At 41.4% G+C, this 116,991-nt stretch overlaps 1 protein-coding gene across 2 annotated transcripts; it reads left to right on the forward strand.

Moving 5' to 3' along the window:
• Positions 1-12,977: 12,977 nt before the first annotated feature.
• LOC132396872 (stabilizer of axonemal microtubules 2-like) lies at positions 12,978-94,976 on the forward strand. Of its 2 annotated transcripts, XM_059974889.1 has the most exons (4): positions 12,978-13,092; positions 75,190-75,369; positions 81,904-82,106; positions 88,468-94,976. In XM_059974889.1, the coding sequence occupies exons 1-4, from the start codon at positions 13,055-13,057 to the stop codon at positions 89,502-89,504; spliced, it is 1,458 nt and encodes a 485-aa protein (XP_059830872.1). In that variant the 5' UTR covers positions 12,978-13,054; the 3' UTR covers positions 89,505-94,976. The 2 variants fall into 2 exon arrangements, with proteins under 2 accessions (XP_059830872.1, XP_059830873.1); XM_059974890.1 differs by lacking the exon at positions 12,978-13,092 and having other exon boundaries at positions 75,342-75,369; positions 81,909-82,106.
• Positions 94,977-116,991: the final 22,015 nt, after the last annotated feature.

Raw genomic sequence — 116,991 nt, forward strand, 5'->3', positions numbered from 1 at the left:
CGGAAGAGGAGGAGGGGGCAGAACCACCGCTGGGCAGCAGCAGGTTGGCTGGACCTGCCCGACGGAGGCAAGGGGTAGGAATGGGCAGAACCATCGCCGGGCCGCAGCGGATCAGCCGGATCTGCCCGACGGAGGCAAGGGGTAGGAACGGGCATAGGTCTAGGGTGACCAACACAACAGTCATGATAACGGGAAAATCAGGAACGGCCGGCAGACAGCGCGACTGCACAAACAAAACAAAGCGGAGAAGCGGGACCAGCGCATGGGAAGAAAGGTGGGGGAGAGGACCAACCTGGCAGTACTGGTACGGGGCAGAGAAGCATGATGAAGAGTAGATCTGAGCCTGGGCAGGATAACAGAATGCAGAGAAGAGTTCGGAGCCGGCGGAGAAACGGGAAACAGAACAAAACAACCACCCGCCTGGTCCCAGTCCCAATGCCCCTTATAAACACCTGCAGCTCAATGATTTACAGGTGTGTCTTCTTGAGCCAGGAGGGTCCTAACTAGATCATGGGTGACAGGAGGGACAATTGCAGGACCCGGAGTCCGGAGCCCTCGGACCGGATCAAGACCCAGAACGCGGATTACGGACCGGACCCTGACAGTACCCTACCCCCCACCACCAAGGGAGCTTCCTGGCTACCAAAACAGGGCTGGAGGGCCAGGGACAGTATGGGAGGGTGGGGGGGGGGGAATATCCAGAGCAGAGAGGACCCCAGAGTAACAAGAGCTAGCCTCCAGTGCCTGTGCCGCTGGGTCCATGCGTGGGGTGGTTGTTCTGTCAGGAATGGGGCCGGATGGACCCAAACGCAGGATGCAGACACTGAAGTACTGGGGGAGGACAGGATGGGGATGCCATGGCATTTGAGGGTAGAGCTGGGGTTCAGGTCGATAGAGTGACAGGCAGGCAGAGCGGAGCGGGCTCCCGGAGTTCAGGCTGGCAGAGCAGAGCGGGCTCCTGGAGTTCGAGTTTAGGTAGACAGGCTCCCAGGGTTCAAGTAGGCAGGCAGGTCTAGGTGGCGATAGGCTGGCGGAGAGCCCTCCCTGGGCAAGCCACATATATCCAGGGTAGGGTCGCCTCCCAGGTGGAAACACCGGAGGCCTAGGCACGACACAAACCCCTAGGCAGGTGCGGGGCACAATCCCAGGGTTCAGGCAGAAGAGGAGGATGGGGCAGAACCCCCACCGGGCAGCAGCAAACCGGCCGGGCCTACCCGACAGAGGCAAGGGATCAGAACAGGCAGAACCACTGCAGGGCAGCAGTGACCAACACAACAGTCATGATAACGGGAAAATCGGGAACGGCCAGACGAACAAAACAAACGAGCAGAGAAGTGGGACCAGCACATGGGAAGAAAGGTGGGGGAGCGGACCAACCTGGCAGTACTGGTACAGGGCAGAGAAGCGTGATGAAGAGTAGATCTGACCCCGGGCAGGATAACAGAATGCAGAGACGAGTTCAGAGCCAGTGGAGAAACAGAAGAAAACGACCCCCCATCTGGTCCCAGTCCTAAGGCCCCTTATAAACACCTGCAGCTCAATGAGTTACAGGTGTGTCTCCTTGAGCCAGGAGGGTCCTAACTAGATCACAGGTGACAGGAGGGACAATTGCAGGACCCGGAGTCCAGAGTCCTCGGAATGGATCGAGACCCGGAACACGGATTCCGGACCGGACCGGACCGGACCCTGACAACTTGTATACCATCTGCCCCATCCTCAGCCCAATCACCCCGGTTACCATTCCCCTGCCAAAGTGGTTGAAACCCTTCCAACAGCTCTTGCAAACCTGCCTGCAAGGATTTTGACCCCCACCCCCACCCCCAGTTCGGTGGTAACCCAACCTTTTTGTACAGTTCATACCTTCCCCAGAAAAAGATTCCAATGATCTAGAAATCTGAAACCCTGCTTCCTGCACCAATTCCCCAGCCACATATTCATTTGCCAAAATATCCTATTCCTACCCTCATTGATGTGTGGCACAGGCAACAATCCAAAGATTGCTACCCTAGAGGCCCTGCGCTTAACCTTTCTACCTAACACCCTATACTATCTCTTCAGGATCTCCTCCCATTTCCTACCTGTCTTGTTGCTACCAATATGTACTGTGACTTCCAGCTGCGCACCCTTTCCCTTTGGAGTATTGTTGACCCAATCTGAGACATTCCTGACCCTGGCACCTGGGAGACAAATTACCATCCGGGTGTCTTTTTCACATCCACAGAATCTCCTTTCACTACTGTACTGTACAGAGCCAGATTCAGTGCTAGAGACCTGCTACTGTGGCTTCTCTCTGGTAGGTCGTTCACCCTCCCAACAGTATGCAAAGCGGTATACATATTATTAAGGAAAATGACAATAAGTGTACTCTGCACATGCTGCTTATTCCCTTTCCCTCTGCTGTCAGTCACCCAGATACCTGCCTCCTGCAACTTAGGGGTGATTACCTTCCTGTAGCTCCTATCTATCACCTCCTTGTTCTTCTGTATGAGTCAAAGGACATTCAGCAGCAGCTGCAGTTGCAGTTTCTTAACACAGTCTCTGTAAAGCTGCAGATGTCACTTTGTGCAGATGTAGTTATCAGGGAGACCAGAGGTCTCCTAACGATCCCAATTCTCACTTAAGGAACATACAACAAAATCTGGACCCATTCTCAGAGTACTGTCTATTTCCTAACAGGAAAAAAAACCTTACTAATGAATCTGTGCTTGACCAGGCCTGTTCTCGCAGAAACCTGTTCAGCCAAAGCTGGGCCAGTCTAAACAGTGCCCCACTCCAACAATGGCCGCTCTGCTTTCACCTACTTTCTTTTAATTGGCTCAAATAAGACTCTTTCCTAATGAGACTTGCATTTTTCAAACGGCTCCCATCCTGCAATATGTCACTCTCTCACACACTACTTCAAACAATGACTCACTCCTGACGAATCTTGCACTTTTTAAACAGCTCCTGCCCTGCATGATGTCAGTTTCTCACTTGCTGCTTCAAACAATGACTCACTCCTGATGAGACTTGCAGCTTTTAAATGGCTCCTGCCCTGCACGATGTCACTCTCTCACTTGCTACTTCAAGTAATGGCTCACTCCCGACAAGACATGAAGGTTTCAAACGGCTCCTTTGCCTTTCAATATTGTTCTATTTTGTGGTAAGAAAATTGGTGGATGTGACTAAACTTATCTGTGTACTTTTCAGTCTCTTCAACTGCTTATGAAAAATGTGCCCATGCCATCCATAAAATATTCCTACACTCTACTTCCACCCTACTTTGAGAAAGAAACTTCCAAAGCCACTCAGTCCTCTGAGAGAATATTTTCATTCCATCTATTTTGACCCACTTTTTTCCCACTGACTTGTATCTAAGTTCTCCCACATTAGGAAGCATTTTCTGCATATTCATGTAAATTTATTCCCTAAAACTCCTGCACAACTTGCACAGCTTTTTTCCTCATTAGACAACTTGTCATTATCAACATATAAGTTTGGTAAATGTTCTGCACTGCTTCCAACATTTTGACATCCTTAAATTAGTGAACCAACACGGCACATTTTTCCTAATACTGAGAACTTTATGTGTCAAAATGGGCTATTGCATATTTTCCAGATATTTAGGCAGTTACTTAACCTCACCTGCACAGCTTGCCATGCATGGACTGTATTCAGAGGAAGCAGAAATTACAGCATATGCCAGATGAGGAAGGCCAACTTAACAAGTGTTTAGAAAAATGAGATAGTAAAAGTGCTTTTTTCTCCGCTTGTGTCTCAGTAGTCAAACAGTACTTGTCAGAAGCAGTGGCATGGATTCTGATGAGAACCATTAAATGATGCTATTCATGACTGTTATGAAACCTTGCAAATATTTATTGATCTCCGTTGTGGGAAGAGTCTTTTCTAACAATATGTGCTGTCAAGCAACTCTACGGATGTCTGACATTCAGCAAAATAGATAGCATGAAACAGACTGAGCAGTTAGTCACGTTGAAGAATTTTCACACATGCTAAGCCAAGTAGCAAGAGACACACTATTTCGACATTTTAAAAGTATGAGAATAAAAACTGGAAAGTGTGTATGAGATTAAGGAAGTAGCAATATCTGTCTTTCAAAGTGTTTTTTTTGTTTTAAGCTGATATAAAACTTTGAAATATTTAAAGAATTATAATTCACATCTGAAATTAATTTCTTCAGCCTGAGGTTGATGCTTAGCAGTTAATATTGCTAGCATGCTATTCAAAATTTGTTTACATCACCTCCTAATACAAAATTTATGACTTTCACTGCAGGAAAAGTTCATAAATGGCACCACGGTAACATAGTGGTTAGTACAACACTATTACAGCTCAGACGGTCGGAGTTCAGAGTTCAATTCCACGTCTGCTGTAAGGAGTTTGTACGTCCTCCGTGTATTTCCTTCAGGTGCTCCGGATTCTTCCCACAGTCCAAAGATAGAAACATAGAAAATTTACAGCACATTGCAGGCCCTTCAGCCTTGTTGTGCTGACCATGTAACCTACTCCAGAAGCTGCCTAGAATTTACCTGCTGCATAGCCCTCTATTTTTCTAAGTCCATGTACCTATCTAAGAGTCTCTTATAAGACCCTATTGTATCTGCCTCTACCATCTTCGCTGGCAGTGCATTCCACACATCACCACTCTCTGTGTGAAAACTTACCTCTGACATCCCCCTTGTACTTACTGTAAGCACCATAAAATTATGCCCCTTTGTGTTAGCCATTTCAGCTGTGGGAAAAAAGCCTCTGGCTATCCACACAATCAATGCCTCTCATCATCTTATACACTTCTATCATCCTCCATCGCTCCAAGGAGAAAAGGCCGAGTTCACTCGACCTATTCTCATAAGACATGCTTTCCAATCCAGGCCACATCCTTGTAAATCTTCTCTGTACTCTCTCTATAGTATCCACATCCTTCCTGTAGTGACATGACCAGAACTGAACACAGTATTCCAAGTAGGGTCTAAATAAGTTCTTAAATAGCTGTAACATTACCTCTCGACTCTTGAACTCAGTCCCATGGTTGATGAAGGCCAACACACCCTACACATTCTTAACAACACTGTCAACCAGCGTAGCAGCTTTGAGTGTCCTATGGACACGTACACAAAGATCTCACTGATGCTGCACACTGCCAAGAGTCTTACCATTAATAATATATTATGTCTGCAAATTGGACCTGCTAAAATGAACCACTTCACACTTATCTGGGTTGAACACTATCTGCCACTTCTCAGCCCAGTTCTGCGTCCTATCAATGTCCCGCTGTAACCACTGATGACCCTCCAGACTATCTACAACACCCTCCGACTTTTGTATCATCAGCAAACTTACTAACCCTAACTTTCTATTTCCTCATCCAGGTCATTTATAAAATCACAAAGAGGATCACCACTGGTCGCCGTCTTCCATGCAGTACACAGACCATCTACAACCACCTTCTGTAGTCAAACCAATTCTGGATCCACAAAGCAAGTTCTCCTTGGATCCAATGCCTCATTACTTTCTGAATGAGCCTCACATGGGGAACCTTATCAAATGCCTTACTGAAATCCGTATACAGTACATCCACTGCTCTACCTTCATCCATATGTTTTGTTACATCCTCAAAAAAACTCAATCAGGCTCGTAAGGCACGAACTGTCCTTGACAAGGCCATGCTGACTATTCCTAATCAGATTATGTCTCTCCAAATGCTCATAAATCCTGCCTCTCAGGATTTTCTCCAACAACTTGCCCACCACTGAGGTAAGACTCAATGGTCTATAATTTCCTGAGTTATTTCTACTCCCTTTCTTGAAAAAAGGATCAACTTTTACAACCTTCCAATCCTCAGGTATTTCTCCCATACCTATTGATGATGCAAAGATCATCACCAGAATCTCAGCAATCTCCTACCTTGCTTCCCACAGTAGCCTGGGGCATATCTTGTCTGGTCCCAGCGACTTATCAAACTTAATACCTTTCAAAAGCTCCAGTACATCCTCTTTCTTAATGTCTATATATACACTCAAGCGTTTCAATCTGTTGTAAGTCATCCCCACAATTGCCAAGGTCTTTTTCCCTGGTGAATACTGAAGCAAAATATTCATTAAGTACCACCGCTATCTCCTCCAGCTCCAAGGACATGTTTCTACTCTCACTTCTGATTGGTCCTATTTTCACACAGCTCTTCCATTTGCTCTTCACATACTGGTAGAATGCGGTGACGTTTTCCTTAATCCTGCTCACCAAGGCCTTCTGATGGCCCCTTCTAGCTCTCTTAATTTCACTCTTGAGCTCCTTCCTGGTAACAGTCTAATTATCTAGAGCTCTAACAGTATTTAGTTTCTTGAACCTTTCTTAAGCTTTTCTGTTCTTCTTAACTAGATTTGCTACAAACTTTGTACGCAATGGTTATTTTACCCTACCATCCTTTCTTAGCCTCAGTGGAACATATCCATGCAGAACACCATATTCCCTGAACATTTGCCACATTTCTGCTGTGCATTTCCCTGAGAAAATCTGCTCCCATGTTCCTGCCCAATAGCATCATATTTCTCCCTACGCCAGTTATGTGTTTTCCCAAGTTGTCTGCTCCTCTCCCTCTCCAGTGCTATAGTTAAGGAGATACCAGATCAGAGTCTAATTGGTCATTGTAAACCTAGGGTTAAACTCTGCATATAATGGCTGCATCCATACTTCCGAGTTTGACTGCTTTTCTGTACTCAAGAAATTACTGCCAGATTCCTGGCGCACAAACAATGGAATCAAAAAATGAAATGAAATCATTAGAAGTAGGTGACATAGGATCAGAAGATGTAGAATCCTTGTGGGTAAAGTTAAGAAACTGCAGGAGTAAGAAAATCCTATTGGAAGTTATTTACTGACCTCCAAACAGTAGCCAGGGCATGGTTACAAATTACAGTGGGAGATAGAAAAAGCATGTCATAAAGGCAATGTTACATTAGTCATGGGGGATTTCGATATGCATCCAGATTAGGAAAATCAAGTTGCTGCTGGATCTCAAGAGACAGAATTTGTGGAATGCCTGCAAGATGGTCTTTTGGAGGAGCTTGTTATTGAGCCCACTAGGGGATCAGTCATTCTGGATTGGGTATTGTGTAATGAACCGGAGTTGATTAAGAAGCTTAAGGTAAAGGAACCCTAGGGAATATGATAGAATTCACCCTGCAAATTACGAGGGAGATGAAATGGAATGTTTTGTGGCCATGATTGTGGATGTTACGGAGATAGGCAGAAGGGCAGGTAGTGTTGAGGAAGCAGAGAGGCTGCCCAAGGACTTGGACAGATTAGGAGAATGGGCAAGGAAGTGGCAGATGGAACACAGTGTTAGAAAGTAAACGGTCATGCACTTTGGTAAAAGGAATAAAAGCTTAGACTATTTTCTAAACAGGGAGGACTTTCAAAAATCAAAGGGATTTGGGAGTCCTCGTGCAGGATTCCCTAAAGGTTAATTTCCAGGTTGAATCGGTGCTGAGGAAGGCAACTGCAATGTTAGCATTCACTTCAAAAGGACTAAAATATAAAAGTAAGATGTAATGCTGAAGTCATATAAGGACTGGTGAGGTATCAATTGGAGTATTGCGTGCAGTTTTGGGACCCTTATTCAAGAAAGGATGTGTTGACATTGGAGAGGGTTCAGAGGAGATTCACCAAAATGATTCTGGGAATGACAGGGTTATGATATGAGCAGCAATTGAAGGCTCTGGGCTTGTATTCACTAGAACGTAGAAGATTGTTGGGGCAGGGGGGTCTCATTAAAACCTATCAAATGTTGAAAGGTTGTGATAGAGTGGATATGATGAGGATGTTTCCTTTGGTGGGGGAGTATAAGACCAGAGGACACAGCCTCAAAATAGAGGGTCCATTTAGAACACAGATGAGGAGGAATTTCTTTAACCAGAGAATGGTGAATCTGTGGAATTCATTGCCACAGGCAGCTATGGAGGCCAAGTTACTGGTGCATTTAAGGTGGAGGTAATAGGTTCTTGATTAGTTAGAGTGTGAAAGGTTATGGGGAGAAGACAGGAGAATGTGGTTGAGAGGGAAATTGATCAGCCATGATGAAATGGTGGAGAAGACTTGATGGGCTGAATGGCCTAGTTCTGTTCCTACAGCCTATGGTCGTATGATCTAAAATTGTCAACTATCTTTTATAGAAAGATGTAAATAAGTAATGCTGGGCTAAAGTTTCTGTTTCTCTTGGTTAATTACTTTAAATTAGTTAAAGAACATAATAAGAAATGTACATCACAGATGCTGAGTGCCTCCTTAAATCTCTATTGGCAAACATGAAAATTTATTTCTAAGTCATCCTCACTCCCAAGGGACTTCCTAAGAAAAATGTTTTCTTTCTCCACTGTGAAGCCCAGAATATGCAGTGTAACGTCAACTGGCAGATGCTGGAAATCCAGAGCAACACACACAAAATGCTGGAGATCTAGGTGTTCTTGTACATCAGTCAATGAAAGCAAGCATGCAGGTACAGCAGGTGGTGAAGAAAGCTAATGGCATGCTGGCCTTTATAACAAGAGGAATTAAATATAGGAGTAAAGATGTCCTTCTGTAGCTGTACAGGTGAGACCCCACCTGGAGTATTGTGTGCAGTTTTGGCCTCCAAATTTGAGGAAGGACATTCTTGCTATTGAGGGAGTGCAATGTAGGTTCACAAGGTTAATTCCCGGAATGGCGGGACTGTCATAAGTTATATCCATAATTTTTTTTATTGAGTTTTCAAATAATTACAGAAATAAAGAAAATATATGAAAAAAATATATATACCCTTCCCCCCTCCCCTTAACCCCTCCCCCCCCCAACATCCCTATGTATAAAAAAAAAGAAAGAAAGGAAAAAAAAAGAAAGAGTGACTGGATATCGGAAGATCCCCACATGCTCCATGGAGTTCGTAATAACTTAAATATATATATTTATTTATTTCCCCAAATAACCAATTATTTCATCTTCGGAGCACCTATATATTTAATCCTGTCTTTTGTAAGTAAGGGCACCAAATTTTCAAAAATGTTTCATATTTATCTGTTAAATTGTAAGTAATTTTTTCAAATGGAATACAGCCATAAATTTCCAATGATCTATACTTAAGTATGTATCCGATTTCCAAGTAACTGCAATAGCTTTTTTGGCTACTGCCAGTGCAATTTTTATGAATTCTTTCTGATATTTATTTAGTTTGAGTTTCGGTTTTATCCCTTCAATATCACCTAGTAAGAGTAATATTGGATTATGAGGAAGTTGTGTTCCTGTAATTTGTTCCAGTAGAAGTTTTAAATTTGTCCAAAAAGGTTGAATTTTAGAACAAGACCATGTAGAATGTAAAAAAGTACCAGTTTCTTGGTTACATCGAAAACACTGATCAGATAAATTTGGATTTAATTTATTTATTTTTTGTGGTGTAATATATAATTGATGTAAAAAATTATATTGCACTAATCTTAATCGAACATTTATTGTATTTGTCATACTATCAAGACATAGTCTTGACCAATTTGTTTCTTCAATTTTAATATTCAAATCACTTTCCCATTTTTGTCTTGACTTATGGACTCCTTGTTTAATTGCCTGTTTTTGAATCAAATTATGCATACAAGATATAAATTTTTTAATCTTTCCTTTTTGAATTAAAATTTCTATTTCATTAGATTTCGGCAATAACATTGTTTGACCTAATTTTTCTCTTAAATAAGCCCTTAGTTGAAAGTAACAAAATAAAGTGTTATTTGATACTTTATATTTATTCTTTAATTGATCAAATGACATTAATATACCTCCTTCAAAACAATCTCCTATATATCTAATCCCTTTTTGAAACCAATTATATAAAAGTTGATTGTCCATTGTAAAAGGAATAAGTCTAATTTGAATTAAAGATCTCTTTGCTAGTAAAGATTTTTTTGCCTCCTCATGGGACTGTCATATGTTGAAAGATTGGAGCAACTGGGCTTGTATACACTGGAATTTAGGAGGATGAGAGGGGATCTGATCGAAACATATAAGATTATTAAGGGATTGGACATGTTGGAGGCAGGAAGCATGTTCCCGCTGATGGGTGAGTCCAGAACTAGAGGCCACAGTTTAAGAATAAGGGGTAGGCCATTTAAAACTGAGATGCGGAAAAACTTTTTCACCCAGAGAGTGGTGGATATGTGGAATGCTCTGCCCCAGAAGGCAGTAGAGGTCAAGTCTCTGGATGCATTCAAGAGAGAGTTAGATAGAGCTCTTATAGATAGCGGAGTCAAGGGATATGGGGAGAGGGCAGGAACGGGGTACTGATTGTGTATGATCAGCCATGATCACAGTGAATGGCGGTGCTGGCTAGAAGGGCCGAATGGCCCACTCCTGCACCTACTGTCTATTGTCTATTGGAACTCAGCAGGTCAGGCAGCATCTATGGAAATGAATAAACAGTTGGCATTTCGGGCTGAGGATCGGAAAGGAAGGGGGGAAGAAGCCAGAATAAAAGGGTGGGGCTGGGGAAGGAGTACAATGTAAAAGGTGATAAGTGAAGCCAGGTAGGAGGTAATAGGTGGAAAGTATAAAGAGCTGGAGAAGAAGGGATCTGATAGGAGAGGAGGGTGGGCAATGGAAGAAAATGAAATAGAAGGGGCACCTGAAGGGAGGTGATAGGCAGGTGAGGAGAAAAGATGTAAAGGGGAGCCAGAGTGGAAAATGTAAACAGAGGGAAGGAGGAGGTGAGAAATTACTGGAAATTATTGAAATCAATGTTCATGCCATCAGTTTGGAGGCTGCCTATATGGAGTGTGAGGTGCCGCGTCTTCAAACGGAGAGTGGTCTCATTGAGTCAGAAGAGTAGGCTCTAGATTGTCATGTCAGAATGGAGACTGGAATTAAAATGGTTGGCCACGGGGAAATTCTGCTTGCTGCATATGGAGTGAAGGTGCTCAACAAAGCAGTCCCCCAGTCTACATCAGGTTTTACAATGTAGAGGTGGCCACATCGGATACAATAAAAGATTTGCGGATGAAATGTTGTCTCACTTGGAACGACTGTTTGGAGCACTGAATGAGGATGATGGAGGAGGTGATGGACAGGTGTAACACTTCTTCCGCTTGCAAGGATAAGTGGGAAGGGACAAGTAGACAAGGGAATCACATAGAATGCAATCCTTCAGGAAAGCAGAGGGGAGGGGGAAACATAAAGATCTATTTCATGATAGGATCTTGTTGAAAATGGTGGAAATTGCAGAGAATGATGTGGTAATTGCACAATTTGTTGTCTTTTGCATGTTAGTTGTTTGTCCATCTTTGTTGTTTCATTGATTCAGAACCAGAATCAGATTTAATATCAAAGGCATATGTCATGAAATTTGTTGCCTTTGCGGCAGCAGTACAATAAAATACATAATTTATAGAAAAAATCAGTGAATTACAGTAAGTATAAATACATATCTTTAAAATAGTTTATCTAAATAAGTGGTGCTAAAACTGAAATAAAAAAGTAGTGAGGTAATGTTCATGGGTTCAATGTCCATTAACAATTCGTATGGCAAGGGGAAGAAGCTGTTCCTGAATCATTGAATATTTGCCTTCTGGCTTCTGTACCTTCTTCCTGATTGTAGCAATGAGAACAAGGCATGACCTGGGTGGCGGGGGTCCTTAATGATGACATCTTTCCTTGAAGATGTGCTGGATACTTGTGTTTCTTTGTATTTACTGTGAATGCCCACAAGAAAATGAATCTCAGGGCAGTATAAGGTGACATATGTAATTTAATTTAAAGAAAACTTACCTCGTACTTTGATTTATTTTCCCTCTCAAACCCATTCTCCTGCTTTCTCCCTTAGTAACCAAGAAGTTCTTAACATCCGTTGTAAATATACCCAATGACTTGGCTTCCACAACAGCTTGTAGCAATGAATTCCACTGATTCACCATATTCTGAATTACCCCTCATCTGTTTTCTAAAGGGACTTCAATAGGACCAACCAGTAAACCGTGGGACACTAAGGAATGTGGTAGAACAAAGGGATCTGGGAATACAGATACATAATTCATTGAAAGTGGAGTCAAGGGTAGATGGCGTCATAAAGAAAGCCTTTGGCACATTGGCATTCATAAATCAAAGTACTGAGTACAGTAGATGGGATGTTACGTTGAAGTTGTGTAAGATGGTGTTGAGGTTTAATTTGGAATATTGTGTGCATTTTGATCACCTGCCTACAGGAAAGACATGAATAAGTTTGAAAGAGTGCAGCAGGGAAAATTTACAAGGATGTTTGTGGGGCTGGAGAGCCTGAGTTAGAAGGAAAGATTGAATGGTTTAGGACTTTATCCTTGGATCTGAGGATTGAGAGGAGATTTGATAGAGGCATATAAAATTATGAGGAGTATAGATAAATAGGCTTTTCTTCCATTGAGGTTGTGTGGGACTACAACTAGAGGTCATGGGTTAAGGGTGAAAGGTGAGAAGTTTAAGGGGAAGATGAGGGGAAACCTGTTCACTCAGAGGGTCATGAGAATGTGGAATGAGTCTGTGATCTGGGTGCAGGTCGATGGCACTCGGCAGTTTAAGTGTTTCAGCATGGACTAGATGGGCCAAAGGGCCTGTTGTCGTGCTGTGCTTTTCTCTGATTCTACGACTCTAATCTTAATAACCTTGTGCCAATTTGCACCTGGCTCAGACAACAATCCAAAGATTATCACTCTTTTGGCTCTGTGTTTTACTTCGGCCCCTAGCTGCTCAAAATCCCTCAGCAGCACCTTGCAATACCTTCTGCGTCTAAAGTTTTATCTTAAACGTCCGAATTTAACATTCAGATTCTCTCTCAAAAGGTAATTTTTTTTTTACTGCACATTTTAGTGATTTTTCTTACGCCTGTTGGAACTGCTGAATTTAAATCTCGGATAAAGAATAGTGGTAGTCATGTGACACGCTGAAGTAATGCGCCGTCAGGGCGAGGTGTTCTTAATTTATCTGTTACTTGGGCGGGTTCCTTGGATACCCTCCGGAATTATAACCAACACAGAGCGCACGGAATGGGCATACGCCACCGACTGCAACCCACACCATGAAGAGAAAATGCATTTGTGAGATCTGCACCTGTGGGTACGTAAACAGTGCAAATGCCTAGGGGCAGAAATAATACAGCAGTTAATATTCAGACCCAGAATATTCTCGGGATATGCTGCGCTCTCCCGGTGGAAGTATTGCTAATATTAAGATTGCGATTCTGGAATTGCCTTAGTTTATTGAGTGTAGAGTAACAAATGGTTCAAAATGTGTATATAAACTGGAGCTCCTGCAGCCAAAAGAATTGGGTGTAGAGCGCGCGATGGAATTTAGCCATGTGAGTTACTTGCATACAATGTGGGACTCACTTTTGCTTTAACCTGTTTTAGTTGAAATCTATTATCCGAGAACTACAAATGTTGGATTAAATAGAAAATTTGGAAAGGGTCCTATCAATGCCTTTCAAATGTGACATAATCCTAAGGGTTATCGTTTAATCGATTTGGATAATATATACTGTTTGGCGAGCAGTAATACTGTGATGTAAGGAAGTGACATAAAACATAATACGTAACCATAGAAACGGTGCTGTTTTTATATAGTGTGGCACTTTCACAACTACAGCAGTCGGTGACTAGAGCAGAATACATTTTCAAACGTTATGTAACTGATCAGAATAAAGCTTCAGAATATCTTCTAGTTTATGCCAGTATGAAATCGCCAGTAGAATAAAGCAAGCTCTCGCTAAGCGGCAAACCCACCCTCCATCTGACCGATTTATCATTAGTGCTGTTGATTCCGGCGGCGATAATCACCCCACTGGGAAAAATAAGGTACTTTGATCAAATGTGCTGCATCAGTTTTTGAACTATCACGAGGCAATATTATACAGGAAGATCAGTATGACGAGAGAGAGAGTGGAATCTGATTACCGACAGATGCTTACTCAGTTACATGAAAGGTCGATTCAGACGTTAACTGAGATGCTGAAAATGTGACTTTAGAAAAGACCGCACAGTAAGTCCTCCCTCACTTCCCAAGATCTGTGGGTGGTAAATGGTGAATTGTATAACGGTGTGCTTTCTGTTAGCAAGCGATCATCACCATGTCTGTTACCCAGATTTATTTCGTTTTCCATGTGAAACATCTCCTGTCTCTGAAAACTTGGTGATTTTGACACGCAGGGAATTCCATTTTATTTTAAAGGGCATAAAATCCTCAGCTGGCATCTCAGATTAGAGTTTCTCACAAATTAAAATTTTAACATTAATTGAGATATTTTATATCCACCGTTCTCTATTTTTTTAAGCAGAAGACAACGTGGAGTTGCTGCAGAAATGTTCTGAACCATAGAATCATAAGAGGAGGAACAAAGTTAATCAGCTCATTGTCCTTGAGGTTTCTACTCGTCCCATCTTCTGATTCAATTGTCATGTCCCTTCAAAAATTGCATCCGAATTTCAACATTATGTGTTTTTCTTTCAAGTCATGTTTGCTGATCACCTTAAATTTGCATCCTTTGATTATGGATCAACTGAAAGCATTTTTCTTATATTTTTCATTTTTTAAAATCAAACCTCTATCTCCCCTTTCTCTGTTTCACTGAGAACAATGTCAGTTACTTAGTTTCCTGAGCCCTTCGTACATGTCAAGTAAATTTCCCCTGCACCATTTTAAACCTTGACATAGAAACATATAAAAAGAAAATTTACAGCATATTACAGGCCCTTCAGCCCAGAATGTTGTGCCAACCATGTAATCTTCTCTAGAAATAGCCTAGAATTACCCTACCACATTGTCCTCTATTTTGCTGAGCTCTATGTACCTGTCTAAGAGTCTCTTAAAAGATCCTATTGTTTCCGCCTCCACCACCTACGCTGGTAGTGCATTCCATGCACCCACCACCCTCTGTGTGAAATACATACTACAGACATCCCCCTTGTACCTACCTCCAAGCACCTTAAAACTATGCCTCCTCGTGTTAGCCATTTCAGCTGAAGGAAAAAGCCTCTGGCTATCCACACGATCAATGCCTCTCATCAACTTATTCACCTCTATCAGGCTATCTCTCATCCTCCGTCACTCTGAGGGAAAAAGGCTGAGTTCACTCAAGCTATTCTCGTAAAACATGCTCCCCAATCCAGGCAACATCCTTGTAAATCTCCTCTGCACTTTCTCTAGGTATTCACATCCTTCCTGAACTGAACACAGTACTCAAAGTGGGGTCTTATATAGCTGTAACATTACTTCATGGTTCTTGAACTCAATCTCAGAGTTGATGAAGGCCAACACACCCTGCATCTTCTTAACAACACCGTCAACCTGTGCAGCAGCTTTGAGTGTCCTATGGATATGGACCACAAGATCTCACTGATCCTCCACACTGTCAAGACTCTTACCATCAGTATTGCATTCTGTCTTCAAATTTGACCTACTGAAATGAACTACTTTACACTTATCTGGGTTGAACTCCATCTGCCACTTCTCAGTCCAGTTCTGCATCCTTTTAATGTCCTGCTGCAACCTTTGGCAACCCTCCAGACTATGCACAACACCCCTAACTTTTGTATCATCAGCAAACTTACTAACCCACCCTTCCATTTTTTTATCCAGGTCATTTATTAAAAATCACAAAGAGAAGCAGTCCTAGAACAGAATCCTGCAGATCACCGCTGGTCACCATCCTCCATGCAGAATATAAACCATCCACAACCACCAACTGTGGTTAAGCGAATTCTGGATCCACAAAGCAAGGTCTCCTTGGATCCAATGCCTCATTACTTTCTGAATGAGCCTCACATGGGGAACCTTATCAAATGCCTTACTGAAATCCATATACACTACATCCACTGCTCTTCCTTCATCAATATGTTTTGTTACTTCCTCAAAGAATTCAATCAGGTTCGTAAGGCATGACCAACCCTTGACAAAGCCATGCTGACTATCCCTAATCAGATTATGTCTCTCCAAATGCTCATAAATCCTGCCTCTCAGGATCTTCTCCAACAACTTGCCCACCACTGAGGTAAGACTCAATGGTCTATAATTTCCTGGATTTTCTCTACTCCCTTTTCTTGAATAAGGGAACAATGTTTGCAACCTTCCAATCATCTGGTACTTCTCACTTCCCTATTGATGATGCAAAGATCATTGCGAGAGGCTCAGTAATATCCTCCCTTGCTTCCCACAATAGCCTGGGGTATATCTTCTCTGGTCCTGGTGACTTATTAACTTAATACCTTTCAAAATCTCCAGCATGTCCTGTTTCTTAATGTCTATACACTCAAGCGTTTCAGTCTGCTTTAAGTCATTTCCACAATTGCCAAGGTCCTTTTCACTGGTGAGTACTGAAGCAAAGTATTCATTAAGTATCTCTGTTACCTCCTCCGGCTCCATGCACATGTTTCCACTCTCACTCCTGATCGAACCTATTCTCACATGGCTCATCCTCTTGTTCTTCACATTTTTGTAGAGTGCCTTGGAGTTATCCTTAATCCTCCTTACGAAGGCCTTCTCATGGCCCTTCTAGCTCTCCTAATTTCATTTTTTGATCTCCTTCCTGGCACTATTGTAATTTTCTAGAGCTCCAGCAGTACCTAGTTTCTTGAACCTTTCGTAAGCTTTTCTTCTTAACTAGATTTTCTACATCCTTTGCACACCATGGTTCTTTTACCCTACCACCCTTTCCTTGTCTCAATGGAGTATAACTATGCAGAACGGCATGCAAGTGTTCCCTGAATATTTGCCACATTTCTGTTGTGCATTTCCCTGAGAACATCTGCTCCCAATTTATTATCCCAAGTTCGTGCCTAATAGCTTTTTATTTCCCCCTACCCCAATTAAATGTTTTCCCAACTTTTCAGCTCCTATCTTTCTCTGGTGCTATGGTAAAGGACATGGAGTTCTGATCACTATCTCCAAAATGCTCTCCCACTGAGAGATTTAACACCTGACCAGGTTCATTTCCCAATACCAGATCGAGAACAGACTCTGCTCTGGTTGGCTTATATAAATATCGCATCAGGAAACTTTACTGAACACACTTAAAAAAACTCCACTCCATCTGAACCCCTTCTCTAAGGAGATGCCAGTTAATATTAGGAAAGTTAAAATCACCCATCACAACAACCCTATTATTATTGCACCGTTCCAGATTCTGCCTCCCTATCTGCTCCTCAATGTATCTGTTACTACTGATTTATTGCCTCATCCCTGTATCTGACTTCCACCCAGTATGACTCAGTAGACAATCCCTCCATCACTTCCTCCTTTTCTGCAGGCATGATACTAACCATGATAGCAGTGCCACGCCCCACCTCTTTTGCCTCCCTATCCTTTTTGAGACATCAAAAGCCTGGCACACCCAGCAGCCATTCCTGCCCATGAGTTATCCAAGTCTCTGTAATGGCCACAACATCATAGATCCTGTCCAAACGTCCACAAAGCTCTCTTTTTATGCTAGCTTAGCTAGCCTGTGAGTAAACTCTTTGAAATGCACTGCTCTCGATGCTGTTTGGACCTCTGGAATGTCTGAATGCCTGCAAAGCTCTCCTTTTATATCAGCTTCACTGACTTGCAAATAAATTCCTTGCAGTGCTCTGCTCCCAACGTTGATTGGACCTCTGGTATGACACTAGCCCTAAAGTACGATGCTGCAAGTTGGATGCAATATTCCACTGAGACCAACAAATGTTCAAGCAGGCAGCATAACTTTCATGATGTTGCACTCTATGCCACTGTTCATTAAAGTCAAAGGTCCTTTCCCCTTTTTAGCAGCTTCTCAATTTGGACTGGACACCAAACTGTTAGCCTAATCATGCCTGTACCATGATAACATTAACAGTAAGGTTGTCACTTCACAGGGTTCAATCCTGAACTCCAGTGCTATCGCTGTAACTGCATGGATTTTCCAGCTGTTCAGGCCCTCCCACATCACAGCAATCCTAAGACAGATGGGATAACTGGCCTCTACAAATTGCCCTAGTGTTACGTGAATTGAAGGAACTGTGGGGAGAATAAAGTGGGATTAGTGTAAATTGAAACTTGACTGTCAACATGAACTGTAGAGTGAATGGCCTGTTACCTTACCGTATGACTCATACAAGCATTCTTAATCCTATCAGAAGTAGGAGGGGGTGAATGCCACTATTAAATATGATCAAGTTTGGTGCATTTTTTTGTTCAATGCCCTTAGATTTTCCTGATATCCAAAGGGCTACCTACGTGAGTCTTGAATCCCTCACCTGTGGGAGAGAATTCCTTCCATTCACAGTCCTATTAGATGATGGATAATGCATTATCCTGATATTGTACTCCAGTTCTGGGCTTCCACCCTCAGGACATGTACTCTTTAAAACACCCTAAAATTCTAGTATCAGTTAGATCACCTCTCTCTAAGCTTCAGAGAACGTGGATCAATTTAGAATTCTTCCTCATAAGAATTATAAATATTTGCGGACTTATAGGAAGAATGATAGAGTTATAGAGTTGTATAGCATTAAAACCATCCCTTGGCCCACCATGCTTCCAAGACCATCATGCTATGTACACTAATCCCATTGGCCTGCAATAATTTTTACCCTTTTCTGCCTTACTCATTCAAGTACCTATCCAGATGCCTCTTAAATATTCTTACTCCCTGCCTCTACCACCTCCTCTGGCAATCATTTCAGCTATCAGCTATTTGTGTGAAAAACTTACCTCTTACCTTAAAACTATGTCCTCTAGATTTGGACATCCCTACCGTGGCAAGCAGACTCTGACCATTTCCTCTATATCTTCTATAATTTTATTTACCCTTATCATGTCATCTGTCAGCCTTCTTCCCCCTCAGGAAAAACAGACAGTCTCTCTTTATAACTCAAACCCTCCAAATGTGGCAACATCCTTGTGAATCTTTTCCACACCCTCTGTAATTACCTGTGTTTAATCTAATTCCTTATGGAACGGGAATCACAGTATGCATTATTGTTGGGCTGCACTGACTTTTTATGAGTTTTTTTTTCAAGAATGTGTTTGTCAGGATAGTTAAAATGAAATCAGTGGGTATAGTGTATTTATAGTTTTAAAACATTATATAAAGGCTTTAGCTTTTGGAAGTAATGGAACAATGCACATCTAGCATTGAGAACTAATTAGTTGACCAGGAAAATTGAGAATTATCAGTAAGCTCAAAGACCCACTGTAAAAAAACAAACATATCTCCTTTAAACACTTTAAACACTTTAAACTCATCTTAAAAATGAGCCCTCTTGTTTTTGATATATGTGCCTATCAAGCCTAAAGTATTCTGACTCTCTACTCTATCTATGCCTCTTATCTATCTCTATCAGGTAATTCCTTAGCCTCCTTCACTCCAGGGAATACAAACTCAACCCATAAGCTCAATCCTCCAATGCAAGAAACATCCTGGTAAATTTTCTCTGCATTCTCTGGGGAGCAATTAGATCCTTCCTGCAGTCTGGCAATGAGAACTGCATTCAATAACCACTAAATGTGGTCTAACTATTGCTTTGTTGAGTTGCAAAATAACATCCCAACTTTTATATTCCAAGACTGACCTATAAAGGCAATCATGCTATCTTCAACACCCTATCCACTGGCCCTGAACTCTTTCTAATTCTCTTTTAACAGACTTCAACTTGGAAGATTTCATCTTTCTGCAAGCATCCAATCTGCTTTTGACAGGCCATCTCTTATGCTATTGAAGTTAGCCTTCTCCCAATTTCAGATCACTATGAGTACAAACCTTATCCCTTTCCATAACTGCATTGAAACTTACACAATTATGATCACTGCTCCAAAAAGAAGTTCTCCAGTGATACTTTCACCCAGCTTCATGCCCTGAGATAAGGTCAAGTACTGCCCTTCCTTGAGTAGGACTCTACACGTGTTCACAAAAATCTCTCTGAGATGCACTTAACAAATTCAATTCCATCTAAACCTCTTGCACTAAAATAATCAGAGTTGATGTTTGGAAATTTAACACCCCCACCCCACTATAACCCTACTGCACTTACGCCTCCTGTGACTTGCAAACAAAATGTTTTCCTCTACTTTCTGCTGACCTTTCAGAGGTCTAGGAGATAACCAATGGCGATCTCTCTTAGAAGGATACTAAGCTCTTCAGTGCAATAACTCATTATTTTAGGAGGCTAACTGACTCCAATACAATTCCAGGTCATAAAGTAAACTACGAGGACGATGTAAGGAGGTTGCAAAGGGATACAAGCAAGATCAATGGGCAAGAAAGTTGAAAGAGAATATAATGTGAGGATGTGAGAGGTTAATCATATTAGTTAAAATAATAGAAAGCAGAATATTGACTCAGTGGCCTATTTATTAGGTATGTCCTGTATGTTCACTACCTCCTGTACCTAATGTGGCCACTGAGTGTGTGCTCATGGTGCTGTGCTGTTGTAGCCCATCCACTTCAAGGTTTGATGTGTTATGCATTCAGAGATGTTCTTCTGCACACCACTGTAATAAAATTTGTTCATTTGAGTTACTCTCACCTTGAACCAGCCTGGTCATTCTCCTCTGACCTCGCTCATTAACAAGGTTTTTTCCTGCCACAGAACTGCCACTAACTGGATTTTTATTTTGTTTTCCAAACTATAGCTATAGAGACTTTTGTGCATGAAAATCTCAGTTTCTGAGATACCCAAGCCATCTGGTTTGCACCAGCAATCATTCCATGGTTAAAGTCACTTAGATCACACTTTTTACTCATTCTGATGTTTGGTCTGAACGATGCTCTTGACCATGTACGCATGCTTTTATGCATTGAGTTGCTGCCATATGATCGTCTAATTAGATATTTGCATAAAATTGTACTTCATTACTATTTGATGATGGAGAGATTGTCTAAAATGTTTCCTAATGTTGATAGTTATTGTGGTAAATGTAAAACTGAGACAGCTATGCTGACACACATGTTTTGATCTTGTTCTATACTGAAACCGTTCTGGAAGTCAGTTTTTTCTACAATTTCTAAAGCACTTAAAATTCATTTACAACCTAACAAATTAACTGTGCTTTTTGGAATAATTCCTGAAAATATCCGCGGTATTTCTTTGTCTGACCAACATGTTATTGCATTTATTACATTGATAGCTAGGAGGGCCATTCTGTTTGAAGTGGAAAGATATTTGCATTAACAGGCAGGTGTACCTAATAAAGTGGCCAATGAGTGTATTTTAAGGTGAACATCGATTAAGTATTGGAATTCAGGAAGACTGGGTTAAATATTGGTGTTCACAAAGTCCTGACACACATAGTAGACCACAAAGTTAACGTACAAGTACAGAAAGCAGTTTAGAAAGACAAATTACTTGTTAGATTGTGTTCCAAAGAGAATGGAGTGCAAATTATACGTTGCTACAAACATCAGGATTTGCTGAGCCACTCCTAGAATGCTGTCCGGTTACGGCCTCCTTAGTTCAGCAAGTATTTACTTGCCTTGGAGACAGTGTAACAATAATTTCCTTCATTAATTGGTTTGGTTGAGTGGGTGAATCTATGAAAGATTGAAAAGAATGTTCACTACCATTATAGAATGAGAAATTATACCAATAAATATATAAAATTCTGAATTGTCATGGTAAATGCTGGATCATCGGTTCTCTTAGCTAGAGAGTCTAGAACTTGGGGAATAATATCAGGATAAACTCAGGATAATATCTTGACAATTAGGACTGAGGTTAAATGAATTTCTGCACTTAATAAGTCTACTATAGAGTGCTGTGGATGTTCAGATGTTTGAAAATACAAAACACACCACGTGCAATTTCCAAAAAAATCCCAGTTAGCTCGAGTGCCCTTCCTCATAAACTGAACTTACCAGCAACACTCATATCGTGTAAGCTAACATTAAACTTATGTTTAAGTCTGAAGTTGCTAAAACACTGGCATTCAGGGCAAATGAAGGGATGTGGCGATTGGGCAGGAAGTAGAGATGGAGCTGAAGATCAACCATGCTTTTGCTGAGTGATGATGCAGGCACTAGAAGTCTCATCACCAACTTCGATCTCTGATGGGAGTTTTAGGTTTCATATGTAGAGAAATATGCCTGACAGCCTCTACCACAATCAGCAAAATCATATGAATCCATTAATTCCTTTCTTCTTGGTAAGGCTTTTGAGAAGGATTATCAGCTGGATTTCTTAGGCCTTTCCCTATTCTTTAGATATATTGGGTGGGATCTTAACTATATGTTAAAACAGATTTAAAAACCAACTAAGGATAGTGACTAAATACAGGACATGACTTACAGACCTTTATGTAGTAATGGCTCTTTATGTAGTAATGGCACTTTATGTAGTAATGGCTCTATTCTCCAAGAAAAGCAATCAATTAAAAAATTGTTTGACAGTTGGAACAGAGAAAGATTAAGGACAGAATAGAGTCTACTGATAGTGTCCAAGCAACCATAAATGTGATCTCAAGATGCATGACCTGTAGTAGTTTAAACATTGACACTTATAAACAGTATTTAATGTGTTTGTATTTGAAGGGATTTTAAATGTCTGAAATGATGAAAAGTTTTAAAAATTTATGAGACTTTAAGTGAGTCTTAATTGAGTTAGCAGTACCATGGTAAAGCAACTGAAGTCTTCATCAAGAGCTACATTTTAGCTTTCAAAACATGGATTCTGCTTCCTGAGAAATGGGCGGAAATGTTAGACTACCTGTAGCAGGAAATTGCTTGAATTATTATGCCCTGAAATAGGCACATAATGCCACCAATAAACACAATAGCCCAACAGGCATTTTGGCAACTTGCACCTTTGAATCTACGTTAATTTTTTTAAAGGAATAGAGCTCAAGTTAAATATTCCATCTCTTACAGAAATGATATAACCCAGCTTCGAGGAAATAAATAGAAACCAATTGCCAAAAATGAGATATAGATGGGATGGAGAATATTTTCAGAGGTGAAGTGGATTTCTACTTGCTTCTTGCCTTTTTTATTTGCCAATTTATATTCCAGACAGGCCACAAGACACCCAGGTGCTTCACAAGCAGACTGTTGGATTGCAAATAGATAGTGCACCTTGGATAGATATGAAATGGGAATTCAGAATCAGAATCTGAATCAGGTTTAAAATCACTTGTGAAATTTGCCTTGCAGAAGCAGTACATTTCAATTCATAACAATATAAAAACTATAAAGTACAATAATATATATATGTATTTTAGATATTATATATGTCAGCCTATTGAGTAAGTAGTGCAAAACAAGAGCAAAAGTAGAATAGGTAGTGTTTATGGGTTCGTTGTCCATTCAGAAATCTGATGGCAGAGGGAAAGAAGCTGTCCCTGAAATGTTGATTGTGTATCTTCAGGCATCTCCCTCCTTGGTAGTAATGAGAAGAGTACATGTCCTGGGTGATGGTGGATGCCACCTTTTTGAGGCATTGCCTTTTGAGGGTGGCCTTCATGCTGGGGAGGCTAGTGCTGATGATGGAGATGGCTGACTTTACAACTTTCTGCAACTTTTCCCAATCCTGTGCAGTGCTCCCCCCCCCCCCCATACCAGACAGTGATGCAATCTCTTGCGTCAGTTAGTAAAAGGAGAAATGAATTGCTTGGTATTTAAATTACCCAAGTGCTGTATTGATCTCCTCTGAAAGTCTGTGTGAAGATTACGGGGTGATGATATGATCTAACTCAGCAGTTATTCAATTTGCTGTATCTTTGACAACACACTTCCGTGACTCACATGTGAATTGCAAAGTTGTAAGTCTACAAGGAGGAGGGTTGATGCACCATCAATAACTCACACTGAGACGTAGGCGAGATATCGGCTTTTATTGACTGGAAGAAGGAACCAGGAGTGAGTGTCTATCATACAAGGTCCTGGAGACTGAGGCCGATCTTCAGGCCGCAGGTCTCCTTTATACAGGGGCCTGTGGGAGGAGCCACAGGAGCAGTCAGCAGGGGCGTGTCCCGACAGGCACATAGTTCACCACAAGGGTGGGTTGTTTGGGAATATGCCGTATGATCAAAATCATATGTTAAAAGCACAAGATCCACAAGGAGTAAGAGTATAAGTAGGCCAGATGGCCAGTTAGGCCTGCTCTGCCATTACTTAAGATCAGAAGTGACTGGGCCTTGGTCTCAACATCATGTTCCTGCTGTCCCATCGACTTCCTTGTAGTTCAGCTGTTTCTCAGTCTTGCTCTAAACATTTCAACCATTCTGCCTTCACAGCTCTTTGGGGTGCAGAATTGCAAAGATGAAATTCTTTCTCATATCCATTGCAACTAGCAGACCTTTTATTTTTCAATTACCCAAGATTCTAATAATCCTATTGGGGTAGCCATCCTCTCCACATCCACCTTAGTTAAGCCACCCCTTAGGGTCTTGTGCTTCAATGGGATCAGTTCTTAATCTTTTAAGTTCAAGAACATTCTGCACAAACGTTTTCTTTTATATCCGTCAGCCCCTGGTAAAACATTCTTGTATCTGGCTTTTACAAGAAATCCAGCGAGATCAGGAATATCACTCCTTAAATATAAGGGTCAAAACCATGTCTCCCCAGCACCCTGGAAAGTTGCATTACAAATTTCCTTCCTTTGTTTGCCATTCTTCTTTAGCAGTCCTTAAGGATCAATGATCATTTCTAAAGGGTCTCAGACCGAAACGTCGACTCAACTTTTTTCCATGGATGCTGCCCGGCCTGCTGAGTTCCTCCAGCATCTTGTGTGTGTTGCTCGGATTTCCATCATCTGCAGATTGTATCTTGTTTACCATTGCTTCCACTACAGGTTTCTGAATGCCTAGTCAAGATTCTTACATAGGTGGAGCAGGAGGTGGCTGACCGGCACAAAAGGATAGCTTTGTGAGGGGGTAGGCTCCTTCCACTAGTACGTGGCACCTCTGTGTGCTCACGCCTGATGGAGGGTTTTGACCCAAAATGATGACTATCCCATTCTCTCCACAGAACCTGCCTGGCCTGCTGAATTTCTTCAGTTGCTACTTTTTTTGCTCTAGATCACAGCATCTGCCATCTCTTGTTTGTAGTGTCTATGTGTGCACAAGGTTTTCAGTGTCATCCTGAATTTTGCTTCTCCCTATTGAATAGAGATATTGCAATTCCTCAAGGAGTCTTTGAGCATTTCCTTCAATCTTTCCGTTTGTCCGCATGGCACATCGCAGGGACGGCACAGTAGTGTAGTGGTTAGCACAAGTGCTTTACAGTGCCAGTTATCACTGTTCAATTCCTGTCACTGTCTGTAAGGAGTTTCTACATCCTCCCCGTGATTGTGAAGGTCTCCCCTGGGTGCTCCAGTTTTCTTCCGGTTCCAAAGATGTATGGGTCGGGGTTAGGCTTAGTAAGTTGCAGGCAGACTCGCAGGTGTTGCTCTGCTAAATTATGGGCTGGAAGCGCAGTGGCAGTGGTGACACTTGCAGTCTGTCCCAGCACATCCTCTGACAGTATTGTTGTTGCTGCAACCAACGTATTCCACTGTATGTGACAAGGAAAATAATTTAGCCAAAAACGTACTGTATGAATGTGGGAGTCTAGTGTAGAGCAGTGTGCTTGGTACTGATCTGCCTGACATGGCTGACTATGTCTAACCAAAATATTGGTATGAGGCTGGTAGTGTGGGAGGGAACACTGAACTTACTTCACATGGCTCCATGAAATTATGCACTGTGAGAGTCAGTCATCCTGTAATCACACACTGTGGGAGTCAGTCATCCAGCTACTGCACACTGCGGGAGTCGGTCATCCAGTAATCGCACACTGTGAGAGCCAGTCATCCTGCAATCACACACTGCGAGAATCACTCATCCTGCAATCACACACTGTGAGTCAGTCATCCTGTAATCACACACTGTGAGTCAGTCATCCTGTAATCACACACTGCGAGAATCACTCATCCTGTAATCACACACTGTCAGTCAGTCACCCTGTAATCACACACTGCGAGAATCACTCATCCTGTAATCACACACTGCGAGAATCACTCATCCTGTAATCACACACTGCGAGAATCACTCATCCTGTAATCACACACTGCGAGAATCACTCATCCTGTAATCACACACTGCGAGAATCACTCATCCTGTAATCACACACTGCGAGAATCACTCATCCTGTAATCACACACTGCGAGAATCACTCATCCTGTAATCACACACTGCGAGAATCACTCATCCTGTAATCACACACTGCGAGAATCACTCATCCTGTAATCACACACTGTGAGTCAGTCATCCTGTAATCACACACTGCGAGAATCACTCATCCTGTAATCACACACTGTGGGAGTCAGTCATCCTGTAATCACACACTGTGAGTCAGTCATCCTGTAATCACACACTGCGGGACTCAGTCATCCAGTTACCGCACACTGCGGGAGTCAGTCATCCTGTAATCACACACTGTGAGTCAGTCATCCTGTAATCACACACTGTGGGACTCAGTCATCCAGTTACCGCACACTGTGGGAGTCAGTCATCCAGTAATCACACACACTGCTGGGAGTCAGTCATCCTGTAATCACACACTGAGAGAGTCACTCATCCAGTAATCGCACACTGCGGGAGTCAGTCATCCTGTAATCACACACTGCAGGTGTCAGTCATCCTGTAATCACACATTGCTCTGGATGATTATCCTGTACTCACATATTTCTGTAATTAGCAATGCTATGATCACACTCTGCTGCCAGATTCAACTTAACAAAATTACACCTCATATTTTCACAATATTTGAAAAATTGGTTTCCAAAATTTTATATTATTTAAAATTAGACGTTAAGTTGTATAAACTCTCAAGGTAATTTAGAAATAAAAACAAAATATAATTGAATTGTTATGATTTTATGGTCCAGTTATTCTTTCAATGTCAGAAAGGCTGCTTATTTAGATTCATGGGTGCGCTGGTCTAGCAGGTTGTCTGGTGTGATAAGTACAGGATCCTGCAGTGACATGCGATGTTCCTCAGTCTATTTCAGGCACTGCATCTTTATAATGACTTTACTGACTGTAAAGCAATGATGATCCTCTTACATCAGTGCAGCGTCAGGACTCTCTGGACAGTAGGCTGACCTTTTTGTGCAGTAACATTGTGTTAGATCCATATTGGTGTTAAAGGTGTAACAGCTGGTGTGTGTCAGGCAAAAAAAAAATCAAATCCATTACTTGAAGCTTTGAAAAATCATAAATCCTGTTAACAGGTTATTTCAGTCTTGAGTAATAATTCGTCTTCATCTTGGGTAGTTCCTCAGGACTGAGAGTGACTTCCACTCTAGATCAGTGGGCACTGGAGTGACAGGTGAGGGTAGTGTGGGAACTGGTGAATCAGAAATAGATTGGAAAGGAGCTGTCTGGTATAATGGGTAGTTATGTTCTGCTCCTTCCGCCACTTCATCCATATGCTGTGTTGCATAGGATTGATGTTGTCAATACCAACCCAATCCAAATGCTCCTCCTGCTCCCTTCCAAGGAGTCAGTGGTTAGACATTTATGTCCTCACCTAGGCTTTGCTGCATTCATGAAATTTTGCATCTGTTCATTTGATAATTCTCATGACACAGCTAGGAACAGAGTATCTCTTTCAAGAGCTTGCTGTCGGAAGTGCAAATGTCTGAACTTAACTCGAGCCTCAGGGCTATGGAAGTTGGCCTCCATACAGCACATGGTTGATGCTGATAATACGATTGCCACTTGCTGTTGAGAAGGTGCTGGGACACTGCTTCTTGAACGACTCTAGTCCGTGTACTGAGGGACTCTGTGTTCTACTTTTGTTCATTGTTAGTGTGTTCTTCAAGCATTTGCCACAGGGCTTTTAAAACAGTAGAGTTTTGACCCAGTGATGATGAAGGAGCAATGGTACTGGCACAAGTCAGGGAGGGTGTGCCTTAGAGCAAGTGGAGTTCTCATACAGGGGCTGCACTTGACGGAAGCATTGACACATTGCTATCGTGCAGCTTGGAGGTGGCAAACCATTTGTGTCAGTTTTCACATTTTGACACCAAATACAGTATATTGGAGCTTGACAGATAAATTAGCCTTATATAGCTATATTCAATTGTACAGAAAGATGTGATCAAAGTGGAAGAGAAAAAATGCCTACGGATTTGAGTGGCAAAGAAGTCATTAGTCATCCTGCCATTTTTTTTTAAACGATGTCAACAGCAAGGTTCTATCTATATTTCCCAGAGATGTGCAAAGACTTTCGGAGACAAGGAAGTTGAATATACTGGTGACTTTGACATCTACCAATGAGCATAACCACCCACGTATGGATGGCAACAAGACTTGTGGAAACAAGCTGTAATTCTGTGCAACCATCTAAGATAACATCTTGGATAATAGTGTTCCAATGTATATCAGAGGCTCAACCTCTGCTGACATGTGTGAGCTACAAACCTTTGGGAGCAACATGTATCTGGGCAGCGAATTGTTACAGGTGATGGTGGTCTTGCAGTGCAATTGGCACCTTACTGTTCAGGCAGAACCATTTGATGCCACAGAGAGTGAGTAACACTAAGGTTTGCAAAGTAGCTTTCAGTTCTGGTAAAAAAAAACAAGCACAAATGAATACCAAAGCAGCTGCAGCTACTTGGTATATTGGTTTTTTCCTACTTTTACCCCCACTTTCCCTGCTTCTACTGGCAAGGTCCAGGAAACACAAGATTCTCCTGAATCCGTTGATGCCTAAATCCCTTGAAACCTATATCAATGTCATGATGATTGAGCCTACCTCTCTAAGTGGTTTGCTGTTGTGGTAGAACAAGTCGCACTTGTCAGTTTGGAGCAAGTTCCTGATGCTAGATTGAAATCTACAATCAGAGTTAAGTCCACATGATCTTTCAGGCATAAATTCTCCTAACAGAGGCTGTATGGACTCCACCCCTCTGCTCCTACATTACTTCATTCAGTTAGAGTGACTACACAATTTAAAGCATCAAATTTAAATCTCCCTTTTCAAATTCATGAGGTGTATGGATATAGCGTGCAGGCTTTTTCCTCTGAGTTTCCTCTGAGTCTGGATGGGACTACAACTAGAGGTTGTGGGTTAAAGGTGAAAGGTGAAAACTTTAAGGGGAATATGAGGGGAAACATCTTCACTCAGAAGGTGGTGAGGATATGGAATGAGCCGTCAGCGCAGAGGTGCATGCAAGCTCAATTTTAACATTTAAGAGAAGTTTGGACAGATGCATGGAGGGCTATGGTCCTAAAGTGGAACAAGGGCACACAGTAGTCATCAGATTTTGGGGTTAATGGAGGTATGGTTGGAATTTCCTGCAGAACTGCCAATTGGAACAGAAGATTTTATTGACAGTCCATGAAGCTGACAGCAACCTTGAGATTTCCAAGGCAACCTAATTGACCTTGGAAACCCGGGAATTGCTATCACTGATGTGCTGCATCTTTGCAGGCTGAACTTCATTGTGGAACTCAAAATGGAGACAAGGCAGCATCCAACTCTGCCTTGTGGTCCACTGTTCATGGTGAAGCTGTCCAGTTAACCTGCACCAGATCAGAGGAGGCACGAGAAATCAAAAATGCAGACGTTTGACATTGGAAATAAAACCTGAGAATGCAGGGAAAAATGTCAGCAGGTCAGACAGCATCTGTGGAGACACAGAATTAAAGTTTCAGGTCAATGATGCTTCACTGAGTGGCAGAGAGACGTAGATAATAGCTTGTTAATTTTTTTTAATGACTTGCCCGTGTTTAAATCAAAAGTCAATTAAACATTTTCTGGTTTGTTTTATTCTGACAGCTAATCAAATACTTAGGCATTTTAAAATGTTTGAGAATGTTTAAAAATGCTCTTTTTTATATAATCTTTCTAAAATCCTCATTATTTTTGAGTCCAAAGTGGAAGCACTTCTTGCTAAATCTGGGCTGCAATTTCTCTGCCTTTCAGTTATTTTCCTGAATTAACAGATAACGCTAATCTTGGCTAATATATAGTATATGACGCCACTGTATTGTTGGTGAGGCCATGGAAATATCTCCCAGAATTTTGTCCAGGTTGGTGTTGGGAGGATTAGTGAAGGTAACTGCACAAGATTTCCTGAGATCAGTTATGTCAACAGGCATACCATTGAGGTTTGGACTTTACACTTAGCGTTTAGTACAGGGCCACCCTGTTGTCCTCAATTTATGGAAATAGTTTAAACTAACAGTTCAAAGTAACTTTATTATCAAAGTACATATGTGTCACCATATACAACCCTGAGATTCAATTTCTTGAGGACACATTAACAATTATGAAAATCCTGAAGCACTTTTTGACTTCATAGTCCATTAACAGTAGGTAATAGAATGTATGAGAAACAGCCTTAGAGACTCCATTGTGAAGGTCGTTGGCTGTTCTTGGAATTGCAAGGCCAGTGTTTGTGTGAAGAGCCTACGTTCGAGCATGTTTGAGAAAGTAATTTGCTTGCCCTGACTGATGAGTGCAAGTGCAAGTTGAGTTGGCATTTGCAATTCCAAGTACAGCCAACTGAGTGAGAGCAAGACTAAGCAATTGATTGTGGATTTCAGGAGTTTGGAGAACACACAGCAGTCCTCATTAGGGGATCAGCAGTGAAAAGCGTAAGCAGCTTCAACATATTGGAGGATCTATCCTTGGCTCAACACTTTGACGCAATCATGAAGAAGACTCTACTTCATTAGAGCTTGATGAGGTTTGGTATGCCATGTTTTCCACCGTGGGTCTTTGTTGTTGGAGGGCAGATCTGAATAGTGGGCCAGGCTAGTAAGACACGTGTTTTTAGATTGTTCCATGCAAGGCCTTTATTTGGAATGCTTCCATGATGAGTCAAGGAGATCTTGGAGTTCAGCTTCAGAATGCATCCATACTCAAGCACCATCTGATTACTGTAACTTTGTGAAACTGGGATGATAGTGGAAGTGGTGGAGGTTTAACAATTATATTTTGTAGGATGCTCCACTGCTCTAAGAAGCCTGTTGGAGTTGATAAAATTGTTGGATGGTGATTCACCCTTGCTCTACCATTAGTCTACTTTAAGATTGCATCTGTTGAGGATAAATGTTTGCAAGATCAAGATTAATTTCTATTGTCAGTAAAACTTGAGAAGGATGTTCCACATTTCCTCTTGATTGATGGAATCGAAGGATTCTCTGACAAAAAAGAGCTTTGCCTTGGTTTTAACACCAGGCTAAGCATTACTTAATGACGAAGACTATCTCAGCCACTGCAAATAAGGTTGAATGTTTGCAGTCTCATTTGAATTTTTGATTTTGTAAAGTCTTTGATGTTTGTTTTTAATTCAATTTGCATCAATTATTTTTATTTGCAAAAACCAATGTTCCCTTCTCTCTCTTCCTTTCTCTTTGCACCTGAAATTCACTCTTTTTGATTCAAATTATTTCTCACTCATATACTGTTTTTGCATAACTTAGCATAATTTAAATATTTTAGTCATATCATGTGACTTTATATTAATAGCTTGGCTGATTTGGAAATAGTTGGTTGTTTGATTGGATGGATGACAGGCTCTTTGATTATAAGTGTTCTTTTGAGATGATAATGAGAAGTGATTTGTTTGCATTGGAAATATTTTGATTTGTTGCCCAGATTAGTCTGAGTGGCTTTGTGATGTTGCTATGTTGAGAACATAATTCTCTTGAAGAGGAGGATCAAATGGGTTGGGCATTGCAAAGCTCATGTTGCAGTATACATAAAGCCCTGTTGAGTTCAAATCACGGTGGGGGATCTTTAAAATTCAATGATTGTCACATAACCACATGAAGATTTATGGAGCCCTGGAGAAGAAACAGGAGCAGGGGGTGCCACATTAGTGTAGTGGTTAATGTGATCCTATTGCAGGTCGGGGCATTCCAGAGTTCAGAGTTCAATTCCGGTGTCTCTGTTCATCTTCGCCCGGAATGCATGGGTTTTCCCCGGTTCTGCAGTCTTCTCCCACAGGCCAAAGGCATACTGGGTAGGTTAATTGGTCATTATAAATTGTCTCATGAGTAGGTTAGGGTTATTCGGGGTTGTGGGGTTGCTAGTGATAGATGGCCAGAAGGGCTGACTCCATGCTGTATTGCTAAATAAATAAAAATAAAATACGGTTCCTCATGCATAACTTACTAATCCACACTATCACTTTGCTTCCTTTCGTGTGAACACTGCCTATAAGATGCTCTTTGCCTGCAAGTTTTCCATTGCATCGGCATGTGTGTGTACTTGTGCATATGACAGTAAACGCTGATCCCGGCAAACTTGTCCAGACCTTCGGATCAGCCCTGAGGTGGTTGAGCAGTGAGGTGGCAACCTCGGGTTGCTAAGTAGCAAGAGAGCATTCAATGGAAAGAACCAACTAACTATGACTGTGGGTTAAATCTAAACTCTGCCATCCTGGCATGACTGCTTGATGGTGGTGAACAGTTTAAAAAGGGAATGGGACTGCTAGAAGCATCCCCATCATCAACAATAGCAGGAGCCAGCTAGACCTCGAGAGAAAAGGCTGATACACTTACAACCATGTTCAATCAGAACCACTGAATAGATGACTCCTGCTAAATCCTCACCATTCGAGATGCAGCGTTCAGTCAGTTCAATTCACCTGACTAAGGAAGGGCAGTGAAACTGAAGACAGTGACCACCAAAGGAAAAATGCCCTAACATTTGAAATCACATTGCACACTTTTGATGATGGTTATAGTTACTGGAGATCAATAATCCCAGCCCCATGATCTCATTGTGGGTGTAAGGAGTTTCTCAAAGCGGTGTTGTAAGCCCAACTATCTTTAGCTGCTGCCATTACTGCTTCATTATTTACTGTCTTTCCCTCAAAACATCATATGGGAAAAGTGGCAATATTTGTGAATTATTCCACAGTATTCCTTTCCTTGAAGTAGCACAAAGTGCTCCACCTACTGCAGTGCTATGAATCAGAATCGGGTTTAAGATCACTGGCCTATGTCGTGAAATTCATTAACTTTACAGCAGCAGTACAATAAAATACATGATAAATAATTGTAGAGAAAAAAACTGAATAACAGTCAATGTGTGTGCGGCCTCCGTAGGTCGTGGTCGACCATGGGTACTGTGCCTCTAGTAGTCACTGGTTTGTTGAGCAGCAATATTGAGGTTGATCCTGGAACAGCAGGCTCTGCCACAGTTGCTGCAGGCTTAGGGCTTCGTGGAATTGTTGTCCGCTGTGCTCTCCGTTTAGCTCTCCGCTCCTCAAACTGACTCAGGATCACTCTTTCACCTTGCTCTAGGTGTTGCTGAAGAGTACCTCACCATTTGTTACGGTCATCTGCTGTATCCTCCCGGCACTCTGTGTTGATTTTTATGGCTTTCATGTCGCGCTTGCAGAGGTCCTTGAAGCGAAGCTGGGGTCTACCAATGTTCCTCTTGCCTGTTGCTAGTTCTCAGTAGAGGATGTCCTTTTGGCAGTCTACCATCCTTCATACGATGGATGTGACCCAGCCAACATAGTCTGCGTTATCTTAAAAGCGTGAACATTGTGGGAAGTCCAGTGCAGGAGAGGACCTCAGAGTTTGGGATACATGTAGTTAAAGTTAAAATACATAGTGCAAAAAAAAAACAAATTAAAACAAGGACTGAGATGTGTTCATGGGTTCAATGTCCATTCAGAAATCAGATGGCAGAAGCTGTTCCTGAATTGCTGAGTGTGCATCTTCAGGCTTCTGTACCTCCTTCCCGATGATAGCAATGAGAAGAGGGCATGTCCAGGGTATTGGGTGTCCTTAATGATGGACTCTGCCTTCCTAAGGCACTGCTCCTTGAAGATGTCTTGGATACCACGAATGCTCATACTCATAATGGAGCTGACTCCATTACGGATTTCTGTGACTTCCTTGGATCTTGTGCAGTGCACCACCCCACCCCCACCCCCCATACCAGATGGTGATGCAGCCAGTCAGGATGCTCTCCATGGTATAGTTGTAGAAGCTTTCCAGTGTTTTAGTTGACAACACAAATCTCCTCAAACTCCAAATTAAATATAACCACTCTTTTGCCATCTTTATAGCTGCAATGATACGTTGTGTCTAGGTTGGGTCCTCAGAGAAATTGACACCCAGGAAATTGAAATTGCTCACTCTCTCCACTTCTGATTCCTCTATGCAATGTATTCTCTCCCTCATTTTAATCCACTGCCACTCATCTACAGCAGTGACAAATGAACCTACCAAGCAGCACGTCTCTGGAATTGGATGGAGAGTAGAGAACCTAATGTAAATTACATGTTCAACGCGAGAGCAAACTCCATACAAACAACAATGGAGGTCAGGTTGGAGCTCAGAGACAGCAGCTGTACTTACTGTGTCACTGCAATACCTACAATGCTGTAATATTTCAGAGTCCACCCATGTACCAAAATGCCAGCTTTATCAGTGGCTACACTTTTTTTGTTAAAATTCAATTGAATACGTAATTAATGCAACACTTAAATGATTTAGCTGGATTTCACACTTGCAGTATAATTACAAGTTCGTGCTGTATTACATACTGCCACCAGGTGGCAGGATATGCTTTAAAATAGGGCGATGTTGCACAACATTTAGTTTCTTTCATTATTTTCATGGAATTACCTTGGGTTACGATTCAGGGCTTGTAAATCAGAATTATTTCCCTGCAAAGTTTGTCCATTTGTTATTTCTGATATTTGAATTCTGCTGACAGATAAGGGGGCTTATTTGTTGACCAGTAGAATTTAGCAATCCAAGTCTGACCTGTAAGTGGCTGATATCCTAAACTTATGGATTGAAATGGCCTTAGGATACAGTGATCACTACTGGAAGAGGAGAAGGAGAAGGAAATGTGGAAGGACAGAGGAAAGAGGATAATGCAGTACTGATGATCTCTCACTATCTGAGAAAACATCTTCTCAGTGCTTACCTTGTATCATGGGCAATTTTGGGTCTCCCAGCAGGAGGAAACCCAAGGCATGTCTCCAACATGAAACGCTTCCACGTGGAGATCTCAGTGTACACTAGAGATGCTCTGAGATGGCATTAATGGTCCAAGACTGATCCATTGACCTATATATTGATCTTCCATCTTTTATGGCATTAAAACAGTGTTGCAGATATTTCAGCTCTTAAAATGCCCTATAAAGATGGCAATATTCAGTATTGAAGTACACACAACAGCACTATCAGATTACCCTGTTCTCACTCTCTCTGTCTCACTCTGTTCATCTAATTGCAAGATTTTGGAAGTCCACAATCACTACTCTGAAGCGAAGTATTAGCATACAAGAAGCCATCTTCCAGCTGCTGAGAAGTGTTGCGACTAAAGGAATAGATATTATAATGATGGAGGAAGAGATGGCCTGTGGTTTTCTAGGTAACAGGTAACAGGGCTACCAAGTGGCAAGATACCTTTGTGCTCTGGAAGTGCAATGAATGATCAGCTCCACCAAGTGAGATTCCACCCCCCCCCCCCCCACCACTTTTCAACATTCAATGGTGTGACTGTTATTGTATCCTTACCATTAATATCTTGGAGATCACCATTTTCAGCTGCATAAGTACGCTGGCTACACTAACGGTCTGGTTATCCTGTGGTGTGTGCTGAGTGTGTGCTGAAATATACTCTGGCTGTTTTGTTAAGAAACTCAAGACTATGCAGAATAATCCTGACCTCTAGATCGGTGCCCCATCCAATCTTCTTTGCATCAGTGGCAGCCAGTCTGTATATACAAATATACTAGAGTTAATCACCCAGGCAGCTCTGATAGTACCTCCCAAATCTGCCAAAAAGGCCAAGAGCAACAGCCATGATGGAACACTGTCATCTGTCAGCTCCCCTCCAAGTCTCTCAATGACCAGATGTAGAAATCTGAGGTTGTGTAATAGGAGCTCCTGGCTCACTGATGGCAAAAAAAGTTGAGTCCTCACCCCATGAATAGCACAACTTAATAAAGCCAGTTTGTTCCATGTCATTTTTCAGATCAGTGAGGTTAACAAACTTTAAACATGGCACCACTATCATTAGGAGAGTGTTTATTCTGGAAAACAAACACTCCGCCAGGAAGCTTGGGTTGGAATTTCCCGATGGGCACAAGGATGATATGATATACCTTGAAACTAATGATATTATGATCACTAAATGCAATGTGTTCATCTACACAAATTTTTGTCACCTGCCCTGTCTCATTTTCTAATTGGAGGTCAAGCGTTGTGCACTCTCTCATTGGGACATCCACGGGTGATTAAGGAAACTTTCCTCAACACATTTGAAGAGATGATTTGCACCTAAAATGAAAAGGAACTAATATTCTAGCAAGAAGGTTTGCCAGTACTGCATGGGGGTGGGGGGAAGGGGTTCAAACTACATTTGCAGGGGGATAGGAACCAGAGTTCTAGAACAGATAATGGAGAGGTTGTGGAGAGAGATGTTGGTAAGACCTCAGACAAGGTTAGGAGTCAAAAGGTTGAGCATGGTGCGACTATTATCCTAAGCTGAGTATACTTCAATGCAGGAAGTATTGTAGGAAAGGCAAATGAGCATGGAATTATGATATTGGAGCCACTAATGAGATTTAGTTGCAGGAGACACAGGACTGGCAGCTCAGTATTCCGGGGTTCCGATGTTTTGGATAGAGCAGGAGGGATTAAACGGTGTGGGGTAGCAATACCAGTTAGGGAAATAAAATGGCAATGCGCAATCAGGACAGACTAGAGAAGTCAGCTAATGAGGCTTTATGGTTGGAACTGAGGAATAAGAAAAGTATGACCACATTAATGGGGCTGTATTATAGACCACCCAACAGTCTGCAAGATTAAGAGGAATGAGTTTGTAGAGAAATTGCAGACTGTTGCAAGTAACATGAGGTTGTGATGGTAGGTAATTTTAACTTTCTTAATCAATACAAAGAAGTCGCAACAAGAGTGTGCACTGCTTGATCTCCAGTTGGGGCAGTTGTAGGTGAACACTTTGCGTCCAGTGATCATAATGCCATTAATTTCAAGATAATTTTGGAAAAAGATAGATTCGGTCCTCAGGTTGCGATTCAAAAATTGGAAAAAGGCCAATTTTGATGGTATCAGAAAGGATTTGGCAAGTGGGTTGGGATGGTCCATTTTCTGGCAAAAGTGTACTTGGTACTGGGAAGCCTTCAAAAGTGAAATTTTGTGAATACAAAGCTTCTATGTGTCTGTCAGAATAAAAGGCAAGGACAAAAGACAGAATAAAATGTTTAGGGAACCTTGGTTTTCGAGAGACATTGAGCCCCTGTTTAAGAAACAAAAGGAAGTGCATGGCAGGTATAGGCAAGTAGGAACAAATGAGGCACTTGAAAAATATAAAAAATGCAAGGGAACACTCAAGAAAGAAATCAGGAAGGCTAAAAGAAGGAATGAAGTTGTTCTAGTAGACAAGGTGAAGGAGAATACAGATATGTTAAGAGCAAAAGGATTGCAAAGGACAAAATTGGTCCTCTGGAAGATCAGAATGGTCATCTTCAAAAGAGATGGGGGAGATGTTAAATAGATTTACTCAGGAGATAGGCACAGGTAGTACTGTAAAGAGGCAGCAGCGAGGTGGTGGATCCTGTACAGATCACAGAGGAGGAGGTGTATGCTGCCCTGAGGCAAAAATGGGTGGGCAAATCCCCAGGGCCTGACAAGGTTTCCGTCAGACCCTATGGGTGGCAAGTGCAGAAATTGCCGGCGCCCTTGCACAGATATTTAAATCTTCCTCAGTGACAGATGAGGTACCAGAGGATTGGAGGATTGCTGATGTTGTTCTACTGTTTAAGAAAGTCTCTAAGAATAACCTGAAAATTATAGGCTGGTGAACCTGTCGTCTGTAGTGGGAAAGTTATTGGAAGGTACTGAGGAATGTGGTGGAACAAAGAGTTTTGTGACTGCAGGTCCGGAACTCATTGAAAGTGGCGACACAGGTAAATAGGGTTGTAAAGAACGTTTTGGCACACTGGCCTTCATAGATCAAAGTACTGAGTACAGGAGTTGAGTTGTTATGTTGAAGCTGTATAAGGTGTTGGTGAAGTCTAATTTGGAGTATTGTGTGCAGTTTTGGCCACGTACCTACAAGAAAGATGTAAATAAGATTGAAAGGGTACAGAGGAAATGTACAAGGATGTTGTTGGGACTAGTGGACCTGAGTATAAGGACGGATTGAATAGGTTAGAACTTTATTCCCTAAAGCATAGAAGATTGGGGGAGATTTGATAGAGGTGTACAAAATTATAGATAGGGTTTATAGACTAGATAAATGCAAGCAGACTTTTTTCCACTGAGATTGGGTGAGACTACGACTAGAGATCATGGGTTTAGAAAGGCGAAATGTTTAAGGGGAACATGAGGGGAATCCTCTTCACTCAGAGGGTGATGAGAGTGTGGAATGAGTTTGATGTGATTTTGATTTCAACACTTAAGAAAAGTTTGGATAGGTACACAATGATAGGAGTATGGAGGGCTATAGTCCAGGTGGCAGGTCGATGCGAATAGGCATTTTAAATGGTTTGGACGTACTAGAATGGTCAAAGGACCTGCTTCTGTGCTGTACTTTTCTATGACTCTAAAACCAACATATTGATTTCTTTTCCACCCCGGACAGTTACAAGGCAGATGTATCCATACTATTTTCACTTAATACTTACTTAATTTTCTTTTGATCAGCGACACGAAAACCAAAAAATACGGGGAATGTTCTGCTAGTTTCACTGCATTTACAGAGAGAAACAGATTTAACTGGGAGCAAATCTTGCAAAGAAGTTAGGGACACTGTACTAGTGGTCTGGAAGGCAGGAGAGACAATGTGGTAAGAAGAGACAAAGGGTTAGCCTGGCACAAGTGTAAGTGTTGAATAATTATTTCAAATTGTCTGAGAAATGTGGAGCAACTACTCCAAATGTTGAACTCAGTGTTGAATCCAGAAACCTGTAATCTGCTCAGTCAGAGGTGATTATTATGTCTTGCACTTAGGTTGAGAATTATTGAGGCTGTTGAAGTTCCAACTAGGCATGTTCACTTTAAGGACCTGATATCAAATTCACCAATTTCCAATTATAATTACCCCTCACATTACATTCAAAAGCAGCCATTGGTGTTGATTATGTTTAAGCAAAGCTACCCAGTCATTCTTTATCCATCTTTGTCATAATTAAATCATTTTAATTGCATCACTTGGTGACTGCCTTTATTTAAAATAAGGTCAGGATTTTGATGTTTCAATCGGTTTAGTTAATTCTATTAGCTGTCATTTTTTGACTTATTCATTTATTAGACTAGAAGACGTTGTTAACTCTGTCAGCTTTTAGTTGATCTAGTTTTAGAGGAAAGCTGCACTTCTCAACCTTGAGCTCCCTGTGACCTCTCCTTGACCCAATAAACCCAAGAGGGGGGAAGAATTTTGTGAAATAACATGGTAGATCATCAGAGGGAAATGCCCCGAACATTTTGAACTTGCCTGCAGAGTATGTACAACAAGTGATCCCTATCTTTATGTATTGACTGCTTTGAGTCAGTAGACTGGGCAATATTCAGGGATTTATCTTCAAATCTGAATGATTACACCACGGTTGTCACCGACTTTCTGAAGATCTGTGTGGATGTGAGTGTACCTTGGAGAATGCATCAGACATACACAAACCAAAAGCCGTGGATGAACCAGGAGATTCGTAATCTGCTGCTTTTGAGACCGCTGATCCAGAACTATACAAGAAGTCCAAGTATGTCTTACAGTAGACTATTTTAAGAGAGATAAAACAATTCCGATTGAAGTTTGAGTTGGATGCACCTCAGCTTTGGCAGAGTTTGCAAGCCATTACTTTTGACAAAGCAAAATGAATAGCTGTAATGCTTCACTCCCAGGTGAGCTCAACACTACAGAAAAGCTACAGAAAGTTGTAATTTTAGCCAGCTCCATCATGGCCACTAGCCTCCCTAACATCAAGGACATTTTCAAAAGGCGATGCCTCAAAAAAATGGCATCTATCATTGAAGACCCTGATCAGCCAGGACATGTCTTCTTCTCATTATTACCATCAAGGAGGGGGTAGAGGAGCTTGAAGACACACACTTAACCTTCAGGAACAGCTTCTTCCCTTTTGCCATCAGATTTCTGAATGGACATGCATCCATGAACACTACCTCACTCTTTTTCTTGCTTTTTGCACAACTTATTTAGTTTAAATAACCTATATATATATTTCTTATTGTAATTTACAGTTTTTAAATGATTATTATGTACTGCTGCTTCAAAACAACACATTTCACAGCTCATGACAGTGATATTAAGCCTGATTCTGATGAATAGGTCAATGTTTTTTGATGTTCCTTTAGAAAATCCTTTCACACGTCTGGATTCATGTAAAATGAAACTCCGGAGATCAGATCTCTTTATGTGTTCTATCATGGTTGTGAAGCATGTCCTCAGAAAGCTTCAGTGAAAGGAATAAAGAATGGGTCTTTATCTCCGGGTCTAACTTGTGGCATTTCTTGCCAAGTGCATTTTTATTACAGTTACAACAAGCTGAGAAACAATTCACACAAAGAAATGGAAACTAATCTGTAATTATTGATATTGAGTAACGCTGGCTCTGATAGCCATTTACTGTGGTTGTTTTCTGATACATGCTGGGACTTGGACTATTGGTGGTAGAATTGTTCATCGCCAGTAAGCCACATTGACTCCATCTCTGAACCATTAGAATTGTTCACTAGTAAACTACACTGACACCACCTCTGAATCACTAAACTTTTTTGTCACCTGTGAACCACTCCATCTTATTCTGCTCTTTTTCAGTAGTCTTGCAATTAAGTTTTATTCAAATACCAGTCTTATCTCCTTTGAAAAGCCACAATTGCATTTACCCACACCACCCGGCAGTGTTGAATTTACACCTTACGTTTTCAAGCAGCTGCACTGTTTGACTGCGACACTTCCTGATGTCCTTTTTAATATATAGTGGCTGCAAAGTAACCCGAGCCTATCCGGTCTTAAAATGAGTAAATACAGTTAGGCACAGCTGCAGCTAACTTGGATTTTAAGTTACATTTAAGTATAGTATTTGGATTTAAAATAAATAAATTGAGAAGATATGCAGACCTGTTCCAGATGTAGAGTAAAAATAGATGGAGCATCGGTCTGTAATTATGGTATTGTAGGGTAACGTAATTGGTGGAAATGTACATAACTCACGACTATCGACGTGCAGTTGGAGTTTTCCTTTAAGAAGCTGGTCTGACATGATGACATAATTACGTAAAGGGTTTTTTTAGTGTGCTTTGTTCAGTTTTCTGGAGTTCAATAAGATGTGTTATGGTCTTTCTTAAACATAAAATTCCTGAAAAATGCAGCACAGACTTCCCAACGGCTGAAGCGGCTCTGTATTAAAAAACTTAGATTTTCGTTTTGTTTACCTGGATGACACGCTGTCGCCAGTGTATCCAAATCTGAAGACAGGTCTCATCTCTGCACACTTGTCCAGTGCTAAATGCCTGTTTGGGTTGTCAGCCATTGACTTTCTTGGCCATTGCATTTCCGCAGAAGGTGCAAAACCCCTCCAAACAAAAGTAGCCTCTATTATGGATTTCCCACTGCCCTGCACAATTGATAAACTCCGAGTTTTTAAGGGATGGTGAATTTCTATCACCACTTCATTCCACAAGCTGCTGAACTTATGCTCCTCCTGTATGGTGTTCTTGAAAGCAATACCTCTAATCGTGTGTTTGACTGGTCAGTGGACATGATCGGGACACTTGATGATACCAAACAAGCTCTAACGCTACCCTGGTGGTGCACTTGCTACTCAAATCACCTACTGCCATTCCTATGACGCTTCAGACTATGCTGTGGATGCTGTGCACAAGGAGGCGTGTGGCAGCCGCTTGCCTTCTTCAGCCTGCAGCTCCGTCCACCCGAAGGGAAGTACAACACCTTTGACTGTCAGCTTCTCGGTCTATATCTGGCCGTCCAACATTTTCATGTTTTTCTGGAGGGTCGCTATTTCACAGCGTTCATTGACCACAAACCAAAATATCAGACCCTTGGCCTGCATGGCAGCAAAGCCACCTGGCCTACTGTATGTACACAACTGATACATAACATATCAAAGGAAAAAATAGTGGCTGATTGCCTCCCATGGTCTGCCATCGAGGCCATACACAAAGGAGTTGACTATGCCAGCCTGGCAGCCAACCAGGTTACTGACCCAGAGGCCCAGGCTTGCCGAACGGCAGTCATGGGCCTGTGGTTGGCTGAAAATAAGTTAGGGAAAGCTGGGGTTTCTCTCTTGTGTGATGTCTCAACTGGTCGCCCTCGCCCCCATAATGCTTGCAAACTGGAGGCAGACTGTTTTTAATTCCAGACAGGCCTTAGAAAGGATGTGTGTGATTGGAGTGCAGCCTGTGTGGAGTGGCAGCGGGCAAAAGTTACTCATCATGGCCAGCCACAATCGGCACCTTTTGAGGTCTCTGAGCGACGGTTTGACGATGTCAACATGGACCTTGTTGGTTCTCTTTCCCACCCATCCCGTGGTTCATCCATCTCCATACCATGGTGAACTGTACCACCAGGTGGCCGGAGGTCATCCTCCTAATATTGACGACAGCTACAGATGTGGCTTGGGCATTCATCAGCACCTGGGTTGCCTGGTTTGGCATCCTATCTGATATTTCTTCTGACTACGGTCCCCATTTCCTTTCAGACCTCTGGGCTGTGATGGCCCAGAACTTCTGTGTTAGGCTACATCACACCATGGTGAATCGCCCGCAGTCCGACAGCCTAGGTGAGTGGTTTCACCGCTCCTTAAAGGCTGCTCTGAGGACTTCCCTGATCAATGAGTGTTGGCATGATTGTCTCCTGTTGGTCCTGCTGGGGCTCAGAACAACTCCAAAAGAGGACCTGCAGTCATCTATGGCTGAGTTGGTATACGGACAGCTGTTATGAGTGCTAGCTGATTTCATTCCTGATGCTACGACTGCCTTGTCAGGTCGACAGCTCTCCTCCTTCCTCAGTAAATTCAATTCCTTTGCACCTATTCCTACTTCCCATCATGGCGTACAGCATCTTGAGTTCCTGTTGACCTACAGTCCATCTTGTTTGTTTTTGTCCACCATGATACCCACCAACATTCCCTTAGGCTCCCTTACGATGGACCATTTCACGTTTTGGAACAGGGAGAAAAGACTTTTATCATAGACAAGAGGGGTAAACCTGAACATATTTTGGTAAATCTTGGCCCACCAAGATTTGGAGGATTCTGCCGCCATGCCCCTGCCGTCGTGACATGACTGAGAGTGTCAGGATGAGCCAGAGGAACCTGCTGCTCCTCCACCCATGGAACACAGGGCCTGAACTGGGCGGCTCGTCTGAGCTCCTGACAGGCCCACAATGCCATTTCTAGTGAATTCTTGGCGGGGATGGGGGGAGCTGTGTAGGTCATGTAATTGGTGGAAATGTACAAAATTCACAGCCAACAACATTGAGTTGGGGTTTCACTTAAGAGGCTGGTCTGATGTGTTGACGTAATTACGAAAAGGTTTGTTTTAAGGTGTTTTTTGGAGTTCAATAAGATGTGTTAGGGCTTTTCTTAAACATAAAACACCTTACTTTGTTTTATTTGCAAAAACCTATAGTACGGTCTGTATCTCTTCCACTTCGAAGCATTAACCCTCAGTTCTGAGGTCTGATGGCTTTGTGACTGCCAGTGGTACAAGCACAATAATATATTATGGGAGAATTCTTTATGAATTTAGGTTTTTCTGCTAACTAACAACACTTTGCAAGGGTGCCTACCGTTGTTGGTCAGCACCAAATGCCAGAATAGCATCTTAATGTAATTTTATTTTCTTGTTATAGTTCTCAGAATCGTTTTCTTTTACTTTTGTGGATTCAGAATATGATTGTGCCGTGGCATATGTGTCTTGTTAATTCATTAATTAAGGGTGTAACTGACATATGGAATTTTCCATTCTAATTTAATGTAACAGTGGAACCTTTCCCAAGTGGTTCTGAATGTCTGAAATGTAACAGTTATTCTGTCTGGCCAAAGAAATGCCAATTACAGTCTTGTCTACGGCAAAATTGCAAGCACTGTAAAACCTGTTTGACTGCATGATATATAGGTCAGGTTTATGCTAATCTTGTAAACCCCTTGATATTCTTTTTCAAGGATGTGCAGAATATTTAGATTGATCCAGGATTAAACCAGTCAATGTGGTATATTTTAATGTTTTTTTTTTCTCTGTAAGAGATTTATGAGCCAGGGGGAAGATCACCAACTCTCCTCAGTAAGAATTCCAGCCATATCTATGCACTGCAGGTTCGTCAAAACAAACACCTTATGTCTGGAGCTTTAAACTGATCTGTGGGGAGTGGAGCATTTCCTAGCAACTGTGCAAGCAGAATTTGCCCTCATAAAGTACACAGCACTTCCGTAATGTGTATATTTTCTCACCCACAAATATTGGGAAAAGGAGCAAGCCAAGTGAATAGGAAGGGAATTACTGAGAGCAGCTTGACCTATTGAGTAATTTTGATGGGAGAGCTGACTACCTCAGTGCTAAATGTGGCAGTAATTATATTACTGATGGAGAAAGAGAACGAGCGAGATATTGCAGCTGGAGGGTAACTGGTCAGAGAGAGAGATGGCAGGTGATAGATTTTCTTTTTGAAGTGTATAATGGCTTTGGATGATTTTAGTAGGCTTGATTAGGGTATAATTTATTTTTTAATGCTACCTGAAACAAGTCGAATTTATTTTTTTAAGAAGAAGGAACTTGGATCTGTTAAGAATAGATTTAGAAGATTGCATAGCGGGGATTATTACTTCATGTCTGGCAGAATGAAGGCTGTAGAATTTCAAGACCAGGGATGCAGTAATTGTAGACACTGACAGGTGCTGCGACTGTTTACTGGGGCTCCTGATTTGTGTAGATAACTGTTTTCTATTGTTTGCCAGCTTAACTAATAGGAACATGCTCAGGTTAAAAATACTTCCAAGTTAAATGGTCATTCACTCTCGTGCAGTGCCATCAAGGTACATTTGCATTTGACTGGACCAGATTCTGGTGGTCATGTTGTAATTATTGTTGTAAGTTAGGAAGTAGTCAGTGAATGCCTCACAAGAATATGAAACTGAGTCTGTGATATCCTGTCTCAAGCTTATCTAAAGAGGAATGCATTACTATTTTCATACTTGAATAGCATTTTCTCACTTACTGACTCAGTTACAAGCTCGCTGTTGAATTCTAATATTTTTGATCCAAGGTTCTTGGAGAAGCCAAGAAAGAGAAAGAAAACTTGTTGTCTCACAATTGTTTTATTAAAAGTTGATAGAACAAAAACAGGAATGGAAAAGTATCTAAAGTAGGTCTGCTAGTTGGGAGAGAGAGAAAAATGAGACAAATGAATAAAGATGGTGCTTAACGTAGAACATATTTATACCACAGAGATAAGAAAAATTCTATCAAATCTGTGGATAAGAGACAACGAATTAGAAAGTGCTCATTCGAATACTACAGTACCAAGGTAACCAATGAGAAATCACTTATTCACTTAATGCAGATCAAAGAAGTTTCCAGAGCTTTCCACTAGAAGCATATTAAAATTAATAAAATACAATCAGCCCTCCTTATCCACGGATTCCGCATCCACGAATTCAACCGACTGCGAATCGTGAAAACCCGGAAGTGCTCTTCCAGCACTTGTTGTTCGAGCGTGTACAGACTTTTTTTCTTGTCATTATTCCCTAAACAATGCAGTATAACAACTATTTTACATAGCATTTACATTGTATTAGGTATTATAAGTAATCTAGAGATGATTTAAAGTATACGGGAGGATGTGCGTGGGTTATGTGTGTGGGAATTGAAAAAAATCGGAAGTTCTCTTACTAAGTAAGTCAGAACATCCGGTATTATTTAGTGTCAGTTAGTCAAACATTTGTCTTAGTATATAGTATATATTTTATCTTTCTATGCATATAAAATACTTAACATATGTTTCAGCACTGGGCTTGTGAACGGAAGTTCTCGGGACTCAGTGCCGGATTGATGTGGAGGATCAAAAACTCAAAACCCCAAAACCTAATAATTAAACCACTGCGTTGCTTAGTAATAATTGTAGCTTTCATCGGGGCAGGGCCTTTCTCACTTTATCCCTTACAGTTGCTCCGATCGTTGACCGACCTAGCCTAACGCTTTTCCAATGACCGATGGCGTTTCACCTCTTTCCGATCGCTTTATTATTTCCACTTTATTTTCAATCGTGATTGTGATTATTTTCGTGAACAGAAACACTGCACATTCAGAGCTCTAGCACTGAGAACTAATGTCCACCATTCTGAGACAGGTTAAATAAGGTCTGGGGTTCCGCTGGGTCCCAAGGTCCACTGGATTGAGACAGGTTGAATAAGGGACTTGAGCATCCGCGAATTTTGGTATCTGCGAGGGGTCCTGGAACCAATCCCCCGCAGAAAAGGAGGGCCGACTGTACAAGCAATTGCTTGTTAAACTGCAAAGAAAATAACAATTAAACAGTCTAATCTAACAATTAAGCAGTCAAATCCAACAATCCGCACCCCCGATTCTCAAAATCACATGAAATTTCAGAGAAAAACTTGTGATATCTATGTTATGCATGAAATAATAATAAAATTGCTTAAGTTAGGAAATATCAAAGCATATATATTCTTCAAAGTATTCATAGGATTATCTTATGGTTAGGTAGATTAGTAGGTGCACTTATGTCAGTTTGAACTATTCTATTAGTGATCACCTTTAAACAAGTGAAAAGATGTCAATTATGATCAGGAATAATTTATGAATTTATGAATTTGGTATGAATAATATGACTTGTAATATTGAGTAACCCCAGATTCTGAGACCTGAATGAATCCAATCAAAGAAATCCGATCCATAGATTGATGTATTTTAGCTGCATCTTTATAAATATATCTTCAGACTCACCAGGTATGTAAGTACAACACTCCTTACCTACAATTGCACATATTTCCCCACCTCCACCCAACTGCTAAGAGAAGATCTAATGCCATGTGATGCAGGTCCTCTGCGTAGTGACCATCCAGAGGCATTCTGTCGTACTTTTCCCAAAGCTTCAGTTATGTTATTACTTATTCTTTCCAAAGTTGCAACAACATTTGTAATTTCTCTCATACTCCTTGCGACACCATAAAATGGGAATAAAATTGGTCCAAAGCGATCTCCTTCTGAAATGTTTCATTTACTTTGATACTTGGGAGGTAAAGGTAAGGTGCGTGTATGTGACATGGCAGGAAAAGCACATTCTAAATAGTAAGATCCTAACCAATTATGTGGCAGAGAAGTGTAGGTTCTATTTCAGCACATAACCTACAGGTACTTACTTACTGCCCCTTGTGGTGCTGGCATTTAGGGCAGCAATGAAGTTCCTCTAGCTCAGTCTGCATAAAAGTATCCTTCATTGCTGTTTCCATAACAACTGTTTTTTGACCAGTCAGGTTTGTTAGCTCTGAGCTAAATCCCCAAACCTGAGGCCTGGTGGATCACTCGAAGTCTGGCCTCTACCCTTTGACCTGTTTGGCATGGGTGACCCTACCAAGAGCTAAAGCACAAGGTCCTGACTCCAGCCCATGTAGCTCTCCGGGTCACTGAGGCATGCAAGTCTCCAAAACCCTAAGACGAGGTTGAGGTCCTCCAAGAGGACCACAAAATAAAGTACCATCCTGTGCAAAAGTCTTAGGCACATTTATATAGCTAGGGTGCTTAAGACTTTTGTACAGGAACGGATATTGGTTAAAATAGGAAGGTGGTTGGGAAACAGAAATAAGAGTGCTTAGCTTTGTATTAGCTCAGTAGTATTACATGTTATTTGTTAACTGGTGAGACATAATATGAAGTACTGTATGTATTAGACTATAAGACATGGGAGTATAATTGGGCTATTCAGCCCATTGAGTCTGCACCGCCATTTCATCATGGCAGACCCATTTTCCTCTCAATCTTATTGTCCTGCCCTGACTAATCAAGAACCTATCAACATCTGCTTTAAGTGTACCTAATGATTTTGCCTCCTGAGCTACCCATGGCAATGAATTCCACGGATTCACCACCCCCTGGCTAAAGAAATTTCTCCTCATCTCCATTCAAAATGGACATTCTTCTATTCTGAGGCTGTGTCTTCTGGTCCTAGACTCTCCTAACAGAGGAAATATCCTCTCCACATCCACTGTATATAGTAGGCCTTTCAAAATTTAATAGATTTCAATGAGATCCTCCATCATTCTTCTAAATTCCAGTAAGGAGAGGTCCAGAGCTATCAATTATTCCTAATGCGGTAAGCTTTTCATTTGCAGAATCATTCTTGTGATCCTCCTTTGAATGCGCTCCAATATTAGCACATCCTTTCTTAAATAAGGGGGCCCAGAAATGCTCACAATACTCCAAGTGAGGTCTCACCAATGCTTTATACAGTCTCAGCATGACATCTTTGCTTTTATATTCCATTCCTCTTAGAATGAATGCATTTGCTCTCCTCACCACCAACTCAACCTGCAAGTTAACCTTTAGGGAATCTTTCACAAGAGCTCCTTTGCATTTGGGAGTTTTGAATTTTCTCTCTAGTTAGAAAACAGTCTACACTTTTATTTCTTCTACCAAAGTGCCTGACCATCCACTGTATTCCATTTGCCATTTTGCCATTCTCCTAATCTGTATAAGTCTGCCTACAGCCTCTGTTTCCTCAACACTACCTACCCCTCCACCTATCTTCATATTGTCCACAAACTTGGCCACAAAGCCATCAATTTTGTCAACCAAATCACTAACATAAAATGTAAAAAGAAGTTGTCCCAACATTAACCTCTGTGGAGAACCACTAGTCAACAGCAGCCAATCAGAAAGGGGTCCCTTTATTTCCTGCCAATCAGCCAATGCTCTGTCAATGCTAGTATCTCTTCTGTAATACCTTGGGCTCTTGTCTTGTTAAGCAGCCTCATGTGTGGCACCTTGTCAAAGGCCTTCTGAAAATCCAAGTACACAACATGCACCATATTGTTCCATGAACTTAGACCATTTCTCATTACTTGACAGGAGTTTTGTTGAATTGTAATGTTTTTCTGATCATCTATGAAAATTCCAGGGTCATTTACGTATTGAGCACAATGTAGAGTGTAACTAAATAAACTATGCCCTACTGGAATGGTACTGCTGAACTCAAAGAAAAGGTAGCTTTTATAGTGAACACATGAGAAAAAAAAACTTAGTCATGAACAGTAAACGTAGATACAGTATATCCCAGAATAAGATATGAATAGGGTCATAAATGATATTCCCTAAATCATGCTGAGTATATTTACATAAACGATCCAGTTTAAGACAGTATGTGTGGGGCATGATCATCGCATGTTTATGTCTCCCTCGAGAATAATGACTCATATGCATAATGCCAACACCACCATTGATGGATTGTTTAACAGAGAGGGTGCATATTTATTTCTGGGGTGCAGAAATGCCTAGTATTGGTGAATATTTTGAACTGTGCAGTATATATTGACATACCCAACATCTGGAGGCATCAAAAGCATCAGCAAATTCACGTGATAGTTGCAAGTATACAGTATGAGTCATCTCAACTGGCACATTATGAATAGGGACAATTGGCAAAAATATAACCAGAATTAATATTAGAATAAACTTCATGATGTTCAGTAGCTGTTGACTGCTTGAAGTCTTCTGACTGGTTAGTGATCTACCCATTGTAGCTTACTTGCGGTGGCTGGCATGTGTCCATTTATTTTTATCATCTACCTTCACCACTGAATTGGTAATTAACTCTTGATGAGGACCTTCCCATCCAGCTCCCAGTGGTTCCTTATGTAGTTTCTTAATCAGGACTAACTCTCCAGGAATCCTTCTGTTGGATCTCTCGAAGCAGGAGAAGCAACTTCACACAATAGTTAACTAAACTTTCTGCCATAATGTGCATAACAATCTCTCTGAGATTGAGAGCTCCCGGCAATGATATAGGATGTCCTGTTACCGCCTCAGTTGGGCTTAGTTTAGTTTTCTTGTTTGGGGTTTCTCTGATGCTACATAAGACCTTGGGAAGAGCTGTAGGCCTTCCTCGTGATACTTCATAAAGAAGGCGTACTAAGTCAATCATTGTTTGATGGTTCTGTACATTCATTCAACTTGTTCTGATGGCTCTGGGTGATGTGCACAATGAAAAGACCATTCAATGTTCATCAGTTGACGTAATTTACTGACAAATGCTCCCAGTGAAATGTGTTCCTTGATCAGAGTCATGACAATCCTTACCTAGGAATATAGCCCTTGATCAGAGATTTTGCTATGTTTGTGGCAGTGGCTTTCTTTGCTGGAATAGCTTCGACCTATCTGGAAAGCTTGTCCACTATTGCTAGTATGTCTGAGTAACCTTACGACTCTGGTAAGGAAATGTAGTCCACTTGTAAATGTAAAAATGGACCAGATGGGGCAGAAGCACTTCATTGTGGTAGCTTTTCTGCTGCTTCGGGATTCGTTTTCTGGCATGTCATGCATCTTTAAAATGTTTGCGGAGCTTGTCCCCTGAACGTTGTAATCCACCATCACTGGGAGAACTTGTTGATTATCTATCACACTCCAATGTGTCCTAGAGAGTGTATTTGCTGTGTCAGATAAGAAAGCAATGTAGTCAGGGCTACCAGTCTATGGCTATTGCCATATCTCCACACTCCATCACTGCTTAACTTCCCACCATTCTCCATCTGGAGCCACATTTCCTGCGGAGAGCGTTGAACTTGCATCTGTCAAATATCCAGTATGTTCACCTGTGATAGTCATCTTTGTTGACACAATTCCAGTTGTCAGGTTCACTGTAGATGTTCTCAGTGCTTCATTTACTTCTTTTGCCTCTTCTGTGCTGCCTTTTTTGCAAATTCATCCACGAATACATTCCAGTAGCGTTCTATTATAGTCAGTTCAGGGTAATTTTTAGATTTTAATACAACAATTTATGATGGCTGTTGAATGACATCCATAAGTTCTTGTACACATTGGCCATTTTTGATTGGGGTTCCAACAGCTGTAAGAAACCCTCTTTGTCTCCATTAGTTTCCAAAATTCTGAACAACTCCAGAAGTATATTGACAATCAGCATGGGTATTTTCTGATATTCCTGATGCCAGCACTTCAGTTCCAGAACAACCAATCGAATTCCTGTCTCAATCATTGTGGAGCCATCAGTGACCAGAATCAGATCTTTATCAGAACAATAGCCAACAGGCCACCATCTATCTAAATGTTCTTAAGTTAAAACTGCTATCATGTGCTTCTCGTTGACATATAGGTTGAAAGGTCTACCTGTATCAGGGATTTTTAATGCAGGTGCATAACATAATGCTGCCATTAAAGTTTAAATTGCTTTCAGTTCTTTTAAGAGTCACAGGGTCATCTGAGTATTTCTCATCCCTCAGTAGGTTGTTGAGTGATTGAGCAATTGTAAATGGTTCTGCTTTTCAATGCGTTGATTAACATAAGACATGCAGGATCTTAAGTCCTGCATGTCTTCACTCCCTTGGTCTTTATTGGAGCAGCTGTGGCATAGCTGTTAATCTTATTATTTCATCATAATGTAGCAGCTTGCGTGATGCTATTACAGCTCTGGGTGTTTCAGCGCTTGAAATTCAATTCTGGCACTGTTCTGTACTGAGTGTCTGTACATCCTCCACCTGGAATGTGTGGGTTTTCAATGGGTCCTGTGGTTTCCACCCACACTCCAAAACCATACTAGGTAGGTTAATTGGTGACTGAAAGTTGTCTCGTGATTGGAATGGGTTAATCAGGTTTCTTGGGATTGCGGGGTGGTGCGGCTCGAAGGTCCCGAAGTGCCTACTCTGAAATAAATCACTGTCATCTCCATTCAAGCCGCTGGAGGCCACTGCAGAATCCATGTCACGTCCATTTTGTAATATGTCAGAGTCCAAATGGTGGCACTGTATAGGGAGACTGATGTGAGCTGTAATTCCTCGGGCAGAGCTTCAGAAGTAGGTGAAGTAGGTGCAGAGCTTCAGAAGTGGGTGGAGCACCAGCATCGCTAGTGACACCAGCAGTATCACTTGAAGCATCATTAGCAGGACTGCCATTGTTTCTAAGTCTCGAGCAATGCACTTCAATTGAATTACTCTGTTTTTTCACTCGTTCAGTTAATGCAAATATTTGCTTTTCAGACTTTTTACTGTCTTTATCATGCTATTTTTGTAGTTTTTCGTAAGTTTCACATTTCTTTCGATTAGTAAAAGAGTTTACCTGTCCTGTTAACTCTTTCAATTGGTTACACGTTTAATCAAACTGACTACATATACTTATCTCTAAATCAGTAGCAGCCATCTTTCACAATATCATCTAGAAGCCATGTTTCATTAGGTGCAACATCCGCGGTATATTTCATCTTGACATTTTCAACAATTTTATTAAACTTAAATGTTTCAAAAGTTAAGAACTTAAAGGTAAGATCTCAAACCCTCAGATATCTTTTCAGAATCAGGTTTATTATCACCGGCACGTGACGTAAAATTTGTTAACTTAGCTGCAGCAGTTCAATGCAATACATAATCTAGCAGAGAGAGAGAGAGAAAAAAAATAATAATAAATAAACTAATAAATCTTTTCCCATATAACTGGAGATTCTGTAGTTGGTTTCATGACTTTGGCCATTGTTTTCATTCAATCGTAATTTGTATATAACATTTTACTATTTTTTATCATGATATTGGAATATTAATAGTTTGCAGCCTAAATTTTAATATGTTGTCCTGCAACCTGAATTTATACCTTTTTACTCCATGCTCTGCTATATTTAAGTTTTCTCATGCACACCACTGGCTCACTCAAACTTATTATCTTTTTATCTGTGCTCTGCTGCTTGTACAAATTAAAATTTTTGACACTCAGAAATGTATATAATCCACACGCTCCCAGTTTTGTATGTAGCTCTTATTTTACAGATCTGTTTTTAAAATAACAACATAGCATTTCCTCACTGTCAACTCCCGTCCAATGATAGAGAAGCCAGAAATAGTTTTTTCTCAGACAATTTAGAACATAAATTCCCCTAGCAAGGAGAGGCTGATGCTAGGGCAAAATTGCAATCAACAGGATGCGTTGCAACATAAATGGCAGACAAAATCAAAAAGGGTGAATACTGATCTAGAAACATAGAAAACCTACAGCAAAATACAGGCCCTTTGACCCACAAAATTGTGCTGAACATGTCCCTAACTTTGAAATTACTAGGGTTACCCATAGCCCTCTATTTTTCTAAGCTCCATGTTCCTATCCAAAAGTCTCTTAAAAGACCCTATGGTATCTGCCTCCACCACTGTTGCCGGCAGCCCATTCCACGCACTCACCACTCTCTGCATAAATAAACTTACCCCTGACATCTCCTCTGTACCTACTCCCAAGCACCTTAAATCTGTACCCTCTTGTGGCAGCCATTTCAGCCCTGGGGAAAAAGCCTCTGACTATCCACATGATCACTACCTCTCATCATCTTATACACCTCTATCAGATCACCTCTCATCATCCATTACTCCAAGGAGAAAAGGCCGAGTTCACTCAACCTGTTTTCATAAGGCATCATCCTTGTAATTCTCCTCTGCACCCTTCTGAGGGTGTTATATTTGAATGCGCACAGTATACGGAATAAGGTCGATGAGCTTGTAGCATGGTTACAGATTGCTAAGTATGAGTTGATGAGAGAGATTAAGGTAAAAGAACCCTTAGGGAAAATGATCATAATATAATTGAATTGACCTGAAATTTGAGAAGAAGAAGCTAAAATGTTGCAGTGTGGTATTACAGTGGAGTAAAGGGAATTAAAGAGGCATGAGAGAGAAGTTGACCAGAATTGATTGGTAAAGAACACCAGCAGAGATGACAGCAGAGCAGCAATGTCTGGAATTTCTGGAAGCAATCGGAAGGCACAGGATAATTACATCCTAAAGAGGAAGAAGTATTCTAATGGAAAGATGACACACCAATGGCTAACAAGGAAAGTCAAAGCCAGTATATAAACCAAAGAGATGGCATACAATAGAGCAAAAATTAGTGGAGAATTAGAGGATTGGGAAGCTTTTAAATACGGGCAGAAGACAATTAAAGAAGGTAAGAATGGAATACAAAAGTGAGCTAAATAATAATATTAAAGAGAAAAGCAAAAGTTTCTTCAGATACATAAAATGTAAAATATAGTAATATAATAAATGGAAATATAGTAACAAGAGACAAGGAAATGGTGGAACAAATGAATAAGTATTTTGTATCAGTCTTCACTGTGGATGACACCAACAGTATGGTGGAAGTTCCAGCTGTCAGGGGTTATGAAGTGTGTGAAGTTACCATTACTAGGGAGAAGGTTCTTGGGAAACTGAAAGATCTGAAGGTAGCTAAGTCACCTGGACCAGAAAGAGGTGGCTGAGGAGATTGTGGAGGCATATGTAATGATCTTTCAAGAATCACTAGGTTCTGGAATGGTTCCAGAAGACTGGACAATTGCAAATGTCACTCCACTCTTCAAGAAGGGAGAGAGACAGAAGAATGGAAATAGTAGTCCAGTTTGTCTGATTTCAGTGGTTGAGAAGATGTTGGGGTTGAATGAAAAGGATGTGATTTTGGGGTACTTGGAGGCACATGTCAGCATAGTTTCCTCAAGGGAAAACCTTGCCTGACAAACCTGTTGGGAGTTCATGAAGAAGTAACAAGCAGGATAGTTAAGGGAGAATCAGCTAATGTTGTGTACTTGGATTTTCAGAAGGCCTTTGACACATGACGCTGCTTAACAAGCTATGAACCCATGATGTTACAGGAAAGATACCAGCATGGATAAAGCCGTGGCTGGCTGGCAGGAGGCAAAGAGTGGGAGTAGAGAGAGCCTATTCGGGTTGCTTGCTGGTGCTTAATGATGTTCCAAATGATTCTTTTTACATTATATGTCAATGGTTTGGATGATGGAATTGATTACTTTGTTGCGAAGTTTGCAGATGATGTGATATAGATAGTTTTGAGGAGTAGAGAGACTACAGAAGGACTTGGACAGATTAGAAGAATGGGCAAAGAAGTGTCAGATGGAGCACAGTATCGTGAAGTGTATGGTCATGCACTTTGGTAGAAGAAGTGAAAGGGTTGAGTATTTTCTAAGTGGAGAGAAAATATCAAAATCTGAGGCACAAAGGGTTCTTGGGTGTCCTTGTGCAGGATCCCCTAAAGGTTAATTTGCAGGTTGAGTCGGTGGTGAGGAAGGCAAATGTAATGTTAGCATTCATTTCAAGAGGGCTTGAGTATAAAAGCAAAGATGTAGTGTTGAAGCTTTATAAAGCACTGGTGAGACCCAGTTTAGAGAATTGTGTACAGTTTTGGAACCCTTATCTTAGAAAGAATGAGCTGAAACTGGAGACGGTTCAAAGCAGGTTCACGAAAATGTTTCCAGGATTAACGATGGCTCTGTGCCTGTATTCACTGGAACTTAGAAGAACAAGGAGTGACCTAGTTGAAACCTATCAAATGGTGAAAGGCCTTGATAGAGTGGATGTGAAGAGGATGTTCCCTATGGTGGGAGTGTCTATGATCAGAGAACATAGAGGGGAATCCTTTTAGAACAGAGAGGAAAAGAAATTTCTTTAGCCAGAGAGTGGTGAATCTGTAGAATTCATTGCCACGGGCAGCTGTGAAGGCCACATCTTCATGTATATTTAAGGCAGAGGTTGATAGATTCTTAATTGGTCTGGGCATGAAGGGATGTGGAGAGAAGGCAGGCGATTGGGACTGAGAGGAAAAATGGAACAGCCATAATGAAATGGCAGAGCAGACTTGACCGGCCAAATGGCCTAATTTTTCTCCTATACCTTGTGGTCTATTAAAGAGGCAGTTCTTACCACTTTTGTGCGCAAAAAATTCCACTTTCTCTGGGTGATCCCCCCGAGTTCTGAAACTTAATCATCCTGCCAGCTACAGCACTTGTTGGATTCTGATGTTTTGATCCAAGGTGCTTTTAGGAGTCAGGAAAGAGGCACAAAACATGTTGCTTCATGATCATTTTATTAAGAGTTGATAGAACAAAAAGAAATAGGATTAAAACAGTGATATGCAGTAGGTGTACTAGTTGAGGGAGAGCCAGAGAGAGAGAGAGGGATGCAAAGAATCAGAATGGTGCCTAACATATAATAGCTATTTTTATACCACAGAGATAAGGGAAAAAATCAATTAATATCTGTAGATAAGAGACAACAAATTAGAAAGTGCTTATTCAAATAATGCAGTACCAGGTTAACCAATGAGAAACCAATTATTTACTTAATGTACAACAAGGAAACTTCCAGAGCTTTCCAGAATTATACTTTGTATAGCCACGAGAGGTAAATTAAACTTGCATAAAATACAAGCAGATAATCAAGTGTTAAACTGCAATGAAAATAACAAAAAGTCTAATCTAAGAATTAAACAATCAGTTCCAACCCTATTAATAATTGAAGTGGACACCTTCATTTATTATCACAGTTACCCATAGGTCAGATCATCATCAGGTTTGAGGAGCTTTACTATCCTTTCAATCTATATCATTTATTGCATACCACCAATATTTTATATAAGGCTCTTTTCAACATGTCAGTTAAAATTCAATTAGAGCAAGTTTTATTATTGCTTTATGAATTCAAATGGGTATGAGCCTCAGTTTTCTTTGTCAAACAGCTAGCTCATGATGGGATGTAATAGGCCAGGAATTGTGATTACTATTTGGCAGGATTCCCAGTGTAATTTATTGCCGGAGTGTGTTAAGAGTTTGCTCCTGAAGTTATGGTAATGCCGCACTACATCCACTCGCACACTAATGTTGCCCTGTGCTTGGAGAAATAAAGGGCCTCATTTTGGAATTTAAAACATAACTTCTATTGAAGTTCTTTTGTAACTATTGATATAGGTTATAACAACCTGTATAAATTCTCAATGGTCACATCAACTAGCACAAAGGCATGTGGAGTCATGGAGCACTACAGCACAGAAGCAGGCTCTTCAGACCATCTTGTCCGTGCCAAATTGTTTTTCGGCCTAGTCCCTTCGACCCACACCTGGACCATAGCCCTCCAACTGCTCCCATCCATTTACTTATACAAACATCTCTTAAGTGTTGGAAACGAGCCAGCATCCACCACCTCTGCTGGTAGCTCGTTCCAGACTCCCAACATCCTCTAAGTGAAGAAGGTCTCCCTTAGGTTCCCCTTTAATATTCCACCATTCACCCTTAACTTTTGACCTCTAATTCTAGTCTCACCCAATCTCAGTGGAAAAAACTTGCTTGCATTTACCCTGTCTATACCCCTTTTATTTTATATATCTCAGTCAAATCTCCTCTCATTCTCCTACACTCCAAAGAATAAAGTCCTTACCTATTCAACCTTTCCCCTCAAGTCCTCAACATCCTTGCAAATCTTCTCTGCAGTCTTTCAATCTTACTGATTTCTTTCCTATTGGCAGGTGACCAGAATTGTACACAGTACCCAAATTAGGCCTCACCAATGTCTTATACAACTTCAACATAGCACCAATGTTTTATACAACTTTAAAAATGATAGAGACACTATGATATTGATTTAGGTCAATGTGTCAAAATATCTCTTTATGACCCCATCTACTTGTGACACCACTTTCAGGGAATTATAGATCTACCTTCCCAGATCCTTCTGTTCTACCACATCTCTCAGTGTCCTACTGTTCATGTGTACCTACTACCCTGATTTGTACTCTGAAAGTTCACTGCCTCACACTTGTTTGTATTTAAATCCAGCGGTCATTTCTTGCCCATTGTTGCAGGTGGTGAAGATCCTGCTTTGATGGCCTTCCTTGCTGTCCACTCTGTCCCGTATCTTGGTATCATGCACAAAATTTCTGATCCGGTTCACCACATATTATCCAAATCATTAGTATGGATAACAAACAAGAACGGACCCATCACTGACCTCTGTGGCACACCACTAATCACAGGTCACCAGTCAGAGAGGCAGCCATCTATGGTCACCCTTTGGCTTGTTCTGCTAAGCCAATGCTGAATCAAAATTACTACTTCATTCTGAATGCCAAGCGACTGAACCTTCTAGACCTGCCACCCATGCAGGACTTTATCAAAGGCTTTTCCTTCATCTATTTTCCTGGTAACTTCCTCAAAAATCTCTGGATATTGGATAGACATGACCCACAATGCACAAAGCCACGTTGACTATCCCTAATCAAGCCCTGTCAGTCCAAATATTTATATATCCGATTCCTTAGAATGCCTTGCTATAATTTAACCACTACTGACGTCAGGCTCGCTGGCCTGTAATTTCCCAGCTTATCCTTAAAGTCATTCTTGAACAACAAAACAATAGCTATCCTCCAGTCCTTTGGCACCTCACCCTTTGTTAAGGACCTTTCAAATATATCTACCAGGGCCCCTGCAATTTCTGCGCTAACCTCCCTCAAGGTCCAAGGGCCCTGGGGATTTACTCACCCTAATTTGGCAGAAGACAGCAAGCACCTCCTGCTCTGCAATCCCAATAGAGTCCATGACCTCATTACTTTTTTGTCTCAGTTCTGTGGACTCTGTGTGCATCTCCTGAGTAAATACAAATGCAAAAAATGAATTTAATATCTCGAGCATCTCTTTCAGCTCCATGCATAGATAACCATGCTGATCTTCAAGAGGGACAATTTTGTCTTTTGCTATCCTTTTACTCTTAATATACAATATCTGTAGAAAGTCTTGGCATATTTCCTTCACCTTGTCTGCCAGAGAAACCTCATGTCTTCTTATAGCCCTCCTGATTTCGCTCTTAACTGTTCTCCTGCAGTTTTTTACACTCCTGAAGAGCCTCATTTGTTCATTACTGCCTATTGACTTTCATTGATACAGTTGTATTTCTTTGCTGTGGATGTCTGCAAGAATATGAATCTCAGTTTTGTATATGGTGACATACTTTAATGATAAATTTATTTTGTACTTTTTTACTTTGTGTTGTATCTGGTGCTCCCTGTGTGCTCTCCTCTACATTGGTGAGACTCAACATAGTTTGGGGGACTGCTTTGTCAAACACCTTTGCTCCATCTGCAGCAGGGAAGATTTCCCGGTGGCCAACCATTTTAATTCTAATCCCCCTCCTCATGCTGACATCTCAGTCCGCCGCATCTTCTGCTGTCACAGTGAGGCCGCTCTCGGGCTGGTGGAGCAACACCTCATATTCCATCTGGGTAGCCTCCAACATGAAGGCATGAGCATTGATTTCTCTAAAACACCAATTTTCCCCTTTCCCCCTTGTCTCTTTTTCCATTCTTCATTCTGGCTCTCCTTTCATCCTTTCTCTTCTCCACACCTGCCTATCACCTCCCTCTGGCGCCCCTCCTCCTTTCCTTACTCCCATAGTCCAATCTCCTATCAGACTCCTCCTTCAGTCCTCTACCTTTTCCACCAATCAACTCAGTTTCCTACTTCATCTCCCCTCACTCATTCACCCACCTTCTCCCTCGCCTCACTTCACCTGCGAACTTGTACTCCTTCCCCTCCTCCCACTTTTTTTTTCTGGCTTCTTTCCAGTCCTGATGAAGGGTCAGAGCGTGAAATGAAAACTGTTTATTCCTCTCCATAGGTGCTGCCTGAGCTGCTGATTCCTCTGGCATTCTGTGAGTGATACTTTGGATTTCCAGCATCTGCAGAATCCTTGTATTTGGGACCTCTATACATTGATTAAAGAAACCTTCCTGGACAAATTTGACAAATCATTTCTTTTACAGTATGTGAGTCCCAATCAATATGTGGAAAGTTAAAATCACCTACTATCAGAAGCTTGTTTTTCTTGCAACTTTCTATGATCTCTACAGATTTGCTCCTCTAAATCCTGCTGCCTATGGGGGGATCCATTAACACTCATAAAACTAGGCACATGTTCATCCAAGCTAAATCAAAAATAGAAATGCAGGGTATACCCTAGAGGGGCTATCAGCAAGAGTAAAGAGAGAAACAGGGTCAGCAACTCTGACTTGCTGAAGTAGTTCCAGCCCTCTGTTTTTATTTCAGATCTCCAGCATCTGTAGCTTTAAAAACATTTCTAATTAATCTCAACTGGCTTTGTCGAGTGGATTGGTTTTATAAGAATACTTCCATATCTAATATGACAATTGAGGAACTCAGAAACCACTGCATGTCTTGTTTCCACCAGATTCTTTAGAAAAACATAATCTCAACAACTGAGAAGGTCATGGAGAGCAGATACAGAAGGACACCACCAACTGCAAATTACTCTGCAGGCCTTCCTAACTTGGAAATGGATCACTGTTCCTTTATCATCCCTTTCTAAGAACCATGTGAGAACACCTTTTGCAGGGAGACAGCAATGTTTCCATGCAGTGGCTTTCCACCGTCTTCTCTAGGACAGTTTTAGGAAAGGACATTAAATGCCTGTCATATCCGCAAAGCCCCCATTCCAAACAATGAAAAAGTAAATAAAACAATTTTGTTTTGCTTCTATCAGAGAGGACGTTGGCAAGAATGGGGAGTGAAGTGTTTTTTCACAATTTTGTTCAGTCTTGTTTCGAAGTATTCCCAATCCTAGGTGAGGTAATGGAATGTTGAGCAGAAAAGGCAAAGTTTCAAGTTAACTTTGAGTGTTTTTAATAATCCATGATCTGACTGAACATTTCTATTAAGATCTTTATCCTATGTACTGTCTGCAAAATATTGCCTCTTTCTGACACCATTTTCTTCAATGGAACCAAAAATCTAATCAGAAGAATTTGGCAGACAGCGTGACAGTTCTTGTTGGTGGGTCAGAAGGGCAAGGAGTTAGCAGCTTCAAGTTCCTGGGGTTTAGCATCTTTGAAGACCTATCATTGATGAAAAGGTGATCTCAGAACCACTAATAGCGCCAGTGCTTCTTCGCAGCTGAAGGAGATTTGTGATGTCACCAAATACTACAGATGCAGTTGAAAGTGTCCTGAATGGTTGCATCTGGCTTTGTGTGCTGATTCTAATGTATATAATCAGAAGAGATTGAAGTGAGTATTGAATACAGCCCCATCCATCATGGGAACATCCCTCCACACTATTGAAATCACCTACATGAGGCAGTGGCTTAAGAAGGCAACATTATCATCAAGGATTCCCACCACCTGTTGCCCATACCCTCTGATTGCTGCTACAGTTATGCAGAAGCTTCAGTATCCTGAAGTTCCCACCACCAAATTTAGGAACAGCCATCAGGTTCTTGAACTGACATATACAAGCCTAATCCTACCTCAGCAATGGAACATATGGTCTTTTTGCATAACCGTGGGCTTCTTTTGAACAGACTTTTTTCTTTACTGTTGTGTATAATTTATGCATAATTTATGTAGAGTTTATATTCTGAATATTGTCTGAATCCATAAACAAGTTTTTCATTCTATCTATATCTTGCCATACTTTGCATAAGACAGTAAATGTGACTTGACCTGACTTAATCCACTCAGTTTCCTGGCCAAATCTGGAGCAACAGGCTATTTGTTGCAGGAATTCAGTGACCTAAGCAGCATCTGCTGGGGGTGGCGGAAAGGAATTGTCGATGCTTCTGGTCCTGTTGCAGGGTTTTGACCTTAACTGCCAACAGTTCTAATCACAACCCCCACAAATGTTCCTCCAAAAGATTGTTTGTGGTCTATAGCAGTATCTTCCAGACTAGCATTGCATCTTGGAGCAGTGCGGCACAGTTTAGATCCTTCATCCTATGGTGTTGTGTTGATCCTTCAACCTACTCCAAGATCGATCTAACCCTTCCCTCCACATAGCCCTCCAATTTCTTTCATCCACGTGCCCATCTAAGAGCCTCTTAAATGACCCTAATGTACCTGCCTCTGCCACCACCCTCAGCAACGGGTTCCCACCAGCTAACACACTCTGTAAAAAAAATCTATCTCTTGACATCTCATCTATACTCTCCAACAAGCATTTTAGTTATGCCCCGTTGTATTAATCATTTCTGCCCTGGGAAAAATGTCTCTGGCTGTCTACTGTATCTATGCTTCTTATTATCTTGTACACCTCTATTGTCACCTCCCATCCTCCTTTGCCCCAAAGAGAAAAGCTCTAGATCACTCAACCTACTCTGTCTAATCTTGATGAAGGGTTTCGGCCTGAAACGTCATCACTACCTCCTTCCATAGATGCTGTCTGGCCCACTGAGTCCTGCCAGCATTTTGTGTTTTTATTTATTTCCAGCATCTGCAGATTCACTCGTGTTGTCATCGTCCTGGCAAATCTCCTCAGCAGTCTCTCTAAAGCTTCCACTTCCTTCCCATAATGAGGCACTGAAATTGAACACAATACTAAGGTTGTGGTCTAACCAGATTTTTATAATGATGCAATGTTACCTTGCAGCTTTTGAACTCAAACCTCTGACTGAAGGCCAACACACCATGTGTCTTAACCACCTGCTCAACTTGCACTGCAAATTTGAGGAATCTGTTGGCATGAACCCCAAGATCCCTTTGTTCTTTCATAGTGCTAAGAATGCTGCATTAAGCCTATATTCTGCCTTCCAAAGTGAATCACTTCACACTTCACTGGATTGAACTCCATCTACCACTTCTCAGCCCAGTTCTGCATCCAATCCATTTACTGTTGTAATGCATGATAACCGTCTACACTATTCACACGCCACCAATCTTCGTGTCACCTGCAAACTTACTAACACACCCTTCCAATTCTTCATCCAAGTCATTTATCAAAAGTCACAAAGAGCAGGGGTCTCAGAACAGATCCCTGTGGAACACCACTGTTCACTGAACTCTAGGCAGAATACACTCCACCCACTATGCCTTCTGCATGCAAGCCAGTTCTGAATCTACACAGCCATGTTCTCCTGGCTCTTATACATCCTGAATTTCTGAATGAGCTTACCTTACGGAACCTTGGCAAATCGCTTACTAAAATCCATATACACCACATTCACTGCTCTTCCTTCATCAATATATTTTGTCACCTCGCAATAATAACTAAATCAGGCTCAAGAGGCAAAATCTGCCTCTCACAAAGGAATAATATTTGCCACCTTCCAATCTTCTGATACAACTCTTGTGGCTAGTGAAGACACAATGATGATCAACAAAGTAGCAGCATTCTCTTCTCTCACTTCACGTAGTAATCTGTGGTATATCCCATATGGCCCCAAGGACTGTTGTTTTTCCAAAGTTGCAAAACATTATCTTTCGTAATGTTCCAACATATCAGCCTTTTCTGTGTTGACCTTACGTTTGTCAAGGTCCTTCTCACTGGTGACTACTGAAGCAAAGTACTCATTAAGGACATCCACTACATCTTCCGCCTCTGGGCATATGTTTCCTCTTTTATCCTTGATTTGTCCTATCCTTACTCTAGTCATACTCCTGTTCTTTAAGCATGTATAGAATCTGTTTGAGTTTTCTTAATCCTCCTCTCCAAGTCCTTCTCATGTCCCCTTCTAGCTCTCCTAAGTCAATTTTCATGCTCCTCCCTGACTATCTTGTAACTCTCAAGAGCTCTTTCCAGTTCTTGTTTCCTAAGCTTTAAATGTGGTTCTTTCTTCCTCTTGACTCGATATTACACATCTCTTGTTACCTATCCTTCCATCCTTTCCCTCCCTCAATGGGACAAACCTATCCAGAACCCCTTGCAAGTGCTATCTAAATAACCTCCACATTTCTGCTTTGCATTTCCCTGAATCTGTCCATTCCCAATTTACGTTCTCAAGTTGTGCCCTGATAACATCATAATTTTCTCTTCTTTCCTGTTATATGCTTACCCATACCTTCTGCTCCGATCCCTGTCCAAGGCCATTCTCAAGGTCAGGGAGATGTGGTCACTGTCTCAAATGCTCACCCATTGAATTTTGAAATGGGCAAGAGGCATTAATGTCTTTGCCATAACTGACATAGTAATTGCAGGCCACATGGTTGTATATGAGGGCATTCAGATGAATATCACAATACGCTGCCAGTTTTGGGCTTGCAGGTGGGGAAGAAAAGGGTTGAATGGGAAAAGCCAAAAGAAAATAATTTCATCTTTCCCCTATTCACCCATCCCTCCCACCTTCTACAATTTAATCTGCTTGCCTTCTTAATTTTTCCTTTCGAATGAAGTGTCCCAATGGCCTAATGGTCCAAAACTCATGATGCCAAACATCGTCTCTCTTTCTGTCCCCTTGCTGCTGCCAACTCAGGTGATCACTTTCAGCACTATTCTGCTTTTTGATTTCGATTTTCAGCTTCTGCAGTTTTTTCTCTAATAGAAATTATACTTTTGTCTGCAGATCTTCCCCAAAAAAGGATGTAAACTTCCATTGCAAAGTTTGATGTGTATTCATATTTGACTCCAAGCAAGGCCATTTTGATTGGCAGTTTGGGGCACAGGGTTTTAATTAGAATGCTGGTGCTTTCGTCATTCACTTGGATTAAAGTACAGTATATCTTAGGGGCAAGAGTAGCGAAAGGTTACTGCTGATACTAAGCTGCTGGCTTCTAAAAAATGGAATCTCAGCTGGGAACAGGGAAAATGTACTTGTAATAATGTATGTTGCCCCTTAAAATGAAACCACTAAATTGAAATTCCAAATCCCAGCTCCAGGGCATGAGGTTTCAATCTGGTAGCTCTCAATTTAATTGCTTTTGATTGATATCCAGCTGGGAATTTCCTCATAATTCCCTGTCTGAACTCTTTCATGCTATTTTAAATAATTATCCTATTTGTCTGTCACCTCTGTGGTCACTAACCTTCACAATCACATTTCTTCATTACATTAAAATTCTCACTTTGTTTAGTTTTGTACCTCTCCATTTCTATAATCCCTTTTTAGCTCCATAACCCCCTAACCTATCTGCACTCAACCTTTAAGCCTCTGCCCATTCCTGAATTTGCTTGTCTTACCAGTAAATGGTTTTGGAAGAAAACACGAAAATGCCCTCAACTCTGCAATTTCATCGTTTAATCTTCTGTCTCTTTGCCCCCCCATCGCCCAAAGCACAAGTGAAAGCTTTTTGATGACTGTCTCATATGCCTTGATGTGCAAATTCAATCAAATGCACTTCTATAATGAATGTGAAATAATGTGCTTTTGTATATAGTTAGTGCAAGTCATTGAGCAGGGAAAGTAATGTAATGAATGTGATCTACAGTTGTAAGGTTCATTGTCGTTTGCTTGCACAATGCCTTTGCAATTTCTTACAGCTGTTAGAAATTCTAGTGCAATCTTTACAGTCAACTCTTAAGAGGGCATGCCACAATGTAAGTTCAAAGAACATTTATTATCAGAGTGTGTATACATTATATAACCTTGAGATTCATCTCCTTACGGGCAGCTACAAAGCAAAGAAACCCAAGAGAACCCATAAAAAAGACTGTCAAATGCCCAATGTGTTTGAGAAAAAAAAATGGTGCAAACAATAAAAAGAAAATAGCATTCTGAATGAAAGTGAGTCCATAAACACAAAGCCCAGAGCAGGCCACAGCCTCAGCCTCAGTTCGGTGCAGAGCCAGTTATACGTCACGGTGCCCACAGGTATGAAGCCCAGAGCCACGAAGCAGGCTTCAGGCCTAGAATCAGCTCAGCACAGTGATGAGTAAACATCACAATACCTTTACCACTATAAGGGGTGTTTCTTCTAAGTGAATGACTACTGAAGTAACAGGAGGGGGTGAGAGAGTGCTCATGGCAATTAGACCCTAAGACCATAAGACATTAGAGCAGAACAAGGCCATTCCACCCATCAAGTCTGTTCCACTATTCCATGGTGGCTCTCACCCTCTCAACCCTATTCTCCTGCCTGCTCCCCGTAACCTTTGACACCCTTACTAATAAAGAGCCTATCAACTTCTGCTTTAAATCTATCCAGTGACTTATTCATACACAGCTATCTGTGGCAGTGAATTCCACAGATTCGCCAGCCTCTGGCTAAAGCAAATCCTCACCTCTGTTCGAAAGGGATGCCCTCTTATTCTGAGGTCTTATTTAGACCTTTCAATATTTGATAGATTTCATAGAGCTTGCTCCCTCTTTATGCTAATCTCCAGTGATTACAGGTCCAGAGCCTTCAAACACTCACACATTTACCTTTTCATTCCTGGAATCATTCTCATGAACCTCCTCTGGACCCTCTCCAATACCTTTCTTAGATAAGGAGCCCAAAACAATAATTCCATTTCCATTTTTCAATTTTTTTTAATTGACTTTTAAAAAGAATAGATACAAATAGGGAAGTTATATCAAATACATAATGCAATAAATGTACAGAAAACGAAAGGGATGTATACTGTCAAAGTCATGTAAATGTAATATTGGGCTATTGTGTATAAACAAAGAAGCACAACTCCTCTTGGCAATTCATATAAAAAAAGAGACCGGAAATTTTTTATAAAGAGAAAAAAAAACCCACTAAACTAACCTAAAACAAAGAAAAAGGGACTGGGCAGTCCATTTGAGGATAAAATTATAAAAGAAAAAAGAAAACATCCTTCTGGTCAGCTCTGAAACTTCACGGGGAAAGAGAAAAAAAAGAAAAAAAAGTTTTTACCTCAAAAAAGATAGAGAAAAAATATAAATCATATGAAAATATTGAATAATAGGTCTCCAGGTTTGCTCAAATTTAAAAGATGTATCAAATGGTTGACTTCTAATTTTCTCCAAGCTTAAACAGGACATAATGGAGGAGAGCCAATGAAAAACAGTAGGTGGATTAGAATCTTTCCAGTATAACAAAATAGCTCTCCAAGCGCAATAATTCCAAGTGCAGTCTTGCCAATGCCTTATAAAGTCTCAGCGTTACCCCCTTGCTTTTATATTCTAGACCTCTCAAAATGAATGCTAACGTCGCATTTGCTTTCCTTACCACTGACTCAACCTGCAAGTTAACCTTCAGTGAATCCTGCACGAGGACTCCCAAGTCCCTTTGCACCTCCGATTTCTGAATTTTCTCCCCTTTTAGAAAATAGTCAAGTTCAAGATTGTCATTTAAGCAGATATGAATATTCCTGAATACAGCCAATCAAGACAGCATTCCTACAGGGCCAAGGTGCTAAGACACGTTACCGGCAGTTATACACGGTAAGTACTCATATTATGAGTTCTGAGGCCCCTCCCCCACCCCATGATGCTACCACTTGATGCATATAAGTCAACAAACCCACAATGAAAATCAGAAAAAGTACAACGCAGATTATGGCTCTCTGTATATATGTATATAGACCAGACCTCCAAGCCCATTGATGTCACCTGTTAGCTGGCCCCTGATGCTCACTAGGTGATGTCATGGCTTTCTGAGGCCTAGTCTTTGTCCTGACCCTGATTCCCACTCGACAAACCCATGGGTTTGAGGCTCAGTGCTCACCTATACAAACCACAAGCAGACTGATATATATGTATATAGTCCAGATTCATCAATCCGTTTTAAATCTTCAGCCACCTCAACTGCACTATGTACCCCTGGCAAAGCTCAGGCACCTCACCTCCATCCATGCCTTTATTAATTCACCAAAGTACATGACCACACGCTTACCCACATTATAGTCCAGTCTCCTCATCTGTCTCAGTCCTTCTGCAGTCTCCCTGCTTCCTCAACACAGCTGGTCTCTCCATCTATCTTGGTATCATCCGCAAACTTGGCCACAAAGCCTGACGAGGGAGACACAGACAAGTGTTTCATTGTGTACGACTTTCCATGGTCACAGCCGGGTGCTACTGTGTCCTTTTCAGGTCTGACCTTGTTGAAAATATTTGCATTGCTTTAGTACTTGTTTGGGATTGTTATCTTTTAACTAAGCAATTCACATGATTTTTTGATGAAACCATTAAATGATTTATGGTTTAATTACTCTGTGAAGCTGGAGATATGATTGTGAAATTTGACATTAGATCTACTGCCAACTGGATAATTCTTCTCTATGCTTTGCTTAATATTTCGATATTACAAATCTCAAGTTGGGTGAATGAGTGAGGCCTCCGTGGGTCAGGGTCGACCATGGCTACTGCATCCTAGCTGTCTACATATGGGCAGTATGATATGGAGAGCAAGCTGTTGCCCATGTAGCAAGCTCCCTCTCTCCATGCATCTCGTGATGATGGATTCCCTCTCCTGGATGAACTGCCAACCATGGCTGACAAGCTCCATCTGCCTTTGCCCCTTCTCCTGTCTGGAGAAACAGTTCCTCTGGGCTTAGTGGCTAAGCCACACGTGAAAGCCAGGAGTTGAACTTGGTTGTCAGAGGCTACTTGAGGCACACACCATTGGGAACATTTAATAGGTGGTCAGAGCTTGTCCCCATTAACACCCCTGGCTGTAACTACCTTAAGGAATTACAAGGTGGTTTGGACCTGCACAATGAACAGTAGGGCACTAAGGAGTGCTACATAAGAGGGATCTGGGAATACATATCCATAATTGCTTGAAGGTGGTGTAACAGGTAGTTGGGGTCATAAAGAGAGCTTTCGGAACTTTGGCTTTATAAATCAGAGTATTGAGTACAGGATTTTGGGTGTTATGTTGAAATTGTATAAAATGTTGGCGAGGCTTAATTTGGAGTACATTGTGTAGTTCTGGTTAACCTTCTACAGGAAAGATATCAATAAGCTTGAAAGAATACAAGGAAAATTTACAAGGCTGTTGCCACTTCTTGAGGACTTGAGTTATAGGGAATGTTTGAATAGGTCAGGACTTTATTTCCTGGATTATCAGAGAAGGATGGAGAGTTGATGGAAATGTACAGAATTATGAGGGCACGTAAATGTAAGCAGGCTTTTTCCACTGAGTTTGGGTGACACTAGAAGTCATAATTCAAGAGTGAAAGGTGAAATATTTAAGGGACACCTGAGGGGGAACTTCCGGTGGTGAGACCCTGAATCAATCTGCCAGTGGAAGTGTTGGATGAAGGCTCGATTTCAGTATTGAAACAGAAATCTGGACAAGTACATGGTTGGGAGGAATATGTGGTGCTATGATCTTGGTGCAGCTCAATGGGACTAGCTGGAATAATAGTTCTCCACGGTCAAGATGGGTTAGAGGGCCCGTTTCTGTGCTGTTGTGCTTTATGCCTCCATGGAATGATTTGGGGACTTATTATCTGGGATTATTTACTATGATTATGTTTACGATATTTTGTAGTTATGATAGAAGTTCTTCAATTCGTTAGTTTCTTCAGTGAACTTTGTTTGACATCTAATGTATTCCAGTTAAAATTGTTCTTTGTTCAAGGCAGTACAAAAAAAATCCCTGCAAAACCCTTCATGTTATTACACGTGTTTTACAAATTTTTGAGGAAACTTTATATTAATAATGTGCCTTAATTAAATTCCAGAAGATAGTCTATAAACTGTACTGTTTTCTTCATATTTTCATGATGATCATTGAATATCAAAGTATCAGTGGCTCGACTGAAGAACAGCTGATGATGTAACTTTGTGTTTTGTGTCCATGTCCTAACTATGTCACTGTAGGGTGGCCATCCAGCTCAGGGTTAAATTAGGGAGTTTATTTGCAGTTTATAGGATAGGATTGTGGATTTTAATTTTGTGCCCAGTGTTACTTATGATGTGTTTTGTGATCCACACAAGAATATATTAGTAGTAGGCAACCGTCGATCCCAGGGGATCATGTATTTGTTTCCCTGGTGGACTATGTCCTCTCCAGGGTGCAAGCCTAGGTGGGAAGATTTGAAGAACCAACTGTTACCCATGTAGAGGGTTCCCCTTCTCCATGTCACTGATGTAGTCCGAAGGAAGGCAAGCGCCGATACAGCTTGGCTCCAGTGTCATTGCAGAGGTTGCCAGAGTGAAGTTGTAAACAACATCAAACAGCCTTAGAGATCCCGGCTCCGGATTTCTTCCTCGGGGTTTACTCCCGAAGCCTTTCCTATGGGTGGGTATGGCCACAAGACAGGAGAGGTTTAAAATCAGAGTTTTCCTTCTCCTAGGCCGGCTGCTGTCCAAGGCTGACGAGCCCCATCTGCCCGAATATATTAAATAAATAAATATAAATATATGTGTAGAACATGAGAAATATTAATAGAGTAATTCTAAAGAATATTACAGACCTGTTACAAAGATGATGTCTATTTTAGTTGGTATTTTGATTTGACCTATTGACCATTACTGAGCTATTGGATTGTAACTGCTGATTATTAAAGACTCTCTACAGCTTGTTATTCAAATATCATATCAAATAAGTTTCCTGATTTCACTAAGTTGAGTGGAAAAGTTAATGGTGCAGAGGACGTCGAGAGTCTGCAGAGAGATATAAATAGCAGGGATCTAGCGAGTGGAGTACAATGTGAGACCATCCACTTTGAAAGGAGTTAAAAACAGATCAGATTACTATTTAAATGATGAAAGATTGCAGCTGTTGTACAGAGGGACTTGGAAATACCTGTGCATGAATTGCAAAAGGCTGGTTTGCAGATATTCAAGAAGGCAAATGCTGTTAGATTTTGAAACCCCAAAACATTAAATTAATTGAAATGAAAACAAGGAGCTGGGACAGAGTTGTAAGTACTTGGTTTCTTACTTTACGTAAGGCTTGCCCATATCACATGGTAGCATCATGACATATGCAATTCATATATGTTTACATATAACTTGTACCAATTATTTAAATAAACAAGATTGCTATATCAAACAATATATCTACAATATTACTCAAATATTACTGAAATAATAAGTACGCAAGACTCCTCCTCCCTGCTTAGCTAGAAAGTTCAATTCATTACAGAATGCATCTCAATTATATACACAATATACCATATAGTACAACTACTATACAGACAAACAGAGTACAGTCAATTTTCAAATTGCCCATTCAGGCCTAAAGATTTAATTGCTGTGGAGGCTTTCTTCCTTCTGTGAGTTAATGTCTTTCCTGACAAGGGAGATCACTCTGCTTGGCAGGTGAGACTTGCAGCTGTGAAGCAGTCTCAGATTTTGGGGCCTCCTGTGTGGTGGTTGTAGGTGAGACTGCAGGAAGTGGTTCAGACAACAGTAGGCACCTTTCTTTTTCTTCTAGTTTGTACAACTTGATCTTGGGAAGGTGCATTTAGTTCACTGGAGTATTTACTTGTTAATCCCTGCATTGCTCCCTATACAATTTGATCTCTCCTCATGGTTTCCTTACCCACAACAGCATCTGATAATTCCTGTCCATTGACTCCTTTCTTTTTGGCCTTCCATTTATCCAGCAGGGCTTCAGCCTTTGCATTTACTTTTACCAGCAGCCTTTGTCGCTCACTTGAAGTTCATACAATAACCTCTATGCATGCAGAATAGATTTTGGTTCTTCATACTCACAAAAGCTGAATGCTTGCAACTTTCCTGAAGCTCCTTGAACTCTCTTCCAGCTTAGAACCAAGCTACATTTCAAAATACAAAAACTATTTGTAGTTGGACCACTGCTTTCATTACTTTCATGATTCCTCAGAGCAGAATGGTCCTTCCTTGGTACAATATGCTTTCCAACCAGAGGCACAGAGGCTGACACCAACATCTGTTTGCTCTCTGTTGGCCAGTGATTCATGATGTACAGCATGGAGACAGATGTGGCATTATCCAGTAACTTTCTTAATTTGCTTTCAGTTGACTATTGCAGCTGATGTGGCATGCAAATGGTGGATGGATCTCCAATCAAGTTGTAGTTGTCTCAACCAATCACATTCCAAAACACTCTTGTTTTTACCACGTACAAGCCCAATGTGGCTTGTTGGTTGTTGAATTTCACTGTTACGAATTCCCACAGGAATGATCTTTTCTCTACTCTGAACATCTGCAGGCTTCAGTTTAATATCTTTTAAATGCTGTTGTGGAATAACTGAAATGTGTTTAATTCCATTTTAATTAATTTTCCATTCACTTCCATATTCCTTGTCTATTGTTAGTTTTCGCATTATAAATTTTAAGGCTACTCAGTCCTGAGTCACTCTCTTCATCATCTTCAGATTTTTCATCAGCATCATGCAGATTATTGCTTTTCTAAAACTGCAACTTGACTTTTTATCTTTTTCTCTTCTCTGCACATTCCATTTATTTTTGTATGCCTGACATGCTCCTTGTTTAGGTCCTATTGCATTTTCTGCAAGTTTACCTTTAAACCTGTATTGGTCTGGTGTATGTGATCCCTTACCACAACAAAAATACAATTTGTTTGGCCTTGCTAGTTTCTGTTTAGATGTTACAATTTTCTTCATGCTCACATTCCTTCTTGACTGCAACTCAAATGTGTCTCTGCTGTTTCCATTGATACAGCTATTTCAACTGTTTGTTTAAATGTAAATTGTACTTCAGTTAGGAGCCGTTTTTGAATGCTTTATTGTAAGACTGAACAAACTAACCAACCTCTCAGTGCACATTAAGCCCATCATCGACAATGCTGGGATAATTTCTTCAGCTCAGCCACATAAGCTGAAATGAACGCCCCCCCCCCCCCTTTTGATTTCGCTTATGGAACCTAAAGTGTTCTGCAATCAACAATAGTTTTGGTTCAAAGTGTTCTTGCATTACATTCGCAATATCAGCAAAACTCATTTCAGCTGGTTTAGTTAGAGCAGTTAAATTTCTAAGCAAACTGTATGCCCTTAAATCCAATACACTCAGCAAAACTGTTACTTATTTCTCATTCACTATTCCATTTGCTTTAAGATACTGCTCAACTAGCTGAATAGACATATTCCAGGATGTGCTGTGTAATCAAATGCTTCAATTTTTCTGATGTAGCCAACTATTTCTGCTCTTTTTTATGATTATTATCACCTGGTACACAGTGTTTATGAATCTGTGAATTCTTCTATTTTCTGCTTTATTCTTTTAAACGCCACCATTTCTCTCTCTTTCTTCCAAAGAGACACACCCTGCACTGCTTTTTTTTTTAACTCAAATGTCTTGCTGTGCATGTTTTAAACTTGAGTGTCTTACAGCAATTCCACAGGTAAGTAGTCATCTTGTGTTTGTTTTTAAAAGTACCTCATCACCATTGTTCTATCTTGTAACTCCAAATCATTACATGAATTGAAATGAAAACAAAGAGCCAGGAGAGAAACTTGTGTACTTGTTTCTTAACTTTAAGCGATTCATGCCCAATTCATAACTTGTAATGAATTATTTAACAAACAAGAATGTTTAATGAAACAATATATTTGCAATATTTCACAAATAGTACTGAAATACTCACAATACTCTCTGGAATTCAGAAGAATAAGAAGGATCTTTTAGAATCATAAAATTATGAAAGTCAGAGGTAGGAAAATTGTTCCCACTGGTAAGTGAGACAAGAACTAGGGACATAGCTTCAAGATTTGGGGGAATAGATTTAGGACAGAAGTGAGGAGAAATTGTTTTTCCCGGAGAGTATTAAATGCTGAATTTCTGCTTCGTTAAAAATATTTAAAACACAGTTAGAAATCTGTTGCACAGCAGGGGAATTAAGGGTTATAGTGAAAAGGCAAGGAGGTGGAGCTGAGACCATGGCCTGATCTCAGCTATGCTCTTGTTGAATGGCGGAACAAGTTTTACGGGTCAGATGTCTGACTCCTGCTCTTATTTCTCTGTTCTTAAATGAGAAAATATTCCTGTCATCTGTCAAAAGTATCCATACACTTAGCAATGATTCTTGTGTTAGGTATTCTATTTCAGAATCAGAATCAGGTTTAGTATCACCGGCATATGTCGTGAAATTTATTAACTTTGTGGCAACAGTTCAATGATAATAGAGAGAAAGAGAACTGTGAATTACTATATAGATATATGAAAGTTAAATGGACAATGGAAATAAGATAAGACAATGTGTGTGAATTTTGGTTAAAACATTTTGGTTAAAACATTTTTGATTAAGTAGATTAAATATTCCTTTTACTTTATTTCTGTATATCTTTGATGTGAGCCTAACTAGCAATATTAGATTGATGAGTGTAAAATTGAATGTTTAGTATGTTTCGATATTAAGTAGATCAAGTTTTTTGTTTTATATATAAAAACATAGTCACAAAATAATCTATTCAGGGTAAAGGTTCCTCGTTTACGAATTGATATGAACTATTCCTAAAAATACATTTGAACAGTTAACATTTCCACAATCAATCAAATTGGATTTGTGGAGTTACATTTAATGAGTATTAAATTGCTATAAATTCCTTTTATCATACAAGAAATGAGAATTATCATTGCTATTTTACTTCCCCTCCAGGAATTGGGATTCATTTTTATTTAGAAGAGGACATGAAGGCACGTTGACGTTAACTGGACATTCAGCTGCCATGTTCACTAACTGATAAACTTGTGAAGTGGGATCAGGGACAAGCCCCCAGCTCTTTTCACTCTCCTTCTCTCTTTCTCCCAAACTCATTCTCTCTTATATTCTTCTTCATCACTGCTCTTTCACACAGAGTAATTGCAATTTAGAACTTCAGTGGTCAATTTAGTATCAGAGAGTGTATACAGTATATAACCTGAAATTCTTATCCTTTACAGACATCCATGAATCAGAAAAAAACCAAAAGAATAAATGACAGAAACCGTTAGAACCCCAAAAGCCCCCTCCCACTCTCATGCACAAGCCGCAGCAAAAGCATCAACTCTTCCCCACTTGCTCCATCATCCACCGTGCACGCAATAGCAAAGCGTCCAGAGACCATCAAAATCTACTGTTCATCCCAACACTTCAGCACCTCATTCAGGCTGTCCCTCTCTAGTGAGAGAGAGAGAGAGAAATGTCATTCATACACCAGTGAGAGGGGAGACCAACAGCTCACTGTTTCGATGTTACAATCTCTCGCGTTGCTTGTCCGAGTTCCCAAGCTCGAGGACCAACTGCAAATGGCAATTTAAGTCCGTTGTTCATTTTGAATTTGAATGTAATAGAATTTTATTAACTCCTTGAGAGTTTTGATTAAGGCTCATCAATCTGAGACATTGAATCTATTTCTTTCGCATCAGCTGCTGCCGGATCTGCTGAATCTTCTCAGCATTCTTTGTTTCGGAAACTGCTGCAAAATTTAGCATTGCATTATAGATCAGCCACTATGCGGTCGAGGCTGAATTCCTTTCCTTTGCCCACATTTCTCTGTCTAGCTTGGAAGAATAGTGAATACTTTTGCAATTCAAGGAGCAGTGGAGATTATTAAGCTGAAAAAGTAGTGACTTACTGTGAATTACTTTTGACTTAAGTTTGAACATTGTCTCGTCACAGGCGCCATCGCTGTCCGCACCTTCCCACTGCAATCTACGAAAAGATTAGCAAACCATGCTTAATTACTGAGTATGTGGAGAAATTTGCTCCATATGGAATCATTCAGCCGAGGGAATCCTACAGACCACGAGAAGGCTATCAGCGGCACCCAGGCAAGATGGAATCCATGACCACGTTCAGGTAGTATCTACTCCAGATGAGGGTTCATAAATCCTCATTACAATGTGCAGTACGAGAAGGGGGGAATTAAGTACACTTTCAGTTTTAACTATTTTTGATCTTATCCTATAAATCAGTGGTATATGAAGTAATGGAAATCAAACATTTATAATTTACTTCTGGAATTTATGACATGCAATTTAAATGGAAGTTTGAATATTATTGACCAAACTTGTTACTGTTTTGCAGCATCAATATATTTGTGAATACCAAACACATTACTGCTCTTCATTTTAGTTCCCTTTCTATTAGGCAATGAGGCAGAACAAAATCTGAATGGTTAGCATATATGTATATACTGGCTGTATTTAGAAACTACAGATGCTGGAATATGGAGCAAAGAAGCAAACTGACAGAGGAACCCAGTGGATTGAGTAGCATCTGTGGTCTCAGAGGAATGGTTGAGACTCGGTTGACCTATAACCCAATAATATGACATTGAATTTTTGAACTTCAGGTGACCAACATCTGCTGTTTTCCTTTCCCAGCCCTAGTGCTCCACCTAGGTGCTCTCTCCCTTTGTTTACCTTTCCCAGTTCCCATTCCTGTTTTCCTCGCCATGTGGTTTAATCTGCCCATCATTCCTCCTCTCTCAGGTTTCCTTCCACAATCCACCTGATTATTTTCCTTAACTGTCATCCACCAATCTCTGTCTCAAAACACCCCCAGTTGCCCATCATCCCCTGCTTTACTTGGTTCTGCTGTCATCTACCAGGCCCTGTCTCACACCCCCACCATGTCACCTCTTTATGCTGGCTGCATTTCATCTATCCATACAGTCCCAATGCTGGATCTTCTCTGAAAACTCAACCATCTCTCTGCCCACCCCCCCCAGATGCTGGTAACCTGCTGTCATGTCTTGCACTTTCTTTGCATACTGTTTTTGTAGTTTTTGACAGAAAGTGTACTGGGGATGTAGTATGTATTATGTGTTTTAAATTGTAGCTATTTGCCAGAATTTCTTGAAGAGTATAAGATATTTTCTTTGCCAGGAGAATGGGTTGAGGAGCATTGTGCAGGGACCATGGCCCATGAAAGCCCCTGGATTGTGCAGGGTTCATGTTATTGTAATTTCAGGCTAGCAACATTGTGGACTGTTCATTCTAGAGCCAGAGGTGTTTGCAAGAGCCTAGGACCTGGGAGCACAGGCTCAGATTACAAGGACTCCCCTTTAGAACAAAGCTTAGGAGGAATTTCTTTAGCCAGGGGGTGGTGAATCTGTGGAATTCATTGCCACAGACAGTACTGGAAATCAAGTCATGGGTATATTCAAAGCGCAGGTGATAGTTTCTTCACTGGTGAGGGTGTCAAAGGCTAAAGGGAGAAGGCAGGAGAATGGTGTTGAGAGGGAAAATAAACCAGCCATGATTGAATGGTGGAGCAGACTCGTTGGACTGAATGACTTAATTCTGCACCTACGTCTTAACAGTCTAAGACCGTAAGTCCATAAGATATAGGAGCAGAATTAGGCCATTCGGCTCACAAAGTTTGTTCTGGCATCTCATCATGCAATTTTCCTCTCAGCCTCAGTCTCCTGCCTTCTCCCCATATCCCTTCATGCTCTGATTAGTCAAAAATCTATCCACTTCTGCCTTAAATATACTTAAAGACTTGGCCTCCACAGCCACCTGTGGCAACAAATTCCACAGATTTACTACCCTCTGGCTAAAAGAATTCCTCCTCATCTCCATTCCAAAAGGATGCTGCTCTATTCTGACGCTGTGTCCTCTGGTCATCGACTCTCTCACCATCGGAAACATCCTCTCCACATCTACTCGTTCAATATTTGATAAGTTTCAATTAGGTCATCCCTCATTCTTCTGAATTGCAGTGAGTACGGGCACAGAGCCATCAAATGCTCTTCACATGACAAGCCTTTCAATCCCGGAATCATTTTTGTGAACTCAATGTATGAATCTGCTTTTAGAGCAATGACCCAATCCCCCATCCCTTAATGATTTATTGATTTGTTGTCTGCACATTCACATTGACCTGTTGACTAGGCAAGTGATTTGTTTTCTCTCTCTCTTTCTCTCACAATCTCTCTCTCTCTCTCTCTCTCTCTCTCTCTCTCTCTCACACACACACACACACACACACACACACACACACACACACACACACACACACACACACACACACACACACACACACACACACACACACACACACACACACACACACACACACACACATAATGTTGGCATTGATGTGCTAATCCCATCCATTGCAGCAACCCCTCCACTAAAAATGTTGGCTTTTCTCCATCCCTTCTTGCCCCACTTCTTACACATGTTTACCTTCCAGGGATTGTCATCAGAAGAGGAGAATCCATGCAGCGCACATTCAAATACAAATATCTTTGCCTTGCTAAATTTTGGTTGTTAAACAGCTGATGCCCTGCTACTGGCCGACTGCATTTTCGCATGGCCTTCAGTGGAGAACTTCCCAAATGACATCTGTCTATCTAGCATGGTTTAGGAGGATTTAAACTAATTTTGCAAGGGGCATGGGACCCGGAGCAATAGAGCAGTGAAAGAAGTGCATGGAGTAAAGCCAGATCTAACATATAGAGAAGCTTTGAGGAAAGAGAAGCAGAGTAAAGGGTGTAAAGGTAGTAAGGTAGAAGGGCTAAAGTGTGTGTACTTCAATGCAAGAAGCATCAGGAACAAAGGTGATGAACTGAGAGCTTGGATACATACAAAGAATTATGATGTAGTGGCCAGTACAGAGACTTGGCTGGCACCAGGGCAGGAATGGATTCTCAATATTCCTGGATTTCAGTGCTTAAAAGGGATAGAGAGGGGGGGAAAGGGGAGGAGGGGTGGCATTACTGGTCAGGGATACTATTACAGCTACAGAAAGGGTGGGTAATGTAGCAGGATCTTCTTTTGAGTCAGTATGGGTGGAAGTCAGGAACAGTAAGGGAGCAGTTACTCTACTGGGGGTATTCTATAGGTCCCCTGGTAGCAGCAGAGATACTAAGGAGCCGATTGGGAGGCAGATTTTGGAAAGGTGCAAAAATAACAGGGTTGTTATTATGGGTGACTTTAACTTCTCTAATATTGATTGGCACTTGATTAATTCCAAGGGTTTAGATGGGGCAGAGTTTGTTTAGTGTGACAGGCCAACTAGGGGGAATGCCATACTAGATCTAGTATTAGGTAACAAACCGTGTCAGGTCACAGATCTGTCAGTGGGTGAGCATCTGGGGGACAGTGACCACCGCTCCCTGGCCTTTAGCATTATCATGGAAAAGGATAGAATCAGAGAGGACAGGAAAAATTTTAATTGGGGAAGGGCAAATTATGAGGCTATAAGGCTAGAACTTGCAGGTGTGAATTGGGATGATATTTTTGCAGGGAAATGTACTATGGACATTTGGTCGATGTTTAAGGATCTCTTGCAGGATGTTAGGGAAAAATTTGTCTCGGTGAGGAAGATAAAGGGTGAAGGAACCATGGGTGACAAGTGAGGTGGAAAATCTAGTTAGGTGGAAGAGGGCAGCATACATGAGGTTTAGGAAGCAAGGATCAGATGGGTCTACTGAAGAATATAGGGTAGCAAGAAAGGAGCTTAAGAAGGGGCTGAGAAGAGCAAGAAGGGGGCATGAGAAGGCCTTGGCGAGTAGGGTAAAGGAAAACCCCAAGGCATTCTTCAATTATTTGAAGAACAAAAGGATGACAGGAGTGAAGGTAGGACCGATTAGAGATAAAAGATGTGCCTGGAGGCTGTGGAAGTGTGCTAGGTCCTCAATGAATACTTCTCTTCGGTATTCACCAATGAGAGGGAACTTGATGACGGTGAGGACAATATGAGTGAGATTGATGTTCTAGAGCATGTTGACATTAAGGGAGAGAAGGTGTTGGAGTTGTTAAAATACATTAGGACGGATAGGTCCCCAGGATCTGACGGAATATTCCCCAGGCTGCTCCACGAGGCAAGGGAAGAGATTGCTGAGCCTCTGGCTAGGATCTTTATGTCCTTGTTGTCCATGGGAATGGTATCGGAGGATTGGAGGGAAGCAAATGTTGTCCCCTTGTTCAAAAAAGGTAGTAAGGATAGTCCGGGTAATTATAGATCAGTAAGCCTTACGTCTGTGGTGGGAAGGCTGTTGGAAAAGATTCTTAGAGATAGGAACTATGGGCATTTAGGGAATCATGGTCTGATTAGGGACAGTCAGCATGGCTTTGTGAAGGGCAGATCACGTCTACCAAGCCTGATAGAGTTCTTTGAGGAGGTGGCCAGGCATATAGATGAGGGTAGTGCAGTGGATGTGATCTACATGGATTTTAGTAAGGCATTTGACAAGGTACTACATAGCAGTCTTATTCAGAAAGTCAGAAGGCATGGGATTCAGGGAAGTTTGGCCAAGTGGATTCAGAAGGCAGAGGGTCGTGGTGGAGAGAGTACATTGAGATTGGAGGGTTGTGACTAGTGGTGTCCCACAAGGATCTGTTCTGGAACCTCTACTTTTCCTGATTTTTATTAACGACCTGGATGTGGGGGTAGAAGTTGGGTTGGAAAGTTTGCAGATGACACAAAGGTTGGTGGTGGTGTGGATAGTGTAGAGGATTGTCGAAGATTGCAGAGGGACATTGATAGGATGCAGAAGTGGTCTGAGAAGTGGTAGATGGAGTTCAACCCGGAGAAGTGTGAGGTGGTACAGTTTGGTAGGAGAAACTCCAAGGCAGAGTACAAAGTAAATGGCAGGATACTTGGTAGTGTGGAGGAGCAGAGGGATCTGGGGGCACATATCCACAGATCCCTGAAAGTTGCCTCACAGGTAGATAGGGTAGTTAAGAAAGCTTATGGGGTGTTAGCTTTCATAAGTTGAGGGATAGAGTTTAAGAGATATGATATAATTATGCAGCTCTATAAAATTCTAGTTAGGCCACACTTGGAGTACTGTGTCCAGTTCTGGTCGCCTCACTATAGGAAGGATGTGGAAGCATTGGAAAGGGTACAGAGGAGATTTACCAGGATGCTGCCTGTTTTAGAGAGTATGGATTATGATCAAAGATTAAGGGAGCTAGGGCTTTACTCTTTGGAGAGAAGGAGAATGAGAGGAGACATGATAGAGGTGTACAAGAGATTACGAGGAATAGTCAGAGTGGACAGCCAGTGCCTCTTCCCCAGGGCACCACTGCTCAGTACAAGAGAACATGGCTTTAAGGTAAGGGGAGGGAAGTTCAAGGGGGATTATAGAGGAAGGTTTTTCACTCAGAGAGTGGTTGGTGCGTGGAATGCACTGCCTGAGTCAGTGGTGGAGGCAGATACACTAGTGAAGTTTAAGAGACTACTAGACAGGTATATGGAGGAATTTAAGGTGGGGGGTTATATGGGAGGCAGGGTTTGAGGGTTGGCACAACATTGTGGGTCAAAGGGCCTGTAATGTGCTGTACTATTCTATGTTTCTATGTAGTCATGACAGGAATCTGTGGTGCTGGAAATCACCCCACCTTACCACCATTCCTCCCCAAGCTGCTAGGGTTGGGGATTTCAGTAGTAGCTGATGGTAATTTGGTTAGGAGTCAGCAATTCAAGTTCAAGTTTATATTTGTGCCAGTTAACTATACATGAATACCCATGAATCCAGCCAAATGAAGCAGCATTAATCTGGGGTCAAGGTGCAAAATACAGTACCAACAATCAATCAATCAATCAATCTTTCTCTCTCTCTCACGCTCTCACGCACACACAACATGTATAAGTTATCAGTAATATACAGTCACTCAAAAAAAAAAGTCCAAGACCCTGAGTCCGTGAATGTTACAGCAGTCCACAGCTGAACAAAATACACGTTCTCTCCTGTCTAGTGAACACTGGGCGGCTGCATCAACTCCAGCTTGGATGCCACAGCACTTTGCCTCTGGCACCCTGGGGAGTACTGACTCCACCTCTATCCTGGGTGGCTGTAAACAGGCGACACCACAGCTTGAGGCTGAGTCCTTGGTCTGACCCAGGCCACACAACTCTCCAGCCGAACCACCAATAAATCAGTGAATCAAACTTCCAGCATTCCACATTAACAAAGTTAAACAGTGTCCTGTGATCAGAAGAAAAGTGATTAAGACAATCACTTGCTATTAGACTACACACCCCCTTCGTGCACTGACACCTCTCGGACCTAGGCAGCAGCACGAAGAGTTTCTGGGAGTCTCTAGTTCCTGGGGTCAGGGGTAGGGACCTTGGCCTCCTCTTCCTTGTCATTAGTTCTGTCTTTCAAATAATTTTTTTCTCATCACAATTTTGGCTTCAGCGCTTGTTTGAGCTTGGATTAATCACATCATTTAGATAGGAATCCCTAGCAACGTTCACTGCAGGCTTCTGTAGAGAATGAACACAACATGTCTTGTCAAAGCAAAACAAAAAATGTTGTTAATTGTTGCTGCTTAGCACCATTTGTGCTGATGGAGGAGGAAAAGAGCCCCCCATTGGCTCTTCACACCAGTTATAAATGGTAACTTTGAGCATATTCTCCCCCCTCCACAGAGCAGATTTTATTCCGCATGAAATACAGCCTCGGCCGATGATAATAACTGAGGAACTCAGGCAGCCCCATGGGGCTATGAATTTGGACACTACTTACAAACGGGATTTTAACCTCCAGCCAATCCAGTCAGTACCGCCAGCCCGGCCAGCAGAGCAAATGCACGGCTCCACTGCAAAGATGCTGACAATTCCAACGTACAAAGGTAAGTCGTCCTCATTGCTATTCAGCAGTTAGAATTTCACTGCTGAAATTATTTGTGTGTGTTCAGCAATACGTGTGCAATCTGTATGTGTGTGTGTGAGCATGCATCTGCATTGGTGCACACACTTGTGTGATGCATTTGTGCATCTTAGCAGGCTTGTTCGTGCATGATTTGCCATGTCTGAGTATACGTTAGTGACTGTCCACATAAATGCAATGTACAGATTGATGATACAGTATGAACCTATTTGTTGCACTTGAATGTCCTGCATGTGTGTCCGTGACTATCAGTGAATGTGGGGTGCAATATATTTGACTGTACAGTATATTGGGAGAAGGCGCACGTATGCTATTTTGTGTGATAGTGCCTTTGAAAACCTGCAAGAGGACTAGATGGGATAGAGTTTGTCAAAAGTATTCAGAAAACTTTCCTTAACCAGAACATGAATGTCCCAATGAGAGAGTGTGATATTTGATCTCCTATTGGGGAATGAGACAGAGATGGTGACAAAAGTTTGTGTAAGGGATCACTTTGCAACTTTTCATCATAATGCCATTAGTTTCAATAATCACCACTATTTTGTATAATAATCTTGGAGAAACGGGTTCTTCCTGCAGAGCATTTAGTGGCAATAAAGGAGGCCAGTTTTTCCTTGAAAATGGTAATGTGGACTTCTAGCCCATTTTTCTTCTATTTCCTCTGATATTTTGCATGATCTCTTGGGTTTGAGGACAGAATTAGGGTTATTTTACTAAGTGATATGTTTTTAACCATGTGGGGCCACTGTGTTTAATTTTGTCAAGGTATTGTTGAAAGAATCATTTACTGAACAGCTTAGGTCAGATAAACTAGCCAGCTCAAAGAACTTAAATTCCATCGCAGTATCAAGAAACTAATTTTAATTGTAATTTTTTTCGTGGTTGTGGTTTCAGCAACAAAATGTACACAGAAACGGTCAGCGATTGCAGTATCAGACAGAAACACATTATTTGGTCATTACTAGATCAAGTTGAGGGGTGAGCTCGGTGACATGGCTGTCTATGTAAGATCTAGGCTGTCCAGTAAGCTCAGCTGTCATAGAGTTTGCAATTGAGAGATCATTAATATGAATATTGAAATCACCAGTGATGACAACTCTGTCATAGTTCAGTATAATAGAAGATAAGAATTCTGAGAGAAAGCAGGCATTGGATATAGGAGGAGGGATAAATGATAACAAAGAGGACAGGATCTGTACCACAACTTATAAATGTATGCACCTCAAAACTTGAAATACTGTTGACAGACAGTAGATTGCACCTAAAATTCTTTTTGAACATGGTGGCAAGCCTGCCACCTCATCCACTAGGCCTTGGTACACTAAAACTGTCAAGAGTCAGGGGGACACAGTTCAGGTAACTGGCTTTATTCGTTTGGCTTTAACCAGGTCTCAGTTAAGAACATAAAATCAAGGTCTATTGAGGTAATAAAATCATTTATGAAAGAAGTCTTATTTGAAAAGGATCTCACATGTAGAAGAGCTAGAGAGTTGCTTGGAGTAGTGCAACAGGGGAGGTAGATTTTAAGTGTAGAAGCTTATCTCTGTTGAAACCTTTTAACGGTAGTTCAATTTGGGCACCCTTCCAGTGACAATTCTCTGAATAGGATGGGTAACGTTTACTGAACAGCTGGACGGTGAAGAAGGATCTCACACTCTGTTGAGGAGTGTGATTTGGTGGACTGCAGTAGAACATGTTTACAGACAGCCAAGTCTATGCATGAAGTGTTCACATGTGCATGTGTATCTGTTAGTACAGAGATGTGTTAGTGCATGTCTGTGTCATGTGTGACTATTGTCCTGAGCTCATGTTTCTGTGCTGTTTGTACGTATATATTGTCAAATATATGGCTACATGTGTGCATGTCAGTTGTTCAATGCATGTTCATGTCTATGTGGGTGCTTCTGTAAGCAGATCTGTGCTCTAGTGGTGTTTGTATGTATGTGTACACTTGTGTGTGTTCACAAATATGACTGCTCATGTTCACATGCATTTAGATTCATGTGGTGATGGGTGTTGGTGCCTGTAAATGGCCATCACGTATACATAAATGTGCAGGCGTGCACCTAAGGACACTCTGATTGACAGAGCATACACAGGCACTCACACATGATGGAGACAGGTCCAGAGAACCACACAGGCTTGAGAAATATTGAAAAATTATTACCATCTCCCTCGAGTGGACTGGCGGGCTGTCGTGTAAGTAGTGCTTTATGCCCATATCCAGCCGAGCTTTTCCTAACTAAGCAGCTCTCAAAACATTTTGTTGTACCTGCCTTTATCAACTCCTCTGACAGCTAATTACAGATACTTGCCAGCTCAGGAAGTCTGGAATACAACGGGTGCAATCACACTGATATGATTGTATTATAGATCCCCTAATAGCCACAGGGACATTGGAGAACAGACAGGCAATCAGATTAAGGAAATGTGTACAAACAATAGGGTTGTTGGCTTGGAGGATTTCAACTTTTCTAATATAAACTGGGATCTTCACAGTGAAAGGGGTTTAGATGGGGCAGAATTAGTTAAGTGTATACAGGAAGGTTTCGTACATCAATATGTGGACAGACCAATGAGAGGAGGGGCCATACCGAGCCTGGTGTTGGGTAATGGGCCTGGCCAGGTGACTGACATCTCAGTGGGTGACCATTTAGGGAACGGTGACCACAACTCTTTATCTTTCAGGATTGCTATGGTCCTTGTGGTAGAGTTTTAAATTGGTGTTGGGCAAATTGTAACTGCATTAGAGGATGCTGTTGAGGATAACTAACGAGAGGGTCAGACCCCTCGAGGATAAAGAGGGGAACATTTGCTTGGATGCAGGGAATGAGCGTGAGGTACTTAATGAGTACTTTGCTTCAGTGTTTACCAAGGAAAAAGATGTGGAGGACCAGGAGATCCATGCTGAGTGTGTAAATACATTAGGGTGTTTAGCTGTCAAGGAGGAGGAAGTGTTGGGCCTCCTAAGGAGTATTAAGGTGGATATGTCCACAAGGCCTGATGGGATTTACCCCAGATTATTGAAGGAGGCAAGAGATATGACTGATGGGGTCCTTGACCAGTATCTTCGTGTCCTATATAGGTATGGGTAAGGTCCCGGAGGACTGGAAAACTGCTAATGTTGTATCTTTATTTAAGAAGGAAACAAGGGAAAATCCTGGGAACTATAGGTTGGTGAGTCTCACATCATTTGTAGGGAAATTGCATGGAGAAAATTCTTAGGGATAGGATATGTGAGCATCTGGAAACCCAAGGCCAAGAACCAGCATGGCGTTGTGCATGGCAGCTCATGCCTTACAACATGACTGAGTTTTTTGACAAGGTGATGAGAAAGATTGATGAAGGTAGGGTAGTGGATGTTGTCTACATGGATTTTAGAAAGCCACTTGACAATGTCTGTCATGGGAGGCTAATCCTGAAGATTAAGGTGCATAGGGTCCATGGTGTTTGGATTCAGAACTGGCTTGAGTATACAAGATAGAGGGTAGTGGTTGAAGGGGCTTATTTGAGCTAGAGTTCTGTGATTAGTGGTGATCCACAGGGATCTGTGCTGGGACCTCTGCTATTTGTGATGTATATAAAAGACCTGGATGGAAATGTAGATGGGTAGATTAGCAAATTTTCAGATGATACCAAAATCTTTGGAGTTGTGGATAGTGTAGAAGACTGGCAAAGACTACGGCACAATATAGATCAGTTGCAGATATGGGCAGAGAAATGGCAGATGGAGTTTAACCCAGATAAATGTGAGTTGTGGCACCTCGGTAGGGCAAATACAAGGAGACAGTACATTGTTAAGGGCAAGATCCTTAACAGTGTAGCTGAGCAGAGAGATCTTGGGATCCAAGTTTGTAGCTCCATGAAAGTAGCTACACATATCAATAAGGTGGTTGAGAAGGCTTATGGAATGCTTGTTTTTATTAGTCAAGGCATTGAGTTCAAAAGCCAGGTTATGTTACAACTCTTTAAAACTCTGGTTAGGCCACATTTGGAGTATTGCATACAATTCTGGTTACCCCACTAAAGGAAGGACATTGAGGCTTTGAAGTGGTTGCAGAAGAGGTTTACTAGGATGATGCGTGGTTTAGAGGGCATGTGCTATCACAAGAAGCTGAATAAACTTGGGCTGCTTTCTCTCGAGGGTCCAAGGCTGAGGGGAAATCTGATAGTGGTTTGCCAGATCACAAGAAGCATAGAGTGAGCAGAGAGTATGTTTCCCAGGGTTGAAATGTCTAATACCAGAGGGCGTACATTGAAGGTGAGAGGGGGTAGGTTCAAGGGGAACGTGAGCAGTAAGTTTTTTACTCTGAGGGGTGGATGTCTGGAATATGCTGCCTGGTATAGTGGTTGAGGCAGATATGTTAGAGGCTTTTACGAGACATTTGGATGTAAGGAAAACGTAAGGAATATGGAGGGATAAGGACATGGTGTAGATAGGAGGGATTAGTGTTTGGGTGTTTTTGATTTGCTTTTTAGCTGGTTCAGCACAACATTGTGGGCCGAATGGCCTGTTCCTGTGCTTTATTGTTCATTGTTCTATGTTGTCTGAATGGGGAAATCTTGCCCTTCGGATCTCATTTAAATTTGTTCCCTATCATCTTAAATCTGTGACCTCTAGTTCTAGATTGCTGTCCTGAAAGTGCCTCTATCTTAATAGAAGGCAGAGAGTTGGGGTGAATGGGTGTTTCTCTGGTTGGCAGTTTGTGGTGAACCGAGTGCCATATGGGTTGGTCCTGGGCCCAAAGTGTGGCATATACTGCATAAGTTTCCTGAATTGAGCAGAAAAGCAAATTGCACAGAGGATGAAGACAATCTATAGTGGGATATAGATTGGTTAAGTGGTTGGGTAGTGGTTTGGCAGGTGGAGTAGAAGATCGTTCACCTTGGAAGGAAAAGTTGAAGATTAGAAAATTATTTGTATAGTGAAAGATTGCAGCATGCTGTTGTGCAGAGGGACTTGGGAGTGCTTGTGCATGAATCACAGAAGATTGGTTTGCAGGTGCAGCAGGTAAATGGAACGTTGGCCTTCATTGCTAGAGGAATTGAATTCAAGAACAGAAAGGTTTTACGGCAACTGTACAGGGTAGTGGTGAGGCCACGCCTAGTGTTTTGTATGCAGTTCTGTTTTCCTTATTTGGGGAAAGGCTTTGGAAGTGGTGCAGAGGAGGCTCACATGGTTGATACCAGTTATGAAGGAGTTATCGCCTGAGGACAGTGATGGCTCGCGGTGACTCAACTCACTGGAATTCAGAAGAATGAAAGGGGATCTTACAGGAATATATAAAGTTATAAAAGGGATAGCTAGGACAGACACAGTTATTTCCACTGGTGAGTGAAACTAGAACATTAACCTCAAGATTTAAAGCTAAATCTTGATTAGTCAAGGTTACGGGGAGAAGCTGGAAGAATTGGGTTGAGACGGATAATAAATAAGCCATGATAGAAAGGCAGAGCAGATTGAATAGGCTGAATGGCCTAATTCTAATCCTATGTCTTATGGTATAATAGTCGTATGATTCAAAATAATACATTTACGACAGAGATGAGGAGTAACAGTTTTTGTCAGACACAGTGAATTTTTTTGCCCGGGGAGCAGTAGACGTGACCTCATTGAATATATTTAAGACACAGATAGATTTTTACATAACAGGGGAATTAAGGGTTAAGAGGAAAAGACCCTCCATTCTCAGCATTATGATACAGCCCTCCATTGTACGCAATATCGTCATCAGTCGCTTCTGTGCATTCTGGCATATCCTTCCTGCAGTGAAGTTTCCAACTGCAGTCTCACCGACGCTCTGTGCAGTTGCAATGTTACATTCCAATTCTTGGACTCGGTGTCCTGACCTGTGAAGGCAATCATACTCTATCCACCTGTGTTGCCACTTTCTGGTATCTAAGGACATGCACTCCATCTACCCTCTGTGCTTCAACACTTGCCATTTATTCCATTTGTCCTGCCAGAATTTGGCTTCCCAAAATGCCTTACCTCACATTTGCCTGGATAAAGTTCCATTTGCCACCACTCTGCCCAACTTTCCAGTTTAATTTATGTTCTGTTTATCTTTATATCTGTTATTTTTGTTCATATTTAAAATTGTTCACAACCTGAAGAGAACAACATCAGAGAGAGAGAGCCATTAGAAAATTCTGGTATAGGTAAGATGGTTGCAATTTATATATTCTTAGAATTTATAGAATAATTCAGTGCTGGTGGACAGTCCACATCTCCACTGATCTGAGACAGAGACGTCAATTTCTGATTTTTCCCCTCTGTCCTAAATATATCTGAAAGAAAACACAATTTCTTTTTATTCTAGATCATTACAAACAATGGAAGCTCTCAAAAAGGGAGACAATGAAACCAGAACATATTTTCAAATTTGGAAATCCAACCGCCTTTGAGGGTGATGATTCCTTTAAAATCTCCGGTCCCAATCAGGGTTCTAAACCTCCAAATCCAGCAAAGCTGTCAGATTTGCCCTTTGATGACAAGACTAATTATCGGCAGAGTTACATACCGTACAAACTGGAGCCCTCTAAACGACGTGATCCAGAACAATACAAGCCAAGTGATAAACCTTTTGATGCTCTCACCGTGCACAGGAGAGATTTCAAGGGTCAACCTGGAGAGGTCACAATGCCCGTTAGACCTCCTTTCACCAAACTCAACTCCAATCAGCCGCTTTACGATGTAACTGAATTCCGTGACAAATACAGAAGTTGGGTTATAGATCGACCTCTGGTCCATAAGGCTGTGGCGCCCATTAGTTCTCAGGGTAAAATGCATCACAGCACAACTACTCAGACAGACTTTGTTGAGCACAAGCTCCAACCTTTTGTTCCTGTCCGACCTTTACAAGTAATGAGTGGGCACACTATTCCCTTTGAAGGGCAGTCCACTATGAAGGCAGACTACAAGTACTGGGATGCCACACGGGAATCTCTTATCAAGCCTCGGCAGGAACTGGAGATAGCGGCAGGACGATTTGATGACCTGACAACATTTAGAGCTCATTATGTGCCACACCAGATCAACCTCGCGCATTCCTACAAACCTCGCAATTCTTACATTCCCAGCAGAGTACCATTAGATAATGGAACCACCTATCAAATCAGTTATACTTCAAAGGGTGTGGAGGTGTGTCCTGCCTCATTTGCAGTGCCTCCAGGTTATGAGTATGTGGAGACTGATGCCCGAGGTCATAAACTATATCAACCAGTAAACGAAGAGGAATGTATTCACCCCACTTTGGCAAATAACTCTGCGGATACTACTTCAAATTCACCTGACCCTCAAAAGGCTGCCAGTGATTTGAAAGTAGGCTTCCCAAATGATGCAATCATTGCAGCTTAATGGAAATGCATGTCATTACCCTAGATGGAAATATTTATTTTTTTTAGGGAAACATTAATTGTAGATTTGCTTGCTTTTGATCCATTTAGAAGCAGTGGTAAATACATAAGCTGTTCATTTTGAAGATACTAGGACCTGCTGTCTGGGAACCAGGACCAACACGATAGCTTTGGCTACAATGAATGTTAATCCTTTTAATCCCTGTCCTATTGGATAAATCTGATCTGCTCCCTGTAGCTCAGACTGATAACAGTAAAATAAACTTGAGGCCAACACCACTAACATTGCTGCATACTTAATTTCTGCGATGGGGAGAGGTTTCTAAGTGTTTTTTTTTTACTCTAATCTAGAAGAGCTGATCGCATTGAGATGTACAGTACATTTAAGGAAGATTTTACAGGGTGGGGTGATGATGATTTTTCTTGCTGGAAAACCTAGAACTCTGGGTGATAGTTTCAGTATGATGGGGTCAATCGAGGAGTGAGTTGAGGAGACTACGTGTGCAGCTGTCCTGGAAATGAGTGGCTTACTGAAACATTTCAAAGAGTTGTTAAAAGTCACTCACATTGTCATGAGTCAGGGGTCATGTTTAGAGGAGCTAAGGTTTGGAACTTCCTTGAGAGTAAGGGGTAAGATCATTGAAGTGTGTAACTTTATGGAAGTCTAATTTCCTTTCCCAGTAGTTGAGGATGGGGAATGCAACACTATTGAAAAAATATTAAATATAAAGGAATTCTAGAGAAACCTCGGATTTTGAAGAGTAGAGATTTGCTTTCCAGAGCTGTTGGATGAGAAATGAAGATTTTCAACCACTAAGTCCTTTGCAGCCATGGACTTGTTTCGTTAATCCCATTTTATTTTCCCTAGATTTCCAACAGCTTCCTCCCCCCCTCCCAACCTCCCCCATATTCAGAACTTCTAAACTGTGGTGCCCATGACCACTCTCTTTGCAATCACTGGTCAACTCTCTACTCCCTTCCTCTGACACTGACAGCTATGCGTGGACCTCCCCAGATCTCACATTCTGAGGTCCCCTGCCATGGCCTCTTTTCCTCTTTCCTCCTTTCTCAAGCTCCAAGAAACTTTAATCATTCTGGTGCTAAGCAGGTGTGACACCTCCATTTCCCTGATTACCTTAAACGCACGAATTCTGAAGATGAAGGAAATCCAAAGAAGAAAAATTTCCCTCCCACTCCCTTTTCCCCAATTTCCCCAATTCCCCAATTGGCCTCATCTCTTCTCATTTGCCTACCACGTCCCCCTGGGTCCTTCCTCCTATGGTCCACTTTCCTTTCCTATTATTTTCTTTCATCTCCAGCCCTTACCCTTGATGCACCATCAATAAATCTCTGAGACGTGAAGGCGAGATATCAGCTTTTATTGACTGGAAGAAAGAACAAGAAGTAGTTGACCACCATACTACATCCTGGAGACTGAGGGCCGGGCTCAGGCCTCAATTGCCTTTAAACCGGGGTCTGTGGGAGGAGCCACAGGAGCAGTCAGCAGGGGGTGTGTCCAGACAGGTATGCGTAGTTCACCACAACCCTTTCCACACAGTTGGTTCTCCTATCACTTTCCAGCTGTCCCCCTTCCTCACCCACCCCTACCTTTTAATTTTGTTGTCCTCCCACTTCCTTTCCATCCTGAAGAAGGGTCCCGGTCCAAAACATCAACTGCTTATTCATTTCTAAGGATGTTGCCTGACCTGTTGAGTTCCTCCAGCATTTTGTGTGTTACCTGATAAGTAAACAGGTCAGGCCTTTGTCTCTCAGACAATCTTAGATTTCTCTAATGTTTTAAAGCTGAATGAAACACACTTCCTTCAGTGCTAAGCACATGAAATAAGAAAAAATGATTCAAATTTCAAAAAATTATCTTACGTAGGTGAAATTCCAAATGCAAGCAAAGTATTTGAAAAATACCGTGTTACCAGATTCAAGATTCAAAGAGCATTTATTATACAAGAATGTATAAGTTGTACAATCTTGAGATTTGTTTGCTTACAGGCAGTTGCAAAGCAAGGAACTTAAAAGAACCCAATTGAAAAAAGAACTCTCCCCCCACCCCCAGTGCCCTGTGAGAAAGAGAAAAAGAAACCCCAACCATATCGTGCAAACAATAGAAATGAGCAGCAACAACATTCCAAACCTAACTGAGTCCTTAGATCCAAATCCCTGGAACAACATGGAGCAGGCCCAAAGCCACGATATTCAGTTCATCACATAAGCAGGACAAACCGCCGCAAAGTTAGCAGACACAAAGCACAGTAGCCGGGGGCACTCTCATGGCCTTAACGTCATGGAGAGAGAAGCCCACAGACTATCTTGGCCAGGGTTTAAATTGTCTGAACCTCTCACTGGGACCTGGCCCCACCACAGCGAATCACTCCAGGCTTAGACTTTGCTGCTGGGGAAGACGTTCTCAACTTCTCCAAATCAGCTCAGCGCCCAGAGCTATCCATCCTCGCCCAACACCCTGCCTTCCATTCTAGCTGGGATTGTCCAAACAGCGTATAGTACCTCATGTTAGAACCCGGACCTTGCTGTGGTGAATCGTTCTAGTCCTAGAACACGCTGCCCAGCGATTCACTTTAGACCTAGATTTCGCTGCCAACGAAGCCATTCTCAACCTCTTCAAGTTGGCTCAGCGCTGAGAATGATCCATCCTCACAACCAGGCCAGCTGAACAGGCATCAGAGCTCCTCCCCTCTGAATCGTTAACTCCAACCAGCACGGCTCCAACTCCAGGTGCGCTGATTTTACCTGGGCTACCTAGAACTGGGAAGATCAGGGAGTGAGTCACTATGTTAAAAGGGTTCAGTTTATTACAATGAGGAAGACAAATTTCATGCAGATGTGAGTGAAGCTTGAAATACGATGAAGGATTGGTCCAGAGCAAATTCAAGGCAGATAATTTTAGCTGGTAAGGGTTGGTGCACCAGCATTGAAGATTGTCTCTGTAGTCAGTGAGATAATGGAGACCAGGGTGGCATAAGTCAAATTACTGCTTCTCTTTCTGATGATTTTATGTTCACCAATGCCTTGTCTGGGCTTTACAAGAATCACTCAGCTCCAGATTTCATTTCAGGCTTAGTGCAAATGTGGAACCAAGAGCAATGTGGTGAGAATAACTAACCTAGACATAATGGCAATATTTCACATTGTGGCATAAAAGAACTCAAGAAAAACCAAAAGCAAGTAGGCATTGAGGCAAAAACTTACTAGGTGTCCTAGCACAACAGTAGTTATGGTTGTTTTAGGTTCCTCCTTGCTGTCCAAGACACCTTAGCAAAGCTCTAGACTCAACCCTTTTTGGCTGCTTTGCCCTCTGAGGGCAGAATTAATGATGACTAATCATGACTGCACAAAGTTCAATTCTAGTTGCCACTGGTCTGGTAGCCAAAGCAGACTAAAGCACAGGCTTATAAATGGCAAGTCACATTCATGCCATGTACTGTGCCAGGGAATGTTCATTTCCAACAAAAGAGTCTATCCACCTCCTCTTAACATTCAATGGTATCACCAGCACTGCTCTCTATTGTTAAAGATCAGAAAATAAAACAGATAGGCCAAGCACAATAAATATTGCAAACACAGAAACATATCAGAGTTTCGGTACTCTACAGTTAGTGCCTCCCCTCCTGGTGTTCCAGCATCTACAAAGTTTAAATCAGGAGTGTGTTGGGAACATAAGATCTAGGAGCAGAAATACCATGCAGTGAATCAGGATCATGGTTTTGATTTTCTGCCCTTGTGTTAGTTTTTTGTACTTTCCCCAAAACCCTTGATTGCAAAATGAAGCTTCTCTCTATTTCAATCCTCAGTGATTCACCCATTATCCCAAGACTAACCTTCAAATGTAGACTCCTCAGCCAGATGAAACATCCTTCCTGCATTCAGTATGTCCAACCCTGTTAAGAATTTTTTAAGCTTCAGGGAGAGTCCCCTCATTCTTCTCAACAGTCATATCTCATGCAACAAGCCTACAAACTCAAGGACCATTCTAATAAATCTTTGCTGCACTTCCTCTGGAATAAGTGCATCTCTTTTTAAATAAGTGTCAAAACTGTATACATTGCTCTAGGATGCAATCCTACATGTATAATTGCAATAAGACCTCTTTACTTCTGTGGAAAAATACTCTCAAAAGAATGGATAACAAGTTCCTTCTGCTCCTGTGTGCCATTTTCCGTGACTTGTGCAGTATCCACAGGTATAAGAACACTCAGGTTACTAACATGAACTTTTCCTAATCTTTCAACATTCCCAAAACACTCTGCCTTTCTCTGTTGTGCACATTTAGCCACATTATTTGCCACATATTCTTCTGTTCACTTGGCTTCTCCCTGTTCACAACCCTGCCTAGCTCAATATCAACAGCAAATTGGGATGTAAGATATTTAATCACCTCAGCTAAATTGTTGATATAGATTTAGAGCCATCTCCACAACAGTCTCTACTTGTCTAGAAAATGCAGCTTCATTACAATACTAGATCAACACGATCAGGAACAAAGGAACCCACTTGACTTTCACCCTATCATGCCCCCAATACATTGGCAGTGAACAGAGTGCGTACTGTCTACAACATGCACTGCAATTATGCAGACTGCTCTGACTGTACGTCCTAAACTCACAGCTTTCACTACCAAGAACAATCAGTCAGAATGTTCCATATTTTGACTAATGTTTTCTGAAAATTGAGTTTTCATAGCCTCTAAGCTTTTACACATCATCACAAGTTAATTACATCACAAAAAAAATCAGACTACCTAACTTTTTGTACATGTATTGAGTCTCTAGCCAAGTACTGAGCGTGTCAGAGTATGGTCATTCTAAGCTAGAAATGATGAATGAAAATAGTATATTTTATATTTTTTTTAGTTTTCTGTGCTAAACATGTTACATGATGAACTAGAGAAAATACTTTAAAGCTTTACAAAATCTTTAGTGGATCAGATCTTAACTGCAGTTGATGAATTCCTTTAACTCAGCACACTTTTTCAGCTTTAATGAAATATTGTAACTGTCACTTCTGGCAAAGAATTCTCTTGTTGCAAAGTATTTTATATAATTTTTCTTAGGAATGCTCGTAATGTTACATCGTATTCTGCCAGAGTTATGGCTGAAATTTTTTTGAAATGTGTTCTTGATGTGCAATCTTTTGAAGAATTGTACCAGGTTTTCACGTACTGCTGGATGGTTGTTTGGTACTGTGCCTTCTGCAGATCTTGGACTGAACGTTTAACTGTGGCTGAATTTCTTAGCTTAAGTGACTTGTAAAGCCTTGCCCAACCTCAGTCGGTGCATGCAGATGTGCTAATACAGATTGTATAGGTTAAATCAAAGCAGTTAAAAATAATATGGGAAAGATTAATTCACTTGGGTGGTGAAATAAATGGTTTCAACTTCTATGATGTATCATCATACAAATTATTTTATTGTTGTGGAATCAATATTTAATTCAATAAATAGCAAATAAATGTCATGTTGTGAAGTCAATATTGTGATATTCTTAGCTGTTATAATTGCAGATTTCTAACTAGCAATACACATGGTGGAACCATTTGCAAAAGTTTGTTATTACCTGACTCTTAAGATATTCTTTATTGAAAGACTACTCCTGCACTGAGAGGCCATTGCATCAGATATTAGTGTTATTTCTTCACATATTTCTTGACAAAGCTTAGAAATGAAGCATTTTCTATTTTAATCTCATCCTAATAGTCATTTGATCAAATTCCCTTTGAATAGAAATACTGGGGATCAACTCAACACAAGAAGACAGGAGAGCAGAAGACCACCAGGCCTTCAAGGTTACCACATCATTCAATATAATCATGGCTGATCTCTGCCACATTCAACTCCCCTTCTGAGCAGTTCTCTATATCTCTCAAATTGTCAATCTTTTATATTTTTATCTATTCCACAAATTTATCTAATGATCTGGCATCCGCTACCCCCAGAGACAGAAAACTGCAGCGATCCATTATGTGCACCTTGATTTTTAAATGACCAGCCCTTATTTTGTCCCTTACTGATGACCCTCCTATTGGTGAGAACATCTCAATATCTACCCTGACAAGTCTCCTTACAATCTGTAAGTTTACCTCACATTAGGGAGATGTTACATGCATTTTTGGATGGATTTGTCCATGCCAGTCACTTCTTCCAATATGTTAGGCTGCTAGCTTGTGCACCAGTCTATTATGTGGCACTTTATCAAATGCCTTTTGGAATTCTTAATATTCTGTACCTACAGTACAGGTACCTCTCTATCCATTCTACTGATCACATCCACAAATAATTTTGAACTTCTTTTGCTTATATTCAGCTTTCCTAAATGACTATTTATTTCCTCTTTTATAATTGAATCTGGCACCTTGTCAACATTAAACTAACTGGCCTATAGTTCCCTGCCTTCTCCCCTTTTGAACAAGTAAGTTACATTGGCTGTTTTCTGGCCTTCTGATACTCACCAGGTATTTAGTGTAGTTTGATAACATTCATCTAATGGTCCCACTATCCCTGTGGTCACTTGCTTTAAGACTTTTGGGTGCAGACCACTGGATTGCAGTGATTTGTCCAAATTTAGCTCCATCAGATTCTCTAGCATTTTACCCCCTTATGACAAGAGTTTTTACAAGTTTCCTCTTGTTATTTGAAATTAACCAATCAATAATCTCAGGGACACTTGTTGTGCCCTCTTCAGTAAAGATATGCAAAGATCTGATTTACCATAGAAGATAAATATATGCTGTTTTAAAGCACCAAGCTCATTCTCTAGAGGTGTGTTACATACCTTAGACAATCTTCCTATTTACATATCTATTTAAAAATCTCACTAATGGTTCTGATGGTTCACATAAATTTTCTATCAAAATCAGTTTCCTTCCTCTTATGAGCTTTTTAGTCTTTCACTGCTGGATTCAAGATACAGTGAATTCCAGTTACTTTGGCCTTTGGTTAATCAGGGCAAACATTTACTCGGGCAACTCTTAAAGAACAAAGATTAATCGAGAAAATAAATGGGATTTCCTTGGTTTATTTGCAACAGTTTCCAGGATTTTCCCTTGTTCCCTTCTTAAAGAGTGTTACAACAGTAGCCACTCGCCATTTCTCCAAGACTTCCTCTGTGCCTGGAAAGAACATGAACATGAAGATTCTGGTCAAGGCCCCAGCAATTTTGTCTCTTGCCTCCCTCAATAACCTGGTGTAAATCCCATCAAGCCTTGGGGACTTTTCCACTTCAATACTCATTTAATACTTCCTCCTCCTTGACCTCAAAACACCCTAAAGTATTTATGCACTCAGCATTGATAAACTGGCCATCCATGTCTTTTTCCTTGGTAAATACTCAAGTCACATACTTAACATAAGTACTTCACTCACATACTCCTTGTCCAAGCAAATATTCCCCTCTTTATCCTTGAGTGATCCTACCATCTCTCTAGTTATCCTCTTGCTCTTGATGGATGTATAGAATACCTTTGGATTCACTTTAATCCAACTTGCTAAGAGCTTTTAATGGCCCCTCCTGGCTCTCCTAATTCCCTTCTTGAGTTTTTTTTCTAGCTTCTTTATAATCCTCATATGTTCCATTTGGTCCTAACTTCAGAAGCTTTACATAAATTTCCTTTCTCTCCTTGACTAAATTCATTACCCCTCTGGACATCCAAGGTTAGGTTCTCTTATCTTTCCATCCCTGTCTGTCCTTCTAAATGGCACATACCTATCTATGCAATTGATCTTTAAATACCCTCCACGTGCCTGATGTGGACTTGCGAGGAAAACGGTGTTTCCAGTTAACTCTCCTTAGTTCTTGCCTAGTGCCCTCATAACTTTCCCCACTCCAATTTAAGACTCTTCTGCAACAACCATACCTATCCTTATCTATAGCTATCCTGAAAATTAAGGAGTTGTGGTCACTGTTCCCTAAATGTTCACCCACTGAAGGCCAGTCACATTACCCAACTCCAGGTCCAGTATCACCCCTCTTCTCTTTGGACCATCTACATGTAGATATAATGAACCCCTCTGGATATACTTAACAAATAACTGTCCCATCTAAACCTCTTGCACTAAGAAGTTCCTAGTTTATATTAGGGAAGTTGAAATTCCTCATGCAACATCCATATTATTACACATTTCTGTAATCTATGTACATCTGTCCCTTAATACTTTGGTGTATATTGTGGGGGGGGGGAGTTGTACTGTAATCCCATGAGTGTGACTGCACCCTTCCTATTCTCGAGTCATACACAAATGGACTCAGTGTCTGAACCCTCAATTTCTAACTAGCATCAATTACATACTCTTGAGTGGCCATTGGACCCTGCACTGTGCTTAGAACAAAGAGTTTTCAAATAGCATAGTTGCATGCATCTGTGTTCAAAATCCACCGATTTCTGTCACTGATAGTTGGCAAGAAACAAGCAGTAAGGTGATTTGTAACTGTTTAGCTCACTGCAATTTCAAGTATTCAGGACTGGAGATGCCAGAAACAACCAGGCTAGAAAATGAGTTAGGAACTATGAAGACTTTGAAAGTATCTGCAATCATTTTGAATTTTACAATGAAAATCAAGAGTTCAAGAATTCGATCATCAAAAGAATTGTATGAAGACAGAACATTAACTCCAGTAGGTGTTTGTGTTGATTTGTTCATTTACAGTCAATCAAAAGAAATCGTGCGTACACTGGATAAATTTGTCCATTGATTACTGTTAACAACTACAGTTGTACTGTAGTAGAATTGTTTGTGCTCCAATTTGCTCTGTATTTAATTTAAGTACATAATTTGTTACTCAGTTAAACAGTAATATGTCTTTTATTTATAAGCTTTTAACTTATTTCCATGAAACTTCAGCTACTTGGGCAGTTGCTTAATTGGGCCAGAATGTACTGGTTCCAGTGTGTCCTAATTAACCAGAATCCACTGTCTTTTCTTGTCCCAACATTTTTAGCTTATCCCTAACCCTTCCACTGTGTGCCCTAATTTTCAATTTAACATTTTCCTTATTAACCACTGAATTTGCCTCTTTCTCACAGAAATGGAAGAAATTCCTGCTGAATTTGATGGACAAGCTGTTTGAATATGAGCCGGTATTCATCAACTGACCTGTCTCTTTGGTTATTTTTCCAGTTAGTCTTAAATAAGGTGAAGAAAGTGACATGGTCCTATAGTATTTATCCTCAAATTTCATCATGTGGGATCTTTTGTCACAAAGTCCCTTATTAATCCTTTTTCATTATTGATGAACAAGTCATAATATAAAATAAATGTAAATAGATAGATATCTATTTGGGAAGGTTCTGTACTGTTCTAAGAAACAATCCCTGACAAATTCTTCCTCTATGTTGGATTATTCCAATCAATATGTCGATTAAGATTGCAGTATTTTCTCATTCATGCTCCACCTTATAGGGAGTTCACACTTTTGAGGCTTATAGAGACCAGACCAAATCTATTCTGCTGTCCACTGCCTCTATATTGTGACTCAGTACTGCTCCAATACTTTCCTCGATTAACCATGCAACCCCACCTCTTTTCCTTAAAGGCTAAATCTTTTGGAACATTGTATAACCTGCGACGCTGAGCACCAAGTCCTGGTTACACTGTGATTATATTTCCTTAACAGCCATTAGATAAAACTCAAATGTTGCTGACTGTGCTGCCAACTCATCAATCTCATCATAAACACTACGCGCTTTCAAACACAGGGAGTGCTGCCTCCACCACCACGTCTGGTATCTCATTCCAAAAACCAATCTGCTGGAAAAAATTATCCTTCAGATATCCTTGTTAGCTCCTCTCTCTCACATTAAACCTATTTCCTTCTGTTTCATACACCCAACTACAGGAAACAGACACTGACTATCTATGCCTCTGTAATGTTATGCATTTCTATTATGTCAGCTGTTTTCTTTGCTCCAAAGTGCAAATAGATATCTACAAAGTAATCTAAATTAATTACAAATATAAAACACAAAATAATTGTTTGCATAAGTATTCAACCACTTTAATATGACACACCAAATCATCACTGGTGCAGCCAGTTGGTTTTAGAAGTCACATAATTTGTTAAATGGAGATCACCTGTGTGCAGTCAAGGTGTTTCAAAATCAGGTTTATTATCCCCGGTGTGTGATGTGAAATTTGTTAACTTAGCAGCAGCAGTTCAATGCAATACATAATCTAGCAGAGAAAAATAAGTAAAATTTAAAAAAATAAATAAACAAGTAAATCAATTACATGTATTGAATAGATCAAAAAAAGTGCAAAAACAGAAATACGGTATATGGAAAAAAAAGTGAGGTAGTGTCCAAAGATTCAATGTCTATTTAGGAATCAGATGGCAGAGGGGAAGAACTGTTCCTAAGTCGCTGAGTGTGTGCCTTCAGGCCTCTGTATCTCCTACCTGATGGTGACAGTGAGAAAAGGGTATGCCCTGGGTGCTGGAGGTCATTAATAATGGATGCTGCCTTTCTGAGACACCGCTCCCTAAAGATGTCCTGGGTACTTTGTAGGCAACTACTCAAGATGGAGATTCTTTCTGTCCTGTGCAGTAGCTCCTCCATACCAGACAGTGATGCAGCCCATCAGAATGCTCTCCATGATACAACTATAGAAGATTTTCAATGTATTTGTTGACATGCCAAATCTCTTCAAACTCCTAATGAAGTATAGCCACTGTCTTGCCTTCTTTATAAGTACATCAATACGTTGGGACCAGGTTAGATCCTCAGAAATCTTGACACCCAGAAACTTGAAGCTGCTCACTCTCTCCACCTCTGATCCCTCTATGAGGATTGGTACACTGGTGAGCCAGTATCCTAGCATAAACCACACCATGAAGGCAAAAGAAACTCCAAGCATCTCTGTGAAAAGATTATTGAAAAGCACAAATTAGGAGATGGGAACAAGAAAATTTCCAAGTCACTGAATATCCCTTGGAGGACAGTAAAGTCAATCATCAAGAAATGGAAAGAATATGGTCCAGCTGTAAATCTGCCTAGAGCTGGCTGTCCTCAAAACTGAGTGACCGTGCAAGAAGGGGACTAGTGAGGGAGGTTACTAAAGACCTATGGCAACTCTGCAGGAGTTACAGGCTTCAGTGGCTGAGATAGGAGATACTGTGCATACCACAACTGTAGCCTGGGTGTTTCACTGGACACAATTTTATGTTGAAAAAAACACACATGAAATCTCAGCCAGAGTTAATCGGAAGGCATATGGGAGATTCTGAAGTCAGCTGGACGCAAGCTCTATGGTATGATGAAACCAAAATTGTGCTTTTTGGCCACCCGATTCAATACTATGTTTGACATAGGCCAAACACTGCACATCATCAAAAGTGTACCATCCCTACCATGAAGCATGGTGGTAGTTGCAACATGCTGTGGGGATGCATCACTCCAACTAAAGGCTTATGAAGGTAGAGGATAAAATTAATGCAGCAAAATACAGGGAAATCCTGGAGGAAAACCTGTTGCAGTCTGCAAGACAACTGTGACTTGGGAGAAGATTTGTTTTCCAGCAAGGGAATGGCCCCAGGCATAAGGCCAATCTACACAGCAATGGTTTAAAAACAACAAGGGTAATGTCCTGGAGTGGCAAAGTCAGAGTCCAGACCTCAATCCAATTGAAAATTTGTGGCTAGACTTGAAAAGGGCTGTTCAGTCACAATACCCATGCAATCTCACAGAGCTTGGGCGGTTTTGTAAAGAGCAATGGGGAAAAATTGCTGTGTCCAGTTGAGCAAAGCTATCCACAAAGACTAAAACTGTAATTACTGCCGAAGTTGCATCTACTAAATACTGACTAAATACTGTGGTGAATAGTTAAGCAATCAATTATTTTGTGTTTTATATTTGTAATTAATTTAGATCACTTTGTAGAGATCTATTTTCACTTTGACACCAAAGAGTTTTTTTCTGTTGGTCAGTGTCAAAAAAGCCAAGTTAATTCCACTGTGATTCCATGTTGTAAAATTAAAAAATGTGAATACTTTTAAGGGAGCAGTGAATACTTTTATAGGCACTGTAGGTGTTTGGATGGACAGGGACTGATTATGGATAGATGACATGGCTTTGTTCGTGGTAGGTTATGTCCACCAATGTGATAGTTTTTTGAGTCAGTGGATGTTGTATACATTGCCTTCAGCAAGACATTTAACAAAGTCCTATATGCTGGGTTGGCCAAGAAGAAGGTTAAGTCACTTGGCATTCAGGATGAGGTAGTGAATTGGCTCCGTGGATGAAGCCAGAGAGTGGTAGTTAATAGTTGCTTCTCTGACTGGAGACCTGTGACTAGTGGTGTGCTGCAGGGATTGCTGCTGGTCTGTTGTTGTCTGTCATCTGTATCAAAGACCTGAATGATAATGTGGTAAATTGGATCAGTGAATTGGACATGAAAGATTGGGGTCGTAATGGACAATGAGGAAAGATATCAAAGCTTGCAGCAGGATCTGAACCAACTGGAAAAATGGCAGATAGAATTTAATGCAGAGAAGTGTTGCTTCCTTTGGGAGGACAAACCAGGATCAATGTGTAGTCACAGGAGAACAAGATAGAAGAGCTAAGGGCAAGATTGCTGTATTGGAGGGATGAATTCACCGTAGCGCACGGATGTGGTGGTTCTGTCTCAGTGCTGCTTACCCAAGCTGGAGTATCTAGAAGTTAAGTGTCATGCATTTTATCTGCTGAGGTGGTTTTCCCTAGTCATCTTTGTAACAGTGTACGTTCCACCTCTGGCCAACCGGCAAGCACCGGAGGAAGTGAGTACCATGATTAGCAGTCACAAAGCTGCACACCCTGATGCCTGCCCTATGCTGGCAGGGGATTTTAATGCGGCCTGCTTGAGGAAGTCTCTGACCTGACTTTTCACCTGTGGAACCAACACACTTGACCATTTTTGCAGCACTATCAAGAGCACTTACTGTACCATACCACACCCACACTTTGGTAAGTCCTTTCACCTGGCTGTACTTCTAACTCCAGTGTACAGGCAGAGTATGGGGACTACAGTATCAGTGATGAGGACCATAAAGGTATGGTCCAGGCAGGTGGAGGAGCAGTTAGACGACTCCTTTGAATTGGTGGACTGGACAATATTCAGGGATTCATCTTAGAATCTGAATGAATAAGTCAGTTGTCACTGACTTTCATCAAGACCTGTTTGGATGAGTGTGTGCCTTTGAGGACATATCAGACATACCTAAACCATAAGTATGCATGAACCCAGAGATTTGCAATGGGCTGAGTACTGGATTAGTTGCATTCAGGACTGATGATCCAGAACTATACAAGAAGACCAACTAAGTCCTACACAAGGCTCACAAAAGTGAGAAACAATTCTTATTATTTTTGTAATTTATTTTTTATTGAAGTGCATCATCAAACAAACATTTCCATAAGATGTATTTCAGACATTGTACATATATATCAAATAATCATATATGTCACAAATCTCCACATAGTATTAATCTGAGGTATACACTTATAGAAAAGAGTGGAGAGAAAAAACAAGCAAAAGGAAAAAACTATGTACAAGAAGGGAGTGATTGTTTTTTACAGCATATTCATTGATTCGTAAGAATAAAATCAGGCCTATGAGGCATTATGTAGTTAAACCATTTTTCCCAGTATGAATCAAATTGTTCTAGTTTATGATTAACAGATGCTGTTATCTTCTTCATTTTGTAAATGTCCATTGTAATTTCCATCCATGCATTTAAAGTTGGGCTCTCCTGTGATAACCATTTCCTAGTACGAGTCTTTTTACCAGCCACCAACAGTATATTCATTAAATATTTATCTCTTTTCAACCATTCTTGAGGTATACATCCAAAAATATCTGGTCTTACTCTCTAAGGGTATTCACATTTAAAGATGTCTTGTAGGGCATTGTGTATCCCCCTCCAATAACAGGGCAGTCCCAAAAAATATGATAATGATTTGGATTTTGATTTCCACAATTTCTCCAGCAAACAGGGAGGTTACTATCATAATGGGATTTCTGAGAAGGTGTAATAAAATATCAAGTTTTTCCATCCGAACTCCCACCATTTCTGTGAACTGGTACAGTTCCATTGATACCTCCATATTATTGTCCATTCTTCCTCAGATATAATTATCCCTCCTTCCTTCTCCCATTTTGTTTTACTGTATGAAGTCAAATGTGTTTTAAGATTTGATAATCCCTTATACGTGCTTGAAATGATTCTACTACCATTATCTGAATTATATGCTTTTCTAAATAGCTCTATCAAGCATGTACTTGCCTTGGTTACATTTGTAAGTGTCTTATTAACATTTTTTAATTTATGTTGCAAAGAACTGTTATTCCTCTAGCTGTCCAGTCCTTAAATCTAGCATCTAATTTATTTGGTGTAAAATCCAAGACATATGCACACCATTTAAGAATTGCAATATCTCCCTGTAGATTATATTCTTTTATAGTAGTTTTCCATATTTTAAGAGTCAATTTCACCCATGTGTTAACAATAGTATTTATGTACCTTTGCAGGTTATTATCAGCCAAAATTGCTTGTATGGGGATGGGAAGTACCCGCTCCTCAACGTTTTTCCATTGAGAGTCATATGATGGGTTGCACCAACATATCACAGCTCTCAACTGTGCTGCAAAATAATGATCTCTAAGAGAAGGAAGGCCCCATCCCCCCTTTTCCTTTGCTAATTGCAAAGTTTTGAGACAAACTCTAGGCCTTTTACCCTGCCAAATATACCTTGATAACATCTTGTTCCATTCATTGAATTGATTTTGATTAATCTCTATTGGTAGGGTCTGAAAGGGATATAAGTCTGGGCAGTATATTCATTTTAATGGACTCAATACTTGAACTGAGACTGAAAAAAAGAATCAGGTTCCATTTTGCCATATCTTCCTTAACTTTTTTATATAAAGGCTGATAATTACATTCTGAAAATTTTGCCAAATCTTTTGGCATAATGATGCCCAAATATTTGAAAAACTTTGTTTGCCATGCCCAGGAGTAACTACTTTCAATTTCTCCTGATGGGCTATAGTAATATGTAAGTAACTGGGTTTTGTCTATGTTGATCTTGTATCCTGATAATTGACCACATTGTTCAAAGGATTGCATCAATTTAAATAAAGAGTATGTTGGTTGCCCTAGATAGATCAAAATGTCATCTGCGTAACAAGCCAATTTATGCTCTGTCCCTTTAATAGTAATTCCCCTGATATCTTCATTTTATCTGATGTATTGAGCTAATGGTTTCAAATATAATGTGAAGAGTAGCGGTGACCATGCACAACTCTGTCTCGTGCCCCTTTCTAGGGTAAGACTATTTGATAAATATCCATTGATTTTAATCCTAGCAGTAGGGTTGTCATATAGTGTCTGTATAGTTTTAATAACTGTGTCTTGGAAACCAAATCTATGTAAAACTCTGTAAAGAAAATTCCAATTAACTGAATCAAATGCCTTTTCAGCATCTACGCTTATCACTAGTGCTTCGATTTTATTTTTTTGTATATGATTCATAATGTGAAGTGTCCTTCATATATTGTCTTGTGTTTGGCGTTGTCGTGTAAAACCTGTCTGATCGTTCTGTATCAGTATGGGTAGAAACTCCTCTAATCATTTGGCCATGATGGAGGTAAATAATCTATAATCTACATTAAGAACAGATATTTGTCTAAATGACCCGCATTCTATTTTATCCTTGGTGAGAAACAATTCTGATTGAAGTTAGAGACGGAATTGGATGTATGTCAGCTCTGGCAGGGTTTGCAGGTTATTACTTCTTACAAGGTGAAACCTAACAACATGAATGTCTGTGATGCTTCACTCCCAGGTGAGCTCAACACCTTTTATGTGTGCTTTGAAAGGGAGAATAAAACTGTACCTGTGTCAGTCACTGTGGTAAGGTGGAATCACTACACAACATCAGCAAAAGCTGCAGAAAGTTGGTGATCTCTGTCTCGGACTCTAACATCATAATGTCTTTCAAGTGGGCAAACCTTCACAAAGTTTCAGGCCCTGATGGTGTACCTGCTAGGGCACTAAAAGGTTGTGCCAACTAAATGTCAGGGGTCTACCCTAATGCCTTCCTCTCTGGGGACTTCAATTAGGCTAGCTTGAAGCAATCTCTGGCCAATTACCATCAGCGCATCACCTGCAGCACCAACTGTCCCAACACGCTTGACACGGCTACATTACCATCAAGATGCATACCATTCCATCCTTAGAAAGCACTTCAAGAAATCTGATCATCCTGGCTGTCCTCCTCCTACCCCTGCATAAAGACAGAGGCTAAGGAGCAAGGCACCAGGATATGGACAACAAAGAGGTGGTTGGGGGAGGCTGCGGAATGGCTAAGGGATTGCTTTGAATCAGTGGACTGGATCATGTTCATGACTCATCTTGTACACCTCTGTCAAGTCAACGATCATCCTCCTTCACTCCAAAGAGCTCGCTCAACCTATTTTCATAAGACATACTCTCATATCCAGGCAGCATCCTGGTAAATTTCCTTTGTATTCTCTCTAAAATTTCCAAATCTTCCTTATAATAAGGCAACCAGAACTGAACACAATATTGCAAGTGTGGTCTAGATAGGGTTTATAGATCTACAACATTACCATGAGGCTCTTGAGCTTAGTCTCCAGGCCACCCTATCAACTTGTGCAGCAACTTGGGCATGAAACCCAGTTCCTCTACATTCCTCTACATTAAACCTATATTCTGCTTTCAAATTCAATCTTCTAAAGTGAATCACTTCACACTTTCCAAGTTGAACACCATCTGCCACTTCCCATCCTGCTCCACATTCTTTCAATGTCATATTGTAACCTATGACCTTCTACATGATCCACAACTCCACCATCATTTGTGTCATTTGCAAACTTTCTAACCAAACCTCATCCAAGTCATTTATAAAAATCACAAAGAGTAGGGGTCCCGGAACAGATTCCTGTGGAACACCACTGGTTACTGATCTCCAGGCATAATATGCTCTGTCTACAACCACCCTCTATTTTGTTTGTACAACTCATTTCTGTATCCACACAGCCAGGTTTCCCTGGGTCTTATGATTCCTGTCTTTCTCAATGACCCCACCTTGGGAAACTTGATGAAATGCTTTAATAAATCCAATGGCACCACATCCACTGCTCTACATTTATCAATGTGCTTTGACACATCCTCGAAAAATTCAGTTAGGCTCATGAGGCATGGCATACTTCTCAACCATGTTGACTATTCCCTAATCTGATTATGCTTCTCCAAATGCTTATAAATCCTGTCTCCAAGAACCTTCTCCAATCATTTGCCCACCACTGAAGTAAGGCTCTCTGGTCTATAATTCACAGGGTTACTCCTCCTCCTTTTCTTGAAGAAAGCAATAATATTTAGTACCCTCCAATTATCTATCCAGTGTGGATGCAAAGATCTTTTCCAAAGACACAGCAATATCTTCCCTCACATCCTATAGTAATCTTTGGTACATCTTGTTCTTACTTAATCAAAAGATTAAAATCTTCAAAGTCCTTAGATAAGGGACTTATCTCTCCTAAAGTTTTCAGAAGTTCCAGTACCTCCTCTTTCTTAACATCGACATGTTATAACATATTAGTCTGCTTTATGCTGCCTTCACAGATGTCTAGGTTTTTCTCACTGATGCATACTGAAGAAAGTATTCAGTAAGGATCTCCTTGCTTCCCCCAACTCCAGGTACACTCAGGTACATGTTTCCTCATTAACACTGACTTGTTGAACCCTCACGTCATTCTCCTGCTAGATGTTGACTGCCTTGGAGCTTCCCTTAATCCTACTCACCAAGGCTTTCTCATATCCCCTTCTGGCTCTCTAATCTATTTTTTTCCAGCTTCTTCCTGGCTACTCTGTACTCTTTCGAGGCCCGGTTGATCCTTGCTTCCTGAAACTTAAGTAAGCTGCTTTCTTCCTCTTGACTACATCTCTTGTTAACCATGGTTCCTTCATTTTACCATCCTTTCCCTGCTTCAACTGGATAAACCTGTCTAGAATCCATACAAGTGTCCCTAAACAACCTCCACATTTCTGTTGTGTATTTCCCTGAATACATCTGTTCCCAGTTTATGCTTTGATGTTCCTGCCTAATATTTCCCCTTCGCTCAATTAAATACCTTCCCATACCACCTGCTCCTATCCCTGTCCAAGGCTATGGTGAAAGTCAGGGAGTTGTGAACCTGACCTGGTTCGTTGCCTAGCACTAGATTCAGTATGGCCTCTCCTCAGGTCAACTGTCTACATATCAGGTCAGGAATCCTTCCTGGAAATACATAACAAGTTCCACTTCACCTAAGTCTTTTGCAATAAGGAGATGCCAATCGATATTAGGGAAATCGAAGTCACCTAGGACAACAACCTTGCTGGTTTTGCACCTTGCCAAAATCTGACTCCTGATCTGTTTCCCAGTGGCTAAGTCCTTGTGCTAACTCTCCTGATCCTTTCTGTCAACTTGCACTTTACTCTGACAATAATCCAAAGATTAACATCTTCAAAATCCTGTTAGTTAATTTTCTAATTGTGGAATCAAAGGTGGTGATTAATCATATATCGGAGGGTGATGAAAATCTGGCTGAGTGGTGCCATTACAACAACCTCTTACCCAATGTCAGCAAGACCAAGGAACTGATTATTAACTTCCAGAGAAGGAAACCAGAGGTCCATGAGACAGTCCACATCGGAGGATCAAGGACAAAGAGGGTCAACAACTTTAAAATCCTTGGTGTTATTATTTTGGAAGACCTGTCCTGGGCCCAGCATGCAAGTGTAATTATGAAGAAAGAATGGCAGCATCTAAACATAGAAAACCCACAGCACAATACAGGCCCTTTGGCCCACAATGCTATGCCAAACATGTCCCTACCTTAGAAATTACCTAGGGTTACCCAGAGCCCTCTGAGCTCCATGTACCTATACAGGAGTCTCTTAAAAGACCCTATTGTTTCCGCCTCCAACACCATTGCTGGCAGCCCATTCCACGTTCTCACCACTCTCTGCATAAAAAATCTTACCCCCAACATCTTCTCTATACTTACTTCCAAGCACCTTAAACCTGTGACCTCTCGTGCTAGCCATTTCAGCCCTGGGAAAAAAGCCTCTGACTATCCACACGATCAAAGCCTCTTATCATCTTGTACACCTCTATCAGGACACCTCTCATCTTCTGTCGCTCCAAGGAGAAAAGACCGAGTTCACTCAACTTATTCTCATAAGGCATGCTCCCTAAACCAGGCAACATCCTTGGAAATCTCCTCTGCTCCGTTTCTATGGTTTCTACATCCTTCCTGTAGTGAGACCAGATCTGAGCACAGTTCTCCAAGTGGGGTCTGACCAGGGTCCTATATAGCTGTGACATTACCTCTCGGCTCTTAAACTCAATCCCATGATTGATGAAGATCAATGCACCATATGTCTGCCTAACCACAGAGTCAACCTGCCCAGCAGCTTCGAGCATCCTATGGATTTGGACCCCAAGATCCCTCTGCTATCCACATTGCCAAGACTCTTACCATTAATTCTATATTCTGCCATCATATTTGACCTACCAAAATGAACCACCTCACACTTATCTGGGTTGAACTCCATCTGCCATTTCTCAGCTCAGTTTTGCATCCTATCAACGTCCTGCTGTAATCTCTGACAGCCCTCCACACTATCCACAACACTCCCAACATTTGTGTCATCAGCAAATTTACTAACCCATCCCTCTACTTCTTCATCCAGGTCATTTATAAAAATCACAAAGAGTAGGGGTCCCAGAACAGATCTCCGAGGCACACCACTGGTCACCAACCTCCATGCAGAATATGACCTGTCTTCAATCACTCTTTGCCTTCTGTGGGCAAGCCAGTTCTGGATCCACAAAGCAATGTCCTCTTGGATCCCATGCCTCCTTACTTTCTCAATAAGCCTTGCATGAGGTATCTTATCAAATGCCTTGCTACATCTACTGCTCTACCTTCATCAAAGTGTTTAGTCATATCCTCAAAAAATTTCACCAGGCTCGTAAGGCATGACCTACCTTTGACAAAGCCATGCTGACTATTCCTAATCATATTACGTCTCTCCAAATGTTCGTAAACCCTGCCTCTCAGGATCTTCTGCATCAATTTACCAACCACTGAAGTAAGACTCACACTGGCCCATAATTTTCTGGGCTATCCCTACTCCCTTTCTTGAATAATGAAACAACATCCTCAACCCACCAATCCTCAAGATCCTCTCCAGTCCCCATTGATGATACAAAGATCATCACCAGAGGCTCAGCAATCTCCTCCCTCGCTTCCCACAGTAGCCTGGGGTACATCTTGTCCTGTCCCAGTGACTTATTCAACTTGATGCTTTCCAAAAGCTCCAGCACACCCTCTTCCTTAATATCTACATGCTCAAGCTTTTCAGTCCACTACAAGTCATCCCTACAATCGCCAAGATCCTTTTCCATAGTGAATACTGAAGCAAAGTACTGATTAAGCACCTCTGCTATCTCCTCTGGTTCCATACACACTTTTCCACTGTGACACTTGATTGGTCCTATTCTCTCATGTCTTATCCTTTTATTCTTCACATACTTGTAGAAAGACTTGGGTTTTCCTTAATCCTGTCCACCAAGGCCTTCTCATGGTCCCTTCTGACTCTCCTAATTTCATTCTTATGCTCCTTTCTGCTAGTCTTAATCTTCTAGATCTCTATCATTGCCAAGTTTTTTGATCCTTTCATAAGCTCTTCTTTTCTTCTTGATAAGATTTACAACAGCCTTTGTACACCATGGTTCCTGTACCCTACCATCCTTTCCTTCTCTTATTGGAACATACGTACCTATGCAGAACCCCACGCAAATATCCCCTGAACATTTGTCACATTTCTAATGTATGTTTCCCTGAGAATATCTGTTTCTAATTTATGTTTCCAAGTTCCTGCCTGATATCCTCATATTTCCCCTTACTCCAATTAAACACTTCCCTAACTTGTCTGTTCCTATTCCTCTCCAATGCTATTGTAAAGGAGATAGAATTATGATCACTATCTCCAAAATGCTCTCCCACTGAGAGATCTGACACCTGACCAGGTTCATTTCCAATACCAGATCAAGTACAGTCTCTCCTCTTAAAGGCTTATCTACATATTGTGTCAAGAAACCTTCCTGAACACACCTAACAAACTCCACTCCATCTAAACCCCTCATTCTAGGGAGATGCCAATCGATATTTGGGAAATTAAAATCTCCCACCACAACAACCCTGTTATTACTACACCTTTGCAGAATCTGTCTCCCTATCTGCTCCTGGATATCCCTGTTACTACTGGGTGGTCTGAGAAAAACATCCAGAAAAGTTATTGACCCCTTCCTGTTCCTAACTTCCACTCACAGAGACTCCGTAGACTACTTCTCCATGACTTTCTCCTTTTCTGCAGCCTTGACACTATCTCTGATTAACAATTCCACACCCCCACCTCTTTTGCCTCATGCTCTGTCGTTTCTGAAACATCTAAAGCCTGGCACTCAAAGGAACCATTCCAGCCCCTGAGCCATCCAAGTCTCTGTAATGGCCACACCATCATATCTCCAAGTACTGATCCATGCTAAGTTCATCCACTTTGTTCATAATACTCCTTGCATTAAAATGGACACAACTCAAACCATCGGTCTGAGTGCGTCCCTTCTCTATCACCTACCTATCCTCTCTCTTGCAATGTCTCCAAGCTTTCTCTACTTAAGAGCCAACCGCTCCTTCCTTCATTGCTCCAGTTCAGTTTCCATGCCCCCCCCCCCCCAGCAATTCTAGTTTAAACTCTTCCCAATAGCCTTTCCAATCCTGCCCGCCAGGATGTTGGTCCCCCTGGGATTCAAGTGCAACCCATCCTTTTTGTACAGATCACACCTGCCCCAAAAGAGGTCCCAATGATCCAGAAATCTGAATCCCTGCCCCCTGCTCCACTCCCTCAGTCACGCATTTATCCTCCAGCTCACTCTATTTCTATACTCACTGTCATGTGGCAAAGTCAGTAATCCTGACACTATGTCATTGGTACCAATATGTACCATGACCTCTGGCTGTTCTCCTTCCCACTTCAGGATATTGTAGACATGATCAGAAACATCCCGGACCCTGGCACCTGGGAGCCAAACTACCATCCGTGTTTCTTTCCTGTGTCCACAGAATCACTTGTCTGACACGTAACTATAGAGTCCTCTATCACTGCTGCCATCCTCTTCCTTTCCCTACCCTTCTGAGCCACAGGGCCAGACTCTGTGTCAGAGACATGGCCACTATTGCTTCCCCCAGGTAGGCCATCTCCACCCCCCAACAGTAGTCAAGAAGGAGTAGTTATTGTTAAGGGGGACATCCACTGGGGTACTCTCTATTATCTGCCTCTTGCCCTTCCCTTTCCTGACTGTTACTCACTTATCTGTCTTGCAAGGCCCCAGTGTGACTACCTGCCTATAGCTCCTATCTATCACCTCCTCACTCTCCCTGACCAGATGAAGGTTATTGAGTTGCATCTCCAGTTCCCTAAACCAGTCCCTAAGGAGCTGCAGCTCGATGCACCTGGTGCAGGTGTGGCCGTCTAGGAGGCTGGGTGTCTCTCGGACTTTCCACATCTGACACCGAGCACAGAACACTGCCCCCACACATATGCTTCCTGTCTATTCTACACAGTTAACCTTCCTCGCCTCAACTCGTTATCGGCTAAGCCCCTTTGAGCCAAAGCCTTCCTACTCTGTCTCTCTCTATTCTGCTGCCTGCTCTCTAAGGTGTCTTCTTTTTAAACTCTTCTTGTTGTTCTCACTGGCTGATGTCCATGCGCTGGCGTAGTTGTGGCCCCAATTTCTATCTCCTTAGGACTGCAAAGAGTCAGTACATCTAAAACTTTGACAAACTTTTACAGATGTGTAGTGGAGAGCATATTGACTCACTGCGACACAGCCTTGCAAGGAAATACCAATGCCCATGAATGGAAAATCCTACAAAAAGTAGTGGATATGGCCCAGTCCATCATGGATAAAGCCCTCTCCACCAATGAACATCTGAATTGGTGTTGCAGGAAAACAGTGCCTATCATCAGGGATCCTCACCACTCAGGACATACTCTTTTCTTGCTGCTGCCATCAGGAAGAAGGTACAGGAGCCTCAGGAATCACACCACCAGGTTCAAGAGAAGTTACCACACCTCAACCATGAGGCTCTTGAACCAAAGGGGATAACTTCACTTGCCCCATCACTTTCAAGGATCCTTCATCTCACATCCTCGATATTTATTGTTTATTTATTTATTATTAGTTCTTTCATTTTGTACTTGCACAGTTTGTTGTCCTTTGCACACTGGTTGAACACCCAATTTGGTGTGTTCTTTCATTGATTCTGTTATCATTATTATTCTATAGATTTATTGAGTATGCCTGCAAGAAAATTAATCTCAGGGTTGTATATGAAACATATATGGGTTTTGATAATAAATTTACCTGACTTTGAATCCACTTTCAACAGGACCTCCTCAACAAGCTAAATTCTGCTTTCCAAATTACTCTGCAGTTTCCTTGAGATATTCCACAAACTGGGATCAGCATGTGGAAAGCACATTCCGCAGACTCCCATTCATGGTTGTCTGGCCCTGCTACAGCATTTTCTGCTCTTACCCCACACTAAACATTTCACTGTTTCTCAGTGCAGGTGGAGCTTTGCAGTGTGGTCTGGGGAGGAAGCATTTTTGCTCATGGGTAGTGCTGAAAAGTTACTTACCAAGTCACTGAATCAATCTTTGCCTCCCTTTCACTGCTGTTTTCCTGATGCCAGTTAGTACATGAAGGGAGCTGGGGTGAGCAGCTTGAAAATACGATGCAATTTTCCAACTTGCCTCCTGGCCAGCAATCTAGTTCCATAGAACCATAGAACACTACAGCATAGTACAGGCCCTTCAGCTCTCCATGTTGTGCCGACCCATATAATCCTTAAAAAACAAGTACCCCATAACCTTCCATTTTTCTTTCATCCATGTGCCTGTCCAAGAGGCTCTTAAATACCCCTAATGTTTTAGCCTCCACCACCGTCCCTGGCAAGTCATTCCACACACTCACAGCCCTCTGTGTAAAAAACTTACCCCTGATGTCTCCCCTAAACTTCCCTCCCTTAATTTTGTACATATACCCTCTGGTGTTTGCTATTGATGCCCTGGGAAACAGGTAATTACTATCCACCCTATCTATGCCTCTCATAATCTTGTAGATCTCTGTCTAAAGTCCCCTCTCATTCTTCTACACTCCAAAGAGAAAAGTCCTAGCTCTGCTAACCTTGCTTCACATGACTTGTTCTCCAAACCAGGCAACATCCTGGTAAATCTCTTCTGCACCCTCTCCATAGCTTCCACATCCTTCCTATAATGAGGTGAGCAGAATTGAACACAATAATCTAAGTGTGGTCTCACCAGAGATTTGTAGAGTTGCAACATGACCTCTCTACTCTTGAACCCAATCCTCCTGTTAATGAAGCCTTGTATCCCATAGGCCTTCTTAACTACCCTATCAACCTGAACAGCGACCTTGAGCGGTCTGGATTTGAACCCCAGGGTCCCTTTGTTCATCCACACTCTTAAGTAATTGACCATTAATCCTGTATTCAGTCTTTTGGTTTGTCCTTCCAAAATGCATCACCTCACACTTGTCTGGATTGAACTCCATCTGCCATTTTTCTGCCCAACTCTGCTGCCTGTCTATATTCTCTTGTAACCTTCGGCAACCTACAGATCCATCCACAAGTCCTCCAATCTTCGTGTCATCTGCAAACTTACTCCGCCTCTACATCCAGGTCATTTATAAAACTCACAAATAGCAGGGGCCCCAGGACAGATCCCTGTGGCACTTCACTAGTCACCGACCTCCAGGCAGAATACTTTCCTTCCACAATTACCCTCTGCTTTCTTCCTTTAAGCCAATTTTTTATCCAAACAGCCAAGGTTCCACTTATCCCATGCCTCATGACTTTCTGGATGAGTCTCTCATGAGGGACCTTGTCAAATGCCTTGCTAAATTCCATGTAGACCACATCCACTACCCTACCCACATCAATTTCTTTTGTTACCTCTTCAAAAAACTCAATCAGGCTTGTGAAGCACGATCTTCCCTTCACAAAGCCATGTTGACTATCCATGAGTAGACTGTACTTCTCCAAATGCTCCTAGATCCTATCCTTAAGAATCCTTTCCAGTAGTTTGCATAACACTGATGTAAGACTCACCGGTCTATAGTTCCCAGGTTTCTCCCAATTACCTTTTTTAAAGAAGGGAACTACATTTGCCATTCTCCAGTCCTCCGGCACTTCCCCTGCAGTCAAAGAGGATTCAAAGATCATGGCTAATGCTCCTGCGATCTCTTCTCTCAATTCCCACAACAACCTGGGGTGTATCATATCCGGCCCTGAGGATTTATCAATCTTGATGTTTTTAAGAAGATCCAACACTTCTTCTTCCGTAATCTTCATATTGCCCAGCACACAGGCCTGCTCTACTTCAACCTCATCCAGATCAAGATCCTTTTCACTTGTGAATACTGAAGCAAAGTATTCATTTAGGACCTCCCCAACCTCCTCCGCCTCCAGGCATGTTTCCGTCTTTATCCTTTAGCGGTCCCACCTTCGTTCTCGTCAACCTCCTGTTCTTCACATACACACTGAATGCCTTGGGGTTCTCCTTAATCCTACATGCCAAGACCTTCTCATGCCCCCTTTGAGCTCTCCTAAGTCCTTTCTTCAGCTTCTTCCTGGCTACCCTATATTTCTCATGAGCCCCTCCTACTTCCTTCTTCTTATATCTAACATATGCTTCCTTTCTCCTCTTGCCGAGTTGCCTCACATGTTTCATCAGCCACGCTTCCCTTTTCCTACCATTTCTTCCTTGCCTCAGTGGGACAAACATCCTGAACCCAGCTCAAGTGGTCCCTAAACTTCTCCCACATTACTTTTGTGCTTTCCCCTTTGAAAATCTGTTTCCAATTTACTCTTGCTAGTTCCTGCCTCATCCCTTCAGTGCTAGCCTTTCCCCAGTTAAGCACTTTACCATTTCATCTGATTTTATCCCTTTCCATAGCTATGCTGAAGCTATGGGAGTTGTGGTCGCTCTTACCAAAATGCTCCCCATCAAGAGGTCTGTCACTTGACCAGGTTCATTACCCAGAACCAGATCCAATAGAGCCTCTCTTCTCGTCGGCCTGTCCACTTACTGTGTCAGGAATCCTTCTTGAACATACAAATTCAGCCCCATCTATCCCCCTTGCAAGCAGGAGGTGCCAGTCCGTATGAGGGAAGTTGAAATCACCCATAACTACTACCCTGTATTTCCTGCTCCATTTTAAAATCTGCCTGCTTATCTGCTCCTCGGTGTCCCAAGGGCTATTTGGGGGCCTATAGACTACTCCCAGCACAGTGATTGATCCCTTCCTATTTCTGACTTCCACCCAGACTGACTCCATGGACACTCCTTCTGCAGCGTCCTCCCTTTCTATAGCAGTGATACTATCCCTGAGCAGCAATGCCACTCCCCCCCCCCTTTTCTACCTCCCATCCTATTCCTTTTAAAACACCTGAATTACAGGACCTGCATCATCCAATCCTGCCCTTCCTCCAACCAAGTTTCAGTAACGGCCACAACATCGTAGTTCCACGTACTAATCCACACTCTGAGTTCCTCCTCCTGGTTCCTAATACTCCTAGCATTGAAATAGACACATTTCAACCCCTTTATCTGGCTACAATTATGTTCTATCCACTGCCTGTCCTTCCTCATCAACTCAGAACTCTTGGCATCATGCCCTTGTCCTTCTACCTTAATCCCTGCACTCACATTCTGATTCCCACCCACCTGCCAAACTAGTTTAACCCTCCCCAACAGCTCTATCAAACCTGCCCAACAGGATATTGGTCCCCCTGGAATTCAAGTGCAACCTGTCCTTTTTGTACAGGTCACACCCACCCCAAAAGAGGTCCCAATGATCCAGAAATCTGAATCCCTGCCCCCTGTTCCAATCCCTCAGCCACGCATTTATTGTCCACCTCATTCTATTCCTATTCTCACTGTCGCATGGCACAGGCAGTAATCTCGAGATTACTACCTTTGAGGTTCTGCTTTTCAACTTCCCTCCTAACTCCCTGTAGTCTTCCTTCAGGATCTCTTCCCTTTTCCTACCTATGTCATTGGTACCAATATGTACCATGACCTCTGGCTGTTCTCCCTCCCACCAAAGGCTATCTTGGACACAATCAGAACCACCCCGGACCCTGGCACCTGGGAGGCAAACTACCATCCGAGTTTCTTTCCTGCGTCCACAGAATTGCCTGTCTGAACCCCTGACTATAGAGTCCCCTATCACTACTGCCTTCCTCTTCCTTTCCCTACCCTTCTGAGCCCCAGGGCCAGACTCTCACGGCCACTGCCACTTCAACAGTACTCAAACAGGAGTACTT

The sequence above is a fragment of the Hypanus sabinus genome, chromosome 7, assembly GCF_030144855.1.
Source record: "Hypanus sabinus isolate sHypSab1 chromosome 7, sHypSab1.hap1, whole genome shotgun sequence".
In the NCBI taxonomy this organism is placed as follows: Eukaryota; Metazoa; Chordata; class Chondrichthyes; order Myliobatiformes; family Dasyatidae; genus Hypanus; species Hypanus sabinus.

What these genes read in the sequence shown, in the direction of transcription:
- LOC132396872 (XM_059974889.1), top strand. Translation starts at nt 13,055, where the DNA reads ATGAAGAGAAAATGCATTTGTGAGATCTGCACCTGTGG. An exon ending in TGTGAGATCTGCACCTGTGG is followed by an intron (nt 13,093 to 75,189) that starts GTACGTAAACAG and finishes GTCTCGTCACAG; the next exon opens with GCGCCATCGCTGTCCGCACC. An exon ending in GAATCCATGACCACGTTCAG is followed by an intron (nt 75,370 to 81,903) that starts GTAGTATCTACT and finishes CCCCCTCCACAG; the next exon opens with AGCAGATTTTATTCCGCATG.